This window comes from Chiloscyllium punctatum, chromosome 4, assembly GCF_047496795.1.
Source record: "Chiloscyllium punctatum isolate Juve2018m chromosome 4, sChiPun1.3, whole genome shotgun sequence".
NCBI lineage: Eukaryota > Metazoa > Chordata > Chondrichthyes > Orectolobiformes > Hemiscylliidae > Chiloscyllium > Chiloscyllium punctatum.
This window is the reverse complement of record NC_092742.1, coordinates 69912480-70027603: the sequence shown is the minus strand read 5'-3', so window position 1 is coordinate 70027603 and position 115124 is coordinate 69912480. Positions and strand designations below refer to the sequence as shown.

The window sequence follows — 115124 nt, the reverse complement described above, 5'->3', positions numbered from 1 at the left end:
CAATTTTAACTGAAGCTGGAATGAACACAAGGATAAAGTTACTTGAGGAATTATATAGCTGAAAAAAAGCAAAATTTGAGTAGCTAACTCTTTAACAACAAAATCTTTGATCAAATCAAGTTCTCCTGACTCAACTAGTTGCTTGTTCCCCAATAACATTCTATACAATTTGCAGGTCACACTATTAAACAGAATATGTAATGTCAAACATCATTCTTACAGAGTTTTTGTTTAGTAGAAAGATTGTGAAAAACACAGTGTGCTGATGTTGTGGCTTTAAGAGGCTGTGTTTGTCCTGGTGTCTTTTAGAGAGAGATTGAGCAGTCCATGAGAAGATAAACAACTTGTAAAGCCTTGTTTTACAAAGCCTTGTTTCACGCTCAGAACTAGGTTTAAGTTTAGCTTTCAGCAGTTACTTTTGGGCTCTGGATTAAGTGGAAGCACTTTTGGTCTCTCTTGATCACAGCCAAAAGCTAGACGTCCTCTTCCTGGGCTGTTGGATTGCAAGTGTGACAGATCTGTTTTCTGACTTTGCCTTTGCCAAGGGTATGTTTATGGGATGCTGCTATGTTGGATCAGTTAATTAGCAACAGTAATAATATTATCTATTATTCTGTTAAGTTTTCCAATTGAGTTGTATTCCTAGTTCTTTCTTTTGTTGTAATTTAATGATAGTGTTTGAATAAATCATGTGCTTAATATTGAGTAGTTTGACCAGTCAAATTGCATTTGGAACACAGCACCTGACATTTACTTTTTAAAATAAGAAAAGGTTGGGGTTTAGGCTACCTTCTTAAATTAATTTGAGGGTGTCTGGTCTGGTTCATAATACCTGAAATCCAACAAACTAACTTGCAAGCATTAACACTCTTACTATTGCATCTATCCCAGCATAACTAGCAATGGTATAGTTTGATAGTTCATTTTTCAGAAAAGTTCACCTAGAGTCCCAATACATCAGTGCTTCACTAATGTAATTTGTAATTGGAAACTGTACTGTTTTAACTGAATCATATCGAATAAGTGATTTTGATTGAATTATAGTTGGAAAACAAAATGATTCATTGTTCTCGGCTGAAACATGAATATGCATTCTGTAATTATTAATTGATTGTAATCTCCACATCATGTTTCAATTTTAAAGCTTTCCCTGCTTTAATTTTCACTCTTGCTGAGATTTGAGCCCGCCTAAATTATCCATCTTAGGAGTTCCCAAAGACTTAACCACAGTGACAGTTTTAAACATAACTGCGGATAGTTCTTAAATCGAAAGCTGCTAGAAATTGGGATTCCTTTGAAACTGAATTTTTCTTTATTCTCTGTGTAGCATGAGATCTCTTGTAACTGCTGCTAGAGTGCAATATTCTTTCCCCAAACGCGAACAATCTATAACAATCAAGGATAACGAAGAAGTACAGTAAACTCTCAAGGATTACCAAGGTTCCACTGAATTGACAATAAAGAGCTATTATGTATTATATGTATCCAATTATCAATACAGTGTTTAGGAAAATAAAATAAAACTTGCCCCAAAAGGAATAAAACTAACTTTAAGAAAGTGGGACAATGGTTACTCTGATATCATGACAATTCATACCCATGTTCTTTGGCTAAATTAATTCAGACAAGAGATTGACTCACTGTAGGTTGGCAGTCTTAAAAGAGAGTTTCAAAAGGGGGCAATCTTTGTCAGGAAGCTGGCTTCCTCAGAGGAAGCCAAGTCAGAAGTGATTGTGGTAAGATCCAGGTCAGAATTCCCTAGCATTTTGTCTGGAGAGCTGGATGCTACCTCCACAGGTTTAATGTGATCACCAGTCTCTGTTATCATCTGGTATCAGTGAACAATCCTCATTGTTTAATTAACAAATGAATCATATCTAAACTGCTGCTTCTTTGAAGACCTGAGCTATCTGAAAATTCCTTGCAAATGGGCACCTGCTGTATTAGGTAACTCTGGTCCTCAAGCCCAGAAAATCTGATGATACGAAGTTTTAAAAAAGTTGCTAATTTCCAAGCAAATTGAAAGTAACAGTGATGAATGCCTGAGACTAAATGAAGCTAGGGAGCCGATGAAGGTTATATGTTTATTAAGGAGAAATTGGGTCACAGCTGAGTATAAGTATACCTGTATAGGAAATAAGAGATCAATGTGTTCGAGATTTGTGACGTGTAAGTTGAAATTAAAATTTGACGAGAAGAGGATACACCTGGATTCTGATCAACCTTCAAACCTGGTGTTTTTCAGTAGTAGAAGAAAATGGTTAGCTGTTTGTAGGTCGAAACTTGAAAGCTAAGTATTATTCTAACCACATAGTTACTTTAAGAAAACCTCAGAGAGTTGGGTTAAACTAAATCTGGACTATTATGGTTACTCACTCCTGTTTTTTTGATTGTGAACCTTATGACCAGTGGAAGAATGAAACAACCAGATGTGTGTGTGTTCTTTACCAAAGAGGAAGCACGGTGGCACAGTGGTTAGCACTACTGCCTCACAGCGACAGAGACCCGGGTTCAATTCCCACCTCAGGCGACTGACTGTGTGGAGTTTGCACGTTCTCCCCGTGTCTGCGTGGGTTTCCTCCGGGTGCTCCGGTTTCCTCCCACAGTCCAAAGATGTGCAGGTCAGGTGAATTGGCTAAATTGCTAAATTGCCCGTAGTGTTAGGAAAGGGGTAGATGTAGATGGGTGGGTTACGCTTCGGCGAGGCGGTGTGGACTTGTTGGGCCGAAGGGCCTGTTTCCACACTGTAAGTAATCTAATCTAATCTAATCTAATCAATGTATGGTCTAAGCATATTCACTGCCATACAAAAAGCACGATTAGTACGTTTTTTTCAGAGCTGGAGATTGATGATATGGACATGGATGAAGGTTTGGACAAAGTATCAATAAAAATGTATCAAAAAAATTGTTTGCTAACTGCTTATGAGGCATGGCCATATTTTGATGAATTGAGAAAGTGAAGGTATTTTTATAAAAGAGTTTATAATGAAATTCAGTGGATTGTATGCAAGACTGCAGAAAGTATATTTGGAAATTGCCCAGCCTATGCTGGAATCTAGTTTATTGGATGGTGGGTGTATGATATATTAATGTATTTAAGCCGTGGATAATAAAAATGTCGTAAATGTGCGGATTACTGCTGTGAATAATTCTAAAAATCATCATAATAACTGATCAGACAGTCTTCAAGACTAGGGAGAAAGTGAACACTGCAGATGCTGGAGATCAGAGTCGAAGAGTGTGGTGTTGGAAAAGCCCAACCAGTCAGGCAGCATCTGAGGAGCAGGAGAATTGATTTTTCAAGCATAAACTCTTCATCAGGAACATATGTGTCAGAGTGCTGGGACACCCTGGAGTCTTAATGGAAGCTTGTTTTTGGTTCAGTAATAATCAAGGAATTATTTTTAGATTAGAAAACCCAGAGATTAAAATCTCTTCGAGTAGCTTTTAAGACCTGTGTGATGTCAAAAGCAAATATAGTTTCTCTCCCACAAAAAATTATGAAACAGCTCAGGAAAAACACAGTTACCTCAGTGTGAAAGATAATTTGTGAAATAACCAGACCAGGAGTGTTTGATTATAAATCTACAGGTTACTAAAAGCTGAGAAAGCCTAAGTTTTCAGTTAGAGGGTCTTCATATAAATAGCTTTCACAGTGCACGGGAAAGAACTGGGAAGAATCAGTTAAGTCAAACTCAAGAATTTGACATTTACAGGGTTACTATCTCTGGAGTTAAGAGTCTGTAATGGGTAGTGTCAGGAAACTGGATGAGACTTTGTTTTGCTGTGTTTTAAGATCTTTGAAACTGTTCTATATTTAGTTTGTCTTTTTAATCTTTTTGCCCTTTTGTGTAATTAACTTCTTTATATTGTTAAAGATACACTGCAGTCTCATGTGACTTTATTTCAGTAACTGACTTCTACATCAGCTGAACAGACCAGATTTCATCTGACTTGTTCAGTAGTTCATCAGCTGGGATCATAACAACTTTGACAAGACTTAATTTACAGATAAGCACGCACCACGGGAAGATTTGTCTGAAGCAGTAACAAAATTCCTGAGAAAAGATTTCCTTTCCAGCAGTATTCATGGCACAAATGGTCAAGTGACAGAAAATGGAGGACACAGCTGGCAAAACTGTCACAGGCAACAGTATGAAAGAAACCTTTTAACCAAGAAAATGAAGACAGAAATACTATAAAGGAATAAATCCCAGAGATGGCCAGGGTAGTCAATCAACAGTTATGGTATAATTCAAAATACAATTGTGTAACCAACTGCCACAGCTGGTATAATATATTCAAGCTAAATTTGAAACAGAAGCTTCAGAACAAGAAAATGGAAATAGGAATTAAAGAGAAAGTACTGTGTTGGTCACAGGAAGTTTCAGCCCAGTAATAAATGGACCAATGGCAGAATTTTTTAATTATGCTGAATGAGACAGTGTTCTAAACAAGGAGCAGACCAGCTAAAATGCTACTTAGATACCCTGAGCAATCGGGATCTGAACAAAAGGTAAGAAATTTTATGATATTCCATCAACTTTACATGTGGGGGTGGTAACAGACTTAAATCTTTAAAACAAGCAGCCATTCTTTCTAAAATAGACAGAATCAATTATTTTATTACCATGGATGTAGTATCCAGTGAAATAATGTTGCTATTTAATTGGCCATCAATTGAAAAAAAGTGCAGATGACATTGGATATGTAAAACAATGAAGTTACTGTATTTGGAAAAATCTGGAAATTTGCAATTCACAAAATTGGGCCATTATTGTATTACTTTATTGAAACATAACCTCTCCATTAAGGAAATTGACGAAGTGTTATTAACATTGGGGGCAAAGTTAATTTTGTTAACACTACATAGGGAATTTGCCTATCTATCATCCAAATAAAATTAGTAAAGGGTGCAGGAATAAAAAATCAAGAATATAATAAGCTTATATAAGTGATGTAATAGATGTGAGATTTATTAGAAATACTGAAGGACACCATTATATGCTATCGTAAATAAGGAGAGGGCTAAAAGGTTATTAGTATTTGTAAAGGTCACTATTAGTAATAACAACTTTGGAGTATGAGAATCAGATTGCTCAAGTGCACTCTCCAACGTTGCATTGTATAAGTTACTTACTATGACAACTTTAGAATTTGTAATGTGAAATCAGGTTTTTCTAATAATTCCCTGCATAGTAATGAGGATCACAATGTCACAAAGGAGCATAGGAACAGAAATAGACCATTCAGCCTACTCTGCCGTGGTGGCTCAGTGATTAGCACTGTTGCCTCACAGCACCAGGGTCCCAGGTTCGATTCCAGCCTTGGGCGACTGTCTGTGTGGAGTTTGCACATTCTCCCTGTGTCTGTGTGGTTTCCTCCGGGTACTCCGGTTTCTTCCCTCAGTCCAAAGATGTGCAGATCAGGTGAATTGGCCATGCTAAATTGCCCATAGTGTTAGATGCATTAGTCAGAGGGAAATGGGTCTGGGTGGGTTACTCTTTGGAGGGTCATTGTGGACTGGTTGGGCTGAAGGGTCTGTTTCCACACTGTAGGAAATTTAATCTAAAGAAAATCTAATATAATCATTGCTGATCAAATGCTTCAATGCCATTTACCCACGCAAACCCCATAATCCTGTATCCCATTAGTAATCATAAACCTATCAATCTCTACTATAAACATACTCAAAGACTGACCTTGCACAGCGAACTGTGCAGAGAATTTGAAAAGTTCATGGCCATGTAGCTGTACTGAAGTTCTAGATGTGCAGATCGGCATACTGATGCATTCTGATTTCAGACATCAGTACCACACATAGACATCAAAAGTCCATGCGCTGATAAAAGTTAGATGAAATATTGGTTTACAAACCCAAATTTTAAAAAAAAATCTCTCCAGGTTGGATTTCAGTGACATCCTGCCTATTTTTATATTGGACCCCATGGTTCTAGACTTTCCAACCAAGAGAAATACCTTCCTTGTGTCTACCCTGTCTATCCCTGTCACAACAGACAGTTTGCATCCAAGGAGCAGGAGAATTGACGTTTCGGGCATGAGCCCTTCTTCAGGAATGAGGAAAGTGTGTCCAGCAGGCTAAGATAGAAGGTAGGGAGGAGGGACTTGGTGGAGGGGTGTTGGAAATGCGATAGGTGGAAGGAGGTTAAGGTGAGGGTGATAGGCGGGAGAGGGGGTGGGGGCGGAGAGGTCAGGAAGAAATTGCAGGTTAGGAAGGTGGTGCTGAGTTAGAGGGTTGGGACTGAGACAAGGTTGGGGGAGGGGAAATGAGGAAACTGGAGAAATCTGAGTTCATCCCTTATGGTTGGAGGGTTTCTAGGCGGAAGATGAGGCACTCTTCCTCCAGCCGTCGTGTTGCTATGGTCTGGCGATGGAGGAGTCCAAGGACCTGCATGTCCTTGGTGGAGTGGGAGGGGAAGTGGAAGTGTTGAGCCACGGAGTGGTTGTGTTGGTTGGTCCAAGTGTCCCAGAGGTGTTCTCTGAATCATTCCGCAAGTAGGCAGCCTGTCTCCCCAATATAGAGGAGGCCACAGCGGATGCAGTAAATGATGTGTGTGGAGGTGCAGGTGAATTTGTGGTGGATATGGAAGGATCCCTTGGGGCCTTGAAGGGAAGTGAGGGGGGAGGAGTGGGCGCAAGTTTTGCATTTCTTGCAGTTGCAGGGGAAGGTGCTGGAAGTGGAGGTTGGTTTGGTGGGGGGTGTGGACCTGACGAGGGAATCACGGAGGGAGTGGTCTTTTCAGAACGCTGATAGGGGAGGGGAGGGAAATATATCCCTGGTAGTGGGGTCCGTTTGGAGATGGCGGAAATGACGACAGATAATAAGATGTATATGGAGGTTGGTGGGGTGGTAGGTGAGGACCAGTGGGGTTCTGTCCTGGTGGCGATTGGAGGGCGGGACTCAAGGGCGGAGGAGCGAGAAGTGGAGGAGATGCGGTGGAGGACATCGTCGATCATGTCTGGGGCAAAATTGCGGTCTTTGAAGAAGGAGGCCATCTGGGTTGTACGGTATTGGAACTGGTCTTCGTGGGAGCAGATGCAACGGAGACAAAGGAATTGGGAATATGGGATGATGTTTTTACAGGGGGCAGGGTGGGAGGAGGTGTAGTCTAGGTAGCTGTGGGAGTCGGTCGGTTTATAGTAAATGTCCGTGTTCATTCGGTCGCCCGAGATAGAAATGGAGAGGTCTAGGAAGGGGAGAGAGGAGTCTGAGACTGTCCAGGTAAATTTGAGGTCGGGGTGGAAGGTGTTGGTAAAGTGGATGAACTGTTCAAACTCCTCGTGGGAGCACGAGCCAGCGCCGATACAGTCATCGATGTAGCGGAGGAAAAGGTGGGGTGGGGTGGGGTGGTGCCAGTGTAGCTGCGGAAGATGGACTGTTCCACATATCCTACGAAGAGGCAGGCATAGCTGGGGCCCATGCGGGTGCCCATGGCTACTCCTTTGGTTTGGAGGAAGTGGGAGGACTGGAAAGAGAAGTTGTTCAGGGTGAGGACCAGTTCAGTCAGTCGAAGGAGGGTGTCAGTGGAAGGGTACTGGTTGGTACGGCGGGAAAGGAAGAAGCGGAGGGCTTTGAGTCCTTCGTGATGGGGGATGGAGGTGTACAGGGACCTGTTGCACTTTTCCAGCAACACATTTTCAGCTCTGATCTCCAGCATCTGCAGTCCTCACTTTTTCCACAACAGACAGTTTGTCAGATGAAGAACAGATTAGTTCTCGTGTTCAAAATGAAGCCATCAGTCCCAAAGGATAGCTACTGAAAAAGTTGGTACTGAAGGTAAATTTTTCCTGAAGGGACTGGTCAATCAAGAATGTGACTATGAGAAGTGGATGCCACTGGAAAATATAGAAATTATTGAACATCCAGGATGAGAGCAATGAAGTTAAAGCTTGTTAACTGGATTGAGAACATGAAGTTCAAAAATGTAAGAAAATAGAGTGTAAGCTCAGAAGGTTGCTGTGGGAGTGAACATGATTCTAGAAAAAGATTACAAGCAGTTGAAACAACTCCTATTACTTGGAGAGGGATTTCAAGTTCTCGAGTGCATGAGGATTTATATGTTTCTTTCAGAGAGGGAAGTAATTGTTACCCCCTACCCTTGGGCAGCTAAAAAGATTAGAAGCATAAAAATTTTCTTAGTGGTAGAAATTCTTGTAGAGATGGTAGGTATGAAATTTTTCTTAACCAAAATATTTGGAAAAATGTCTAAGAAACACATTTAACAGCAATACCTATTGAATGGTGCATTGATATAAATCACTATGGAATGCAAACATTTGCCAAAATATGTGAATAAAGACTGAGGATCAATATTGCAGTTTTATTGCTAGAGAATGGAGAAATCTACAATTGAAATGGATAGATAGCAGCAGTTAATTATGTGATTGCTTCATGGAGAAAGGAGGAAGTTCTAATCGAAATACTGCAAAAGAGGCATTGGAACTTTAATGTACACTAAAAGGGAAAACATAGTGGGGATATAATGCATTGACACTAAGGATTGGGGCTGTGGTATGGTGGTATTGTCACTAGATACAGAGTCCAGGATAAATGCCGGAGGAAACATCACAGAAGCGCTTCACAGGAGGCTCCCAAGCACTGAGGATGACACCTAGACAGGGGACAAAACGTCTGCAACACAAATTCCCAGCTCGGTGAACAGTCCAGGATAATATTCTGAGGACATGTGTTTGAATCCAATTGTGGCAGATGGTGAAATTTGATTTCAATTAATTAATCTGGTCCAATGGTGACCATGAAATCGTTGTCCTAAAATCCCATCTGGTTTTCTGATGTCTTTTATGGAAGAAAAATGTGCCACTTTTATCTGATCTAGCCTACGTGTGATTCTAAACCCAAAACTATGCAGTTGACCTTTAACTGCCATCTGAAATGGCCTAGCAAGCCACTCAAGTGTATCTCACCACAACAAAGTCTGCCAAAAGGAATGAAACCAAACATACCACCTGGCAAAGAGCAAGAGACCAGAAATGAGAATGACAAACTCAGCCCTGCCAACTCTGCAAAATCCTCCTTTCTAACATTTGAGGGCCTGTGCCAAAAGTAAGAGAGCTGACCCATAACTGGTTGAGCATAGTATATAGTTATTCTGATGGAATCATACCTTCAAGAAATTGTTCCAGATACCATCATCACCATTGCTGGGTATGCCCTGTCCCAATGACAGTGTTAGAGGTGGCTGCACAGTTTAATACAGTCAGACAGAGTTGCCCTAGTAGTCCTCAATATTGACTCCAGAACTGAAGAAGTCTCATGGAATCAAGTTAAACATAGTCGAGCAAACTTCCTGCTGATTACCACCCTATTGCATCCCCCTCAGCTGACAAATCCTGGATTTTGAACACCACTTGGAAGACACACTGAGGGTGTCAAGGACACAGAATGAACTCTGGGGAGGTGCGGCTTGGTAGCACCATTACTAACTGAGCTGAGAAGAATCCTAAACGGGTAATGTTCAGAATACATATTTATATTCAAGGACTGTGTGGGGGAGAAATGGAAGATATAGACTGAATTAGACATTTCCTGAATTGAGTCCTTGTAAAGCAATAGTTACTTTGTTGTACGTGATGAAAAGAGATTAACTGCATCCCAACAAATGCAATGGATCAGCAGTAGCACTTTTTTTTATTCACTCATGAAATCGGTGTTGTTGGCTGTCCCAGTATTTATTGCCTATCACTAGTTGCCATTGAGAAGGTAGTGGTGAGCTGCCTTCTTGAACCGCTGCAGACTATGTGCTTATGTACACCGACAATGGCCGTAGGGAGGGAATTCACCATGACTATGACATTCAGCCAACAGACCCAGAACAACTAGCAACAACCTGTATATGAACCATTATAAAAATCAGTGTTTTGAAGACTGTGCAATGTGTGTAAAGGAATAGACAAAAGCGAAAGCACTAGAGTGAACAGCTTTCTGTCCACATGTGATGGCCTCCTTTACTGATAATGTATGTGGATAATGTGCCAGTACAACTGCTAATGCTTACCAGGAGTTTTTTTTTCTAACGAAAATGTGGATTTTTGGAGAAACATCTTTTAGTATTGCTGCCTCTTGTGTTGGTTGAGTGGGAAGCACGCAGCGGCCAGAATTGATGATATAAAATCCAGGGTGTTATCATTTCTGGTTGATGATTCTTCAATTCTGATGAAGGGCTACAGACCTAACAAATTAACTAATTCTCTCCTTAGTTCCTTCCACACTTGCTGAGTGTTTGCAGTATTCACTCGTGATACTTAGCACAAAGGAAGATGGTTGTTGTTGGTGGACAATTATCTCAGTGCTAGAACTTTCTCAGGGTAAACTGTATTGTTAGAGATCAATAATCTCAGTCCCAGATACTTACCAATCACCTTTTTGCTCAGCATTTCCCAATATTTTTGGTTTTCAGCTCAGGTTCCAGTTGCTGCTTTAGGATGAAGATTTGACAGCCCAGTCCCAATCTGCTTTATCTTGTGAGCTTGTTTTAGACCCTTTATGGATCACTGCAGAAGCTATGTCTTGTCCTTTTAAAGTGAAGGGAGGGCCACAGTTAGCCTGTGTATACAAATTAGAGGAATACAGACAGCTCATTCAGACTTTCATATTTCTCAGCTTTTGAAATTTCTGTACCAGCAACAGGGACTTATTAGACTACCCACAGTTGATACAGAGTCAGATTTGGTAACCTGTCCCCTCATTGCCTCAGTGACATTTTGTGAATGTGGCATTCTCTGGGCAGTGTAGCCTGAGTATTTATCCTGTGTTTATAGTCAACACAAACAAGCTCACACCATTTCACTGGAATAAGAAATCGCCTCCACTTCTGAGTGACAGGTAAATCTAGGACAGCAGAGAGGCTGTCAGCGACAGGTATAAGAATGACCTCAGGCATTAGTAGCCGTGTATTCCTGCTTCCCTGCAGTGGAGGATCGAGGAAATGGCAGGGAGTGTCATGCTGAACAGTAATTTCCTGTGGTCAAACACTTCTCTGCAAAGGGACAGAGCGGTATCCGAAACTGGAAAAACAATCATTGGGATCTATCTCCTGACTCTAGGTGGGTGAACTTTGTCTAAAGTTAGCACAATGTGTTGGTTGATATTCTGCTAGGACATATGGCATTAAAATAGAGCAACTGCTGTAAAATTCAAATTAAAGCTCATTTCACTGACAAAGCATCAGAGACAGAAGGAGACAGCAGTTGAATTGAACTTAGGAGCAAGATATCCCTGTGAGGATGAAATTATTAAGGTATTAATCACATTTAAAGTTTTAATGGAAATGGACAGGGACTAGTACCTGAAATTAAAAATATCCATTATCAAATGTAGCTTTTATTCTGTCGTGAATTTTGCAAAGACAGAGTTGCATTAATTTACAGCCACACATCAGTCCCCTGAAACATTTCATATTTGCATTTTGATTGATTGATTGATTGATTCTTTGAGAATTTCTTTTTTAGATGACTAAGGCCTGTTAGCAGCAATATTTCTAATAATGTGCTTAGGATTTATTTATTGTGTTTTGTGGGATTTTTGAAAGAAAACTGGCAGTGGACCGGATTTATACCTAGGAGAAGTTGAATCTTCTGTGGACTGTGTTCGTTTGAAGCCAGAATCGATGGAGAAATTCTGATTTTGAATCTCAGCTACCTGATTCCAGTGAAATGTATTGTGTCACTTCAGTTTGGCAACCTTTAAAACAGTATCTTTGTGAGCTTGAGAGACTAAAAATCAACCAGGTTCATATACACACAAAATAAATCTTATGTGTGATTGTCAGATCAATTCAGACTGAGCTGGGAACCATGCAGTTTAAAAGACCAAAGGTAGAAAGTAACTAAGAACGCCACCTTCTGTAAGTGTCCCTCCAAGTCACTCATCATCTGACTTAGAATGGTATCAACTATATCACTGTGTCAAAATGCTGTACAGCTGTAATGGGAGTGCTACGTTACACGGCCTGCATCTATAAGGAAGGGGATCGTAAAGAGTAATTAGGGACAGGCAATAAATACTAGCCTTGTCAGAGATGCTCCAATTCTATAAACTAATTTTCAAAACTCCGACTGTCTTCAATGTGAAAGTCACATATAATGTAAAGAATGATCATTTGCATGAAGGTTTGGAAACAAGCTGGAAAATATTTTAAAATGCTATCATTAGTGACCATGTATTTAATTCTGATGTAAATTTTTTTTAATTGAAGTCGTCAGGTGGACAAGTTCGGAGGAATTACTGTGTCAGACACTATAAGAAAGCTTAACTAATTTATATAATTGAAGCTGAATGATTCAGATTGACTTATTGCTTCTTAGAAACTGTAATCAAATTCACCAAGGCAATTTGTAATGAAGTTATCTAGAATTTGATCTTTAAAAGTATGCTTTTAAAGTATTGCTCTTTTTCTTTCTATAGAAAGAATACAGAATTTTATAGGACTATTCAATGTCTTTTAAAAATAAAATTGGTGTTGCTCGTTATTTACAACCATACAAGATATTAATGTAGTTGGTTATTCCCAAATTAAATATTTAAATCTGCTTCCATATGAATGTTAATTATTTCTAATCGCCATGGTCCTGAAAGACATACCTGCCAAGCTGGACCTGTAGCAACTAGTGAGAGAACGAGCGTTATGACCCAAGCTGATATTATTATTTAACCAGGATGAAATCTGGCTTGTTAAATCATACATTTAAAAAACAATTATCTAGTGTATTGGCCTATCATTCAAACATAAACACACAAAGTTGCAGATTTGTTTTTAACAGTAAAACAGAAGTTTATTATATAAGAAAAATGAAAATAAAATTGAACAAACCAAGTTATTTGAAGATAGTACAATTTAAAAGTTGTTGAAACATATGACAGAAAAATATTCCATCTATCCTCATACCATTACTTTAGTATTCAAGTGACGGAGAGACCTTTTTTCTATCATATCTATAGGTTTGACTTAATGTTTCTTTCAAGTTCCAATCATAAAAGATTGACAGCCTTTCCCTTGATTGCACACAAGTAATCATTTAAGAGATCATTCTCTCTAGCAACATCCTGGGAGAGATGAAGTCTTGTGCAGCAGACATTTAGTGTTTGCTGTTTTTGAATAAAAGGTAATGTTAGCCAAAACCAAAACTCCAGATATGCAGTAAATACCTTGATCCCCAACTGCCTTCACTGTCATTGCCTTTGACATTGTGTATCCTAATTTAGGACTGCTGCTCAGGACTTCTGCTACAAAACTAGCCTCACCCCATGATCAAGCTCTTTAAACAGTTGCTTTGGTAGTACAGAAGGGAGACAGAAGCCAACTCAGTGTTAAGCATATTACCTTAAGTTGTAATGCTGAGACAGACATTGGAATTGTGTAATTGGGTCTCAGGCAGAAGTCTCAAAAGTTGTTGAATAGCAGTGTGCAGTTAGGACTCAAGGAAGCCCTCTGAGCCAATTAGTGGAGCTGAGCGAGCTTAAAACTCAGAAAGAAGTCTCGGGAAGGACTAGTTTGGTGAAGCTGACTACCTCTGAAAAGCTGGAGTTGTGCCTGTAAGTAGGCGCTGGAGTCCATTTTCCATAAGCAAGGGGAGTGTAGACGCAGCAAAGGAAGTGAAATACCAGAAAATGAATAGTCATTGAAACAGTTAATGACAGACTGGTTTCTGAGGGAGTTCCAAAGCTTGGTCTTCGAAATAGAAGGACTGCAATGGCTTGCAAATTTTTAATGAAATGTGAGGACCCACAATGTCACTACAGTCTGAAGGGATGCTGAGAGATCCATGTGAAGTGTCTGGATCATGTTTGTTCTTTAATATATTCTGTGGGGTGTTTAAACACAGTTTCTGTGTTAGCTGTATTTTCCTCATGTTAATTCTGAATGTTAGGTTTTAAATATTTTTATATACTGTAGGTTGTACTGTTGTCAGAACTCTGTGTGTTAAAGTCTATTGATATTTATCCAAACTCTTGGAATCTTGTGATTTTCATCTCTTAGTCAGCTTAAACTTAGCCAATTTTTTAGAACAATTCGTCTGGTCCCAAATCAGATCTCCAACTGAAACCTGGTGATCTGGTCCAGGATAAACAAGCCAACTATGCATCATCAGTTCTCAATCATCAGCAAAGTGGTGGCAGGAGCCATCTACAATCCTATCAAGTGACAGTACACAGCAACAACTTGTTCGCTGGTGCTAAGTTTGAGTTCTGCAAGGGTCACTTGGCTAATGACTACATTACAGTTGTTATCAAAACATGGACAGAAGAGCTGAATTCCAGAGGTGAGTGAGATGAGAGTGTACATCTTTAATATCACGGCAACATTTGATCAAGTTTGGCATCAAGAAGTCCTCTTTAACAAAATTGAATCAATGGAAATCATGGGGTAAATTCTTCACTGTTCCAAGTCATCCCTAGCATAAAATATGATGGTTGTTAAGCTCAGTTGTTTCAGCCCATGACGTCACTGAAGCAGATCCTAAGGGTGATATCCTAGACGCAAACATGTTCAGTTGCTTCATTAATTTCTTAGGTTAGAAATGGGGGAATGTTTGCTAATGTTTATTCCGTTTCAACACCAATCACAATTCCTCAGGTACTGAGGATATATCGGCATGCAGCAAGACTTGAACAACAATCACATTTGAGTTGATAAGTGGCAAGTAAAGTCAATGGCACACAAATGCAAGGTGTTAAACTCTCCAGTGAGTGATATCTAATCATGTTCCCTTGATGTTCAATAGCATTACCATTTGTTTAGTCCAGCAGTATGACATCATAAGATAATATGGAAGAGGAGCCAAAATAAACCATCTGGCTATCAATATTGTTGCACTGTTCAAGAAGTTAATGGTGGGGATACTGTTGACTAGAAAGATCAGCCATATGAATACTGTGGCTACGACAGTGGGTCAAAGGCTGTGAGAAGTAACTCACCTCCTGTCTCCCTAAAGCCTCCATTTACAAGCCCCAAGTCAGGAATGTGGTGGAACGGTCTCTACTTGCCTTAATGGGTACAGCTCTAACAATACTGAAAATGGAAACCATTCAGAACAAAGTAATCCACTTATTAGGCACTGTATTCACTATCTTAAAAACATTCAGTCCATCCATCCACAGTAGCTGCATCAAGAAGCTAGGAGCCCTTCAATGTACATCATGCTGAGTCTTGCAGTCAATCACCTTTTGAGGAATGTCTGAGCAGTATCGCCTGTGACTATGAGCTGCACAGAGAAGATAGAGCCATTTATACTTGTGTAGCATGGCAGATCACGCCTTTTCTTCAGGCACTGCTCTTAAGAGTACTGGTGAGGTCATCATTCCTTCAACAGCATTAAACTCATGAACACTACCACTTTGAAGAGTAAGAGTGTAGGAAGCACTGAACCACCACCTGCAAGTTCCCCTCCACATTCCTAACTTGGAACAATATTGCTGTTCCTTCGCTGTCACTGGATCAAAATCCTGGTGTTCCCTCCCTAGCAGTGCTTATACCAAATAGATGGCAGTGATTCAAGAGCTGATTTGCCACAACCTTCTCATGAACCATTGGGATGGGAAATAAATGATGGGCTTACCTGTAGCACAGAAGTCCCTTGGAAAAGTAATAACCTCCATGGTGCTGAGTTTATTTTGGTCATTAAGTTCAGAGAGGAGGTCACAATGCATGTAAAGTCTGAACAGGAAGAATAGGGATAGGGACCTCCAGACAGAATAGTGGAAGGCAGTAGCACAGGACATCAATGGTTGTTCCCCCCTCTAACAGATATACCATTTTAGATACTGTTGGGGAAAGTACCTCTCAGGGGACAGCAGTGGAAGCAAAACCAATGGCACCACAGGTGGCTCTGCTACAAAAGAGTGAAAGAAGAAGAGAGGCAGGACTGTAATGATAGGGGATTCAACAATATGGGGGCCAAGCAGATGTTTGTCGGCCACAAAAGAGACTCCAGGTTGGTATGTTGTCTCCATGGTGCTGTGGGGGAGGGTTTAAACTAGAATAGAAGAGGATGGGAATCTGAGCAGAGAGACAGAGGAGGGTGAAACAAACATAGAAACAAAAGACAAAAAGGTAAGGAGCTCAATTGGAAGGCAGTAAAAAACACAAAAAGAAACAAATGGGGTCATAGTGCAAAACAAAACCAAGATGACTAATAAGGTTAAAAGACAAGTGTAAAGTTTGTTTTATTGCACAGATCCTCTACAATAAGATAGATGAATTATAAACACGCAGATATAGCTGTTAATAATGTAGTTGTAATTGCAGAGACATGACTGCAGGATGACCAAAGATGGGAACTAACTATGCAGGGAATTCATTATTCAGGAAAGACAAACAAAGGGAAAAGAGGTGGAGTAGTATTGTTTGTAAAGGAAGAAAATAAAGGCAATCATGAGGAACAATATTGGTTCATAAGATCATGATAAGGAATAAGTATGGGTGAGATAAGAAACGCCCAAAGTTCAGAAAATGTTGGGTGTTATCTATGGGCCCTCCAAACAATAGTGGAGATGTAAGGAAATGCATTAAGCAAGAAATCAAAGATACATGTAATAAATGTACAACTGTAATCACGGGAGACTTTAATTTCCATATAAATTGGACAAACCAAATTGACAATGGTATTGAGGAGGGGATTTCCTGGAGGATATACATGATGGTTGTTTAGACCAATATTAAGGAGCTAACTGGAGAGCAAACTATTCTAGATTGAGTACGGTGCATTAAGAAATGATTAATTAACAATCTTGTTGTGCTGGGACCCTTGGGAAACAGTGGCAATAATATGATAGAATTCTTCATTAAGATGGACGGTGAAGTAGTCGAACCTAAAAGAAGGGCACTGAATCAAAATAGAAGGGAATATACAGGTATGACGCATAAGTTGATAAAGAAGAATTGGGGGAACCTATTAAAGGGATTGGATAGACAATGGTTCATATTTAAAGAAGGTGTGCCATGAGTTACAACAATTATTCATTCCTGTCTGGTGCAAAAGTGAAAGAAAAAAAGTGGTTCATCCATGGCTTACAAAAGAAGAAAAGGAAAAAAAAAACAAGATAAATACTGTTTCCTTACAGTCAGAAGCCAAATAAATTATAATGAGATGCAAAGAAATTGCAGGGTAATTGAAAAACCTTGCTTCAGAAACAAAACCAGAAATTGTTGAAGTGTCTGCAGCCATTTCAACACACCAACATCTCTGTCTCAGGCTTGGTGCAGTCCTCCGGTGAAGCTCAGTGCAAGCTGAAAAAATAGCTTCTCATTTTCCACTTGGGAACCCTGCAGCCTTCTGGACTCAATATTGAGTTCAATAACTTTAGGGTTTGAGCTTTCCCATATCCTTATCCCAACCCCACGCTTCAGGCCTTGTTAACACATAATCAACTATTACACACAACTCTTCATTAGCCACTAACAGTCAACATTATTAGCTATTTACTCTTCCAGTCAGATTGTGATATACTGCTTTGTCTGTCCAACTATTCTCCTCACCCTTTGGTCTCTATCCCTATCTATCCTTTGCTCCTTACCCCTCCCCCACCCTATCGTCTGCATATAAATTGACATTTTTCCGAGCTACCATCAGTTCTGAGGAAGGGTCACCAGACTCGGAACATTAACTGATTTCTCCCCACAGATGCTGCCAGACCTGCTGTGCTTTGCCAGCAATGTCTGCTTTTGTACAAACGTTATTTCTCTCTTCAAAAGAGTTGGCACAAGTAACTGCCCAGAAATGTTAGGGAACCAAAGGTCTACTGAGAGGGCAGAAATGAAGCAAATCAGTATTGGTAAGAAAACAGTCCTCGGGAAATTAGTGGTGTTAAAGGCTGACAAATCCCCAGGGCCTGACATATCAGGAAGTAGCTCTGGAAATAGTGCATGCTTTGACTGTCATCTTCCACAGTTCTATAGCTCCTACAGATTGGACGGTTGTAAATGTAATCCCACTATTTAAAAAGGGAGGGAGAGAAAGGACAGAGAATTACAGACCAGAACCCTACTTCAAGTGGGGAAAGTGCTAAAGTCTATTATAAAAGACAAGATAACGGAACACTTGGAAAGCAGTAACAGGATTGACAAAACCAGTATGGGCTTATGAAATCATGCTTAAGAAATCTGCTGGAGTTTTTTGAGGATTTAACTAGCAGAATAGATAAATGAAGAGGTGTATTTGGATGTTTAGAAGGCTTAGGTTCCTTATAACAGCTTAGTGCTGTTTGTTGAGAGGTAAACATTTATCAAGTCACTGGGGAGAAATCATGTGCAAAATCATGTGGTGGGATCTATTGCACTTCAGTGGCAGGTGAGGCCTCTGTTCAATGTCTCATTTGAAAGAAAGAATCTTCAAAGAGAAAAACCAGTAAAGATAAAAGTACATCCTGAATTCTGCAGGCCTCGACACTGGGGGAATTATACAGGACTTCTTCATCTAGCTGCCTAGAACACCACTTCACTCCCTGTTCGTGTATCTCGTTGTTTCTTATACCATCTGGTTTTCTCTTCCACCACTCTGAAAGCGAATTCAGAATGCTAAACTTTCAGACAGGTAGTGAGCCCTTTCTGAAAGGACATGATGCGTGAGAAATGGTGAAATTTACATATAAATGACATGTACATATATATATGTACTCACTAAGCATTTTGAAATGATTAGCTCAAAGGTATTATTAATAAATCAAACACCAACAAATTTGCATAGATCATTTTGCTCTTTTATTGTATTTATTCCAGCCATAATATGGCTTTTCTAAAATAAAATTGAGATATATTTCACTAACCTTTTGCCAATATGCCCACAACTTACAACTACTGTGAATTATGCATCGAGGATTAATGTATGCAAAAGCCGACAGGTGGAATCCAAAGATGCTAAAAGAAACATTGTGATAAAACAGAAATAGCTTTGCCTCCTTAAAAACAAACTTGAAGCATTTTGGAATGATCCCCGTAAAGACCAATAACTTTTAAAAATATATTTGAGTTTCCAGTGATTGACTGAAAGGTTACACAACAACATTTTAAGTTTTAAGACCTTACTATAACAAATGGTTTAAAAGAAACATTGTCTATACACCACTTAATGGGCAAATTCCACTCTAAACCACAGGCAACAATCCCCCAATTAAGTTTTCAACATGACCAACTATCCAGTCTCATGGTAATGCATTACACTGTCCCTCAAATGGACACTTCATTCTGTAGGAAACAGGCCAAAGCTATTTTCAGCTCTAGTGATTTGTTTCCTTTCTCCTGGTCCAGTTAGGTAACTTCTAATCCCAAATGACTTTCACTGTGCAGGTTGCACTGACAAATCTGGACAAACCATCCAGTTCCGTTTAAATCTTCACAAACCTTCAATCTGAGGATGAGCCCCCAAGTTTGTCCCCATACTGGACAATAAGGTCAGTGTTTTCTATTCCTCAGTTACATACCTGATTGCTTCCATCTCCTGCTGTCTGCCTCCTGTGACTTATCTGTGTTTATCAGTTTCAGTCATATTCATAAGAATTTGACTTTTTTCTGATAACGGAAATGAAAAATTCAGCTTTTCAGTGGCATTGCATGTTTTGGCTGTTATTAATTAACAAATCTTCATAGATACATTTTTCATAGAATTCCTGCAATGTGGAAGCAGGCCATTTGGCTCATCAAGTCTGTATTATTTCTGAAAAGAAATCACTGAGGCAGAACTTGCTGTTTAAATAATGAGGAGGTAAATAGCCCCCATTGTTATTTATCCACAAAAAGCACATCAATATAAGACAAAGGCTAGCTATATGATTAAACACAAGTTTCAGAGTATTGCTATCTCTCTTCAGCTCTCTCTCTCTCTCTCTGCCATCTGACGTCATGCCATCATTGCATCATGATCCTTCAGGTTCCTGCTGTTAGTTGCTCAACATTTAATTGCAGATTTCTCAACATTTCCACCCAAATCTTTGTTTCCATTCTTTATGTTATCTACTCATCTATCCTCAAAGTCTTGAAGATTTTAGGGAAAGTCTATGTTGGGTGGACAACTGTCTTTGAACTCCTTCAGATTTCTGACTGAGGTTGATTTTTTTTACATCTCCCTTCTATTGCTTGTATATTTCTTTCAGATTCCTTATGTATATAAAGAATATTCATGGTTCCTGTGTTGTCTTCAAAGCTGAAGTAGTACAGCTATACTTGTAATGGTCCTTAAGGATACTAAGGCTTTTACATTTCTACTTATTATACATTGTGATGCTTCTTTCTAACACCTGGAAGATTTTAGTTGTGCCACTCAACATTAGTGTTATGGAAATGACATCTTTCTGTCTGCCTCACTAACAAAACACATTGAAGGCATCAATATTTTTATCTGGCAGATATGAACTAAACTCATATAGGAAGTTAAATCTCATCTATTTCAGTGTAAGTACCATTTCCAATGAGATGAGGCTGGCACTAAATTAATTCTTACAAATGTAGAGTTGCATATCTTCAGATTTTAATTGCTGTTTTGATTTTTAAAAGGTTAACTTTTTAAATAAAGCATTGTTTATAATGTTCCTTTCTATCCTTTTATATTTCTCTTAATCAAATTTTTTTTCCTTCTGTTTTGTTTTCTGTATCTTAATATACATTGAATTTCAAATTTACGCTTTTTCTTCGTCTTGGCACAGTTAATTCTTCAGTTCAGATCTGATTAGCTAAGGAGATGGACCAGTACTTGATTTGTTCATTTTGATTTGACGTGCCCTGTTTCTCTTGCTGTGAGATCAGCTTATATTTTCAACAATTTGCAACACAACATTCTTTAACCAATAAGTTCTGATGTCATTGGATGCCCTACCAGAGTAAATTATGGCCAAAAGACTCATTACTTATTGCAAAACGGTCTAAAATCATTTAAGATTCTTATTTTCACTGAAAATGCATTGTTAAGGTATTCAAGTTAAAGAAAAGGATTACTTCATTTAATGTTTAGTCTTTCTAGACATTCAAAAGTACCTTCCAAACCCATATCCTCTACTACCTGGAGGGACAAGGGCCAATAAATGAAGAGAAACAGCACTGTTGCAAGTTTTCCTCAAAATCACTCCACTGCTGCTGGGACAAAAACTTAGAGCTCTTTTCCACATGATATTGTAGATGTGCTGACACATGAATTCCATAGTTCAAGAAAGAAACTCACTCACAACTATCTTCTCAAAAGCAATTAGGGATGGACAACGAAGGTTATGCTCATGAATTTCACATTTCAGAAACAAAAAAAAAGCAGGGGCTTAAATGGAGCTGCAATTGATGTCATGGCTCTCAACTATGATCCATGATCCAAGCTATTTTCCAGGGATGTTTGAAAGTACATCAAGCTGCTGATAAGATTGGTCTTCCAGTGCCAAATAGTCTGCCAACACTTTCTGTTATGTCTCAAGGGCAGTTAGGGATGGGTAATACCTTTTGGCAATGCAATCAATGCTCATATCCCAGGAATGAATAAAAATAACATGAAAAGTAATCAGATTGGAAGAATTCTAGAACACATGGAAATTTATTGCAGCATGAGCCAAAAATGCCTTCATGAGAGGAAGATCAAAAGAAGGGGACAGAAAATGCACAAAATATTTAGGAGTGCCAGCACATACGTATGATTTAATAATGATATAACTGATACTTCCTTCCAACACATGGAAGATTTTAGTTACTAAACAGTTTATATAGAGAATGTTTATGTACGTTGAAAGATCACTTTACAATGGGTAGAAAATTCTGTGCAGCTGATTCCAGAAAGGGTTAGTAATCAACACTGCTGCTTTCTCTGAAAAGCAGACACAAAACACATTTTTGAAAAGTATTTTTGTGGTACTTATGTTTACCTAAGAATAATCTCCACTCTGAGTTGGGCTGAACTTTTGGCACCTGCAAGGAAGTTTCAACTTCAATCTTATCACACTCCTGGAATTCGTCCATACTTGGTAGGTTATGGTTATATATGAGAAAGAGCTTCTTGTACTCCAGCAATTCAAGCCAACAGATATTCAAACAAATAAAAAGAGTACTTAAAACAAGTACAAGTACAGAAGCAGCCTTCATTCGGCATACATCTCCTGTTTGTATTTTTTCTAATTTGAGCTTGTGTGTCTTTTTCACACAAAAGAATGCGCTTATTGTCGGCAGAAAGTTCACTCTTACTCACACGCTTCAGTTTCAGAGAATTGAAGAATGCGATCAGGACCCAAGGCACTTTGACAGACTTAACAATCTCTATAACAACAGAATATGCTGTAGTGCATTTCCAAAGCTGTGAATTAAATTAGACTAAAGAATGGAATCTCTAAAAATAAGTATATGAAAAAATTATGGTCAAGAAGGTTTATTTAAGCTATCCATTCTTTCCTTACAGGCCAATTTAAATACCATCACAAACTTCATTCCACACCATTTCATCTCTTTTAATTCTGTACAAATGTATCTCAGTCGCAAATCACAAATGATCAAAATTCCACATTCTCATTTTTCATTATTTAACTCTGGCTGCTGTTCATTGTGAAGTCCTTCCCTTTATCACCGTACCAGCAGTAATGTAGAAGAGTGTGGTGCTGGAAAGGCACAGCTGGTCAGGCAGCATCTGAGGAGCAGGAGAGTCCAGGTTTCAGGTATCAGCCCTTCATCAGGAGGGCTTATGCCTGAAACGTGTTGGATAGACAACTCTCCTTGAACCTCTTCAAATTTGTTTCTGAGGTTGATAGTTTTGTACGTCAGCCTTCTACTGCTTGTATATTTTTTCTTAGCTTTCAAATTCCTTAAGTATTTAATGAATGTTCATGGATCTTGTGTCTTCATCAAAATTAATGTAGTACAGTCATATTGTTATGGTCCTTAAGGATACTAGGGCTCTTCATTTTTTACTGATGGTACCTTTGAGGTGTCCACCAGGTATGTTCTTAATTTTTGTGTTTTCTCAGCAAATACTCCTCCAGCTGTTAGTCCCAGATCCATATACCTGTCCTCGCTGAAGAACTATCAATTTTCTTGCTCAGTGACAATGACAAAGCTCTTTGTTTCTCTCTTTAGATTTCTTTACATTGTGTCATTCTGTCATAGCCTTCCGTGGTAATATGAGCTGTAAATGTTTTTTAACAGTTATGGAAGTTGTGTTTGTGGTCTTCTCCCCATTAATAATTCCACTCGAGGTAACCCATTTCACAGTGGTAATGAACTGTGACTCACTTGAGCTAAATCAGTATCATTGTTCTTCACCAGGAGTTCTTATTTGGTTCTGACACCTTTCACTTTCCGGCTAACATTCTAACAGATGAGAGTCTTAACAAGCAATCCAGGTCTTTTTCAATATATAATTTCAGTTGCATCACACTGTAAACTTTTGCTATAAATTCTGTGTCTTACAATCTTATACTCCACAACCACCTGATGAACGAGCAGTGCTCCAGAAGCTAGTGCTTCCAATTAAACCTGTTGCACTATAACTTGATGATGTGTGATTTTTAACTTTGTACATCCAGAACCTTTCACTGCTTCACTTGTGGACAGTAAAGTGGACTCGTTGCATGAATCAATCCATAGTTGGCAAATTCAATAAATTGTGCATTTGTGCAAGTATCCACATAGCTGAAGAATAGTCGCACTACACTTGAAATATTAAATCTGTTTCTCTCTCCACAGATGCTAATAGACTTGCTGAGTTTCTCCACCACTTCCCACATTTGCAATATTTTGGATGATTTTATTACTATGTCTGTTATTATACTGAGACAATTTGTCACAATCCAAAGTTCAGTACTATTGGTTATGAGGATATGGCCTTTCTCCTTAAACCAAGCAAGTCCTTTTCTCTTGATAGTCTTGATGGAAATGTCAACATCAATAAGGTTCTGCAGTTTGTTACAATGTTTTCAATGGATTAAGTAATTCCTGACCATAAACTAGCTGTTTGGTCTTGTTCAGCATTTTGATATTTTTATATGATCTTAATGCAATATTTAGGTAAATATTGTCTCAGAGGGCTATAGGGTGGCTTTCTCATTAGAGAGAGAGATAACTTATGGTAGTTTAACCTGAGGGTCACCACACCTCAGGTGAGCACTGAGATTGAGAAGGTAAGACCTTTGTTCTAACCTCAGTGAGTATGTCAATCGAGCCTGCATTGTTGACATCACTGTCTTGCAAACCATTGCTCTCTAAGAGACCAGTCCAAGCAGTTCCCTCTGGGACTATGGTGACTTTACCTTTACCTTATAATGCAATATTTGGAGTAAATCTTTGTAGTGTTTAGGTATCCCCAAATTTTCATTCATTCATAAATCGTCAATGAGCAAGAAATGTTTTTGTTGTTCGAAGTATTGTCTCAATTTAGGGTTACTAGAGATGTGTGCCTACCATCCTCCCTGACAATGCTATATTCTTTGATATGCTATGTTTTTGTTCTCCCTGAAAGTTGACTGCTACCTCTGCTCTCAACTCCAAACCTTGTTGCTCAGCTTCATCAACAAACATTCTGGGCTGGTATTCTCAGGCTGTCTCATAAACTGTACTGCCTTGTGAGCATTAAGTCCTCATTTGACTGTAAAGACTCCAGCAATGCATCATCCATCACACTAACAACTATATGCTAACATCCCCCTCAAATTGTCATCTACACAATTGCCTGTTAATCAGGAAGGATTAATGACCTCCTTTACTCTCTGGCTCCAAATGTAAAATCTATCCCATTCAATGATTACATTTTTTGGACACTGAAGTATATATATCAAAGGCCTTCAGGACTTGATGTAAGAAGATGAAATCTCATCCATCCTTATCTGGTCAACACATCATACACAATGGCACTGAGTGGGCAAAGCAGAATACTAATCTGATACATTGGTCTTTTCATGCAGCCTTGAGGCCGTTTGTTACTTGGCAAAGTCCTGTCATCTGCAGGTACACCTGTCACAGGCTTTCCTGCCTCTCTAACTAGCCTCGAGGTGATAGCGTTGTTTCTATTCTCTGAATTGATGTTTGGTGTGTTGCTCTGCCTTTGATGAACAACCCTACTCCTAGGATACATTGCTACTAAGGGTTTTTCTGTTTCTCCCTCCCATTGAGCTACTGTACTGGTTTTGCACCATTGCAGTTTTTTTTTCTTTTAGTTCTGGTTACTCTTGGATCCTTCTCTGTAACACTTTAGTTCCACACAATACCACCATGTTTCGCAATCCATATTTCACTTTTATGGATGTCATATGTTAGAGATAATCTTTCTCTGCGCCTTCTCTGTAGCTTTAACACTATATTTAGGATTATGTTCTATTCCCATGATGTACTTATGTCAGATATGATTTATCTAGCTGGTACACTAAACAATACTTTTCACTATATCTCAGTCCATGTGACAATAATAAATCACATCTAATGAAATAAATCAAATCAACAAAGCTCAATACCATCCAGGATAAAGCAGCCCACTTGATCGGCACCCCATTCATCACCTTCAAAATCTATTCCCTCCATCATGGACAGATAGTACCAGCAGTGTGTGCCATCTTCAAGATGAACTGCAGCAACTCACTAAGAATCCTTTGCTAGGTTCTTATAAAGACAAAAACTTCTAAACATCTAGAAGGATAGGGACAACAGATGCTTGGAAACACTACCAACTGTAAGTTTGCTTCCAAGCCGCACTATTCTAGAACTACATTTGGAATGCCCTCCCTCACAGTGCGGTGGGCATGCATAAATCACATGGACGAGAAAGGCTTAAAAAGGTAGTTCAACATTGCCTTCTCAAGGTACTTTAGTGATGACCAGCAAATGCTGGCATGGCCAGCAATGCACACATCCCATGAAAGGATAGCTTACGTTTTGTTTTGTCACCTATTGATTACTTTAACACAGCTCTTCATTCTAATTGTATTTATTTTGAGTTAATAAGTCAGTCTGTTTAACATTGTTGGTGTGGTGACTTCCAGAAGCAATAAGTGGAACAAAATCAAGGATCACTAAGGTAAATGTGTGTTAATTCAATAAAGTTAACATGAATTTGGCAAATCATATTTAATTATTTCATTGGAGACATAGGTCAGTTGATGGTTGACAGCACACAGTGTACTAAGCTTTATTAACATGGGGCATAGCATACCAGAGAGGAGGTCTAATTGTGTGGTAATGGCATTCCTGTCTTTGAGTAAGAAACTCTGGGTTTCAGTTTAATTCCTTGGAACTTGGAAGGTGTTTTCATAATGTGATCAAACTGTACATCTGTTTGATATGCCTATGGCAGGAAATAAGAGTGGGAAACTACTTGATCAGCCAATTATGATTACTGCATGAAAAGCTAGCAATGTAAATAAATGTAAGCATAACCTTGTCAGTCTCATAAGCCAATAGGTATGAGAAGAAAAAGCAAGAGCAATAAAGTTATATTAAACTTGTATGAAATACTGATTTAGCCTCAACTGGAATGTTGTGTTCTGTCCTGCGCACCTTAAAAAAGATGTAAAGCCATCAGAGATGAAGGTAGAAATGATTCACAGGATTAGATTAGATTACTTACAGTGTGGAAACAGGCCCTTTGGCCCAACAAGTCCACACCGCCCTGCCGAAGTGTAACCCACCCATACCCCTACATCTACATCTACCCCTTACCTAACACTACGGGCAATTTAGCATGGCCAATTCACCTGACCTGCACATCTTTGGAAACCGGAGCACCCGGAGGAAACCCACGCAGACACGGGGAGAACGTGCAAACTCCACACAGTCAGTTGCCTGAGGCGGGAATTGAACCCGTGACTCTGGCGCTGTGAGGCAGCAGTGCTAACCACTGTGCCACTGTGCCGCCCACTCAACAATAAGTAACTTCAGTAATGTAGATAGATTGAAGGTATTGAGTTTATTCTTTTTAGAGAAAAAATGATTGAGAGGAGATTTGATAAAAATATTCAATATCCTAAGGGGTCAGGACATTTATAGAAAACTGCTAGAATTAAGGATGAGAGACTCAGATTTCAGACTGTTGGCAAAAATAAACAATGGAGATATGAAGTGAAACCTTTTCACCCTGAATGTGGATAAGATCTGGAATGAACTGACTGGGAACATGATGGAAACAAATGATGTTGAATAAAATTGGATTATTATCTGAAAAGGAGGAATTTGCAGGATTATGCAGAGAAAGTGAGGGTAGAACTGGGTAAATTTCTCATTCAGAGAGCCAGTGCAAACATGATGGGCTGAGTGGCCTTCTGTGCTGTAATATTTCTATGAGCCTTGATTTCCATCATGAAAATTATATATTTATAGTGAGAGATACTGGGAAGAGATTACCGATCTTGTAATTCATAAAGAGTTTTCAATTGGTATAAAATGTGGAAACAGAACCTGACCAATCAACTTACCATTGAATAATAATGCACAGCACCAGGCCATTTGACCCATCATACCTGTGACAGCTAATTGAAAGTGATATCAAAATAAACTTCATCCCGTGCTCTCTTCATAGCCCTGTAAACTCTCCCCCTTCAATTGGTTATCCAATATCATTTTGAAAGTCATTTAATCGGCTTTCACTGTCCTTTCAGGCAGTATATACTACATGACTTTTTTTCCCCCCCTCTATGTTACTTCTGGTTCTTTTGGCAATTATCTTAAACCTCTGTTGCCAATATTTATGCTACTGGAAACAATTTCTCCCATCAACATCCTTCATGATTTTTAACATCTCAGCCAAATCTGACATATATCTTCAGTGCTATACGAAAAACAACCTGTTTCTCCAGCTGCCGCAGTTCGCCGAAGTCCTGAATCCCATTCTAATAAATCTCTCACTACCTCTGAGGCTTTCACATCCTTCCTGAAAGTGAGATGCCCAGACTGGAAAGCATCTACTTCAACTGCTCCCTAATATGATTTATGAAGATTTCACACATTTTTAACTTAAACCAGTACTAAACTGTAGCATTTAACTTCTTAATCCTTATCAGAAGCATTCATTATTTGTGCATTATATGTAGTCAGTATTTTTTCAAAGGGCAGCCTTGCTGCTGTTGTGGAGAATAATAGCAAAGAGCCTCAGGATGATTAGCTATTTAAGAGTTGAGAACAGTGTGATTATTCTGCGACAAAATAAGTGAAAATGATTTTATCCATGATATTAACATGTAATTTATAGTAGGCTACTACATAATATTATGTTTTCAGTGTATCTGTGAGTTATGACATTTTATTTTAGTCATAGGAAACATAATTGACAGCTTGATAATTGGGTATCTGGCCTTATGTTTAATATCCAATGTCAGATGTTATTTGAATTCCATCTTGCTCATTTGGCACGATTTCATCGCTAACATCAATTTGTTATAGAAAAGTAAAGGTCCCACAAACTGCTTTAAAAAGGGTCATCATCTTCCAGCAAATGCACATATTTCTAGAGTTGTTGAAATGTGGAGCTCAGAATATGTCGCCTTCTGAAGTAAGGCCATGGTTCACAACTTTAGAAGTATTATGGTGGTACAGTCAAAATAACACACCAAATTTATTTTCTTTGTGAAAGCAAATTGAGATCATTTAGAATGCCATCACGTGGTGCTTTATGGTCGTATCTCTACTAAAGGAAAAGTGGTTGTTTTCAATTTGTTATTTTATAAAACTTTGTAATATAAATTGCTATTCTTACTTTGTTTTGTGAATCTAGGCTTATTTCATTATTATTAAATTCAAACTCATAACTTTAATTTCAGCAGTTAGATGCTAGTGTAAAGAAATCCCGCAGAAGCAAAAATATGTTGAAATAACATAGTGCAGTTCAAGTTGACTGGTCTTCAGTGCACAGTTAATTGCTTTTAAAATATAATTGTCAAACTACCTCTAAGTCACTTGAAACCCCCTTAATGAAAATGGTAGATACTTGAAACAATTGTGCATTTGAATTACTGAATTAAGCAAAGTAGGGCAAAATTAAGTATGATAAAACAAAAACACTGAGGTCAGTAAGAGCAACTACACATGGAAGTGATATTGCTTTGGTATATCTGATATATATACCTGATATATATTTAGTATATACCTTTAGTACATAAGGTATTCATGATTGCCCTTTGGTATATGTGATTGTCCAACTATAGCTGAAGCTACAATGCGAAGGTTCTTTCATACATAGTGGCCTGATACCAAACTCTTATCTTTTTGTCATGTGTGGTCAACAGCAAAGGTGATCCATCCTATTATTTTAAGGAAGCATACTGATATAGATTACATTTTAAAATGTGAAAAGTGAAATAATCTGAGTGTTGCGTCTATTTTCTCTCCTTTACTGTATTATCAAGCCCAGTGTCCTTCCACCAACATCCTTTTGGTGGAAAATTAGTTGCAAACAAGTTTTCAGGTTTAACTAGTGCATGCTGTACAAATATATTTAAGTCGAAGAGGTTGTAAAATACGACATGATTAAAACTGAGGGTCAATGGTGTTATTTATAAATGTTCGTGTTTACATTTTAAACTTCATGAATTAGTTTGTAGATTATTGCTGTTTATATTTAAAGTGTTGGCTCCAAAATAATTCTGTAATTTTCCCATCACTCTTGCAGAAAAAGTTGAGAAGAAAATCTCAATCTGTAAAAGATTTAGAGAAACCTGGGACCATTCTTGTAAACACTTTGTACTTAAGACACCATTTTTCTTTTCTCTTGAATGAATCATCTTCTGCAAATATTAAATTAAACAAATTCTTAAAAAATATAAATTTGGCAATAAGTGCATAATTTAATAAGATGCTAGAACAATTTATTTTGGACATATTGACGCACTACAATATTCTGTATCCAGCTGCAGCTGTCATTCTAATAGTTTTGGCACTGTTTATGGAGTGAACTGACTACCATAAAATTCCAAATTCTCTTTATAAATGAAAAATGACAACTTAGTTCGGAAAGTAATTACATCTGACATACAAAATGTATTTTGAAATTTCGGCTTCTTTCTCGTTTGGAAAAATAATGCATTAGATCATCGACTTAAATAGAAATATTTAACTACTCCTTGGTTTCCTCTCAGGCTGGTTGTCCTGGATTGGGAATGGAATTGTCATCTCCATCATGTACAATCGAAGACTGGCACTTGAACCTCAAGATTATCTGACATTCAATCTTGCAATATCAGATGCCAGCATTTCAATTTTTGGATACTCACGGGGCATAATTGAAATATTCAATATTTTCCAAGATGATAAGTTTATCATCACATCTATTTGGACTTGTGAAGTGAGTTAATAATTTAAATTCTTAGAGTTAAATTATAAATGTGCTATGAACTGTATTTCTTTATATTCTCATTGAAATTATGTATAGTATTCATACAATTACAAGAAAACAGAGAAGTTGACCCAGGTTTTGAGGTCAGTGTTGTTGATCTTAAAAAAGCATCCTGCAAAGACTTAGCAAGCCCTTGAATGTCAATCTACTTTATTTTGGCATGGCTTTGAGTCTGGCACTTTCTACTGGAGTTCTGTGGAGTTCTGAAGATATGAAGTCATCAAGCAATCTGAAGAGGCATTCAGGTGAAGGAATTCCCAGATAGTAAACCAAGAAATACAAGGCTCAGATTAGAACTGAAGCATAATTACTTGACAGAAAGCAAACTAAAGTCTGGAACATGCATATGAGATTAGTAAAAAAACTTACTAGTTTTAAAAAAATATGCACGTTCCTCTGAGGAACTAAGACTTCACAGACATAAAATGAGTTTTTCAGAACCCGAGAAGTGATTTGTTGATAATTATGAAATAGTACAGAATTAAGCTCCAGTTGCACCTGATTGAACAAAATTCAACATTTTCATTGGTCATTATGGTGAAAACAATGTATAAAAAGTTGAAACAAAGACCGTGTCCATTTTTTCAGGGTAAAAGTGTTGATAATCAACACATATGCTTCCAAATATGAAAATGGTGTGCATGATGCATGAATCGAGAATTTAAAGTCTGTTCTAATTGGCAGCTAGTACTAATGATACAATAAAGGTTGATTACAAAGATTCTTACTATATCAGGAAGACATTGCTTTGACAAGAGCTAAAACCTGAGTAACGTTTAGATTTTGTGATAGCAATTGCAATCTTTTTGCCGATAGTATGCATGCCAGTTTGTTTAGAAACATTATAGGCCTACGTAACAACTCTATAAATAACATATACATATACATTGGTTTGGAAAATGGAACATTAACAGTGGTGATAAACCTAGGTGTTTTACAGCCCTACTTTGAAATGCAATAAGAAAGTACATTTCTTTTACATCAAACTTGTTTTTGCATCAGTACAATTCCACAAGAATTGTCTGATTTGTTAAATATAGCCTGTAGTCATATTGAAAAAGTATCGATGTAACTTTGCAAAGCAATTTTAAACCGTTTGTGCTGGCATAGATTTTCCATCATGGAAAGCAACCTTGAATAAAGTATTTATTTGTGAAACTGAGTTAGTGTTTTGGCATTTGTCAAACTGCTACTCTGGGATTTAGTGGTTGCAAAGTTTCCTGGAAGTGTTTAGCTTGTGTGTTGTGGACTGACAAGTTTCTGTGTCCTTTAGGTGGATGGGATTTTGACTCTGCTGTTTGGTCTGAGCAGTATTAACACTTTGACAGCCATCAGCATCATCAGATACATTAAAGGCTGCAAACCGCATCAAGGTAAATCCTTCAGTGCCTCCACTAAACAGCATTACCTAGTCTAATATTAACTGTTAAATGTCCATAGTAGCACCTAGAATCATCAGAATAGCGTGATATATACGAGAGCTACTTCTGATAATCTTTACCTTGCAGACGTAGTGTGAATTCTAGTTGGTAGTACATTAAATTATTTTAAATAACATATCAAATTGAAACAGAGAATTTCAAAGAAATTTTCTAAGATGAACAAGAACATTTGGTGAAATTTTAAATTCAGCAAATTCAAAGTAGCAATATTATCTAACAACATAATCTTGCTCCAGGATATTGAACTACTTGCCAAAGTATTGCTACAGCAGATGCAGACATCTGGGCGGCACGGTAGCACAGTGGTTAGCACTGCTGCCTCACAGTGCCAGAGACCCACCTCAGGCATCTGTCTGTGTGGAGTTTGCACATTCTCCCCGTGTCTGCGTGGGTTTTCTCCGAGTGCTCCGGTTTTCTTCCACAGTCCAAAAATGTGCAGGCTAGGTTAATTGGCCATGCTAAATTGCCCATAGTGTTAGGTGAAGGAGTAAATGTGGGGGAATGGTTCTGGGTGGGTTGCTCTTCGGAGGGTCGGTCTGGACTTGTTGGGCTGAAGGGCCTGTTTCCACACTGTAAGTAATCTAATCTGACAGGAAATTGTTTTCTGGTCTCTCTACAGTTTACAGGATTAACAAATCTAATGTTATACTGGCCTTGTCTATTGTGTGGCTGGCAGCTCTTTTCTGGTCTGCAACACCTCTTCTAGGATGGGGCAGTTACGCAGGTGAGAACAGTGGGGGTGCAATGTTATGCTATGTTAAGATAACATGATGCTTGTTCACAGTACAACTATTTGCATTTGTACCCCATTGGAATTTATTCTTGAAAATATAGTGCTCACGTGCACAGGCAATTTTTGTGTACATAGTTTTGTTTGTGTTTTACTTTCTTATTGTGAAAAGGCAATTATGTTGTTGATGTATCAACATCCTGAAATTCTTTACCTAAAACCATATGAATCTTTTTGTACAGGCATGTTAGGAACAAAGGACTTCAGAGCAAGAATAGGCTGTTTGGCATTATGAGCCTGCTCTGCCACTCAGCATCATCATGACTGACCTGACTGTGATCTCAATTCCACTTTTCCATTTGCCCCTCTAACCCTTAACAGCTTTGTTGATCAGAAATCTAGGTAGAGTCATAGAGACATCCAGCATAGAAACAGACCCTTTGGTCCAACTCGTCCATGCTGACCAGATATCCTAACCTAATCTAGTCCCAGTTGCCAGCACTTGGCCCGCATCCCTCTAAACCATTCCTAGGCATATACCCATCCAGATGCCTTTTAAATGCTGTAATTGTAATAGCCTCCACCACTTCCTCTGGCAGCTCATTCTATACATATCTCACCCTCTGTGTGAAAAAGTTGTCCCTTAGGTCCCTTTTATATCTTTCCCCTCTCACCCTAAACCTATGCCCTCTTGTTCTGGACTCCCTCACCCCAGGGATAAGAACTTGTCTATTTACTCTATTCATGCCACTCAGAATTTTATAAACTTCTATAAAGTCACCCCTCAACCTACAACACTCCAGGGAAAATGGCCCCAGTTTATTCAGCTCCTCCAACCCTGGCAACATCCTTGTAAATCTTTTCTGAACCCTTTCAAGTTTCACAACATCCTTTCTACTGCAGGGAGACCAGAATTGCACACAATATCCCAAAACTGACCTAATCACTGAATTGCTTCAGTTGCCTGTTATACTTCGCACCCATATTCAGCTCCATTCACTTCAATGATACCAAATATCCAGCTGATGGTGAAACAGTCAGCTGAAGGGATACATAGTTCCTGTTCTTTTACCCAAGACAACTTCTAAGCAAATGAGTTTTAGAAATTAATTGCGAATACAAGTTAGGAAAAAGATAAGACTGAAGTTCCAGAGTTTTATTTTATAAAGACATACCTTTAACTGCTGGGATGGATAGAAGCATTTCAGGAAATAATATGAATGATAAAATTAAAGTCGTCTTTTACTTCCTACACTTACATTTGAATCTAAACCAATAAGGGTAAAATGCTGAGCTCTTATTTTCTCTGCTATAAAGATTGAATTCCATGAAGTCAGCCTGATTGTGGTTCCCATTTGATGTGTCAACGGTACCAACTTCCCAACAATTCAGTATTAACTAAGAGATTTGCTCTGAGGGAGCACTAAGGAAGCCCATTTTCCAGCATTGCATGATAACTTGACCAGTGGTACTCTTTACCCAGAGAGTGATTGGAATGTAGTTCTCACACTCCCAGGCTATAATTGAAATGAATAGCATGGATACGTTTAAGTTGAAACTTGATAACACATAAGGGTGAAGAGTACAGAAAGAGATGTTGTGCAAATGAAAAATATTAATGTGGATCCTGAACAGTGGGCTGAATCTTTTGAGCCAAATTGATTATTTCTGTGCCATAAATATTATATAATGTCACAGTATGGAGTAGTTTGCTGATATCTGTGACACACCTCACTGAATTCTGCTCTATTTCAGTATTTAACTCATTTTGCAGCTAATACTGACAAAAGACATATATATTTTGGGAAGTTATTTCCTGTCAGAGGAGTAAACTGACACCCAAGAGGATTCTGTAAAGAAGTATATTAAATACAATTAATAGCACAAATTTTTATGATCAACTTATTTTTCAAAAGTATTTTCAATCAATTATGCGAAGGATTAGTCTCTTTTTCCTTTGTTTATCTTACTCTTCTGTGAAGTGCTTTCCATATTAACAGCACTATATCAAATGCAGGTTGTTATTGTTACAATGACCCCTATGTTCTGCAAATTCATTATTGTGTAGGATATGGCCACTCAAATAATGTGCTCTAGAAGATAAGTATTTGTGGCATCTGTGTGTCTTCACAGTTCTACGCTGTGCCACAAAACATGACACTCAAATAGGAATTTTACTGTATTATAATTTCTGATCTATAGTCAATCTGGTTTATCCCCGGGATATATTTAAACAATTATATGATCTGGAATTGGCTTAGGAGTAATTTGACGCAGTAAAGAAAAAAAAAGTTCCCCTTCCCGGCACTGGTATTCTTTGCCAAAAGATTTTAATAAAACTTCACAAAAAGACAGACATTAAATACCACCCCACCAGGAAATGAATAATGGGGCAAAGTAATTTCCCACTTCATGTAAATACATTAGCAATAGGAGTTGGAGCATGTCACTTATTCCTTCAGTCCTGTTCCACCATTCAGCGTGATGTTGGCCAATCTTCTACCTTAACTCCATCTTCACTCACTATTCCCTTGATTCCAGATTTCGACAAAGCTATCAATCTCTGTCTTGAATATATTCCCTATCCTTACAACCTTCACATGTCCCATAGGACTTTCGTTACCCAAAATTCGACTGTCCAAAAATCAAAATGATCTGAAAAACAGATATTTTACTCTTAAGAGCTCAGAGTGCCAGAAATATGATTCAACCATTTGTTTATCTGTCCATAATCACCCCATACATACATCTATTCAGAAAACCAACAGTTTCAACAAGCTCCTGCAATCATTAGAATTTTTGATAATTGGAGCAAAAATATGGGTTTTCACATGGGTCCTAAGTTTTACAACTTTGATGTAATAAATTGAAATATATAGCTAGTTATATTGTTAGAAGGGAGGTCCAGTATCCTTTTTCTGACAGGTGGTGTGGTATTCTAATTTACAAGCTCTAGTTTGAGTGCATTGTACTGTTTAAGATCTATCTTCGCCTACTCTCCAGGCACAACGTTGTCTGTTCCACTGGCAAGATCATCCAAAATCCAGGAAAATCCAGTGTGGGCTCAGTCCTGGGGCTGCCAGATTTTGGATGTGAATCATTAAGTAACTTGTTGTAAATTGAAGTTATCTTTTGATAGTAACTTCAAATGTAGAAAGAAACAGATTTTGTGTTGCATAATTACGTCAGAAAGGGAATTCTGTGCTTCAATTTTTAATGTAAAATTAAATTATTAAAAAGGAAAATAAATATTACAATTGACTATGATTACAGACTCAAAGTGGCCTTAGTACTGTGTCATTAATATTGGTGTAGTGGCACGTCATTAGATCAGGAATCTTGAGACTCAGGTTAATGCCCTGGCAACATGAGTTACAGCCCCACCATGGTAGCTGGTGAGATTTAAGTTCAAATAATAAAATAAATCAGGAATTGAAAGGCAGCCTTGGGTAATGGTGACAATGAAACTAGTTTCAATTGTTAAAAATTAATGTCCTATAGGAAAGGAAACTACTATCCCTACCTGGTCTGATCTACGTGAGACTCCAGATGCACAGAAATCTGATTGTCTCTTAACTGTTCTCTGAAATAACCCAACAAGGCAATATGTTTCAAGGACAGTTGGGGAGGGACAGCAAAATTTAGTCTTGCCAACTACACTCTTAAACCATCAAAGATTGATGAAAGAAAATCCATGTATTTAGAATGCATAGGAAGAAATGTTATGTTTTTAAACCATTTTCTTTTATTTTGTTCTATTTTGCTATTTTTCTTTTTTCCACTTTGTTTCTTTACATTTTGTCTTTTTTTCTCCATGAACAAAATTCCATAACCACTGGTTTCCAGAAGAAGTTACACTGCCATACAGCCACTTGGAGAATTACATTTACACTGTTGTTCCTTAGACCTTCACAACTTTTTCGGTATAGCGTCTTATTTGGAGTGCCAGTACAGAATAATCATCATAAACTCAAATTCAATTACTATTCATAGAATCATAGAATCCCTATAGCGTGGAAACAGGCCATTTGGCCCAACAAGTCCACACTGACCCTCTGAACAGTAACCCACCCAGACCCAATTACCCTACTACTCTACATTTACCCCTAACTAATGCACCTAACCTAGAATCCCTGAATACTATGGGCAATTTAGCATGGCCAATTCACCTAACCTGTACATCTTTGGATTGTAGGAGGAAACCAGAGCACCTAAAGGAAACCCATGCAGACACAGGGAGAACATGCAAACTCCACACACATTCTTTTCTCTTGAGCTTGATTTTGACTTCTGAGATTATCCTCTGCTACAACTGGCATTGTGCACTAAACTTGTTGTTAACTCAAAACTTTTATCTGATTCTGCGTTAATGACAACTGCAAACCTGTGGTGGGCTGACAGTTTGGGACAATTGGATGATGTTACCTGAGTAACACTGTTGTGTTGTCTGGTTTATTCAGCTGGACAAGTAGGAACAGTTGGCACTTAAAGAAAATGAAAACGAAAAATAAGTGCATGCTCACAGGATGAAGTGTTGGTGATGCAATTACTGCTATGTAACTGATAATCTAAAGCCGCTGGGGTTGGACATAACTGTTTTGTTGTCAGCCGTAAAGTACCTTCAACGTGAGACAAGCACTTCATTTCTCATTTCTGCTTTCAGTTTATTGTAGCATCCAAAACAAAATTTCCCACTTGACCATTGACTGAGGCCAACTTCTATTTTACTTCGGCACACTGATCATAAATCTGCAATGATTAAGAGCCAGATTAATGTGGTAAAAACACAAAAGAAAGACTTGGAGTTACCGACCACAACCTCCCAAAGCAATTTTAAAGTGTTGTTACTCTTTCAATGTGGAAAAGATCAATGTTTGTAATTTGTTTGCAACTTTTATAATGCTTCCATTATCAAAAAAGGATGCTGTTTTTTCCCGTACATTTAAGTAAAGTTGTAAGAACCAGTTTGATGGTTTTATACTTCATCAGAAAACACATGATTGGAAATTGTAGGCATGCAGCTTGAGATGTTCTATACAAAAAGTGAGACATTTGAGAGCTTGCATACCTAACATTTCCTGAAATATGTTAACCCTAAACTCTCTGCTGTCAGTTCTAGATTAAACCTTATTAATAATATTGGAACCATTGAATCATTAAAAGATAACAGGACAAAAGGAGGCCATTTAGCCCATTGCTCCAGCTGAATACACTAGCTATTTATTCTAATCCCATTTTCCCACACCCAGTCTATAACTTTACAGGTTGCAACACTTCAAGCACAGATCCACATTCTTTCCAAAGGAAATTGAAGGTTTCTGCCTAAATCATCAAAGTGGGCAGCACGTCCAGATAATCACAGTTCTCTGGTGAAAAGGTTTTTCCTCATACCAGTTCTAATCTTTCCGAAAATTAATTTACATCTATGACCCTAGTAATTTACCTCTCCAGTAAAGGAAATGAGTCCATCCTATCCACTGTTATTTGTACAACTCAATTAAGTCACTCCTCCACCTTCTCTGCTCTCTAGCGACCCTAGTCTATCCAATTTTTATGGCATCTACAAATTTCCCAATCATGCCCCCACATCTAAGACTAAATTATTAATATATACCATAAACAGCAAGAAACCCAACACCAACAAGAACACCACTGGATACCGCTTTCAATTTGCAAAAGCATCTGTTAGTCAACCATTATCATTTGTTTCTTGTCACTGAACTCATTACATTCCTCTGTATCTCATGGGCTTTAATTTTTCTGTCCAGTCTGCCTTGTAGCAGCTTGTCCCATGCCTTACTAAAACCCATATAGACAACATCCACTACACTGCCCTCATCAGTCCTCCTTGTTACTTCCTCAGAAATTAAGTTCACTTCGTGAGACATGACATTTCTTAACAAAATTATGCCTATAATCCCAGGTTAATCCTTGCCTATCCAAATAACTGATAAAATTGGGCAGTGCTTCTTAGTATTGATCATAGTAATTTGCCCATCACTGAGCCCATTCGACCAGCCCATCATTTTTTGGTCTACACTTTGCTTCCTTTTTAAATAATGATACAACATTTGCTGCCCTTAATCCCTCTATTGGCCTGTTCTCGTGACAGCATGTCGACAACTTTCATAGTCCACGTTGGAAACCAGTAAGAATATTACAAGTATATATATGAATTTGGTGTGTTAATTAATAGGTTATGATAGAGACAGAATTTGACAAATTCATGAGATAGAGTCATAGACTCCTACAGCATGGAGACAGGCTCTTCAACCAAAATGTCCATCCACGCTAACTCAATTTCCCTGCACTTGGCTCAAATCCTTCTAAACCTTTCCTATCTAAATTGTATTGTCCAAATGTCTTTTAAATGTTGTTAATGTACCCCCCTCAACCCCTTCAGTTGGCAGCTCATTCCATGTATGTACCACCCTCTGTGTAAGAAAGTTGCCTCTCAGATTCCCATTTATTCTTTCCCCTCTAATCTTAAAATGATGCCCTCTTCTCTTGAACTTCCCAACCCTGGGAAAAAGACTAAGTGAATTCACCCTAAACATGCCTGACATAATCTTATACATTTCTATAAGATCCCCCTTCAATCTGCTATGCTCTAAAGGAAAAAGTCCCAGCTTGTCCAACCTCTTCCTATAACTCAGTCCCTTGATTCCTATCAACATCCTTATAAATATCTTCTGCACTCTTTCCAGTTTAATAATATTCTTCCAATAGCAAGGTGAACAAAACTGAACACAATATATTCAGTTCTGCGATAACACATTTTTAGACTGTTATTTGCAGAATGCGAACCATCCTTACCTGTATTGGCTATAACTCAATTTTTGGTTCCATTACTTTAGATGGCACAGCTATTGCACGATTCTCTTATAATGCAAGATTGCACAAGAATGTGATTATCGTGTTATATCAAAACTGACTGTACTCCAAGTGCAGCCTCACCAATGTCCTGTACAACTGCAATATAATTTCCAAAATTCTTTATCCAATGCCCTGACTGATGAAGGCCACTGTGCCAAAAGCATTCTTCACTGCACTATCTACCTGTGACTCCACTTTCAGAGAACCATGCACCTGAACTCCAAGGTCCCTCTGGTCCACTACACTCCTTAAAACCCTATCATTCACCATGAAACTCTTACCTTGATTTTACTTTCCAAAGTGCAAGACCTCACACTTATCTATATTAAACTCCATTTGCCAATCTTTAGCCCACATCCCTATCTGATCAAGGTTCTGCTGCAACTTCTGATAACCTTCCACACTGACCACGGTGCCACCTGCAAACTTACTAACCATGCCTTGTACATTCATATCCAAATCATTGATATGGATAACAAACAGCAATGGTCCCAGCACTGACCCTTAAGGTACACCACTAGTCACAGGCCTCCAGTCCAACAAGCATCCTTCCACTATTATCCTCTGCTTCCTGCCATCAAGCCAATTGTGTATCCAATTTGCCAGCTCTCCATGGATTCCATGCAACCTGACCTTCCAGAGCAGCCTATCATGAGAAACCTTATCAAAGGTCTTAATGAAATCCATATACATCACATCTACTGCCCTGCCCTCATCAACCTTCCTGGTCACTTCATCAAAGAACTCTAACATATTTGTGAGGCATGATCTCCCACTCACAAAGCCATGCTGAATATTCCTAATCAAATCCTGTCTTTCCAAATGCATGTATATCTTATCCCTCAGAATCTTCTCAAGTAAGTTACCTATCACAGATATCCTTTTTCTTTGCAGTCCTCCTTGAATATGGCCACAACATTTGCTACCTCCAGTCTTCTAGGACCTCACCCTTGGCTAACAATGATGCAAATATATCCACCAGGGCTCCTGCAATTTATTCTTGCAGGGTTCTTGGTTATATCTGGTCAAGACCAGGAGATTATCCACTTTCATAGATTCTAATACATCCAAGATCTCTCTACTATGATATGACTGTCCCTAAGATATCACCACTCACTTCCCCAAGTTCCCAAATCTTTATTTCTTCCTCCACGGAAAACATAGAAGAGAAATATTCATTGAGGTCCTTGCCCATCCCCTGTGGTTCCACAAGTACTTGTCAACTTTGGTCCTTGAGGGCCCCTATTCCCTATCTCTAGTTAATCTTTGTCCTTTAATATACTTCAAAAGTCTGTTTCGATTCACCATAATCTTCTCAGCCAAAGGTACCTTGTGCCCCCTTTTCACCCTCCTGATTTCCTTCTTCAGTAAACTCCTGTATTCCTTCGATGCTTCCAGGGGTTCCATTGATCCCAGCTCCCTGTACCTGAGCCATGCTTCCTTTTTTCTGATCAAATCCCCAATATCTCTTGTCATCCAGGATTCCCTACTGCTATCAACCTTGCCCTTCACCCTCACAGGAACATATAGGTCTTGAACATTAGCTATCTCACTTTTAAAGGCATCTGATTTGCCAGATGTCCCTTTACCTGCAAACAAACTACTCCAATCAACCCCTGCAAGCTCCAATCTGATTCACCTTGCCCCAGTTTCGAACTTGAACCTGTGAATTTGTTTTGTCCCTCTCCATATCCATTTTAAATATCCCCCAATGTCACCTCAGACAATGGCCTTGCCCAGTCTCCCAAGAGTAGATCAAGATTTGCCCCTTCCCAAGTAGGCCCCTCTACATACTGCTTGAGGAAACTTTCCTGAATACACTTAATAAATTTCACCCCATCTAAGCCCATAATGCTATGGCAGTCCCAGTCAATATTAGGAAAATTAAAATTCCCTACAACAACACTATTGCTCCTGCAAGTCTCCCCAGTCTCCCTGCATATTTGTTCCTCTAATTCCCATTGACTATTTGGGGGCCTATAATACATCAACACCCTCTTCTTATTTCTTAGATCCACCCACAAAGCCTTCAATTATTTCATCTCTGATTACTGCTGTGATACTCGCCTTAACCAAAAATGCAACTCCCCCTCCTCTCTTTCCACCACCTCTATCCCACCTAAAGCTGCCAGTCCTGTCCCTCCCTCAGCCATTTTTCTGTAATGGCTAAAATATCCCAGTCCAAAGTACCTATCCACACCCTGAGTTCAACAGCCTTCTGATAGCCTTCTTGCATCAAAATAAATGCAATTTAATACAACAGGCTTTCCTTGCTCTCTGTCATATTCCAGTCTGACCTGTCTCTTCAACATGTTTTTTCTGACGACTGTATCTCCTTCGAGCCTTGCACTTGCCTCCCTGCTGCTGAGGATGCTGCCCCTCCCTGCCAATCTAGCTTAACCCCTCTTGTAACACCAGCATATCTGCCTGCCAGGATATTGGTCCCCTTCCAGTTCAGGTGCAACCCATTCCTCTTAAACAGGTGACCTCTGCCTCAGAAAACATCCCAATGATCTAAAAGTCTGAATCCCGCCGCCCACACTGATTCTTTAGCCACACTTACATCTCCCATTTCCTCCTGTTCTTACCCTCATTAGCACGTGGAACTGGACATAATCTGGCAGTTACCACCATCGAGGCCCTGGTTTTCAACATTTTTCCAGCTCTCTATAGTCCATCTGAGGGACCTCATCCCTATTTCAACTGATGTTATTTGTGCCAATGTGCACAATGTCTTCTGGCTGCTCGCCCTCCTCATTGGGAATGTTCTGCAGCCGTTCTGAGACATCCTGGACCCTGGCTACTGGAAAGCAACACACCATCTGGATTCCTGTTTGCTGCCACAGAATCTCCTATCTGTCCCCCTAACTACTGAGTCTCCTCTCTAAGGTCCTGTTTACCTTTACTCTTTCCCGCTGTGCCCCAGAGCCAGTCGTAGTACCACAGCCTGGCTACTGCTGCTTTCCCCGAGCAGTCACCCTCCCAACAGAATATCAAAACAGAATACTTGTTTTCAAAGGGAATAGCCACAGGGGATTCCTGTACTCTCTGCCTACTCCCTTTACCTTTCCTGGTGGTCACCCAGCTACTCTCTGCCTGCACCTTAGTTGTGACCATCTCACTAAAACTCTTATCTGTGAAACGCTCAGCATTTTGGATGATCCTGAGGGCATCCAGCTCTAGCTCCAGCTTCCTAACACAGTGTCTCAGGAGCTGCTGGAGGAAAGATGTTTTTCAGCATTACAGATTAAAGCACTTGAAATGCAAAACTGAGCGATTGCACTTTCCCCTCCAGAGCAAGGCTGTAATGATTACTTGTGTTGTTAGTTCCATTGCAGAATGGTGTCTTGGATTCTGGAATGAAAAAGATTGGGACTAAAAGCTAAAAAATATGCAGAAGCGCAAAGTAATTTTTGTGCTGAAAATGCATAGCCTACACATGATTTTGAAACACTATAAATGTGTTGCTTACGAAAAATCAAAACATCAAATCCCTCTTTATCCTATTTGATCACCACAATATTGGCATCTCTTTGTATGGAACCCATTTTCTGCATCTTTCAGCCTGCTGTTCTGTTGTTTTTTCTTTGTCTCTGTGTCTGCTTCTGTGGATTGATATTCTTTTGGTTGTGAGATATTGGGTAGTTTGACTAGGAACGAAGGTGTCTGTTTAGGGGAATAAGTCACATTTCCTGGGGCTCCTGAAAGCAATCTGAAGCTTTAAAATGTGAAATAAAAGTCAAATGATGACCACAAGACCATCGTTCATTATCATAAAACCTCATCTTGTTCACTAATATCCTTTAGAAAAGAAAATTGCCATCCTTACCTGGTCTGGCCTACAGAGACAAAGAAAGACCAACAGACCCACAGCATTGTGGTTGATTCTTAACAGCCCCCAGGGCAATTGGGGATGGGCAATGATAGCTGGCTTAGCCAGTGCTGCACACATCCCGTGAATGAATTTTTAAAAAGTGACTCCAGACCAAAGCAATGTCGTCAACTCTTAACTGTCCCCTGAAGTAGCCAAAACAGCCAATTGGTTCATTCACAACAAATGCTGGCCTGGCCAGAGACACCCACATCCAGTATAAGAATAAGTCTTAAAATCTCCCTTCATTTCAATGCAATAGCTCACTCTGCTTTAAACGTGTCCCAATACGCCCTTGACCACCCCAATCTGTCCAGTAGAGTGAAAATAAGCATCCTTCCTATTGTACATAACAGAGTGAAATAATCTGTTTTAAAATTGTTATTTTGGCTGTTTTAGCAATTAATATACCTCCAAAATGTAAGTAGGTCCACTCATTTTCCTTATTAGATATATAGAGAACCATTGAATAGTTTCAGCACAGAAGGAATCCCTCCAGCCTGTTGTGCCTATGTAACTATTGTAGAAAGAAAATCTTACACCCATCTTTTTGAATTAATTGATAAGTACCGATAACTCAAAATTCCATGATGTTCAAGAGTAATTGCTTGCATAAAGTATTTTTTCAGTATCTGAGTTTTGATAAAGATTATTTGTGAATGAGAAAAGAAATCACTAATATTCCTGATTAATAACTTGCAATAGGTATTATGAATGTTCATTTGATCTATTACAGATCGCTTGTATGGCACATGTGAGATCGATTGGATACAGGCATCAGTCTCTATTGCCTACAAATCCTATGTTATCGGTATATTTCTCTGCTGTTTCTTCTTCCCTGTTTCAGTCATGATTTTCTCATATGTGTCCATAATAAAAATGATTAGATCCAGTCACAAATGTGTCAGAAGAGGAGAGATCAGTGAACACCAGCGTCATATTGAACGAGAAGTGACACGGGTAAGAGCTGTCATGAAGGCAAATTAATAGAGAAGAATGTGTAAATAGGATAAGAGATAAATTTAAAAGTCACACACACCAGGTTAAAGTCCAACAGTGTATTTGGAAGTAATAGCTTTCGGAGCGCTTTGTCCATCCCAGTCCAACACCGGCAACTCCACATCTCGGGTAAGAGTTAAACAAAGTAAGCAGCAAAGAGGTTGATAATGACGGGTTAACATTAAAATGACTTGGATAAGATCAAAACCTTCATGCAAGAACATAGGTACAGGAGCAACAATTAGCTATTGAGCCCCTCAAGCCAGCTCCATCTTTTGATAATATCATGGCTGATCTGATCTTTTGAGAATATCATGGCTGATCTTAAACTTACTTTCCTATCTGCTACTCATAACTTTAGACTTCTTTGCAGTTCAAAAGATTGTCTAAAACACTACTTAATATATTCAATGTGGTAGAGAATTTCAAACTTGTGAGAGATGAAATTCCCCCTCGGCTCCATCTTAAATGAAGCCTTATTTGAAATTGTGACTCCTACTTCTAGATTTTCTCATGAAGGAAAAACATCCACTCAGTGTTTGCACTGTTAAATCCCTCCAGAATTAACCTAATTAACTTGCTCCGACTGCTACCAATGCAAATGCAACTGTGAGGTGAGAGTGGAACATGGTCATTTATGTAACAAATAATATTTGGAATTTCTAGTGATATTAAAAGTAATGAAACAAAATAAATCCTCAAACAAGAATGTTTAGGAAAAGAGTTACTAAGAGATTGGGTTTGAAATCTTAGCTTGATTTTATTTGTTTGCCCTACCCAAAGGGATTAAAGCCGATTATAAATACCTTGATTGCCATACTGAAATCAGCATTACTGCTGGTTCATACCTGTATCACCCAGTTACTCAGTGAACATGCAGATTTTTTTTTCAAACCAACTGCTGACACATGTCATGCTACACCGCTAGAGGAGGTGAAACGTGTACCCAGGTCTTCTAAGTTAAAGGTAGAGACACTATTACTGTGCCACACAGCACCTCTCAGTGAATTGGTATGATGAGTAGCTGAATGGTATTGATCAGAATGGTTTCTGATTTGATGACTTATCTGTTTTAAGATCAACAGCCAGGATTGTCTTGTGGTTGCTGCTGCAGGCCTTCAGGTTTTTGATTCAGTAATGCTCCCTCCTTCCTCTAACTCAGCACCAATTACAATCATACCGTCATATTATTGGTGTTAGGGTTACTGATTTTCTTGATCTGTCTTAAAGACCTAAACTTGGGAATCTGATAGCAATTTCAAAATTTGTTAATGACATGAAACTTGAAAATATTGTGATCTGTGAACTGATAAAGACCTGAAGAAGACATGGACTTCAACAGATACATGGGAATTAAATTTAATGTAGAGAATTATGAAGCAATACACTTTGGAAGGAAGAACAAACTGTTCCATGTGGGTAGGGGAGGGGGTGGATGTTGGAGATGTGCGTGTGTGTTTAAGGAAGTCATTGAGGTAGTCATTGAGGCTGTTGTGTTTTATAAAGAGAGACAGAATCCAGAAAGTATGGTGAAACTTTATAAAACACTAGGCTTATCCTCACCTGGACTATTATGTCAAATTCTGGGGACCACATCTTAAAGGATAGAAATAGCACTCAAAACGCACAGGAGTGATCGGCAACTTTATTCCCAAAAGCCCTAAAGTACCTAGAAAAGGTCACTTTAGGCACCCAATCAGTGCAAGGTGAGATAGACAAACTCTATAAGGAACTGGTCTTCCAATTACACATTATGTCTCTCACATGCTTTTCCAATCACAGGCTGTTTCTCTTCCACGTTGAGCAGATGTGGTTGAGAACATGCAACTTCATGCAAGGGAAAGGTTTTACATTAAATATCTTTCACATTAGAACAGCCTCTACCAATTAATTCAATTAGAGCCCAGTTAACTGGAAAGCATAACATGATGTTTGAATTTATGCCACTAATATCATCAATTTTATTTATCATTCAAATATTATATACAACAAACCAACTGTGACTTACATAGTAAATTACAGCTCAAATTTGATAATGTTAATCTAAATGAATTAAGTGATCCATGCTACAGCATCAAGATTTACAAATTGAAATAGCAATACAAGTCTTTGTTTTTGCCTGCTATTATAGCAGCTGGTGTGCTTTATTTTACAGGTGTCTTTTGTTATCTGTTCAGCCTTCATTCTGGCTTGGTCCCCCTATGCAGTCATTTCCATGTGGTCAGCCTGTGGTTACAATGCACCAGCTATCACCAGTGTCCTCGCCTGTCTCATTGCCAAATCTGCCAGCTTCTACAACCCCATCATTTATTTTGGCATGAGCCCCAAGTTCCGCAAAGAGGTGCAAGCTCTCTTCCATTGCCGGCAAGAAAAGAATAATGAAAGCTATGTGAAACCTGAGAACCAGTCCAATGTGAAGAGCAAACTGGTAATTAGAAATCAGGCTGACAAGTACCAGAAATCTCTTCCTATAGCTAACATCCCAGAATGGAATGCAGACTTGGACAATACTGCACCCATCATAACTGTATCCTCTAACTTAGAAAAGAAACAGGCACCAGGACAGGAAGGTGAATCAGAACACCTTTAATTCTGGGTAATTGCAGTTTCAATCCCAGCTTGATTTTATAACCAGTGTACAATTATTTATTTGTATGGCGATTTATGGTTTATTAAAGCATTCTTGTTTAATATGAATATTGGTTTTCAATTCTGTGTCTGTGTAATAAACTTCATTTTGGATAATGTGACTAATTATTGGTAATAGTTGAAATTAGTTCTTTTGATCATCAAAAACTTTAATACAGCAAAAGTCAAAACCCTTCTATGGTATTTCATATTTAAGAGAAATCACAAAGACTGTTAACTTTAGAATTTTGTTTGTCACTTAATCACTGCTTTTCAGAAAGTTGTGTATTGTGAAAAATGCGTAGAATATTGTTTATTTTTGTTAGTTTTAGTATGGCTTTTGAAAAGCAAATTTCTTCTCAGCGTACTTGATGTTGTATTTGTCCAGCTTATTATGCTTTAATTTTATTTAGAAAAACCTTTTTACAAACGTAGTATTGATATGGCTTTCAATTGGATTACCGCATTCATTCAAACTATGTACTCAGTCTATATCATGAAAATAAAACAATGTTAAATACAATATTTATCAGTATTTTCATGTGTAAGGTGTTTATGAAAGCATACATCCCAATTATGTTTATACTTTACTGTGGAGGACTGGAGGTAGGGATAGGAATTCTAAATATAAATAATATCTTGTATTTAAGAAATAATCAATTATTCAGTTGAAGAAAATTAAACATATTATGGGAAAAATTATTTTTTCAATAGAATTTGTGGCCTTCTTAAATTTTATCAAAACAATCTCAATATTTCTTCTTCAGAAAGCATCACCTGAAAACTTCAGGGGGAAGTTTTTTGTTCAAACAGGAACTGTTCTACATATAAAAAAAACATATTTTAAAATATTTTAAATCTTTCAATCCATTTTTGCTCACAAACATTTTGTTTGGGGTGTTGGCAGGGATGCACTATAAAAGGGATTCCCTCGAGCAAACAGGATCAATATGACATATTGTTCAGAGCAACCACTCCCACCAGCTAAATCAAATACTTGCCTATTTATATGTAGCTTTTAACATACCATGATGCTCAAAACTGATGTTAACTTAGATATCTCCCCTACTCTTAGCTGTGATCTGATATGATTGTATTTTCACAATAAAGTTGAAAATCATACAACACCAGGTTATTGTCCAACAGGTTGATTTGGAAGCACTAGCTTTTGGAGCGCTGCTCCTTCATCAGGTTTAGTGTCACAATAAAGTATTGTCAGTAATTGAAATAATCTCTTTCATTCATTCAGAACATTGGTTTATTTTGTCTAACATTTATTTCTATGAAATGCCTTAAGGCTATTGTTCTGATTTTTAAACATGTTGAATAAATACAGGTTGACAGTTTAATCCTGACTGGCACTAACTGCATACTGGACTGAATGGAAATATTAATGTAATGGGAGTGATTTGCTTGCTATGACAACTTAATTTGTTAACTTGTTAAATTTCTAAACTAAACCCATTACCATTTTTCATCAAGAGGTTTGAATGTGAGACATCTGACAGTGCCTTCACAATGCAGGGTCAGGATCGACATCCAGCGAACTGAGGAAGTTACCCTGTTCTGACATGTTCTGTCTGCGATTTTAATTTGGGTGATTTTCATATTGGGTAATTTTTCGGTCCTTGTGATTTCAGTTTGGGTGATTTTTCACTTCAGGCGATTTTTCAGATTAGGTGATTTTCAGTTCGGGTGATTTCAATCCAGGAGTGATTTCCGATTCTTATGACTCCAGATAATTGTCTTTTCAGGTGATTTTCAGTTCGGGTGTTTCTCGGGTGGTGGTAACTGCTCAGTCATTTTCCCCACATCCTGCATGCATGATTTTCTCGGATTCTGGCTGCTTTCCTGGGAACCGCTGGTTATCTGTTAGTGCAGATTTCCCACTACCCTCACACACTACATAGTATTGCCACTCGATTTGTCCCCTTCATATTTGTAAAACCTAATTGTCGTCGGTGAGAGGAGTGATGAAAAAAAAACTCAGTCATTTGTAAAAAGTGCCCAACTGGAACACGTCGGCGTGACGCAACGGGGAGTATTTAGGTGAATTGGGGAAGTTTGGGTTAAGCCTGAGTTTTGAGCCGGACACTGAATCCGAGAGCTCAGGGAGAAGGTCAGTGTGGGGCAACGGCAGACTGAGCGTGGAAACTTTCTACACAGAGGTATTTACTGGAGAGTGCTGCTTTCAGTGAATTCTGACTTATTGCTAACAAGAAGACCTGAGTGTGGAGAATTGTATCTTGCTATTCCGCGTGGACTCTGAATAAAGGGCAGGATGGGGGGGGGACATAGGTCCAACAGTAAACGCTGCTGATTGTAACAAAACAAATCTGCAACAGTTGCTGTGAATGACCATTAGATAGTAACCAAGCAACACTGGGACAGGGATTAAAATCTTTGCTGGGAAATGCGGACCTTTCTCACTGCTTTCATTTATGAATTGTCTAAAATGCCTAGAAGGTTACCTGAGTTTTTATTTTGTTCTCCGGTGGTATCTGTTAAAATAAGAGTCAAAAGAAACATTAGGTCCCATTCTGCTGGGACAGTGTAAGAAATTTCATCCGTTACCTTGCGGGCGTGTGAACTCCTGTTGCGATAGTAAACTGTCTTGTTGAAGTTTTTTTTTGCTCAGACATTATCCTGTAGATATGTTGCCTTGTTTCGGGCATGTTTGGCTGACGGTGATGGATGCTTTGTATTTGACTGTAGCTCTGGGACTGAGGGACAGTGGGACGCTGTTACAATGTCTGTCTTCAGCACGGCGATCCTTTCTCTCGGTGAGTACCTTCTCTCAGTCAACCACTGGGTAAACAGTTGCAATTCGGTCAACCGAGGAAGTGGCGGTTCAACCCCGTCCGTTTAAGGGGAGCCTCTAAACTCTCCTTAATCCTGCCTGCAGACACCGGGAGACATGCGACAGGTTAGAGTCTGCTAGGTATTTGAGGTCCGGAGTTCAGATCTTACCCGAGTACAACCGTGTCCGGGAGGGAGAGAGTTGCCGAGCGATCCAGGCCCGCCTTATCTGCTGTGTCTGGACTGTACGTCAAAGGGATGAAGAGAATAGGAGCGTCTCGGAGCCAGGAAAACCTGCAGCTGCAAATATCTTCAGGACAGCAATATACCTAAAACAAATAATTGACACGACTCTCACAAAATGCAGTGTTCTGAAGTTTGGTGCAGGTTAAATCTAGAGTTGTTTAATTCAAGTTACTACACCTCCTGTTGTTAGCACTAAACCCCAATTTGCGCTCTCACAAAAAAACCTGTTTATCACCCATTTGTTTTACTGGAAAATGACCATATATTTGATTAAATGCTTTACACAAGTTATCCGTTCTCATTCCTCTGACAGCTGTGACTGATTCTTGTATTTCTCTTTGAAAGTAATACTCTGGAATTACAAGATATTATTCATTTTGATGTGTGCAGGGATCTTAATATTCACTTCACCAGCAAACGGGGCCCAAGGATCAGGTACGCTTTCTAAAATGCAGTGACTCATCTGCATTATCTTTATCGACATATTCCATGTGAAAGATTTCTGAAGCAATTTACTAGATATCATTTTTTTGTTGGGCACAATATTGTGTTCTTACAGAGATCTCCCATACCAGATGTACACTTTCCTCAGTTACCTTATGTAATGTAAATGCATATTTATTAAGTATCCTTAATCAATGCGACGGGACAATTGATGCCACCTTGTAAAACAGTTATCGTTTTGTGTCAATATGTTGAGATTTGAGTTTTTAATTGCTGAAGAGATATCTATCAGTCATGGTCCTGTGATATTTATTGCAAATTATGTTTCTATGTTTTATTCTTCAAGTGCCCATGTCAATCAACTGTACCACCAGAGGCGCTTACTATAAGGAGAATCAGGTGGATGTGCTGTGCCCACCACATTGCGATTACACCCAGCTATCGGTCTGGGGATCTGGAGTGTATGCCTCAGTTTCCAGTATCTGTGCAGCTGCAGTTCACAGGTGAGATCCTTAAATGAAACTCATTCTTAAAGAAACATGAATGAGACCTCAAAACTAATACCCATGAATGAAAGCCAAATGAGCAATGCATTTTCACAAGCAGTGTGTCATGTAGATAGCCAAGTTTTAGTCCCTCAGTAGGCTGACTTACATATGTGAAATTTTGAGGAGACACAGGACAGGACAGAATGTATATGATATTGAGGAACAATGAACCTGATTGTCTTTTTCTGTATAATCATATTTTCTGTTGCTTATCTGTACAAACGTTATCTTCAAAATCAATGCACAAAGTAGATGGGTTTCTAAAGCAGCCCTCAGCTTAAGGATGAAAGTGAAAGAGATTTAGGTTAAACATACTCAATTAATGCAAAGCAAATAAATGTTGATCTGTGCAATCAGAACAGTTGAATGGTAGTGGAAAGGGTACTGTACATTGTTTAATATATTGAATACTGCATCCTCAGCTGGCTACCAAGAGATAAGGAAACTAAGTGAAGAAAGGGGCTAAGCAGTTTAGTCCTGATGTTATGTATCTAATTATTAGGAAGAGAGATATCTCAGAAGTGATCTTGTAGAGATATAAATAGTAAATATAGGAACGTTTTTTAAATCAAAGATGGGAGTTGGACAAGGAAAAAAAGATTCAAACTACAGAAAGGAAACTTCATGGTTGATATCCGAAAGTTCTACGTGAAGAAAGCAATCGATGATGAGAATAGATTTTCAGGCAGATGGCAGTGTTAAAAGCATGCATCTCATCAAAGAGACAAACACAGTAAGAACAGAGGGGCTGTATGTTTTTTCTGGATGAATAGGTATAGTGGGCTGAATGACCTTAATTATTTGAAATTGCCCTGAAATCCTGTGGGTTTTGTTTTATTTCAGTGCCCTTACAGCTATGCAACAAATTCAAGTTGGGGAAGCGTAATAGTAATTTGTTATTTGTTCATATGCTCTGGTTATTACAGACAGGGCCAGCATTTATTGCCCTTTCTTAAATTACTCATGAGAAGGTGGTGATGAGCTAACTTTATGCATGGCTCCAGTCTTTGCGATTTGGATGTACTTACAATGCTGTTGGGAAGGGAATGCCAGGCTTTTGGTCCCCTGAATAGCAATATCGTTCCAAAGCACAATGGTGTTTGTTGCCCTTGTAAGGAATGACCACTGTCAGCTGAACCTTCGGACAACCAGCAGGGATACACGATTCAAGAATGGTAAACTCATAATATCACTTTCCCTCTTCCTGTAATCCCAAAGTTAAAAGCAAATTTATTACTTTATTTCCAATTTTCACACAGAGAGTTGCAAACCTGTAGAATTCTTTATCACAGAGGGCTGTTGAGGCTGAGTGACTAAGCCTGAGATTGACAACATTTTAATCAGTAAGGGAGTCAAGGGTTATGGGGAAAAGGCAGGAAAGTGGAGTTGAGAATTATCCCATCAGCTATAATCTGATTGAATGGCCGAGCAGATTCAGTGGGTTGAATGGCCTACTTGTGCTCCTGTATCTAATGATCTTACATCCATCATTCACATTCTTGCTGACATACTGCTTTCGAACATGAGCCAGGAAGTTCTGAAAATATGGACAAGAATATTTCAAAGCAGACTGTGCAATTCAATCTGAATAGTTATGTGGTCCGGAGTTGTTTATGCAATTTATTGCAGGATAGGATTGGTTGCCAGATAACTTGTCGCCACTCATATTCCGCATCCGCATCCACCTCCTCCCACCCTGTCCATCACATTATTCTTTTGGCAATCACAGGCCAAAATAGAGTTAATGTTCGAAATTCATCAAATATGTTGCGGTTTTTGAATAATCTTGTGAAAGGGTGTCTCTTTATTTCAGTATGGCAATGCATAAGCTGAAACCTTTTGTATAGGATGAGATCATTATTTCCCCAAACCATAGAGCAGTGTAAGAAAATAACTCCAATTTAACTATTATTTTGTAACAATTTTAGTACTAACAACTTGAATGCTTATTATCATTTCCTTGCATCATCCTGTTTGGGAGTGTCCCACTTGTGTTTCACTGACTCCAGACAGAATCTTAGGTAATCAGGAAACAAAACGCCATAATATAGCCTAGTTAGGGTGGCATAGGGGCTTAGTGGTTAGCAATACTGCCTCACTGTGCTGGGTGCTGGGTTCAATCCCAGCCGCAGGCGACTGTCTGCATGGAGTTTGCACATTCTCCCTGTGTCTGCGTGGGTCCTTTCCGGGTGCTCCGGTTTCCTCCCACAATCCAAAGATGTGTAGGTTAGCTGAATTGGCCATGCCAAATTGCCCATAGTGTTCATGTATGTGTAGGTTAGGTGCATTAAATGTCGAATAATAGGGGAATGGGTCTGGGTGGGATACTCTTTGGAGGATTGGTGTGGACTTGCTGGGCAGAAGGGCCTGTTTTCACACTGTAGGGATTCTATGTTTACATCATGAGGACTGTCAATTGAACTGGTTAGGAGAAAATAAGCCAACATTCCAAGGCTTGAGCGAAATCATCCCACATTCCCTGAAGGATAATTCATCAGTGCTTCTTTTCAAGCATATCTTCACATACACAGTTTTTCTTTGGAGGATAGTGTGGAAGCGATGGAATGATTCCCGGGTTAATTATCAGCCCATTTAACTGTGTCATGAATGCTACTTATTGCTATTATATCCAGTCAGTAACATTAGAAGAATTTGTCCTGCGAATGTGCTCCAGGGTTTAAACATCTAGACAGGAGGCAGTGGATTGTTTTGTGTATCAAATTGTGTTGAATCTTGAATTAGTTTCATTGTAACAGATTTATACAGTTGTGTTTTGAAGGGTTATACCTCTCTATTGTCTTTCTGTAAACTAAATCTGCTATTCATTGTGAACTGTAATGTGATTCCCTCATAATTATTCTATTCCAGTAATTTCAATTGATATGTTTAAAAGACAAAGGAGATAAAGGAAAAGTGCAAGACTCACTAATATGTGTCTCTCTGTGTAATATATGTCTGCAGCTGATTACTTTTTGCTGGTAACCACTAGTTAATTCACTGAAGTGTTGATACAAGCATGGGTTATTTTTGGCATTGGAGCAGTTTTGTGCAAATAGGCATATTCCAGGTTTTCTGAATTCAAAGGAAACTGAGATGTTTCATTTTAAATAGAAATTAGTTTAGTTGCAGCACAGAATCTTTTCTTACATTATAGTAACACAGCTTGGCTACTTGATACTCAACATCTTAATAATTCCAGAACCACTTTACAAAACTAAAAACATGGGGGAAAGAGAAAAAAATGGTTCAATATTGTATGATTTTTTTCTGGCAATATATTGTAAAGGAATGCAACAAATATGAAAACACTGGACATGTACAGCAGAATCTTATAAGAAGGCACTATTAAATTTAGGAATATAATAAGATAACTAACTGTTTTAACTTGATCAAATTCATTCCTGCCTGATTTCAGAGTTAAATAAATCTTGCAGTATGTTTGCGCCTGACCTTGAATAGCATTCACACTAAACACTTGCATCGAGGGAGACTTGCCAGTTCTCAGCCACACCACTGAATAGAGTACTGTAAGGAAGCAGAGTGCTCCACTTCAGGTAGGATAATTAAGCATAAGGCTCGTGTTGTCTTGCAGATGTTTGCATTTTGTCAGTTGACTGCAGGCTACCCTCATCCAAAGAGTGAAATCAGGCATAAATTACATGGAATTAAAATCAGATGCAAATGGTATTGATTGTTGAATAAGAGGGTCCTGAATTTACTTGAACTACCATAACCCATCAATGATGGTAAGAAACTTCCTGTTTGGCATTTTCCATTTCTGAAGAAAACTAGAGCTTTGCAGCAATTTTTGAAATAAATCTTCTTGCAAAGACCTCTGACTCTACCTAAATGCTTCACAAATTCTGCAAAAGATTGAATTGCCAACTGCCATATTGAGCCACACAGTTGTCACTGCCATTGACTCAATCTAAACCAGTAGGTTTTACTGGTCACTCTCCTCCAGTCACAGTCAGGAAAGCTCCTTATCTGGCTATTATTTGACCACTTCAGGGCCTCAGTTGGTTGCCTGGCACCTACCTTACAGCTCGTACATTACATGAAGGATCAGGTGATGGGCTCAACATTCTAAGCCATCCAACCATTTTTATACATTCCCAATCTCCCGACTCCCTTGTACAGCAAATGTAAAATTCCAGTGATGGAACCATACAGCGTAGAATGGGGCTGGTGGAAAGGCTCTGACAATATGTTTGTCTGTTTGAGACTGAGCTGAGAAATGAAACTGTAATGTTACCTTGTTTTTCACAGCAAATCTATGAATAGATCATATTTCTCCTTTCAAATAGATGTTACCATGATCTACAGCTGCTTTTTAACTAATATTAGTGCAGCATAGTTTGAGGAAAGTGTCCACATATTGAGATGTAGCTTTAAAGAACTTGGCTGATCAGATCATTCAGCAAGCTTTTGGAACACCGATAGCAATCAGAACGCAATTAATTTAGCTGTTTAATATGAACCAAAATTTGCAGTTCAGGAACATTGTCCAGTTCAATCCCACCCTTTACAAACCAACGCTAAAAAGTGTTTCTAGCTGTCTGCTTTCATACAGATATTGAACTTATCAAAGCAACTTATGGTGTAAATCACATTACCATTGTAAATGTGCTGGAATTATTTTTTTGTCAGGAAATGCTTACTGTGATTGTGTCCATGAAAAAATAATCAACATTTTTTCATGAACAGTGCACTTTTTATTAAGATTAGCATTAAAGAGTTAAAGGAGGATATAGCGTATTATTTTGATGTACTGAAGTGCATCAAATTGCAAGAGTCATTATGATCCAACTTAATTTACACCATTTCATCAGATGCATTTCTCCATTTTGAAGTTAATTGGGAATATCTGTGTGGCATTTTGCATGTTATGAGAAGTGTTGGTGAAATAATAATGTTGCATGGGCTGTATTCCAAAGATACTCTCAGGACTTGGTTGCAAATACCACCATCAGACAGTGAAATTTGATTGTTTTTAAAAAGATTGGAATGAAAGTCTAATAATGACTATAAAAGCATTGTTTGTTGTCATAAAAAACCATCTGGTTTCTTTAGTAAAGGAATTCTGTTTTATTCTGCATAATTACATATGACTCCAGACCTACAGCAATGTGCTGACTCTTTAATGCCCAACAGCTTGACAGTCATACTCAAAATCAGTACTTTCCATATATCACCATTCTGGGATAAGACATGTCCCAGCAGGGGTACAGTTGAAAGTTGCCCTGGGAGTCCTTAACATTGACTTTGTACAACATCCAGTCTCATACCACTTGGTCAAACAAGGGCAAGGATCTCCTGTTGATTATCATGTACTGCACACTCCTCCCAACTCAGCTTATGAATTAATACTCTACCATGCACTGGTAAAGGCACAGAATATACTCAGGGTTGGCAACTTCAATGTCCACCATCAACAGTGGCTCAGCAGCACTGATACTGACCAAGTTGGTTGTTATAGCGACCAACTGTATCTGAGGTAGGAAGTGAAAGAACCAAAAGAGATTGGACCTCATCCTTAGCAAACATTTGCCGCAGATAAGTCTGTCCTTGACAATATCAGTTGGAATGATTACTACTCATCCTTAATAAAGACAAAGTCCCATCCTCACATTTCTAATACCATCCATCATGTGTGGCACCACCAGCATACTAAATGGGATACATTTCAAACAGATTTAGTGACTCAAGACTGGGCTTCAATAAGGCACTGTGAGCCATCTTGAGTAGCAGAATTATACTCCCAACACAATCCTCAATTTCTTGGTCTAGAATATTCCCCATCTACCATTACCATCAATCCAAGGGCAAACCCTGGTTCAAAGAAGAATGCAGGAGGGTGTGCCAGGAGCAGCAATAGGAATACCTGATGTGATGTGCCAACCTATTGAAACTACAATGCATGACTGCTTAAATGTCAAACAGCAGAAGCACCAAGTGACGGAGTTAAACGATTCCACAGCCAATGGATCAGATCTAAGTTCTGCAATCCTGTCACATCCAGTCATGAATGGAAAATTACTGGTGGCGGAGCCTCCACAAATACCCCATCCACAATAATGTGAGAGCTCAGCATATCAGTGCAACAGCATTTACAACTATCTTCAGGCAGACTGCTGAGTGGATGATCAAACACGGCTTTCTTTGGAGGTCCTCGACATCACGGATGCCATTCTTCAATCAGCTTGTTCACACCACACAATCTCAGGAAATAGCTGGAAACACTGGATATTGTGAACCTTGACAATATTCCCACAATAGCAAGGTAGACTTGCACTCCAGAACATGCTGTGCCCCTACCCTGGCAGCTCCATTGCATCAATGGCATCTACCCAGAAATAACCAAAATTGCTCGGGTACATCCTGTATAAAAACAAAGCATGACAAATCAAACCCAGAAAATTTACTGTACCATTAGTCTACTTTAAAGCGACATGGAAGGTGTTGCAAGAGTGGTCTCAACTATCATTTGTATAACGATGCCCTGCTCACTGACTCTCAGTTTGGGTCTGCCAAGGTCACTCAGCTCCTGACTCATTACAGCCTTGGTTCAAAAATGGACAAAACAGCTGAACTCCAGAGGGGAAGTGAAAATAACTGGCCTTGACATCAAAGTCACATTGACCAAGGACAACATCAAAGAACCCTAGCAAAACTGGAGTAATTAGAAATCAGGGAGAAACTCTCTGCAGGTACAAAGATGGATAGCCATTGTTGTTGGAGGTTATCTCAACTCCCAGACAGAAAAATGTAAGAGCTAGGAGCAAGAGTAGTCAATTCAGCCCCTCAGGTCTGCTCCACCATTCAGTATGGTCATGGTTAATCTCACCTTGCCCTTAACTCTACTTTCCTGCTGCTCTCCATAACCTTTCAACCTTTTATTATTAAACGTCTATCTCCTCTTTAAATTTACTCAGTGTCCCAACATCCACCACACTCTGGGCTACTGAATTCCATAGATTCCATTGATGAGAGAAGTAATTACTTCTTATCTCTGTTTTAAATCTACTGTCCCTTATCCTAAATCCAAGTCCTCTTGTACTAGATTGTCCCATGAGAAACATTCTGTCTATATCTATTCTGTCAATCACTTTAATATTTTATATATCTTGATTAGATCTCCTCTCACTCTTTAAACTGCAAAGAAAATAGCCTAAGCTGCTCCATCTGTCTTTATAAGACAAATTCATCATCTCTGGAATCAATCTAATGAGCCTCCTCTGAATTGCCTCCAATGCATGTTCATCCTTCCTCAAGTAAAGGCACCAAAACTATATGCAATACTCCATGTGCAATCTCACTACTACCTTATCCAGTATGTTCACTGATGATTACACAATGTTCAGCAGATTCAAGACACAAGTGTGATAGAATACTCACCTGTCTGCATAAAGATGATTAGCAATTTCCTAACAGCATTGTAGGTGTACCGACACCAAATGAACTGCAGCAGTTCAAGAAGGCAGCTTACTTCTACCTTCTCAAGGGGAACTAGAGATGGACAGTCATTCAGTGACGTCCACATCCTCTGAGTGAATTAAAATAAACCTTGATAGCAGAGGGTGTAGAGGATCTGTATGTGTCAAATTGCAGCCTTGAGGGTTTTCAGCGCTTCTTGCACTCATTATCAGCTGAATTACCACAGCATCTCCTGAGATATAGAGTACAGAAACTATCCAGCTATTGGTTTGTCATTTAACAAAATCAAAACATTCCTGTGCCTTTGAATGATATCATTTAATATGTGGACAAGGTCTGACCTCAGCCCAAAGTGTTGCTGATCCTATAACCCCTACATGGGATCCTTCTTACAGTATGAGCAAGTTGTAGGCCCAGTGTTACTTGTTGAGGGTTTAACCTTGATCTGCCCTGCAATGTTACTGCTTCTGTCATACCTGCTTATTGTCTTGCAGTATCACATTAGATATTAGTGCCTGGAAAAGGGAGTGAAGTTGGGTTCATAGCCTTTACAAAATCAGCAGTTGATATGGGGTGAAGCCACCCTAGAGGAGTGTAGAGCAATAGTTGAGTAGGGTTGTTTGAAAATCATCATTCTTTAGGGTGTAGGTTTGCTCGCTGAGCTGTAGGTTTGATATCCAGACATTTCATTACCTGGCTAGGTAACATCAACAGTGGCGACCTCCAAGTGAAGCGAAGCTGTTGTCTCCTGCTTTCTATTTATATGTTTGTCCTGGATGGGATTCCTGGGGTTTGTGGTGATGTCATTTCCTGTTCGTTTTCTGAGGGGTTGATAGATGGCATCTAGATCTATGTGTTTGTTTATGGCGTTGTGGTTGGAGTGCCAGGCCTCTAGGAATTCTCTGGCATGTCTTTGCTTAGCCTGTTCCAGGATAGATGTGTTGTCCCAGTCGAAATGGTGTTCTTTTTTTCCTCCATGTGTAGGGCTACGAGGGAGAGAGGGTCATGTCTTTTTGTGGCTAGCTGGTTTTCGTGTATCCTAGTGGCTAACTTTCTTCCTGTTTGTCCTATGTAGTGCTTCTGGCAGTCCTTGCATGTAATTTTGTAGACGACGTTTTGTCCAAGGGATGTACTGGGTCTTTTAACCAGGTAATAAAACCAGGTAATAATGAAGCAGGATATCATACCTACAGCTCAACGAGCAAACCTACACCCTAAACCTCAACCTGAGCTACAAACCTTCACAAACCTTGCATCATCATTCTTTCTCAGGGGGAATTTTACAGGCTATACATTTCTCTCTGCTGCTTGGTGAGCTTGTAACATGGTCAAATCCAAAGGAAGCCACAAAGGATTAGGAACAGACAGTGGTAAATTGTATCCCATAATTTAAGATGACTACTTCCAGAATTCCTTGTGTAGAAATTGTGGCTTTCAACAAAGTTATCACAGACCTCTTCAGATCCATGAACTGCTGAGGTGAATCGGTTCAGCTTTGCTGTCAGTACACCTACAATACTGACAGGCAGAGAAATCCAGGACTTTGACTCAGCTATGCTGAAGGAACAGCAATATATTTCTTCTTCAGGATAGTGAGTGCCTTGGAGAGGAACTTGCGGGTGATGATGTTCCCATGTATCAACTGCCCTTGTCCTTCATGATAGAAGTGGTCATGGGTTTGAAAAGTGATATTTAGGGAGCTTTGGTGAATTTTTGCAGTACATCTAGTACACACTGCATTGGTATTAAAGGGAGTGAATGTCTGTGGATGACAGGCCAATTAAATAGGCTACATTAGCCTGGATGATGTCAAGCTTCTTGAGTCTTATTAAAGCTACACTCATCCAGGCAAGTGAAGAATATTCCATCATACTCCTCCCTTGTGTCTTGTAGATAGTAGGCTTTGGTGAATCAGGAGGTGGATTACTCACGATTGGATTTGTACTCTGATTGGATCTTATATTGACAGTATTTATAAATCTAATGCAACTCATCAATGGTAACCCCCAGAATGTTGATAGTTAATTGTAATGTTGCCTAATGGATTCAAACTGGCAATAGATATATTTAGGAACTGATGTTAGAAAGTTAATTATGTAAAGAGTAAAACCTTTGTCGTTGTTTTAGAGACTTTTGTACCAAAATGGGATAACTGTGGAATTTCCAAGGTGGAAGAAATTAAATTAGTCTGAAAGACTTTGCTGGTTCATGTACCATAAACAATCTTTGACTATAAAGGTGAAGAAAGGGAATTGTCCCTGCTTTTCCCACAGAGATTGGTGAAAAGCACTTTCAATCATTTTGTTGCATCCCAACGGAGAATGGATCTGTTGTTTGCTGGCCTCTCTTCCCCTACGCTCTGCATCTCAAATTGGTTTTATTAATGCATTCAGTCACTGTCTTGGACATCCTGAAAAGCATCATGTCAGTGAATATCTGCCATTCTTAAAACCTTTCTGCAGCAGTGATTGATAAGGCTCAGAAACAGAAAGTAAGAAAGATTTGCATTAATGTATTATGACCCTCAGATAAGTGTGAGGTCTTGCATTTTGGGAAGTCAAATCAAGTTAGGAGTTTCATGGTGAATGGTAGGGCCTTAAGGAATGTAATGGAATAGAGGGACCTTGGGGTTCAGGTGCATGGTTCTCTGAAAGTGGAGTCACAGGTAGATTAGGCAGCGAAGAAGGCTTTTGGCACACTGGCCTCCATCAGTCAGGGCATTGAATATAGAAGTTGAGAAGTTGTGTTGCAAGTATACAGGACTTGGTGAGGCCACAATTGGAGTATTGTGTTCAATTTTGGTCACCTTGCTATAGGAAGGATGTTATTAAACTGGAGAGAGTGCAGAGGAAATGTACAAGGCTGTTACCAGGAGTCAAGGGTCTGAGTTATAGGGAGAGGTTGGACAAGCTAGACTTTTTTCTTTCGTGCATATGAGATTGAAGGGGAATCTTGTAGAAGTCTATAAGATTATGAGAGACATGGAGAGGAATGCACTCAGTCTTTTTCCCAGGGTTGGAGAATCGAGGATTAGAGGGCATCAGTTTAAGGTTGGAGGGGAAAGAATAAAAGGGAAGCTGAGGGGCAATTTATTTTACACAGTGTGTGATATGCATGTTTAATCAACTGCCATGGAAGTGGTTGAGGTGAGTACATTAACAGCATCTAAAAGGCATTTGGACAATACATGGATAGGAAGTGATTAGGGGGATATGGGCCAAGTGCAGGGAAATGAGATTGGTGTGGCTGGACATTTTGGTCAGCATGGACCAGTTTGGGCCAAAGGGCCTGTCTCTGTGCTGTAGGACTCTGACTCTATGATTCAGATGTCTCAAAGAGCCTTGCAGTTAATCATTTTGTTGATGTACAAAATGATGTGGACAATTTGTGCTTAGCATGCTCTCGCAAACATCAGTGTGATCATTACTAGGTAATCCGCTTTTTGTGATTTTCGTTATTGGATAAATATTAGCCAAGCCATGAGGGATATTACACTTGCTGTTCTTCAAAATGGTGCTATGGGACCTTATATATTCACTCAAGCAAGCACATGGATTTCAAGTTTAAAGTCTCATCCAAGAGGTGGCACCTTTCACAATGCATTGTTCACTCATGACTGCATCAGACTAACCATTGGTGAAGACTGTTTTTACTCTCTCATACGACTTAAGTATTGCTGCCTTGGCCAGCATTTGTTGCCCATTCCTTACTAGCCTTGGGAAGATGGTGGTGAGCCACCTCTTGGAACCACTATAGTCCATGAAGTGCCGATTTAAACAATTAGCTCACTTTTATTCTTTCTGATGCAGATTGCATATAAACCTCATGCTATCTTCTCATTAACATGTTGGAAGCAACCAACCGGTGTTAAATGTACTATAGGATGTATTTGAACATGCAGCGCAAATCTGTGAGAGTATAACATCATATAAAGTTAGCCCGTGTTATTTAACACCAGACAGTACTATTTAAAGGAGAGGTGAATTTTAACTGAGCTGATTCCTGAAGTGGTTTGGAATGAGTGTCCACATAGGCAAATTGTTGAAAAAATTGGGTAAAAGGACATTGATGTTTATTTGTACATCAAGGTTCTTGAACATAGCACTAGAATCCTTGGTATAAAATATGGGCAGGGAGGGTCACCTATTCAAAAGGAATCAAGAGATCCTCCAGACAGATATATGAAAGTAATGGGAGCAGTTAGCCTTTGCAGTTAATGCTAACATTGCCTTGAGGACCAAGATGCAGTGACACAAAAAGTCCAATGGTCTCTTACTAGTGCCCAGAGTGAGTAAATGCATCTTCAAATGCCAGATCCAAATAAATGAAGTACTAACTTCACAAACCGCTCAGTACACCACACTCCTAACATTCACCACCGACAATTTCTATTAGTGATGGTTCAGATTTAACCTCTATAGCCGGACCTCAGCATCACACATCTAGCACAATTGCAAGCCTCTCACCCACGTGTCTCAGCTTCAAACATATTGACAACTGCGTGGTGCAGAGGATAGTGTGGTACATAACTGAAGGCAACAGTGTCTAAACAGCTGGTGATGGGAAGGGTGCAGTTTTAAATGCTGACTGTATGCCTTAACACCTGTAAACCAGCATGCGTACAGCTCTGCACCCTATACTATGGGGAAACTTGCTGTCCAAGTGAATCTACATACATGTTACACTTTGGATCAAAAGGGAGAAATGTATTCCTTCTCTTCACATGCAACTTTCTTGCACAACAGTGTGTAGTGCTGTGTGAGAAGTTGGACATATTCTCTGCTCTATAATGTCATAATATTATAAGATATGGGAGCAGGAAAAGACCATTTCTATCATGGATTCTATTCTGCCATTCAATTTAGTCTGCCCCATAAGTCTTCATTCATTTATAAATCAAAAATCTATCTTAATTAACTTTGAACATATTCAATTATTCAGTCTCCAATGCTGTCAGTAGGAGAGAATGCCAAACTAACAATTCCTTGAGAGAAGAAATTACATCTCATCTCATCCTACATGGGAGCCTTCTTATCTTTAAACTGTTCCCACAGTTCTAGATTCCTTTCTGAAAGGAAACATCCTTGTCCTAAGTACTCTCTCAAGCCCACACAAGATCCTATATGTCTTATCCTGCAGATGCTGGAAATCTGAAACAAAACAGAAATTGTTGGAGCAAGTCTTGTATCATCTCTGGAGAGAAATGAGAGTTAATGTTTCGGGTCCAGTAGTCTAGATGCTTCAGATGAAGGGGCATTGGAACGTTATGTTGAACAGAGTTTCCCTACTTTTATACTCACCTCTTTCAATAAAGACCAACATACCATCTGTCTTCCAAATCACTTGATGTGCCAACATACTAACATATTGTGATTCAAATATAATGACACCCAGATCCCACTAAACCACAGAATTCTGCTGTTTGTCTACATAAAAATAAAATTCTGCTTTCTATATCTTCCTACCAAAGTGGAGAACCTCACATTTTCCCACATTATACTCCATCTATCAAATTTTTGCTCACTCAATTAACCTCTTTGCATTTCTCACAATTTATTCTTCCCTTTTTTCTTCAGCACATTTAGTTACAATTTAGTTGGTCTCTTCAATCAAATTATTAATACAGATGATTAACAGTTGAGATCGCAACACTAATTCCCACAGCATTCCACCAGTTACAATTTATCAATTTTACAATTGATTCACATTCTCTGTATCCCATTAGCCAGTCCTCTATCCAAGCTATTTATCACCCTTACACCGTGTTCTCTTATCTTGTGATCTTTACGTGACACTTTGTTGAATTATCTACTGGGTTTCTTTAATCTACTATGCTTTTTATATGGGCGAAAGTGAGGACTACAAATGCTGGAAATTAGAGTCAAGAGTGTGGTGCTGGAAAAGCACAGCAGGTCAGGCAGCATCCAAGGAGCAGGAAAATTTACGTTTCAGGCAAAAACCGCTTTTTATCTGCTGACAGATCTTTGGTGAGTTTGTTAAATAGGGCATCCCTTTCGCAAAATCGTGATGATTTTGCCTGATTGCAATTATGATTTCATAAATGTTTTGCTCCTACCTCCTTAATAATAGATTCTAGAATTTTTCCAGTAATAGATATTAGACTAACTGGCCTTGAGTTTCTTACTTTCTGTCTCTCTTTTTCTATAAATAATGATGTTGCATTTGCAAATTTCCAGTCTGCTTGGACCTTTTCATAATCAACGGAAATTTCAAAAATTATACCCAAGCATCTGTATCTCTGTGGTCACTTCCATTCAAACTCTAAGATGCAGACCATGAGGCCAGAGCACTTGTCACCCTTTTATTAGATTGTGTGATTCTGGTACTTTGTTTTTAGTGATTGCGACTGTTTTCAGATTTAAAATCCATTTCTCCCCTAACTCCTCTTTTTCTGATATTCTTGGGATGCTTTTCTTATGTCGTCTACTCTGGCAAAGAATCAGCACTCATTGCTGTTACTCCTTTTCTTCTAGAAGTGGAAATATACAAGTCTTTATACACTATCTTGTCTGTTTTTTGCCAGTTTTTCTCATGTTCCAGTATCTCTCTTTATTTTTTAGTCATTTGTTGCTGGTTTCCCAATCTTCTAGGCTATTACTAGTCCTTGCAACAACGTGCATCTTTTCTTTCAATTTAATATCATCCTTAACTTTCTCAAGTTACCCATGAAAGATGCATTCTTCTCATAGAGTCTTACTTTCTCAATGCAAATTGGAGGATGGTCTATCAAATCCATCCACTAGTGACTTCTTTGAGATTTCTTGTCTCTGTTCAAACTAATTCTATTGTGGGCGGCACGGTGGCACAGTGGTTAGCACTGCTGCCTCACAGCGCCAGAGACCCGGGTTCAATTCCCGACTCAGGCGACTGACTGTGTGGAGTTTGCGCATTCTCCCTGTGTCTGCGTGGGTTTCCTCCGGGTGCTCCGGTTTCCTTCCACAGTCCAAAAATGTGCAGGTCAGGTGAATTGGCCATGCTAAATTGCCCGTAGTGTTAGGTGTAGGGGAATGGGTCTGGGTGGGTGCGCTTCAGCGGGTCGGTGTGAACTTGTTGGGCCGAAGGGCCTGTTTCCACACTGTAAGTAATCTAAAAAACCCTCCAGACCAAAATCATTTCTCAGTACTTTATTGATCATATTTTTCATAAAATAAGCTACCCCTTTTCTCTTCTTGTCTTACTAAAACAGCAGTAAGACAAACCCCCTCAGACATGAAGTATTAGAACTGGTCTATTTGGAAATATGCCTGAAAAGGTTATCATACATGTAGAATCACAGGGTTATTACAGTGCAGAGGGACATCATTTGTCACTCTCTGCCTGCATTGGTTCTATTATCAAGTATCAATTTCCTGCCTTTTCCTCATATCTCTGCACACTACCTTTATCTAAATCATCATCTAATACCCTCCCAAATGGTGTCAATTGAACGTTCTTCCACCACCCTTCCAGGCACAACTTGCTGTGTGAAGAGCTTTTCTCATCACCTTTCCTTTGTTTGCACATCATTTTCAGTCTAAGTCTTTTTATTTTTATCAATAAATTCACTTGTTTCTATTTGTGCTATCAATGCATTCATCTTGTGAATGCTGTGCACATTCGTATAAAGAGCTTTTCATCAAGCATTTTTACCATTCTTCCCCACAAAACTTTGTTTCCTGGTGTTCTCTTATGTTGGTGCGCTCTATCCACTCCATCCACTCCATCATGCGTGCCTGACTATTACTCACATCATTACACTGCAGTATTGAATTGTCCTATCCCTTTCTCTATCCAATTCCAACTTGCCAGTCTGGAAGGGTCCTGTTATAAAGGAGTTCATGGCTAATGTCACCTTTACATCATCAGTCTGCTCTGGGGCTGTAGGTCTGTCTGTAATTTCAATGAGCTCCTCACTAACAAAACTGAAATGTAGCACCTGTAGACTGAAACAGAGCTGAAGAGTCAGTACAGTTCTAAAGGAAACCATTGTGTCCATAATGACTCTCTGTAGAACAATCCAGTCAGTCCTCCTCTCCTTTTCTATGGCATAATCTATTTTCATCAAGTGTCTATTGAACGTCCTTCTGAGCTCATTAATCATCTCTGCTTCCTGAACAGGCATTATTTCCAGGCTATTCCCACTCAATGCATGAAAAGATTGTCCACACATTTCCCTCTAGCTTTTCCCAAAATCTTAGATCTATGTCCTCTAATCCTTGTAACCAGCAATTAATGGGAACAGCTTTATTTTTGTCTAGCCTATCTAACCCCATCACAATCTTGTACACCTCTCTCAAACTTTTCCTTAACTTTGTTTGCATCAAGCTAAAGAACCCCAGCTTCTCCAAATTAGCCTTGCATCTAAATGCCCTCATTCCTGGAACAATTATGGCACATTGCTGAACACCTTCTCAATGGCCTTCACATGATGGAACCTACTGAGAATCCATGACCTCCTCCTTGCTCCTCAAGCAGCTCATGCTCTTCCACTTATCCTTCTCGGCATGCTGCAGACGAGAGGGTTGGAAACTGCAGTACCCACCTGGACATGTAGCGTGAGTAGAGCCCTTAATTGCCTTAATTGAAAACTAAAGCCATCAGGACTTGCCACACCAAAAAATAATGTCCCTGCAAAAGAAATGTTAAGAACTGTCTGTGTAATGTACAAGGATATCAAGTATTTAGAAAAGTTAGAGAAAGAGAGAAGGGAAATGGGTTGGCAGCATGATGAGAGACAGAGAAACACATCAGACTACAATAACCTGGGTCCAGGGCTCAAAGGAAGCTCCTGTGTGCTTGGGGTGGGTACAGTGCTGCAGTGCTTGGGTTAGGAACAGCGCTTCTGTTGTGTTTGAAATGGGTGGGGTAGTGGGGTATGCACGGTTACTGTGGTTAAGTCAGACGGTAGGGCTGCAGTGCTTGGATCAGGAGACAGGACTACTGGGGCCAGGATCAGCACTGGGGCCAGTGATTGCTGTTCTCAAATCCTGGGTGGCAGTATTGATTAGGGAGCATTTTGTGGTGTCAAATAGGGCAGATGTCCTAGAGTGGGCAAGGACAGAAACCATTTGATTAAAGTTGTGAAGCAACAATGGTATTATCATACTATTAGGCATATCCAGTACAATATATTGTTGGGTATATGCCTGCATATTATACTGGTGTGATTGAGAAACATTGTGCAGAGTCACTGCCACCAGTTGTTCTTATTGTTATTAGTTTTCAACAAAAGAGAGGCTTGGCCTTGTTACAGAGTCACAGAGATGTAAAGTACAGAAACAGATCCTTCGCTCAAAGCCCTCCATGCTGACCAGATATCCTAAATTAATCTAGTCCCATTTACCAGCATTTGGCCCACATCCCTCTCAACCCTTCCTAATCATATACCCAGCCAAATGCCTTTTAAATGCTGTAATTGTACTTTACAATTCCATACACACGTGCATGAAAATGTTGCTCCCCTTTTAAATCTTTGCCCTCTCACTTTAAACTTATGCCCGCTAATTTTAGACTCTCCCACCCTGGAGAAAAGAGTTTGTCGGTTTATCCTATTCATGCCCCTCATGATTTTGTAAACCTCTATAAGTTCACCCCTCAGCTTCCAACGCTCCAGGCAATGTTTATTGCCTATCCTTAACTGCCCACAATGTTGTGGGTCTGGAGTCACACGTAGGTCAGACCAGGTGAGGATGACAGTTTCCTTTCCTAAAGAGAAACCAACTGAATTTTCCCAAAAATCCACCTATTATTAATATATAATTTCTCTTGAGTGATCAGGTGCATCTGAAGAATTAGTTCACATTACTGTTAGCAACATTGACTTAGCACTAGAGCAGGTAGTACAATGCACTGGTGAAGTCCTTGCACAAATAGTCTCATATTCTGATGGGAGGAGCTGATCTTGGGTTGTCAGTTAACCATTTTAGGAACTAATTGTCAATACAACACAATAAGCCTCTGTGAATGGTGTTTAGTTTGTTGAGCACTGGCACTGGTACCGAGAGAGAAGGGAACTGTTCTGGAGGTGTAGGCTTCACTTGAACTTTGCTGGGACCAATGGCCTAGTGAATGGAATAACCAGAGCTGTAGAGTGGGCTTTAAAATAATTAGAGAGGGGAGGATGTGGGAGAGGGAAATATAGATTTACAAAACATGAAGATATGGCAGCATTACAGAGCAGCTATTTGGATAACAGAGTTTCCAACATAGAGATAAATAGGATGTAGCAGAGGAAAATGGTAAAAAGGCAAAATTAATGGCTCTTGAATGCACATATTATTTGAAACAAAGTAAACCAATTAACCATTCACGTACCACCCTCAGCATTAAAATGTTGCCCCCCTTTTAAATCTTACCCCTCTCACTTTAAACCCATGCCCTTTACTTTTGGACTCACCCACCATTAACTATACAATTACAGGTTAATAGGTATGACCTTATTGCTGTTACAAAGACATGGTTATAAGGAGATCAAAGCTGGGAACTAAATATTCAGGGATATGTGACTTTTCAAAAGGACATGCAGAGATGAAAGAGTGATGGGATAGCATTGTTAGTGCTGGATAGAATTAGTATGATAGCGAGGAATCATGTTGGATCAGCAGATTGAGAATCCATATGGGTGGAGATAAGACATAAAAAAGGAATTTGGATTAGTGGCGCTGCAAGAGCACAGCAGTTCAGGCAGCATCAGAGGAGCAGTAAAATCGACGTTTCGGGCAAAAGCCCTTCATCAGGAATACAGGCAGAAAGCCTGAAGCATGGAGAGATAAGTGAGAGGAGGGTGGGGAGAAAGTAGCATAGAGTACAATAGGTGAGTGGGAGAAGGGATGAAGGTGATAGGTCGGTGGAGGGGGGGGAGGGGGGAGTGGATAGATGGAAAAGAAGATAGGCAGGTAGGACAACTCATGGGGACATTGCTGAGGTGGAAGTTTGGAACTGGGGTGAGGTGGGGGAAGGGGAAATGAGGAAACTGTTGAAGTCCACATTGATGCCCTGGGGTTGAAGTGTTCCGAGGCGGAAGATGAGGCGTTCTTCCTCCAGGCGTCTGGTGGTGAGGGAGGCTCAGGACCTCCATGTCCTCGGTAGAATGGGAGGGGTAATTGAAATGTTGGGCTACAGGGCAGTATGGTTGATTGGTGCGGGTGTCCCGAAGATGTTCCCTAAAGCGCTCTGCTAGGAGGCGTCCAGTCTCCTAATGTAGAGGAGACCACATCGGGAGCAACAGATACAATAAATGATATTGGTGGATGTGCAAGTAAAACTTTGATGGATGTGGAAGGCTCCTTTAGGGCCTTGGATGGAGGTAAGGGAGGAGGTGTGGGTACAGGATTTGCAATTCCTGCAGTGGCAGGGGAAAGTGCCAGGATGGGAGGGTGGGTTGTTAGGGGGCGTGGACCTAACCAGGTAGTCACAGAGGGAACGGTCTTTGCGGAAGGTGAAAAGGGATGGGGAGGGAAATATATCCCTGGTGGTGGGCTCTTTTTGGAGGTGGCGGAAATGTCGGCGGATGATTTGGTTTATGCGAAGGTTGGTAGGGTGGAAGGTGAGCACCAGGGGCGTTCTGTCCTTGTTACGGTTGGAGGGGTGGGGTCTGAGGGCGGAGGTGCGGGATGTGGACGAGATGCGTTGGAGGGCATCTTTAACCACGTGGGAAGGGAAATTGCGGTCTCTAAAGAAGGAGGCCATCTGGTGTGTTTTGTGGTGGAACTGGTCCTCCTCGGAGCAGATACAGTGGAGGCGGAGGACTTGGGAATGCGGGATGGCACTTTTCCAGGAGTTAGCATGGGAAGATGTGTAATCCAGGTAGCTGTGGGAGTTGGTGGGTTTGTAAAAATGTCGGTGTCAAGTCGGTCGTCGTTAATGGAGATGGAGAGGTCTAGGAAGGGGAGGGAGGTGTCAGAGATGGTCCAGGTAAAGTTAAGGTCAGGGTGGAATGTGTTGATGAAGTTGATGAATTGCTCAACCTCCTTGCGGGAGCACGAGGTGGTGCCAATGCAGTCATCAATGTAGCAGAGGAAGAGGTGGGAAGTGGTGCCGGTGTAATTACGGAAGATCGACTGTTCTACGTAGCCAACAAAGAGACAGGCATAGCTGGGGCCCATATGTGTGCCCATGGCTACCCCTTTGGTCTGGAGGAAATGGGAGGATTCGAAGGAGAAATTGTTAAGGGTGAGGACCAGTTCAGCCAAATGAATGAGAGTGTCAGTGGAAGGGTACTGTTGGGGATGTCGGGAGAGGAAGGCCCTGGTCATGGCGGATGGAGGTGTAGAGGGATTGGATATCCATGGTGAAGATGAGGCATTGGGGGCCAGGGAAACGGAAGTCTTCGAGGAGGTGGAGGGCATGGGTGGTGTCTCGAACTTATGCGCGAAGTTCCTGGACTAGGGAGGAATAAGACAGTGTCGAGGTAGGCAGAAATGAGTTCAGTGGGACAGGAGCATGCTGAGACAATGGGTCGGCCAGGGTGATCAGGCTTGTGGATCTTGGAAAGGAGGTAGAACCGTGCAGTGCCGGCTTACTGGACTATGAGGTTGGAATAGTGGTGCTGGAAGAGCACAGCAGTTCAGACAGCATCCAAGGAGCTTCGAAATCGGTGTTTCGGGCAAAAGCCCTTCATTAGGAATAAAGGCAGTGAGCCTGAAGTGTGGAGAGATAAGCTAGAGGAGGGTGTGGGTGGGAGATCTCCTGAGGTGATGAGGTTCTGTATAGTCTGGGAGATGATGGTTTGGTGATGGGGGGTGGGGTCATGGTTGAGGGGGCCGTAGGAAGAGGTGTCCTCGAGTTGGTGTTTGGCTTCAGCGGTGTAGAGGTCAGTGCGCCAGACTACCACTGCGCCCCCTTTATCCGCTGGCTTGATGGTGAGGTTGGGATTGGAGCAGAGGGATTGGAGGGCTGTGTGTTGTGAGGGTGAGAGGTTGGAGTGTGGGAGGGAGGTAGACAGGTTGAGGCGGTTAATGTCCCGGTAGCAGTTGGAGATGAAGAGGTCGAGGGCGGGTAATAGGCCCGCACAGGGTGTCCAGGTGGATGCAGTGTGTTGGAGGTGGGTGAAGGGGTCCTCGGAAGGTGGGCGGGAGTCCTGATTGTGAAAGTAAGCTCGGAAGCGGAAGCGGTGAAAGAAGTGTTCGACGTTACGGCATGTATTAAATTCATTGATGCGTGGGCGGAAGGAGATGAAGGTGAGCCCTTTGCTGAGGACTGATCGTTCGTCCTCAGTGAGGGGGAGGTCTGGGGGGATGGTGAAAACTCGGCAGGGCTGGGAGCTGGAATGTGGTGTGGGTGTGGAGCTGGGAGTGGGGGCGGTGCCATAACTGGAGTGGGTGTGGTGGTGGGGGGAATAGGGGTGGAGTCATGAGCAGGGGTAGTGTTCCCCTCAGGGTTCTGGGGGGTGGGGATGGTGACAGTGGGATCTGTGGGGGGTGTGAAAAAGGAAGAAGTTACTGAGAGAAGTAGTCTATAGGCCCTCTAACAGTAGCTATATGGTGGCACAAAGAGATCAGGAGGTAATGAGGGCATATAACAAAGGGAGAGGCGATGACTTCGTGGTATTATTGCTAGACTATTAATCCAGAAACTCAACTAATGTTCTGGGGACCTGGGTTCAAATCCTGCCATGGCAGGCAGTGAAGTTTAAATTCAATAAAACATATCTGGAATTTAGAATGATGACTATGAAACCATTGTCAATTGTTGGAAAAACCATCTGATTCACTAATATCCTTCAGGGAAGGAGACATGGTTACAGGAGATCAAAACTGGGAACTAAATATTTGGGGGTATGTGACTTTTCAAAAAGATACACAGGAAAGAAAGAGTGGTTGGGGAGCACTTGGTAGTGCTGGATAGAATGAGCATAAAAGCTTCTTTTGACACCCAATGCTGGATTTAACTGCTGTCCTTCAGTTTGCTTTTGGGAAGACCTAAGCCACTGACTTTGATACTGACTGCAAAATATGTTCTCTCGCACCTGATTCTGCCTCTTTTCCTGACTAAATCTCAAATTTGACTCTGCAGTGAACTTCTAACCCATCACCAACACCTTACATTCCTACCCGTACATCATCGCCTGACTCCATCTTGCCTGTTTGTTTGATTTTGAAACTCTTGTGTGTGCTTTCATTGCCTCTAGACATGAATAATACAATGCGCTCCAGGCCAGCATCTCACATTTGACCCTCTGTAAACTTGAGGCTTTCTCTGGTGTCAGTGTCTTTACTCACAATAAGTCCCTCTCCCTTTGTTCACTGACCTATACTGGATCTCAATGAAACAATGCCTCAATTCAAAACTTCACATTCTTATCTTCAAAATCTTGGTCTTAACACAATATCTCGCCCCAGTCTCTGTAATCTCCTCCAGCCCCACGTCCCTTTGAGATATGGGCACAACTTCTGACCTCTTCAGCATCTCTGGTTTTAACTGTTCCACCATTGATGACTTGTGCATTCACTTTTCTGAATGTCAGATCTGAAATTCCCTCCCTAAATCTCTCCTACCCCATTTCTGTCTGTGAAGAACAGTGGTGCCTAAACTACACATCACCTCCTCCACTGGTGTCACAGAAATAGCACTTGGGGTCTTCTGCACGGAAACAGCAATGGCAGCTGTGGAGGGGAAATTTTGACGGGACAGACCAGGACTCACTGCCAGACAGCAGAGGAGCACTCGTTGAGCACAAAGCAGCCTTTAACCTTTGAAGCACTTTGAGTAGTGGGTGTTATGTGGGCCCGGGATATTTGTGCCATTGACTTGATACAGGTACTCACAGCAGGATAACTCAGCACAGCAAATAGAAACATGGCACCGTGCAGCTGACACCACAGCTTCAGTAACGGCTTCAAATTTTCTCCTGTTCCTGCTCAACTTGGCCAATTACACAGGGGTCTCCTCATCCTGACCCTAACCCTAACCTGTGGCTGCTGACCCTGCTTTGAAGGCCATTACAAATTAGACTGGAAGTGGGGGTGGCAGAGAGAGAGATTTTGGATGAGGTGCTGAGTTGGGCTGAGTGCAATGGGCAGAATTTTATCAGTGCCGTGCTCTTCCTGACACTAAAACTGAAATAATATGTCATTTGTACTGTCTTTCATAAGACCATAAGACATAGGAGCAGAAGTTAGGCCATTCAGCCCATCTAGTCTGCTTCACCATTCTGATGAGTTTCTCAACTCTCTTCTCCTGCTTTCTCCCCGGAACCTTTGATCCCCTTTCCTGTTTGACACAGGTATGCAATTACATTCTAAAGTGCTGCTGGCAATTTGTGCAACTCAGCAGCTCCTTGGTGCCACCCACTGTCAGCTAACAATGCTGCAGTTATAGGCAGGTTCTTACGGAGCTTTCTGTTCAGCATAGAGGCTGTGTTTCACTGCCAGGACTCTGCAAGTGAAACATCCCATCAGGATCTGTCATGTCAGAGAACAGCCCCATGATTCAGCACTGACTCCTTGAAGGTTCTCTTCCAGTGTATCAGGCAGGGAGCACTCTTTCCTGCAGATGGCATCAGAAAACCCATCTTCCACAGAAATGGCAAAGCTGGTTAATGTTATATGTCTCTGTGTCCAATTTTGATTTATAACACCTTGGAGCTTTTTATTATGTTAAAGGTAAATTTGATGTCTGCCACAGCTGTGGTGGTAATGATCTTTCTGAAATGGGACTTAAACCCACAGCCTCTGACGCAGAACCAAGTCCTAAACAATGAGCATAAGAATCTCAATTGACACTTCAGTGCAGAGCTGAGGGCGTTCCACTGTCAATAGAGATGTTAAACCAATATCACATTTGGTGGATATAAAAGGCATTATCGTGAAAAGATCAAGGGAGTTATCACTGGCTGGTGTAGAGCCCCACATTAAAGTCATCACACAGATTACCTGGCTGCTCTCACATTATTGTTTGTAGGATCTTGCTGTGATTGAAATAGTGACCGTGTTTCCCACATTGCACACATGACTACACTTTGAGAGTACTGCATTAGTTGTAGAAGACTTGGAGCTGTCTGGTGATTGTGAAAGGTGCTGTCAAAATGCAAGTGCTTTTATTTTATTAAAATACAAGTTGCTGTTGCTGTTGTAGCTGAGGTTCGAGAAAAAGGAGCCATACATTTGAGATTAAATGTGAGTTGTATAAAACTGATTCAGGGAAAGGCTGGGATCTTACCAGGGCCTGAGCGATGTGCTCTCTGGTGAGATGTGTGCTAGAAGCAGATGAGAAACATGCACATCTTCACATCGAGGTCACCTTGCTCCATCTTTGCGCTTTTTACAAGCAATGTGGCGAGTTTCTCACTAGACAATAATGAGTTGCCAACGGAAGGGATTATTGCTTGTTAAAAGCCTTGTCAATAGCACAACTCATCTCATTGATATTAAAGTTCATATCTAACCAAAGGCATCAGACAGCGAGAGCATTTGACATGGGAAAACAGAGCAGCTAAGCGGAGAATTCAGCTCACCGCCTACTCCATTCTGTGTGGAACCAAACAGAATCTCAGGGTGTGATTAACAGGCATCAGTCTGTATATAACCATTGACATCCAGCATCTGCCAACCCCTCACACCCATAATGGCACCACTCTGTTCTACTTCAGGCTGTTTAGGAAGCAAGACCTGCATTGGAGGGTGTAACAGCAACTCACATTGACAGGCTGCGCAGGGATACTTTGCACACAAAGGCATGCACCCAGTTCACACACTGGAACGGGTTGTAACTCAGGGCTGTTTGCTTGCTCTCTTAGTCTTTGCACACTTAGTTCCTAACTGTTTGCTGGCACAATCCCTGTCTTGCCATGTCATGCCAATTAGAGCAGTCACATAACCAGGCCTTACCTTGCTGCGTAGCAATCCTCAGTAAAGGGAATGAGGATTTTGTGATACACCTGCATGCTACAGCAATCTCACAGTTGCATTATGTGCCAGCTACTTCCACAACAAACACATGGCTAGGGCAGCAAGCAGGCCCCAATGAATCCGAGGCTTTGGGGAATGATCCTCACTGAAGTCCATGGAGGCACCCATCTGTCATTGAGACCTGGCAGAATAGGTCAAGGGCAGCCTCTCATAACAGTCCAGGAGCTGGCCACATTGAGACATCTGGACAGAGTGCTCTCAGGCAGAGGGTTTGTGCTCTGGGAGTGGATCATGGTCAGTCCTGTAGTTTCATATTTACCAGTTCAGGGGTTTATGGAGAATGTGGTCAAGATATATACAGCCTCCAGTCAGGGGTCTCAACCAGGGAGATTGCTCATAGGAGTGAGCCACAGTCATTCATCAGCTCCACCCGCAGAAATGAAGGGGAAAGGGGGAGTGAGGAAGGGCAGTCGTTGTTGGATAATGAGACTCGACAAGTTAGTCATCAAATCCGATGCCTGACCTGCTGTGCTTCTCCAGCACTATTGTCTTGACTCTGACCTTCAGCATCTGTAGTCCTCACAATCCTAACAGTGTGGAAGCAGGCAATTCAGCCCATCGACTCTGCACTAACCCTCCAAAGACCATGTAACCCTGCATTTCCCATGGCCAATCCACCTAGCCTGCACATCCCTGGACACTGTGGACAATTTAGCATGGCCAATCCAGCTCATCTGGATACCTTTGGACAGTGGGAGGAAACTGGAGCACCAGGCAGAAATCCATGCAGTCACGGGGAGAATGTGCAAACTCCACACAGATAATCACCTGAAGGGGAAATTGAACCTGGGTCCCTGGCGCTGCGAGGCAGTAGTGGTAACCACTAAGCCATTGTACTGCCTAGTGGTTGAAGCTGAGAACTGCAGGCTGGGGGAGGTGGTTGGAGCAGCTGTAAAAGGGCAACAGCATCTGCAAATGGTGCGTGGTGGGGGGCGCATGATAAAGCTTTGATGGGAAGGGGATCATGCAGGAAGGAAGGTCTTCAAGCTGGGATGGGGTAGCATATGACCAGTCCTGGCTACCAGGATGGTTATGTGGATACTGGGGGGCTTAGCAACACATGAATGAGGAGGCTGCAACCCTCCAGTGAGGAGCACTCACTGTCACCTTCCATCATGCTGCAACTTGAAAATGTGCAGCAGAGAAGAAAATGGCTGTGAGTACACTCTGAGTGGGCAAGGTCAGTGACTCAACCTGGGAGAGAAGAGGCTGCTGAACCCACTAAGGATGGGGTTTTTTAAAGAAAAGAACATTACAACCTACCCATAAACTGTTAGGATACAGCTCTGCATGGTCCCTAATTCCTGGTCATCTTAGTCCATTGGCCCCTGGTTTGTAGCTCCATGCTCCAGATTTCACTGACCAACTCATTCACAACAAATGTTTTAGATACAGAGGATGCAACAGAACAGGGATTTGAGTGTACAAGGACAATAGGCATCAACAGCAGCCATTGACTGTGAGGTGCCTTGTTCCTCTTGGTTCCAGATGGCAAAAGAGGAAGTGCTGGAAAAGCTAAAAGGTCTAAAAATTGATACATGTCTTGGCCCCATTGGGCTACTTCCTAGATTCTGAGGGAGGCAGCTAAGGAAATAGCGGAGGCATTGGTTGTGATATTTCAAAAGTCACTAGAGTCATGGAAAGGCCTAGATGATTGGAAAATCACTATTTTAAGCCCTTTGTTCAAGAAAGAATCAAGACAAAAGATGAAAAATTATAGGCTGATTAGCCTAACCTCAGTTGTTGGTAAAAATCTAGAATCCATCGTTAAGGATGAGATTTCTAAATTATTGAAAGTCCAGGGTCAGATTAGAACAAGTCATCATGAATTTAGGAAGGGGAGGTCTTGACTGACAAACCTGTTAGAATTCTTTGAAGAGGTAACAAGTAGGTTAGACCAGGGAAACCCAGTGCATGTCATCTACCTAAACTTCCAAAAGGCCTTTGATAAGGTGCAACACGGGAGGCTGCTGAGTAAGGGGAGGGTCCCTGGTGTTCGAGGTGAGCTATTGAGAATTGGCTGTCTGACAGAAGGCAGAGAGTTAGGATAAAAGGTTCTTTTTTAGAATGGCAGCCAGTGACAAGTGGTGTCCCATAGGGTTCAGCTGATTACTTTAATATATTAATGATCTGGATGAAGAGACTGAGGGCATTCTGGTGAAGTTCGTCAATGATACAAGCTAGGTGGACAGGCAGGTAGTACTGTGGAGGTGGGGAGATTGCAGAAAGATTTAGACTGTTTAGGAGAGTGGTCCAGGAAATGGCTGATGAAATTCAACGTGAGCAAATGCGAGGTCTTGCACTTTGGAAAAAAGAATACAGGCATGGATTATTTTCTAAATGGTTAGAAAATTCATAAAGCCAAAATACAAAGGGATCTGGGAGTGCTAGCCCAGGATTCTAATAAGGTTAACTTGCAGGTTGAGTCGGTGATTAAGAAAGCAAATGTAATGTTGTCATTTTTATCTCAAGAGGGTTGGAATATAAAAGCAGCGGTGTGCTTCTGAGACTTTATAAAACTCTAGTTAGGCCCCATTTAGAATATTGTGTTCAATTTTGGGCCCCACACCTCAGGAAGGACATACTGGCACTGGAGCATGTCCAGCAGAGATTCTCATGGATGATCTCTGGAATGGTAGGCCTAACATTTGATGAATGGCTGAGGATCCTGGGATTGTATTCATTAGAGTTTAGAAGGTTGAGGGGAGATCTAATAGAAACCTATAAGATAATGCATGGCTTAGAAATGGTGGACGCTGGGAAGTTGTATCTGTTAGGTGGGGAGACTAGGACCTGTGGGCACATCCTTAGAATTAGAGGGGGTCAATTTAGAATGAAAATGAGGAGATATTTCTTCAGCCAAAGAGTGGTGGGCCTGTGGAATTCATTGCACAGTGGAGGCCAAGATATTAAATGTCTTCAAGGCAAATTTTGATAAATTCTTGATCTCGCAAGGAATTAAGAGCTACAGGAAGAGTGCAGCTAGGTGGAGTTGAAATGTCCATCAGCCACGATTAAATGGCAGAATGGACTTGATGGGCCAAATGGCCTTGCTTCCACTCCTATGTCTTATGATCTTATGGCTGTCAGCACAGACCTCCATCCATGAAACCCTGTCTGTGACCAACCATGAAGTGATGTCTGATGCTGTGACCAAGACATTTGGATTTACTCAGAGAGACTAATAACCAGGCATAAAGTTAAATCTATGATATACAAAAGTGCAAATGTCAACTAAAATCCAATGTTGCTCTTGCTATCAAAGTGCCCTCAATAGGTTTCACCCTGCTATCCCTCTCATTACATATACTCCCTGGTTCTGCAGCTGGGATGGAGGGGCCTTGCTGACCCTGAGCTGGTGGGAGCCGCGCTGACCCTGAGCTGGTGGGGGTCGCAAAGAGCATCTTCCAGATGCATCCTCTGAGGCCTTGGTACAACTACCCTCCAAGATTGAGGTGGCTTCTGGGGCAGCCAGACATTTCTCTGCAGAGGCCATCGTGATATTGGAGGTACCTGCAGAATATGAAAGTGTCATGGCCAATGGTTAGAAATTGTGTGAAATGAATGATGCTGACAGTGGAGTTACTTTGAAAGTTGCAGTGGATTGAGGAGTGGTACTAACTCAGTTGGCAGGACATGGATTATCTCAGCACCTCGGGAGGCACAGTCGTTGTCCTTCCCTATAAGGGTTCAGATTCTAGTAGGAAGGGAGGAACCTAATGTTGGGCACCCCTCGATGTGTTGTCTCACTGAACAAGAAGGATCTGAGGAAGGGCCACTGGACCCGAAACATTAACTCTACTTCTCTCCACAGATGCTGGCAGACCTGCTGAGATTTTCCAGCAATTTCTGCTTTTTGTTTCCGATTTTCAGCATTTGCAGTTCTTTGCTTTTTTTGTGTGTGGCCTCGCTGTGCCCTGTTATGGGTAACTAGCCAATGAGAGAAAGGAGAGATTGAGTGAGATGAGCATGGGCAGGAGAGCTGTTATGTTTTGGCGGAGATGGGCGGGCTGAGTGACGGTGTGAGAAGGCAGCACAGAGACTACACAGGTTAGTGGTGTGGGAGATTGAGGAGGGTGAGAGGAGGTATGGGAAGCTGTAGCAGACACATGTGAGAATGGAAAGCATGTGCCTTTGTGGGAGGTGGATATAGAAGCAGTGAGTGTGAGGTAGTAGAAGAAACTCTAGTGGGGCAGAGATAGTCATTTGACCTTCTTATGGCACTGCTGGGCATTCCTCCAAATTTTCATGATGACACTGACCTGGGTGGTGAGCTTGGACTAGGCTTGCAGGGTCCAGTGGCATGTCCACCTCTGGCAGTTCCCTAGGAAGAACACAACCCTCCTTTGCCCCACCCCCACACCCCGGACCTCCCAGGTCCCTGCTGGAGAATCACAACACCAGCATCCCCTTCTTAGACATCTTAACAAAAAATCTCTGAGTGAGCAGGACAGCTTCAGCATGCAGCATCCTTTTAAAGATAGCACAAGCACAAAGGATATATGTTAAGTGGTGAGTTGTTCCAGCAATGGTGTGTTAAGACAGGGCCAGAATCAGATATAATGGATGCCTTGGAGTGGGGTGGATAGTTAATGAGGCATTTAGTAAAATACAGCAAGAGAATTCACTAGGTCTCGCCACAAAATTCATTTAGTGGATTCACCACTGAGGCAGTAATCATGCCAATATTCAAGATTAGGGTGGAAAATGGAACAGATTGAGTATATGTGATTAAAGCATTTATCTCGCATGCAAGATTTCTCCTGATATGACCTAACTGGAAGAATGAACAATTGCAGTATTGTAAGTTTTAGTTGTTCCTGTGCATGACATATTTCGCTATTAACATCATATCTCCATTTACTTCTGTGAATTGAACACGATGGATTTTGGAAAATGAAAAACATGACAGAAAGTTTCAAAGTCTAAATCAATCAGCAATTTCAAATATTTCTCCTCACTGTGGAGTTACCCTTTTGAATTAAATTTGGACCTCTAAAAATAATAGCCATCTAATTTTAACATGAGCAATGGGGTTTCTGTAAAACTGTTTGCTAAGCTTGCAATTTCCACATTGTAACCATGTAAGGAGTAATGCTTTGGTAATACAACACATTCAAATTTTTTTTTCTGAAAGCTAAATACTAATTATCAGATACTGTCAATGACATGTTCCAAACTAATATTTGGATGCTATTTCAATTCATGACATTGTAAATAAATTAATAAAATTGTGTATCTATATAGTCTCAAGATGCCTAACAGCTTATGAATTACTTAGTCGCTTTTGTAAATGACGGCTAATCTACACTTACAGGAACTTTTTCCCAATTGAAGTGTTAAAGATTTAATTTTCTCCAGCTGCATTGTCTTTTCTTGTGGTTTCTTCCAGTGGTGTGATTAACACTCTGGGAGGAGGAGTTCGCCTTCAGAAACTACGAGGACAGAAAAATTATCAATCCTCTACAGCGAATGGGATAAATTCGTTGCCACTTACTCGATGGATGAGCTCCTTTTCAGTCTCCAGTGAGTAGCCCTTTATTATCCTCAAAACGTTCAAATTGTAAATAAACAAATGAGTGTGAAAATTTAATTACTAAAACACAAGTTGTGGAAATGTGAACAGAGTAAATGTTTCCTTTCTCTATAATTAACTGCCTGCTAATTAAACTATACATTTTTATTGCAGATTTTCTGAAAACACAATTTTATTAACATTCATTAAATGTGGGGAAAAGATGAATTAATTAGAAATGGCTTATGTACTCTGGCAAAATGTAAACTCCAGAGGTACATTTTGAAAAGTTGGACAGTGCACTATCACCAGAGTAAATTAACTGACTGCTCAGCAATAGCTATCTGTAGGTTTGATTAAAGTATAGTGGAATATGTTAGCATTATGTCAGCAGTCATAAAGGCTGCAGTTAAAAATATTTCCCGTGACCTTATAATGCAAGGACCTGGGAATGCAAATTTAAGGTCTGGAAAGAGATGCAAAGAAATGTTATAAAGAACATTTCTATGCAGTAAGTGGCAATAACCTGGAATTTGCTACCCATGAGAATGATTTCAAAAGAAAGCTAGATGGACATTGAGGAAGATTAACCTGCACAGGAAAGGCTGTCGATTCGGAGAGTGGGACTGTCTAGATTGCTCTGACAAAAGTAAGAATGGGATCCATAGGTCAATTAACCTACTGTTATTCATTCTATTACTCTTAATTTGCTTGAAATCTTAACTTTAATGTCTTCTGCAGAAATTGGAAGGAAAGCGCTCGAAGTATCTGGACCACCAAAAGCAACAATTATCCCAATGGCTGGTTTGTATTGTTCAGCGGGAAATCACATCATACTGTATGTTGCCGAAATAGATTGAAATTCAATGCATTAAATCTGACCGCCAATTTCACTTTACAAGATATAAATCAATTTTGTTTAATTTTCCAAGTATATTTGATTTTTAATTCCTATTTTGAGTGGGTAAAAAACCCCAAACCTAATATCAACTTGCCTAATATCGTGTTTCTTTTAATATTTGATTACTTCATCTTAATCATCATAAGTAGTATTACATCACCAGTTACAGACTGTCAATTAAATCATTGGTAATACTTAGAGAAAGAAGACGAGGTGTTTTCTGCAAAATGATTAATCTGAGTCTTTGTAGTTCGAATTTTAACTTTTCCTAAATGGTGGTTATAGTAAGATGAGACTTCTTGAACATTATCAGGTTTTCTTCAAGGTAATGATATACAGGGGATTGTAAGAGAAGGCATTCTCTGGAACCTGACAGATTCAGGATCCAGTTCCATTTGACCTGACTTCATGATACAGCTTGTTATGCTCAACAGCCAGTAACTCTTCATTCTACATACCCCACCCACTGCACCTCCGCAACATATAATGTTATGGGCCAAACCAAACCCCCTCAAAATATATGAAGAAGGTAGCCTAGACCCTAACGTCTTCTTATTTTAAAGACAAGTGCCAAGTGTGGTGTTCCAAATGCAATTTGATTGGTTAAACTAACAGTTTTGAAGCAAAACACACTTATTTCCTACACTACAGTTAAAATGCAACAAAAGAAATTGGAATAACAACTCAACTGGAAAACATAACAGAATACTAGATTAACTACTAAACAGTAACTGTTCCAATATAATGACATTCCATAAACACACTCTTGGCAAAGACAAATGCAGTAAAATAAATTGTCTCATATGCAATTCTCCAGTCCAGGAAAAAAAATCAAGAGAAAACTTTTGAGAGAAATTGTAATAGGGAGCAACATACTGAAGCTACCAAACTCACCTATCAGAAGCTCCTGTATGATATTGCAGGCTGGATGTCAAAAAGCTTCATTTGCCCACACATTTCAAAACCACTTTTTAAAGATTATCCTCATTCGAAAGGTCATATGTCATTCACATGGACATGATTTACCATGCTAGTCTTCTGTAAACTTAAGCAAAGATTTCTGTTCTTTCTGAAACCAAAGATTTTCACTCATTAATTGGAGAAGAAGATTCCCTCAGTGGTTTCCACAGTGATTTTGGAACTTTGAATATTGCTGCAAAAGAGGACCTTTCCTACGTCAATGTATCCCTTTTATTTTCAGTTGTATGAGAATACTATCTGTCTCTGACAAGGAGATTTGAAAAGCTTCTGTAATTTTTTTCATTCTCCAAGGCATGATTGCATTGTGAGACTGTTGGGCATTTAAATCAGCAATCTCTTTGAGGCAGTTATGTTTAACCTGATTAAACTTCTTATGCACATGTTCCGCAGTTATTCTTAGATTAAAAGTATAGTTAACCTCTACTCCACGGTGATTGTTAGTCTTTTTCCTGATCATTTTACAAATGTAAACATCGAGTCAATATCTTCAGAAGCAGATAGTCCTATCTATGACCGGAATCTTGCATCTTTATTAGCTGTCACAGTTGAGTTAGCCTACTCTAGATTTAACAGTTAACTTAAAATCAAAATTGGATAAACTGCAAACACAGGTGGTGATGAGAAAATATGTAGAATGCCTATAACATTCTCCTGTCATCTGAAGTGATGGAAAATACTACATTGCCAGACCAGAATGTCGGGCAAAACTATTGCCTGGAATTGTTTACAGGTAGGAATATGAAGCAAAAAGGTAAAATTCAAGGTTGATGCTTCAAGTAACACATTTGTGCTTTTCAAAACCTCTCTTGGTAAACCTTTATGATAAGTATGAGTTTCATTTCTTGGGATTGTTGTTCCATGTCCCTTCACAGAAAGGTGTTTGGGATTCAGTTATGTTGAAGTGATTTTTAAAAGCAAGGCAGGTTTATGCAGATTTAAAGAGAAACTGGAATCTGCAGTCCTTCTGGGTGTGTTCTGAAATCAGCTGAATCAGCTTGTGGAATTGACAACTGGTATTATGAGGAACACTTCCTTCTGCTTTTAAGTGAGGAACTATATTACATTCAGGCTTTTTTTAAAATAAGGGAAATAGCCCATACAATTAAAGGTGACTGAGAAGACTCCTATTGTTGCCTGTGAAGCACTTCAGTTAATCACAGCTCAGAAATAATTAGTGTACGCAATGCAGTGTTCTTGTATAATTGTATTTGTCTAGAGGTGCAGAAAGCTTGCTTGAGCAGAAACAATCAATTCAGAATTATTGCCAGAGTACAAAAACATAGTGGTTGCTGCAAACAAATGGCTTATCTGTAGTTTCTAAATTTATGAATTTAGTTTCAATAATCCAATAAAAGTGGAAAAATTCTAATTATATTGATCTGAAAAGATTGGCAATATCTGTACCATTTTCATGACCAACTATCAAAATGAAATATGTGAAAGATGTAACCACATTTACCATTATTTGCATACAAATATTTGAACTAATAGCAATTTGAGCTTTAAGAACACTTTTCTATTGCTTTGATTTTGAATGAATATTGTCCTGCCTTGAACACTAACTACTGTAATATCTTAATCAGCTGTTCCACCGGAGTGTATCTCTCCTGCTACCACACTAGTACAGGAAGGGGGTCTGTGGCATTGCATTATTGATGTGTACCTAGAGCAGGAAGTTGGCACCCACTCTGCTATGGCCTTGACTCACACAGCACTAACAAGAGAGACTCTGAGATGTCACAGACCAAAACCATGTTGCATTAGATTCCTGCCTCTTTCCCACACGTTCTCTTACACAGTATTAACATCTGCACAGTTATAGGTAAAAAGGTTCAACAACTGGAACTGTTCCAGCATGGAATTTGTCTTCCTTTTGGCCTTTACTCCGGTTTCCAAGGAGTTAACTATTTCAACTCAGAAACCGTTAGACATTCTGAGACCTGGACCCCTTCCTCCCAGAAATTATCTGTTCAGACAGCAGCACCCTGTTGTGTTGTAGTGATGTGAAACAGTCAAATTCTGCAACTCTGTATTTTGGCTTTAAACACAGCCATCACATAACATAGTGCCTTCAGAATCATTTTTTTGTGATCAATCTGCTTCACCCACCAGTGAACTGGAGTAAATTACAATTGAAATTGGTATACTTGAGTTAGAATAATGATAGTGTTATCAGACCTCTTTGCATTTTACCTTAGAGAGCCTTCAGATTTAAGAAACATTCACAAAGGTATCCATGAATTACCCGAACAGTCAGATTGGGGAAAGAAACCAAACATGGATGAGGGAAAACTCAAGAAGGTCCAACCCAATTGATGACCATCTGTAAAGATCTCAGTGTCTTAAGATTTTTGCTTAGTTTTTGACATCTCAGATAAAATTTCCACTCCAGGAACAAGCAATGTTTTAAAGCTGTGCAGATTTATGAATTACATAAGAAAGGAATGCCCACAATTAGATCTATCTTTCACAAATTGGAGATACGCCATTCCCCTGCAAAACTTGTGAATAGAGCAAACACTTTAGTTCAATCAACCCAGAACCACAATTGCTTTTGCAACTGTATCTCAACATCCTGCCTATTTCTAAAATTTTACTCCAGCAGTGAAACTTCACACATATGACTTCTATACTTTTCCACACAAAATCCTCTCAGCTGGGTAAGAAAACGCTGCTTCTATCTCAGGTCAGACCAGAAGTTGCCCACTTATCTTTCCACGAATTCTCCACCTGGATGTTTGAGGCAAGAGTCTTCACAACAGAAGCACTCCAGCAAACCATGCAGACAGTAGTGCCAGAAACCACATCCCCATCCCCAACCCAAACCCTCACTTTTCTGTAGGATAACATGTTGAAAAGTTATAAAGCCACCTTAACAGCTAATGAAAAAAGGTAAGTGTGCAAGGTAAGTGAGGACGTAGGGTGGCAAATGGGTGAAGGGTTTGGTCACTAAGTGGGTGGGAGGGGGTTTTCAGTGACAGGTAAGTGGGTGAGAGAATAGGGTGGGTCCAGTTGGATTGAGTGCCTATGTTGTGGGGTGGGGAAAAGAGAAACAGCTGGCCAGAAAGGCCAGGCAGGTATGTGGGATGGAGTGGAGATATGGAGATATGGAGTAGGTCCATCAGAGTAATTGGGGGGGGGGGGGAGGGGGGAGGTGGTGGTGGTTTTATAGTTACCTAGGGTCTAGAACAGATTTAATGTCTCTGACTTTACCAGGCTAAGTGTTAAGGTAAGTGAGCCAGAACCATCCAACCAAAGTCTCAGAACTGGGTTGTTTTCATTTGGAGGGTCCAGGCCTAGGCAATAGCCCAATGGAAGTCCTAAATCCCCAGGTAATTACTGCATAGTTAGTGGATCAGGACATCTGCAAGATCTTGACACACCTCTTTCAGGGTACATTCACTGTCCAACTAATAAGAAGATCAGGCTAATGTCCTTGTTTGACATTTCATCCCTTATATATGTGGAACACAAAATTCCTTCCAAAGATTTCAGCATCAAATTTCTAATTACAGGCATTATATCATCGAATATGCTTTCTGTACCCAGAAAATATAGGTGAACTGCACAAGACATCAGACTTAATTACAATTGTTTCAGTTTGCACTCTGTTTCGAAGTACATACACTTCAAGGGGCACTGCTTTTCAAAAGGAATTTCACTCATGGTAAAACCACTTAGTCTCAGAATTAGTTACTTAATTCGAGATTACATGATCATCTGCATTCATTTCTTTTAATTTCAGACTATATTATAACACAATTGTCTGTCAAAGTCTAATTACTGATACAGAGAAAGACAAAGTGGATTAGAGGGGGGTTCAGAGAGGATCAGTTTGAGGTGTGCTTCTGAACAATGTTCATATAATTGAAAATGCAAAGGATTCAGCTCTCATTGCTCTTCCTTATTGTATAGTTCTGATATTTTTAACAAGCTTTCTGAAAAATGCTCCATTTTCTTACAAACAGCCTTCTCCTTAGTTTTAATAATGTAATGTCATAGACTGTTTGTGCACAGATCAAAATAAAATGCATAATAAACAAATGTGAACTAATATTTTTCATTATTTAAATACTGTAGCAAAACCAACCAAGAAAAAAGCTGCAAAATCGGGAAAAAAGAATTCAAAAGTGAACAAGGGTAAGGGTTCTTCCATGTTATGATGAAAATTTATCAAATATTATTATTTGGAATTGTGGACTCTATGGTATGGTTAAATAGGTTTTTGGTTTCCAGTGCTGTGAAGGTCTGATCTTTTTTTATTTAAGAAAGGGTCAGAAAGTCATTTGGAACAGTGATCTAATTATTGCCCTTCCAAGAATTCATGTGATATAATTGAAATGACTCAACAAACTACTGGTGAGATAATTGCTGCTTTTTGTTGGCTTCTATTTTTTGACCACAAAAGGGGAGGCAAGGGGCTAAAGTAGATTAAGTTTCAAAGAAAATGTCTGTAACATCAGAAGGGCAATTTAGTTTGTTGAAGTCTTCATGCCAATACAGTTGGAAGGAAGTTTTCATCTGCTTTTAGCAGCCTCAAAATAGTCCTAGTCAGAGATCATTCTGCATTTCTCAGGATAGACAGAGTGAATCACACATTGGTGAGTTACATGAGGGAACATGCAGAAAAGTACTCAACAGAAATATTTACAGCCACGTCAGTTAAATATGAAACTTTAAAGTGAAGTTAGGAGTCGAGTGTAAAAGGTACAGCTGGAAAAAGGGTTACATCTTCCTTGATGCTGTTCATAAGATTTTTCCAAATCATCTTGTATATACATAGCATTTTTCTCTCTTGTGTAATAAGTTAATGTTCTTTTGTTAAAAGTGCACTGATAGTCTTGTGTGAATATGTTAAAAGACGTGGCCACCACAATAACCAAATTTCAGAAATAAATCTTAAAGTCTGTCAAACTAGGTTTCATGATGAAGTCTGACTTGTCCAATGTTACTAGCTGGGATCACAATAAAACTGGGAGCTTTTCAGGATAGACATCCATTGACTGTAAGAGAGATCTGTGATTCTCTAAAGTAAAGTAGGTGGAGAAACTGGACATTAGGAAAGAAACAAGAGTTGTGATATTCTTTGAAGAGGTGACAAGTAGATTAGACCAGGGAAACCCAGTGGATGTGGTCTATCTAGACTTCCAAAAGGCCTTTGATAAGGTGCCACACGGGAGGCTGCTGAGCAAGGTGAGGGCCCATGGTGTTCGAGGTGAGCTACTGGGATGGATTGAGGATTGGCTGTCTGACAGAAGGCAGAGAGTTGGGATAAAAGGTTCTTTTTCAGAATGGCAGCCGGTGACGAGCGGTGTCCCTCAGGGTTCAGTGTTGGGGCCACAGCTGTTCGCATTATATATTAATGATCTGGCTGAAGGGACTGGGGGCATTCTAGCGAAGTTTGCCGATGATACGAAGATAGGTGGACAGGCAGGTAGTACTGAGGAAGTGGGGAGGCTGCAGAAGGATCTAGACAGTTTGGGAGAGTGGTCTAGGAAATGGCTGATGGAATTCAACGTGAACAAATGCGAGGTCTTGCACTTTGGCAAAAAGAATAAAAGCACAGACTACTTTCTAAACGGTGAGAAAATTCGTAAAGCCAAAGTACAAAGGGATCTGGGAGTGCTAGTCGAGGATTCTCTAAAGGTAAACATGCAGGTTGAGTCTGTGATTAAGAAGCGAATGCGATGTTGTCACTTATCTCAAGAGGGTTGGAATATAAAAACACCATTGTGCTACTGAGACTTTATAAAGCTCTGGTTAGGCCCCATTTGGAGTACTGTGTCCAGTTTTGGTCCCCACACCTCAGGAAGGACATACTGGCACTGGAACGTGTCCAGCAGAGATTCACACGGATGATCCCTGGAATGGTAGGCCTAACATATGAGGAACAGCTGAGGATCTTGGGATTGTATTCATTGGAGTTTAGAAGATTAAGGGGAGACTTAATAGAGACGTACAAGATAATACATGGCTTGGAAAGGGTGGATGCTAGGAAATTGTTTCCGTTAGGTGAGGAGACTAGGACCCGTGGACACAGCCTTAGAATTAGAGGGGGTCATTTCAGAACAGAAATGCAGTGACATTTCTTCAGCCAGAGAGTGGTGGGCCTGTGGAATTCATTGCCGCAGGGTGCAGTGGAGGCTGGGACGCTAAATGTCTTCAAGGCAGAGACTGATAGATTCTTGTTGTCTCGGGGAATTAAGGGCTACGGGGAGAATGCGGGTAAGTGGAGTTGAAGTGCCCAGCAGCCATGATCGAATGGCGGAGTGGACTCGATGGGCCAAATGGCCTTACTTCCACTCCTATGTCTTATGGTGATATATATTATATTACAGATTGGAATTTTGACATGGTAGAAATTATGAATACTTTTCTGGATGTACAAGTCTTAACAATGGACAATTTGAAATCTTTGAATACTGCTTTATTGAGTGCATTAGTGGATAAATTGGAGGTGGAAATGTCAATATCGAGTTGCTTAAAATGATTGCCAAGTACTTAGAATTAAAAGGCTGGAAAGCTGAAATGATAGCTAGGTAGAGTGTCTCAGTAGGTCCAGCCATGAATAAGGATGGCAGATGGTCAGAAACAACCTGCAGACTATGAAGCTGTTAACAATAATCACTGCTCCCCAGTTTGTCTTTGAAGTTTAGCAATTAAAATTTAGGACTACATCAAAATAACCTGATGAAACATTTTCAGAATTTGCCAGGAAAAAACAAATGTATGGGATCAGTGAAGTTTGAGAAAAGTTTTGAGAGTATGAGCGAAATCATAAGTATGGAAAAATTGTATAATAATATTCCAGCAACATCCAAGGAATTTGAGCATTACGTGTCAAACATCCAAGAAGTAGCAGTTCTGGCAGATAGTGACATACTTCACTCAGTTACAGGTGGGTAGATGGTCAACTGGGAAGGAGTAAAGAAATTTGAGAAACAGAAAATGGAAGAATGGCAAAGCTAATCATTTTAGGAAACAAATAGTGGAATGCCGAAAAAATAAAGGAGGAAAACTAGAACCATACAAAGTGATACAATGAAATTAGTATGCTTTCATGTAATAAGGCTAGACATACTAAAACTAATTACTTGAAATTAAGTGGGAGATCCAATTCCTTGAATAGGACTACCTAAGAAATCCTTAGAGAGCAGTGCAAGATTGTAAGACTGTAGTAGTAATATCATTGGAACAAGTTTCCTCAGAACCTACTGGAAATGGAGAGTTATGGGCGGCATGGTGGCACAGTGATTAGCACTGCTGCCTCACAGTGCCAGAGACCCAGGTTCAATTCCCACCTCAGGTGACTGTGTGGAATTTTCACATTCTCCCCGTGTCTGCGTGGATTTCCTCCACATGCTCCGGTTTCCTCCCACAGTCCAAAAATGTGCAGGTTAGGTGAATTGACCATGCTAAATTGCCTGTAGTGTTAAGGGCAGGGGTAAATGTAGGGGAATGGGTCTGGGTGGGTTGCTCTTCGGCGGGTTGGTGTGGACTTGTTGTGCCGAAGGGCCTGTTTCCACACTGTATGTAATCTAAACAAAAATCTAAATCCAGATAGTCGAGCAATTTCTTCCTCATTTATTGATAAAGAAAATCAGACTACTGGAGGTTCTGAGTGAGAGATATTTCCTTTTTCTGAATGAAAAGATAAATCAATAAAGTTATTGGGAGACACTGGAGCAAGTCAGTCTAATGAAGGAAAATAACATTAATTGGTTGCATCATCTCACATTGCATAGAGTGAATTGAGAATTAAATAGATTGAAAAGAGTGAGTGAGGAGAGCACCCTGTGACAGACATTCTACATCACTGAGAGGCGTGGACAGGGTGAGAACACTCCCAGATAAGCACACTGACCAGGAGTGGACTGGAGTCAAATTGAAGATATAAGCAAAAATATGATTTTTCTAGTCCGTAATTAAGTTTTAGATTAGATTACTTACAGTGTGGAAACAGGCCCTTCGGCCCAACAAGTCCACACCGCCGCGCCGAAGCGCAACCCACCCATACCCCTACATCCACCCCTTACCTAACACTACGGGCAATTTAGCATGGCCAACTCACCTGACCTGCACATCTTTGGACTGTGGGAGGAAACCGGAGCACCCGGAGGAAACCCACGCAGACACGGGGAGAACATGCAAACTCCACACAGTCAGTTGCCTGAGGCGGGAAATGAACCCGGGTCTCTGGCGCTGTGAGGCAGCAGTGCTAACCACTGTGCCACCGTGCCGCCCACAAGTTGGAGTAAGGGTGAAATAAAAGAAAGGGAAAACCCAGGCAGATACAATTTAAAAAAAACCTAAAGGGTTCCTTTAAATATACAAAGAGCACGAGATCAACTCGGTAAAGAGTTGGGCCCATTAGGAATCATTGAGGTCATCTGAATGCACACCTGGAAATGTAGGCATAGTCCATAATGCATACTTTTCATCAATCTTCACAATGGTAAAGAACAATGCAGGTATACGCATCAGAGTTGAGGACTGTAAAATACAGGAAAAAAATAACATAGAGTGGGGAGGGAGGGTGGTGCACTAGCAGACTTGTCAGTCCTAAAAGTCGATGAATCTGTAGGCCCAGATGAGATGTATCCCTAGAATTGATAGAGCAAAGGAGGAAGCACCAGGCACCCAGTTTCTGAAACAGTGGAGTTCTGCCAGGCTCTGTGTTGGTGTCCTTGCAGTTTGTTGTGTACATTAATGCGATTTAAACTTAAATATAGGGGGTATAATCAAGGAGTTTGCAGATGATATGAAAAATTGTAGCATGGTAAATTTCAAAGAAATAGACAGAAACTGCAGGAGGATATCAACAGATTGGTCAGTCGGGCCATGTAATAGCAAATCGAAATGAACCTGCAATAGTGTGAGATAATGCACTTGATGAGGTTTAACAAGGTAAGGAATCACACTGCAAATGTGTTGGAATGTGTTGAAGATCAAAGGATCCACAGATCCTTGAAGGTAGCAGGGCAGATCAGTAACGTGGTTAAGAATTCATGTGGAATAGTGGCCAGGTCTTAGGAAAATAAGAATAAGGAGTTTATGTTGGAACTGTATAAAATATTGGTTATTCCATGACTACAGTATTGCGTACAGTTCTGATCATCACAATATAGGAAGGATCTGATGGCACCAGAGAGTGCAAAGGAGACTTACTAGGATGCTCCATGGACTGGAAGGTCCGGACTTTGAGGAAAGGTTGGATAGGCTGGCGTTGTTTTCTTTGGAGTAACAAAGTTAGACAGAGAACTTCACAGAGGTGTGTAAAACTATGAGAAGCCTAGATAAGGGGGTGGGGGTGGGGGTGGGGGGTGCTTAAGGAGGCACTCATAATAGAAGGGTCAGTAAACTGGGAAGATAGATTTAAGGTAAGAGGGAAAAGGCCAAGAGGAGAGTTGAAAACAAGTTTTTTTTCACTCATGGTGGGAATCACTGCCTGAAATGGTTTCTGAGTCAGAAAACTCTTAATATTTAATATTTAAGCAGTATTTAGATATTCACTGGTGTTACAATAGTTTCCATGGGTGAAAAGCTGGAAATGGTATGTGTATTCAGATTTTTGTTGACCAGTATGGATATGATGGGCAGCACAGCCTCTTTCTGTGCTGTAAACATCTGTGAGTCTACGTTGTGGTTGAAATCATGGAAGAAATCTCTACAGAAGGAATTTTATCATAGGGAATGGCTTGGCTGGATCAAAAATGTTGACTTAATTGTGGGAGGGTAAAAATGATTAGAAGTGAAAGAAAGTGAGATGCTATAGGAGAAACATTCTGGATTGATTCCAGACTGTGTTTTGTCTAGATCTCACATTCAAATAATTGAACAGGAAGAGAAAAAGACTATGAATAAGAGCGATGATTTGGAAATTCAAGAAATTCAAAAATTGCTATTTTTGAATACTTAAGTAAAAAAAGATGGAAAGCAAGAGGCTGACATGTTTAGAATATCTGCCTTAATTTAAATGTAGTCGTTACAGCTAGAAATGAGAGACCTTTATCTAACAGCCTACCCTGAAACTGAATCAAATCAATACCTGGGTGTTATTATTTAAATGAAAAGGTGTTAAATGAGGAAAGGGAGTCTACCTCAAGAACCAGATAATAAGGAATGGATAATAGACTTGTTTGAGTTTCCTAACAAATTTTTAGGAGTGGCTCCCAAAATTCCAGTGACACGTCACTTAGATATTAGAAAACACAGACTAATTTTTTTTATTGACCAGGATTACATAAAGATGGAATTAAATTTTGCCAAAAATACCATACATATTAGATCATGAGCACAGAAAGTGGTGGATGAAGGTACAGTTACAACATTTAAAAGATATTTGGATAAGTTCATGTATAGGAAACGCTTGGAGGGATATGTGCCAAGTGCAGGCAGGTGGGACTAGTTTAGTTTTGGAACAAGGTTGGCATTGACTAGTTGGACCAACGGGTCTGTTTCCATGCTGTACAAATCTATGACTCTACGAGGAATCCACAACTATTAGTGAAACCTGCACTTTCAATTCCGATACCAGCTTTAAAACAAAACTATTTAACATGGTCTTGGCATCAAAAACCAGAAATGGGAATCGGTGCTCTTTTAACAGTTATAGATGTTTCAAAAAAATTTCCTGAGACAGTGCCTTTGGGGAAAATTACGGCAAAAGTGGTAAGCAAAGAGTTTTGTTCAGTTTTTGTTTACAAGGTATGGATTACACAAAGAAATAAAATCAGACAAAACTCCAAATTTTATGCCACAAAAACAACTAATCAATTTTGAAATGATTGGGATAAAGGAATTTCCTTGTTACTGTTTGACTTGAATGCATCTGCAAGATCAAATTCTTTTGAACTCATGTATGGAAATATGGTGAGAGACCTCCTTAATTAATTAATCAAAAAAAAGTTTATAAACCAAAGCTCAGAGACTGCAGTTTTGACCTTTGTGCCACGTTTCTGAGAGAAACTGATCAAAGCGTGTGAGTTGGCCAAACAATGTTTTTTAAATGTTCAACAAGCAATGAAAACTAAATCAAATAGAGACGTCATAGATCAGAACCTTGTCGCTGGAGAACAGGTGTTAGTACTGACATCTGTCACTGGGGAACCATTAAAAACAAGGTTCACTGGATCTTAGTGAATGAAAATAATCTCAATGATATGAATTATTTAATGAGTACTCTGGACAGGAGGAAAAATCAGTGTGACATGTTAATATGTTAAGTAAGACTGATTGGGAGATAGACTGGGAAGTGGTGAAAGGAACAGGGAGTGGAATAAAAAATATTATAACAATTGGAAAATGAATCAGAAATTGAAAATTCAAAAGCCAAACTTTTGGTAATCAAATTGAATATTACAAGAGGTGCTTAAAATATTAAATGGAATACTATGCCATTTCCCAGAAAACAAAAACTATAATAGATTAATAAATCAATTTTGTAAATAGGCCAGGAGAAAATGACTTTGGCTGTACTTCATGTTAATGTAGGGAATGTGTTTCACCGAAAACAACACCCTCACAGAATCAACCCACACAAGTTTGTTTGAGTGAGAAAAGAGATTACATTTGTGATTGATGATGGTGTTACTTAATTGGGTAATTGTAGCTGAGGCTCAGCTGTTGGAGCCAAATCCAGATGGATCACAATGGATGTGTATCGATTATTGCAAAGTTAACACACTGCCAAAAGCAAATCATATCCAATTCCACAATTAAAGGATTGTATTGAGAGGATTGGGCAAGCTCAGTTGGTTACAAAAAACATTTGTTTAAAGGATATTGATAAGCTCCATTGACTGTGACAGCCAAAGAAATATCAGTTTTTGTATCAGATGGATTTTAGCGAAGTTAAGTGGTGTTGTTTGGAATAAAAATACATTAGCAATTTTTCAATGATTTCAATGATTAACCAACAAGGTCATCAAAGGATTATGCCACTGTGTTTTGTATATGGACAACGTGGTTCCATTCAGCCAAATTTTGAAGGAACCTTTATAACACTTGAACAAACTGTTTCTTTTTAATGAGGTAAAAATGAACCACCACCAATAAGTTACTCATGTTCTCTAATTGATCAATTTACAGACAAAGCCCATTAATGCAATGTAGACAACCAAAGATGTGAGTGATACAGGGAGAGGGGGAAGGAGCTAAATCAAATTGGACTTGGAAGGGAAGATAAAGCACTTTATCCTCTGCAGTACCCACCTCTTTCTCTAAAGATATCAACAGTTTGTTTTAACAGTTATAATGAGTCAGTTTGGTCATAAATCTAGTTAAAAGTAGACTTGCCAAAGCAAAAGTGACTTACTTGGACCACATTGTGGGACAAGGCCGAATATCGCCCAAAGAAGAAAATCAAGGGGTAAGTATTTGAGTTTATCCCTTCCCTAAACCAAAATGTGAAATTCTGCAATATATTGGCATAAGTGGATTTGATCAGATTTTTTTAGATTCTGAATTTCAGCACTGTTGTGGTTCCTTTGATAATTTTGTTCAAGAAAGGCAACGGCTTGAGTGGCCAAAAGAATGAAAGAGAGCCTTCGACAACTTGAAAACTATATTGACCATTGCATCAGTTTTAGCAGCTCTTAATTATGATAAGGTTTATGCTGAGTTTGGATATCACTAACACTGGTGTGGTGCAGTGTTAGTACAAAAGGATGAGCTGGGGATCAAACTGCTAGTCAATTACTTTTCACACAGACTACACGCATTAACAAAAATATTCGACAGTGGAGGAAGAGACATTGAGCCTGGTGTGGGCTATACAACATTTCAACATATCCAATACCTCAGCAGAAACATACTTATAGAAACGGTAGTCCTTTAACAACATTTCCTTAATATAACCACATACTTAGTAATGTCCTGCAATACCAATGATGTTTAATGTCATAGCTGACAGTTTGTCAGTAATAAATGTGAATGTTGTGATCAAAATGGATTTGTTTAGAATATGATTATGATGAAAATCCTTATGTTTATTGTAAATATGTTATTACTGTTAACATAAAATAGAAATAGTGATGAGGAAATATTGATAGGAAATGAAATTGCTTCCTAAAGATACTTTTTTTTGGTGGGGGATTGGCTGAAACTTGTGACCCAAGTTTATAATCTATCATTATTTGGGAACTTGGATCTAGCATAATGTTTAATGAGTTTTATCTTTTCAGGGTTGTGAAGGACTTCTGTTTTAAAAGAAAATAATTTGGAATAGTGGGCACAAGACAGCCTTTCCAAGAATTCATGTGACTTAAGCTAAACAATTCAACAGATGAGAGTGAGATAATTTATGCTTATAGTTGACTTGAGTCTTAATGACCAGAAAAGGAATACTAGGGAACAAACAAGTTGAGTTCAGAAAGGTTCATGCAAGCAAAAGGACAGATTAGTTTGAGGAGGTATTTAGGCCAGCAGAGATGAAAATAAGTCTTTAGCAGCCTCAACGTTGTCCAAGTAGGTTACACTGTCCATATATCTCTGGGAGGCTGAAAGACAATCTCATCTTGTGAATGTGCAAAAAACTGAAGGAAGTGGTTGCTATTGCCTTAGTTAACTAAAACAAAATTAAGGTGAAGACGGAAGTGATACTTCACTGGGGTTGAATGGCTGTAAGTGTGTTGTTTGGGAAAAAAAGGGGCTGCCTCTTATTTCTTTGGGATAATAACTCATTTACTTTTCTTAAAAGTACATTGGCAGCCTCATATAAATATATTTATGACTAGGGACAGCTGGAAAACAGGAAGCCTTCAGAAATGAGGTGAGAGTCCAGAGAAAGTATATTCCTGTTAGGGTGAAAGGAAAGGCTGGTAGGTATAGGGAATGCTGGATGACTAAAGAAATTGAGGGTTTGGTTAAGAAAAAGAAGGAAGCATATGTCCGGTATAGACAAGGTGGATCAAATGAATCCTTAGAAGAGTATAAGGGCGGTCGGAGTATACTCAAGACAGAAATCAAGAGGGTAAAAAGGGGACATGAGATAGCTTTGGCAAATGGAGTTAAGGAGAATCCAAAGGGTTTTTACAAAGACATTAAGGACAAAAGGGTAACTAGGGAGAAAATAGGGCCCCTCAAAGATCAGCAATGTGGTCTTTGTGTGGAGTCACAGGAGAGGGGGGAATTACTAAACTAGTATTTTGCTTCAGTGTTTACTGTGGGAAAGGACATGGAAGATGTAGAATGTAGGGAAATAGATGGTGACATCTTGAAAAATGTTCATATTACAGAGGAGGAAGTGCTGTATGTCTTGAAATGCATAAAAGTGGATAAATCCACAGGACCTGATTAGATGTACCCTAGAACTTTCTGGGAAGCTAGAGAAGTGATTGCTGGGCCTTTGACTGAGATATTTGTATGATCGATAGTCACAGGTGAGGTGCCGGAAGACTGGGGCTTGGCTAACGTGGTCCCACTATTTAAGAAAGGTGGTAAGGACAAACCAGGGAACTATAGACCTGTTAGCTTGACATCGGTGGTGGGCAAGGTTTTGGAGGGAATCCTGAGGGACAGGATGTACATGTATTTGGAAAGGCAAGGACTAATTAGGGATAGTCAACATGGCTTTGTGCGTGGGAAATCATGTCTCACAAACTTGATTGTGTTTTTTGAAGAAGTAACAAAGAGGATTGATGAAGGCAGAGTGGTAGATGTGATCTATATGGACTTAGCAAGGCGTTCGACAAGGTTCCCCATGGAAGACGAGTTAGCAAGGTTAGATCTCATGGAATACAGGGAGAACTAGCCATTTGGATACAAAACTGGCTCAAAGGTAGAAGACAGAGGGTGGCGGTGGAGTGTTGTTTTTCAGACTGGAGGCCTGTGACCAGTGGAGTGCCACAAGGTTCGGTGCTGGGTCCACTACTTTTCATCATGTATATAAATGATTTGGATGTGAGCAAAAGAGGTACAGTTAGTAAGTCTGCTGATGACACCAAATTGGAGGTGTAGTGGACAACGAAGAGGGTTAACTCAGATTACAACAGTATCTTGACCAGATGGGCCAATGGGCTGAGAAGTGGTAGATGGAGTGTAATTTAGATAAATGCGAGGTGCTGCATTTTGGGAAAGCAAATCTTAACCGGACTTATACACTTAATGGTAATGTCCTCGGGAGTGTTGCTGAACAAAGAGACCTTGGAGTGCAGGTTCATAGCTCCTTGAAAGTGGAGACGCAGGTAGATAGGATAATGAAGAAGGCGTTTGGTATGCTTTCCTTTATTAGTCAGAGTATTGAGTACAGGAGTTGGGAGGTCATGTTGTGGCTGTACAGAACATTGGTTAGGCCACTGTTGGAATATTACTTACAATTCTGGTCTCCTTCCTATTGGAAAGATGTTGTGAAACTTGAAAGGGTTCAGAAAAGATTTACAAGGATGTTGCCAGGCTTGGAGGATTTGAGCTGTAGGGAGAGGTTGAATAGGGTTGGACTGTTTTCCCTGGGGCGTGGAGACTGAGGGGTGACCTTTATAGAGGTTTATAAAATCATGAGGGGCATGGATAGGATAAATAGACAGTCTTTTCCCTGGGGTGGGGGAGTCCAGAACTAGAGAGCATAGATTTAGGGTGAGAGGAGAAAGATATAAAAGAGACCTAAGGGGCAACTTTTTCATTCGGAGGGTGGTACATGTATGGAATGAGTTGAAAAAGGAAGTGGTGGAGGCCAGTACAATTGTAACAATTAAAAGGCATCTGGATGGGAATATGAATAGGAAGGGTTTGGAGGGATATGGGCAAGGTGCTCACAGGTGGGACTAGATTAGGTTGGGATATCTGTTTGGCATGCACTAGCTGGACCAAAGGGTCTATGACTATGACTACCCAGCACAGTAATTGACTTGCAATAATAAACTTTACAGTTTGTTAAGCTAGGATTCACACTGGAATCTGATTTGTCCAATATTGCCATTTACTTAGATCAATACAACATCTAATTGCTTGTCTGAGTTGCATTTGTTCAATGAAAAGTAATTCTTCAATCCACAGAGTGCAAAGCTGACATTGCCTTCTTGCTTGATGGGAGCTGGAATCTTGGTAAACGCAGATTTGACCTTCAGAAGAATTTTGTCATTAGAGTCACCAACATGCTTGGTATTGGACCACAAGGACCACTTGTTGGCATTGTACAAGTAAGGTAAACAGAAGTGAGAGATGATCATGTAAAATTTCTTTCTAAATATTTGTAGAAGTCAGACTTGAGTACCATTTGCATCCATTCATAATGGTATTTCAGTTGCATTTTATGTATTAATTATGCAGTGAGAATCCTAAAACTGAGTTCAACTTGAAAAATTTCACTAATTCAAAGGACGTGGCCTCTGCAATCAAAAATGTGACTTACAAAGGAGGTAGCACCAATGTTGGTGAGTGACATGGGTCTCATTACAATATCCTGATTAACATTATTCTCAATTCCACATTTTCACTCTGCTTTCCAACACTTGATCAAGATGTTAACTTGGAACTGCAAATTATTCTCGAAAAATAGGGAAGTGACCTCATACGTACAGAATATTTCTTCATCCTACCCCTTTTGTTTTTGGAGTTGCAATAGTAACATGGATTGAGATTTGGTTCACAGACAGAAAGCAAAGTTATGAGGAGGATGCAAGAAAAGTTCAACTGGACTCAGACAGGCTGAGTGAACAGGCATGAACGTGACAGATGGGATATAATGGAAAGCAAAGCAAGGTTATCCACATTGGTAGAATAAAATGGAAGTTTTTTTTTAAAAATGATGGAAGCTAGGAAGTGTTGGTGTCCAAATAAATTTGGATATCATCGTTCTTGAGTCACTAATAGCTAGCAGACAGGTGCAACAATCAGTACATTAGGATAAGGGTATGTTGGCTTCATTGCAAAAGGATTTGCGTGCAGAAGTAAAACTGCCTTACTGCAATTTGATGGTGAGACTGTAACAGGTGTATTGTGAATAGTTTTGATCTGCTTTCCTACAGAAGGATATATTTGCCAAATACTGTGTGCAATCGAGGTTCAGCAGACTAATCCCTCGAATGACAGGATTATTTTATGAGGAGAGATTGAGAAAACCAGGCCTGCAATTTCTACAGCATCAAAGAATAAGAGGTGATCCAACTGAAACTTACAAGGTTCTCATTGGGTGTGATATGGTAGGTGTAGATAGGATGTTTCCACTGGTTGGTGAGTGTAGAACCAGAGGACTCAGTTACAGAGTAAAGGTTAGGCTATTTAAGTCTGAAATAAGGGTTTTCATCCTTCAGAGTGTGGCGAATCTTCTGAATTTTCTAGCCAGAGGGCTGTGGGATCTCCATCATTCAGGACAAAAAGTAATCCATCTTCAGAGACGAATGACACCATGGATGTAGACATAGCACAAAAAGGTGGCATTGAGATAGGTGATCAACCATGATCTGATCAAAAGGAATAGTTCTAATCTGAACTATTCTGAACTTGCTGTCTTAACTTTCTGAACTGAGAATTGGATCTTGGCATGCAATATAAACAGCTGGATGTGTTTTTATGCATTGTCTATATGTTACACTGGAATGAAATTCTGATTTGTTCTACCACTTGCCACAGCCCTGAGGGCACTGAAAATCAAGTTCCACTATTCCGAAGGCCATCAATAATGTGAAATAGGACCTGTTTAATCAGTAGGATGTCTAATGACTGGTTGTGACCACTATCTCCAATAAATGAAATTCAGTCTACAAATAAGAAAACAAAAACGTATTTATTATAATAAACACCTGTAGCAGGTGCAAAATAGATTATTAATATGCAAACATAAAGTACACACTCTATAAATCCAAACACATTCATTTATTCACAATTAGGACAGACAAGACAAACAGATTTTCAGAGATATTGTGGGGATATCAGCAAAAAGGAACAAAGTCTATGGATGAAGAATACAAACAGGGGAAAATAAGGTCACTTTTTTACAGTTCCTTTGAGGTCTTGATAATATCATGCTGTAGACAACTATGGCAATTCTCAGTTCACTAGCTGGTCAATTGGACCTAGGCTTGAAGAAAAAGTTTCTTTCTTTACATTGTTTTTGAGTGTTATTTCTTCCTCTCTCTCTCTCTCTCTCTCTCTCTCTCTCCCCCTCCCTGTCTCTTTCTCTCTGTCTCTTTCTCTCTGTCTCTTTCTCTCTCTCTCCCTGTCTCTGTGGAAGAGAGTGGGTGAGAGAGAGAAAAACCAATCTTTACATGCTTTCAGGCTTATGGAGATCTTGGTCCAACTGAATCCTCTCCTCTCTGTGATAAACTTGTCCTTACAACTAACCCACAAGCTGCTGCTGGGTGATTATATCTTCTTGAACTCAAAAGCTAGTTGTCTAACAAAAGTATCAATTCTTAAATAAAAAGAATTACAGGACCTTGTGTAACCAATAAGTGATCATGCAGTTCCACTTTTCCTTCAAGTTATAATTTTAAAAGAACAACTGGTTAATTGCCCACAAAAAGCAATTCAAAACTCCTTTTTCCAGTTTATAATTCCAATAATACATATGTAGTCCTTCCATACTATTAAAAAAATACTGCATTTAAAAAATCCTTTTAAACAAAGCATTTTTAACAGCAATCTGGAAAATTCTCCAGTGGCCACCTACTTTTTCTTTTGTAATACTAACTGGTTCAATAATCTGCAATTATTGGTGGTAATTGCAGACTGAATGGTAATTTACTAACAACTCTTAATGACTTCTTGCAGGGCAAGGATGTCCTCACTGTTGGAAATTATAACACATATTCAGTGACAGACTTAATCATAGCTTCTATTTCTAGATTACCAGCATTGCTGGTGTTATAGCAAAGCACAGTGAAGAGCAATTGGAGAATCTCCAAAATTCTCTCATTGCAAGGTAGAAAGCTTAGCTTTCAGATTCATCCCAATGGGAAACAGTTTGGTGTTATACCAAAGGACTTTATATGATTGGTCTGAAATTCATCCATTACAAACAAAGAATTTGAAAACATAGTAAAATATAACAGTCACAGAGCTAAACTTTCCAAGAGGCTTCTTTATAATTTCATGTTGAAATGTAACTTTAAATCTTCCGTATGGTTTGTCCCTAACTAACTTTCAACATGATTGCAAAATATCCAGCATATTTTCATTTTCTGTTAATTTGTTTTAAATTTGCCCTTTCCAATTTCTAATCATTGAGATAATAAATTTGTTTTTTTATTATTCTTTCTGCCAAAATTGACAATTTCACATTTGCTTACCCTACTCCATTTGCCAGGTCTTTGCCTACTCACTTAGCCCATCTATATTGCTTTGTAAGCTCCAGAGCTTTTCTTTACAACTCATTTGTTACCTACCTTTGTGTCATTAGTAAATTTAGCAAGCATACCTTCAACTCCTACATCCAAATTATTTCTATAAATCGTAAAGAGTGGCGGGCATTGAATTTCTATGGCACACCACTTATGACAACCTGCCAGCCTGAAAACATCCATTTATTTCTAATCTCACCTTCCTATAGCAAACCGATATTTCATCCATGTCAAATGTTACCATGTTTCGGATTCACCCTATCCATATCCCTATCCATGATTTTATAAACCTCTATCAGGTAACCCCTCAGTCTCTGATGCACCAGGGAAAACAGCCCCAGCCTATTCAGCCTCTCCCAGAGCTCAAACCCTCCAACCTTGGCAACATCTCTGTAAATCCTTTCTGAGCATTTTCAAGTTTCAAAACATCTTTCCTCAAGCAGCGAGACAAGAACTGAATGCACTGTACAGCTGCAAAATGAACTACCATCTGCTCTACTCAATACGCTGACCAATAAAGGCAAGCATACCAAACTCCTCCTTCACCACCATGTCTACCTGCAACTCTACTTTCAAAGAACTATGAACCTACATCCCAAGGTCTCTTTGTTCGGCATGATCTTACTATTAAGTGTAATAAGTTCTGCCCTGATTTGCCTTATTAAAATGCAGCACCTCACATTTATCTAAATTAAACTCCATACTTCTTCAAAGAACTCCAATAAATTAGTTAAACATGATTTCCCTTTCATAAAGCCATGATGGCTCTACCTGATTACCATTAACTAATCCAAGTGTCTTGTTATATTTTGAATTATCTCAATTTTAATAATAACTCTATCTTTTACTCCATGAAAGATGTTAAGTTAACTGGCCTGTTGGTTCCTCATTTACGTCTCCCTCTCTTCCTTTTTGAATAAAGAAGTTACATTGGTTACTTCCCAATCTAAAGGAACCTGGTTAGGCACCAAACACAGGAAGATTTTGAGGCAAAGGTGTATTTTTTTTTAAATAACACTGAGCAGAAGAAACAGAAGAGAGAAAACCATTGGAAGACACCTGGCTAGTAGGATGAGTTTCAGATTATTCCAATTTAGGAACTGTTCAGTTGTGTAGAAAGGTCTCGTTCTGTGCTGTTCAGCTTCTATACAAAATTTTTTTGTACTCACCATTTCTTTCCAATTTTGAAGCTTTATGAAAAGTGTATTTTAACCATAGTTATGTATAATTTTAAATGTATTTATATGATAATACAGGTTCTGGCTTTGTAACAATTATAGAGAAATATGATCATGAACATTGAGGAAATGATATAAATCAAGAAATGTGTCAATTAAAAGAAATCAAGCTTTAAAAACCTTTCAGATAAAAACACTTAAATAAAAAACAAAGTTCCAAGAATCTCTGAGAGATGTAATGGCACTTACAATGGAGGCAGTATGGAGATTCTGTTCAAGATTAAAAAGATATTACAGCCAGAATGTCAATAGATGGACAAATAAAGGTGCAGCCAAACATGTGTGTCATACGAGCAAGCACCCATTTATTATATATTTCTATTTCTCAGGTTAGTGTAGCGATAGTAGGTCATCCTTTTATGAAGAATACTAGTAGGCCACTTGATTTCTACAAATATTTAGCCTCTTTCAACGCTATTTTCTGGTGGTAGCTATATAACCTCACTGACTGAATTTAATTCCACATCTCGCAATTATGAGATTGTGAACTCTCCACCTCTAAGTTGTTGATCTGGCAGTTATAACCATTAGCCTGCCTTGATTAAGAAATTGTCTTCGAACATTTGAATGACCTTGATTATCCTACAGAGCACAATTTATCGTTCTGAAGGAAGCTGATGAATGCCGAGTAGTTTCTTTTGAAAAAGGTCAAATTTTGATATTGTGACAACAGATGTATTGACAAACCCAAACAATGTACTGATGCAGAAAATTTATTATCAACTAAAGCTGAAATAGAAACATTTAGCCTAAAGAAAATGAACTGCTTTTGCCAGAATCAACTTGCAATTTATTCTTAAAGTATGAACATTTCAAAGCTAAAATTTCAAAGTTGGGGTTGATAAATGGTACATATTTAGTGTAATGTTGGCTGACACCCATCCCAAGTGGCAAGTGGAATTGGATGAAGTGGGATTTTAAGTATGGGCCTAATGATGTAAAAACAATAGTTCATCAATTTCTTTCCCCATTTCCAACTCTTAACTGGTTTTCTTCCTTTTCTCAACAAAGTTTCTGATATTTGAAGACTTGTTGATGAATTCATCTGTCTCAGTGATACTCCTTAAATCATAAATGTTGTCCTTTATTCTAATTAATTTTATTTCTCATTTAATGTTCAGGTATCATTTCCTGTAGGTTATATTAATTCTACTTTCCAAGTAATAATAATAATTGAGAGGGATGTACTGGCACATCTAATGAAGACTCTTATGCACACCATCGAGAGTGTGGTGCTGGAAAAGCACAGCAGGTCAGGCAGCATCCGAGGAGCAGGAGAATTGACGCTTTGGGAACAAGCCCTTCAATTCCTGATGAAGGGCTTATGCCCGAAATATCGATTCTCCTGCTCCTCGGATGCTGCCTGACCGGCTGTGCTTTTCCAGCGCCACACTCTCAACTCTAATCTCCAGCATATACAATCCTCACTTTCTCATGCCCACCAGTATAAAATGGTTTAGCTATAAGTATTATTTCAAAAAAGCACTCAGTTCTCAAATTAAATGACGCTGTTTGAGGCACTGTTGGGGTAGCAAGGGCCTGGATGGTATGTCAAAGCTCCTAGCAGATGTCCAAAGAAGACAGAAGACGTGGTTAGCATTGCTTTTATGCTCATTGATGTTCTAATATGTACATGCCCTGGAAGACTCAGAAGAAACAGAGATAAATCTCAAAAGAGTTCCTGCACTGACTAAAACTCCCATGCAACAAATAATTTTTTGTCACAGAAGGGCATGTGAAAATTAAATTCCTCCATGTTCCTGCATATATTCTCTCAGGTTTATTCATAATGTTGATTTTATACACTAGGTAAAGCTCTAATTCACACAACGGAAAGCTTTTTCACTCCTGAAAAGGGTACGCGATCTGGGTACCCAAAGGTCATAGTTGTTGTGGTGGATGGATGGCCCTCAGATGAAATTGAAAGAGCAGCAGATCTGGCCAGAGAATCTGGCATGAATGTTTTCATTGTCTCAGTTGCAAAAGCACTCCCAGAAGAGCAAAAGATGGTCCCAGACCCCAACTACATGGAAAAGGTAAGGTCATTGCACCAGCTATTATCAATACAACGTAAAAACATAGAAAATGAGGCCTGGAGTTAGTTTTCAGTCTATAAAGTCTATTCCATTAGTTAATAAGATCATGGCTGATTGGAAGTGGCCTTAATTCCACTTCCTTAACCTCTATTACCCTAGACCATCTTGTCAATCAAAGTTCTGCCAAACACAGGTTTGAATACATTCAATCATTTCCAAATATTGATGATTCTCTCAAAGAGGATATACCTTATTTTCAAATTAAATGGGAGACTCATTATTTTTAAACTGTATCTCCTGGTTCTAGATTCTCCCTTAGCATCCACCTTGTTAAGCCCCTCGGAATCTTAAATGTTGCAATAAGATAATTTCCTATTCTTCTAAACTCCAGTAAGTACAACAAATTTCATTTTCACCTGCATCTTATAAGCCAGCATTCTTGATAAACCAGCAAAAAATATTTACTTGAAATACCAGATTTTTACATTGATTATGTGCACCTTTTGGATTATCCTGAATACTTGATCAACCAGCACACTCCTGGTCCCATAGGTATTGGTTAATAAAAGATTTGCTGTATCTGTCCAACCTCTCCTTTCCTCTTTAGACAACCTCTCCAATCCAGTAATCAGCTTAGTATATCATCTATGATTTGTTTCGATTTCAAATATGTCATTGAGTAAGGTGCCACAAACTGCACACACTGCTGTAGATGTGATCTCACCAATTCCCTGCACAATTGTACCAAAACTTACTTTTAATCTTCATCTCTCTTGCAATAAAAACCAACATTTCATTTGCCTTTTTAATAATATGCTGTACCTGAACACAAATGTTTTGTGCTGTGTATACAACGATACCCAGATCGTTCCCCACGAGAACATTCCGTGGTTCTTCCTATTCAAAAATTCAGACTTTTTCCATTCTACCTGCCAAATTGAACAAACTCACATGTTCCCACATTAGACTCTGTCTGCCAAAGGTTTATTGATTCACTTATCACTATCACCTTGCAGACTCTTGCAATTTGGTTTCCTATCTAGCTTTGCACATCAACAAATTTGGCTTCATCGCAGTTCAACCCTTCATCCATTTCATTAATATTAATCATAAATAGTTGAGGCCACATCACTGATTCCTGAGGGAACTGGTTAAGATTTGCCAACCCAAAATGATCCATTTATCCTCTGTTTCTGGTAGTTAGCCAGTCCTGTATCCATGCTAACATATAACCCCAACATTAAATGCTCAAAGCTTGTATAGTAATCTGTTTCATTGTACCTTTTCGAATTTTGTTTTGCTAACTGGATCAGCATTTATTGTTTGGAACTAGCTGCCCTTGAGAAGATGGTGGTGAGCTGCTTTCTTGGCCTGCTGCAGACAACGTGCTGTAGGCTGACCCATGATGTTGTTAGGGAGTGAATTCCAGGATTTTGACTCTGTGACATTGAAGGAACAGTGATATATTTCCAAGTGTCTTGGAGGGGAAGTGCAGTTGATGGTGTTTGCATCTACCTGCTGTCCTTATCCTTCAAGATGGAAATGTTCATGAGTTTGGAAAGTGCTAAAGAGCTTTGGTGAATGCAAATATATAACATACCGATTCAATTCTTTACATCCTCAAAGATCTCCAACAAATTTGTCAAACACAAACATATAAATTAGAAACAGGTTTCCACCATTCAACCCTTTGAACCTGCTGTGCCATTGGAAGAGGTCATGGCTGAATGTGGTATAGTCCTCCATACCCTTTGACTCCCTTATTAGTCAAGAATCTTCATACCTTAAAAATATTCAATGACTATCTTTACCATTCTTTGGATAAAGAGTTCCACAGACTCACTCAATATGGAAAATAAATCTTCCTTATTACCATCTTAAAATGAAAAGTGGTTTCTTATTTGACTCTGTTGCAGAGTTCTCGTTTCTTCTACAAGTGGGGAATGTCCTTTTGGTATCCACCCTGTCAAGTCTACTCTGGATCTTATGGGTCTCAGTAAGATTGCTTTCCATTCTTTTAAACCAAGGTGGATATAGACCCAAGATAATCCCATCATCATGGGAATCAACTTAGTGAACCTTCTCTGAATTGCTTCTATAGCAGCTATGTCCTTCCTCAAATAAAGTGACCAAAACTGTACATTGTACTCACATCATACATTGTGCAACTGGAGAATAAATTTTCTACTTCTATATTATATTCCTCTTGCAATAAACAACATTGCAATTATTTTATGAATCATTCTGCACACAAACTTCATATGATTCATCTGTTAAGAATGCTCTGAACCTCAGAATTCTATAATCTGTTTAAATAATATACCGCTTTTCTGTGTTGTTTGCCAAAGTGGACAAGTTCATTTTCTCACAGTTAACTTAACCTATCTATATTAATTTGAAAATTCTTTGCAATTTACTTCCTACTTTCTTGTGTCATTAGCAACCATACAATCCTTTCATCAAAGTCTTTGGTAAATTTTTGAGGCCCCTGCACTGATCCCTGTGGCATTCCACTCGTTACATTTTGGAAACATGGCAACAGCACATTATACCTACTTGCTGTTTCCTATTCGTTAACCAATCCTCTAACATGCTGATATAGACCTGCACGACGAGTTCTTATTTTGTAAACCATCTTTAATATGGCATCATGGTGGATAACTCCTGGAAAACCAATTACACAATTTCCTTAAGTTCTCTTATATCCATGTTACTTGTTATTTCCTCAAACAGTTCTAAAATTTAGATGATTATGCGATATCCCTTTCACAAAACCACACTAATACTGGATGATTGCTTTCAGATTTTCTAAATGCCCTCGTTAGTAACTTCATAGTCATTTTCAGCACTTTTCATATGTGGAGCCAACTGCCGCAAAGTGTTCTGCTGTCCCCCTTCTTTCTTGAATGCAGAGATAAACTGAGAACTTTCCAATCTGATGGGATCCTTTGAAAATCTAGAGAATTTTGGAAAATTAAAGCCAGTGCATCTATTATCTTAGCAGCCACTCCTCCTTAAATCCCGGGACAAAGCTTTTAACTCTAATAATTTTCTCAGTACACTTTCCTTGGTGATTCTAATCATTTTAATCTTTTTCAGCTCATAACTCAATTATGTCTGGGATGTTATTTGTATCCCCTATAATAAAACCAAATCCAAAACCGCATCCAATTCATTCTCCATTTCTTATTAATAATTCAGCAGACTTTTCTAGAAGATCAAACACATTTTACATACTCTTTTCCTTTTTAAATACCCACAGAAGCTTTTACCATTTTGAAGGTAGCTTTCTCTTGGAATGTAATTTCTCCCTCTTTAATGTCCCTTCGTTTTTTGCTGCTTTTTATATTGAGCAATTTTCTGACCTAGCATCATAGAATCCCTACAATGTGGAAGCAGACATTTGGCTGATCAAGTCCACACTGACCCTCCAAAGAACATCCCACCCTGAAACCCCCCTCCCCGCCCTATCTCTGTAACCCTGCATTTCCCATGGCTAATCCACCCAGCCTCCACAATCTTGGACACTACAGGGCAATTTAGCATAGTCAATCCACCGAACCAAACCACCAATTTAGCATAGCCGATCCACCTAACCAACCACCAATTTAACATAGCCGATCCACCTAACCAACCCACCAATTTAACATAGTCAATCTACCTAACCAAACCACCAATTTAGCATAGTCAATCTACCTAACCAACCCACCAATTTAACATAGCCGATCCACCAAAGGAAATTAGAGCACGTGGAGGGAACCCGGAGAACATGTGCAAACTCCACTCAGATAGTCGCCTGAGACTGGAATCAAATATGGTTCCCTGTGCCATGAGGCAGCAGTGCTAACCACTGAACTATTGTGCCGGCCCATGCCATTATGCTTTTTTGTACAATTTGATAGTGTTTTTAACTTCCATTTTTTTAGTCTGGATAGTCCCTTTCTCAATGGCCTTTCTCATAGAATATATCTTTGCTGAATGTAATACCTTCAGACATGACTGTCACTGCATTGTGTTGACCTATTCTGTAACCTAATTTTCCAATTCACATCAGCCAGGCCTGCCTTTATATGATCGTAATTGTCTTTATGTTTAAATATACTAATCTTATACCCATTTCTCTCTCTCTTAACTGAATGCAAAACTCAATCATGACTGCTATCTTGAGGCATATTTACCCTATCTTTTTGCACATTATCAGATCTAGAACAGCCTGCTCTCTGGCTCTTGAACATGCTGCATTCATCTTCCAGACTATCTTTGCCAATCTGATTCACCCAATATATATGCAAATTATGATTACCATGATTATCGCCATATCTTTCTCACAAGCCTCCCTTATTTCTTCTTGCATATCCCCTCCAATGAAGTTCTTTCACAAAACCACAACAACACTGATAGTATTGTGATTTTCTACATGTCCAGCTCCTGATTCTTTATTAATGGATATCAGCATTAGTCTATCTAGCCATTAGTTTCCTGCTTTCAGTCTCTCTTTCTTGAGTAAAGGTGTCATACTTGCAACTTCACAAACTACGAGGACTTTTCCAGAATTCAAGAAATTTTGGAAAATTAAAACTGATGCATCCAATATATCTGCAGCCATTTCTTTTAAGACATTAGGATGCAGACAATCAGGTTGAGGTGACTTATCATCCTCAAATCTCATCAGCAATCCCATTAAGTTTTTCTCAAGTAAAACTCATTGCTCTAAATTCCTCCCCTCTTTGCCTCATCATTTTTAACTGTACTTCAGGTGCTTTTTGCATCCTCTACAGTGAAGGTGGATACAAAATATTTTTTCAGAACCTTTGACATTTGTTTGATCGCTATTATTAATATTCCAATCTCACCAAAGGGACCAATGCCTACTTTAGCTATACTTACTTTTACTATATTTTTCTTAGCTTTCAGTGTCTGTTTTCATACTTCTTGCTGAGTTTTTCTTTGATTGCAATTTCTCAACTTATTTTTGCTGTTGTACTTTGCTGGTTTAAAAGACACCATGAATGGTCTGACCAATCTTTGTAGCATTGTAGGCCTTTGCTTTCAATTCAATTAGCATCTTTAAATTCCTTAATGGCCATGGAGAATACACCCTTCTGGTCGTCTTCTTTCTTGAATGAAATACTCTCTAAAAGTTATGAAATATTTCCCAAATGCCTGTCACTGTATCTCCACCATCTCCACCATCTTACTTTTAACCTAGACTTCAGGCAAGTCTACTTTAATACCCTTGTATTTGAAGATAGTAGTTGCAAGCACACATTTTTCATGCTCAAACGGAATGTGAAATTCTATATTATGATCACTCATGCCTAAAGTACATTACCAGATCCAAAATAACTTGCACCCCAACAGCTTCCAGGATTCATTGTTAAAAACAGTCTTGAATGCACACTACAAACTCATTCTCTAAGCAACTTTGATTTGTCCAATCAATATGAAGATTAAAGTCTTCCTACTGCATAATTACCTTTCTTGAGCCTGCAGACTACTCCCATCTGTGATTTATTCCTTTTGCTATTTCTTATCTCCAACTAAATTGATTTGATACCTTGATCTTCGGAACCAATTTTGTTTTACAATTGAACTGACCTTCTCATTTATTATCAGAGATAGCCTAGTTCCTTTGCCCTTCCAAAACATTAAATATCTTTAAATATTCAGGTCTGAGCACTGGCCACACTGCAATCGTCTCTCTGTAATTGCTAGCAGACTACATCCTACAGCCTTTCAATGCAACAAATTAAATAATGCAACCAATTCTACATTTATAGCAATAAAATAAAACATCTGCATTCCACATCAACTGACATTTCAATAGCTCCCCTCAGCACTTTGTCATGTGCATGCATTGCCTAAAAAGCTTTGCTTTTTGCCCTCACTTTCTCATAATTTTATTTTAGTCCTTTTAATAGTTGTAACAAATATTGTTCAATTTATGCATATCTTAGAGGTTTCTGAGCACATATTATAAAATTCATAAATTTGCTACATTTTACATATTTCAGAAAGCAACAGATTCACTGAAATATATATCTGCTAGATACACACTTCAGGAGATCCAGAAGCAGAAAGCCCTGGATACAGTATATAATTTGTAGAAATTATAATGGGTTTACCACAAATTCAATCACTTTTCATTGGTGAAGCTTCACGTTATGGATAAATGTGCAGCACAATTTGGGAGTGAAGTTGTTGGGCTGAATTCTGGTTTGTAGCTGAAGAACAATATCACAGTGCTTCATTGACATAACAATTACACCAATAACAAGCAATCTTTAAAAGGTTCAATCATCTAGTATTATTTCATGCAACATTTTATTTTTAAGTATTTTACAATCAGCAAAAAGTAACATTAGCAATAAATATTGGTTTCTTTACTACTATTACAAATTTCACCTGCATTTAGACATTTGCTAATTCCACTTACTGGTATCAAATGTGCACTTTAACTTCATATTACTCAAAAATGTCTCCAAACCAAGAGCAAATGTGGCAGCAATTACTTGCCATCACCAATTGTATTGCTTAAGATTTACTTTGCATCTTTTTCTTTTCTTTCACAGATTGTTTGCAAAAACAATGGACTGTTTTCCTATTCTATTCAAAACTGGTTTGGCATGTATAAGTTTATAAAACCTTTAGCACAAAGACTGTGTTCCTACAGCCAGATGTCATGCAGTAGAACTTGTTACAATTCAATAAACCTTGGCTTTCTTATCGATGGATCCAGCAGTGTTGGGGACAGCAACTTTCGCACTGTTCTGAACTTCATCTCAGAAATTGTGAAATCCTTTGACATTCATCAGATTGGTGCAAGAGTTGGTGCTGTACAGTTCACATACAATCAAAGAACTGAATTTGATTTTGGTCAACATTTAACAAAGGATTCAGTGCAAAACGCTATCAGGAATATCCCTTACTGGAGTGGTGGCACAGCCACTGGGGAAGCAATTACTTACACCTCAAAGAATTTGTTTGGAAAATTGAAGAACAGCAACCTGAATGTGTTGATCATCATCACTGATGGCCAATCTTATGATGATGTTGAGGTTCCAGCAACAGTGGCACATGAATCAGGTAACGATTGCTTGGATGATAAAAACATTTATCTGCTAAGTTAGTGCAAATTTGGGAATTCTTTTCACAATAACTTTATATTTAAAGTATTTAATATATAAAAATACGATACAGTTTACACTTCACACTTTTGGCGCTTCTGATACCACATTGTTCCTCAGTTGAGGAACAAAGCAGCATTCCCAGAAATCTACATAGGCTGGTGTAACTAGTCAGAAAAGAGGAGCTTAGATTTAATGATCAGCAAGTTTCTCTCCTTATTACATGAATGACTTCTGTTTGTGTCTGTAATAGCAAGGATAATCATTTGAAATTTACACAAGTAAGAGTAACTACAGCCATACATACAAAGTTATTTTACAATCACCATGTTGTAAAATATTTAGGCCGAACAATGACTGATAAAATCATGAAGTGGTGTACATCTACGGGTTTATTTTCTTTACAAAAGCTACAGCATATTCTAAAAAAAGAGATTTTCAATAAGGATACATTCAGCCAAAATGTAAACTTAGCCACAGTTAATAAAAATGGACTATAAAGTCCAAATGACATTTAGATTGTATAGTGTTGAATGAAAAGATACAAGCTTTTCTAGTGATGAGATATTTGCATTGAAAAAGCACAATGGAAGAAAACTATCTTTAACAACTCCATAGTGGAATAATTGTCCGTGGTCTTTAAAATTTGCTTAAAAGGATCTACTGAGTCAGCAGCACTGTCTGCAGTAAAAGATATTTCCTTTATCTTTTCAAATTAGAATCCTAAAATTGAGGAATTAAACTGACTCTGACTTGGACATCAGAACCGTAGCCTAGAAAGTTTATGCACAATGACCTAGTATAGTATTGGGTTGGTTTTCAACACTGAAACTTTTGTCATAAGAGTTCAAGATTTTCTATATTTTGTTTCAGGTACAGTCATATTTTCAGTTGGAATTTCGTGGGCAATGGAACAGGAACTCAAAGCAATGGCTTCAGAACCCAAAGATGCACATACTTTCTTTGTGAGAGATTTCCCAATGGTCAACAAGCTTGTGCCTGATATCCTTAAAGGCATCTGCAAAGATTATTCCGCAGTAGCAAACTGATCCAACAGCTACCATGTACCTTGATATTCAAAGGCAATGGACTGATTCTTGTCAACAATACTAACAAACATGCTAGTGCAATATTTTGTAGAAATATAGGCCTGGATATTAATATCTGGTACTGCATGTGCTATTTCTCCTACTTCACAAATTATTCAAAATAAAATCGGGAATATTAAGGTTTAATTTACATGAGAACATGCAAGAAGAAATGCCTTTATAATCAGAGCTTGTGTTGTGATAGACAACGTACTACATGTTTGAGACAAATGATGGTACTATTTCAGCGAGAAAGTGTTAAAAAGTGTGTTGTCATTTGATTTCAGTTACAAGTAACTTCAGTTAAAGGTTCTGACATAAAATGACTGGTTTAAAATGTATTTAATGTGTCCTTATTGTCTGAATGTTGTCTAAGCCAATTTACAGTTTGAAATAAATATCAGTCCATTAAATTTGAATGAGCAACCAAGTGGGTATTTGTGTTTACAATCGCTCAATTTCTCGAGAACTTATTTTCCAAAAATTCAAATCCTGAAGAAAATCATCAGCTTGAAGTAGGTACCAATTCCCAGCATTGGAAATCACCTTGAAACTTGTTACCTTTTTAGAACATACTACATTCTTACTGAATTTAAGGTAGTGTAGTTTATTATATTTCTTAGGTATGATAAAGTTTGTGCATTTTTTGGAAGTACTTTTTAATTACAAATGCACAAGCAACAAATTACTCTCAATCACTCTTGGAATTGATTGCTCAAATTATCACAAAATAATATTTGTAGATTAAATATTTAATTTCTCATGTTTTCTTTCTTCTAGATAAAACATCAACTTCAACATTTGGCCTGTTCATAACATGGCTGCCAAATTACCAGAAACAGGAAAATTGCATTTTAAGGCAATATGGATTTATTTTTCTATTCTGTTTCTTTAGTGTTGATTAAACAGGTCATTATATCAGAGAATTAAACAGGTCATTTATCAGAGAATTAAAATCACTAAACAAAAGAAAAAAGAACTCTGGATGCTGTAAATCAGAAACAAAAACAGAAATTGCTTGAAAAGACTCAGCAGGTCTGGCAACTTCAGTGGAGAGAAATCAGAGTTAACATTTCAGGTCCAGTGACCCTTCTTCAGAATTAAAATCATTAATTATCTCAGAAGGGATGATAATTCCTTGCAGCCTAACTAACAGTTTCCTAGAACTTAAAACTTCCAGTATTACCAGGGTACAGTAAAGTGAATTCTGCGGTGAATCAACTTGCTTCCAGATTCTGAGGACAGAAACAATGCAAGTAAAAACTCAGCATTCTGAACTGCGTTAAGTACATAGTATCAGGCTATGAACAGCAGAAGGTTCCATCCTAAGTATGTACTGAACTAATTGACTGGAGTCTGGATTTCTTGAATAGGAAGTGAATAATGCGTGGATCATGGTTACAAATCAAATTGATCTCATTTGTTTTGCCCTTTATGTTTAAGTGGCTTTTGATCATTGCTAACAATCTCACAATAAAAAAAAGACACCACTTAGCCAAAGTGTAGGCACAATGGTCGAACGCATGCAGGAAGACATTTCAGGAGACAAAGGAAGAAAATAAGACAGACACATATACGTGATCCTTGCTTCTTTGTATAATCATTCCAAAAAATCAAGTTTGACATATTCTGTTCAAAACCAGGCCAGCTTCGATTTGGTAATTAAAATAACTCCATGAAGGCCAGTATCCCAACACCAAGTCACCCCTTATTTACACATGCCTAGCCCATG

At 39.4% G+C, this 115124-nt stretch overlaps 2 protein-coding genes across 3 annotated transcripts; both read left to right on the top strand.

The window, feature by feature from the left end:
- Positions 1 to 4476: 4476 nt before the first annotated feature.
- opn6b (opsin 6, group member b) lies at positions 4477 to 47022 on the top strand. The gene is made up of 7 exons (XM_072567884.1): positions 4477 to 4518; positions 14048 to 14303; positions 30046 to 30251; positions 31576 to 31675; positions 32364 to 32468; positions 43958 to 44181; positions 46376 to 47022. Exons 1-7 carry the CDS (start codon positions 4477 to 4479, stop codon positions 46808 to 46810), a joined length of 1368 nt encoding a protein of 455 aa, XP_072423985.1. The 3' UTR covers positions 46811 to 47022.
- A 1402-nt stretch (positions 47023 to 48424) lies between these two features.
- On the top strand, positions 48425 to 113822 carry coch (coagulation factor C homolog, cochlin (Limulus polyphemus)). Of its 2 annotated transcripts, none has more exons than XM_072569006.1 (12): positions 48425 to 48445; positions 49564 to 49631; positions 50284 to 50328; positions 50684 to 50840; positions 80622 to 80755; positions 81486 to 81548; positions 86707 to 86766; positions 98620 to 98767; positions 98893 to 98996; positions 104951 to 105177; positions 111750 to 112263; positions 113178 to 113822. In XM_072569006.1, the coding sequence occupies exons 2-12, from the start codon at positions 49598 to 49600 to the stop codon at positions 113351 to 113353; spliced, it is 1662 nt and encodes a 553-aa protein (XP_072425107.1). In that variant the 5' UTR covers positions 48425 to 48445; positions 49564 to 49597; the 3' UTR covers positions 113354 to 113822. The 2 variants fall into 2 exon arrangements, with proteins under 2 accessions (XP_072425107.1, XP_072425106.1); XM_072569005.1 differs by lacking the exon at positions 48425 to 48445 and adding an exon at positions 48829 to 49016.
- Positions 113823 to 115124: the final 1302 nt, after the last annotated feature.

Excerpts from the sequence above, each read along its gene's own strand:
- opn6b (XM_072567884.1), top strand. The coding sequence starts at position 4,477 with ATGCTACTTAGATACCCTGAGCAATCGGGATCTGAACAAAAG. Across the intron at positions 4,519-14,047 it reads AATCGGGATCTGAACAAAAG|AACAATTCGTCTGGTCCCAA; the intron begins GTAAGAAATTTT and ends CCAATTTTTTAG. Across the intron at positions 14,304-30,045 it reads AGAAGAGCTGAATTCCAGAG|GCTGGTTGTCCTGGATTGGG; the intron begins GTGAGTGAGATG and ends GTTTCCTCTCAG.
- coch (XM_072569006.1), top strand. The coding sequence starts at position 49,598 with ATGTCTGTCTTCAGCACGGCGATCCTTTCTCTCG. Across the intron at positions 50,841-80,621 it reads TGTGCAGCTGCAGTTCACAG|TGGTGTGATTAACACTCTGG; the intron begins GTGAGATCCTTA and ends GGTTTCTTCCAG. Across the intron at positions 98,997-104,950 it reads AGGAGGTAGCACCAATGTTG|GTAAAGCTCTAATTCACACA; the intron begins GTGAGTGACATG and ends TTTATACACTAG.